This window comes from Triturus cristatus, chromosome 9, assembly GCF_964204655.1.
Source record: "Triturus cristatus chromosome 9, aTriCri1.1, whole genome shotgun sequence".
NCBI lineage: Eukaryota > Metazoa > Chordata > Amphibia > Caudata > Salamandridae > Triturus > Triturus cristatus.
In genome coordinates, this window is record NC_140592.1 from 46051485 (window position 1) to 46195663 (window position 144179).

At 47.0% G+C, this 144179-nt stretch overlaps 1 protein-coding gene and 1 long non-coding RNA gene across 5 annotated transcripts; one reads left to right on the top strand and one right to left on the bottom strand.

The window, feature by feature from the left end:
• Positions 1 to 39456: 39456 nt before the first annotated feature.
• LOC146797353 (uncharacterized) lies at positions 39457 to 67324 on the bottom strand. Its single transcript, XR_014968476.1, has 3 exons — positions 67180 to 67324; positions 64505 to 64865; positions 39457 to 39688 (listed from the first exon to the last, which is right to left on the bottom strand). It is a non-coding gene; the product is annotated as an uncharacterized LOC146797353 (long non-coding RNA).
• IP6K2 (inositol hexakisphosphate kinase 2) lies at positions 52038 to 104933 on the top strand. Of its 4 annotated transcripts, XM_085624360.1 has the most exons (7): positions 67475 to 67516; positions 78637 to 78772; positions 89388 to 89693; positions 91564 to 91786; positions 95163 to 95335; positions 100824 to 100999; positions 104158 to 104933. In XM_085624360.1, exons 3-7 carry the CDS (start codon positions 89492 to 89494, stop codon positions 104653 to 104655), a joined length of 1272 nt encoding a protein of 423 aa, XP_085480486.1. In that variant the 5' UTR covers positions 67475 to 67516; positions 78637 to 78772; positions 89388 to 89491; the 3' UTR covers positions 104656 to 104933. The 4 variants fall into 4 exon arrangements, with proteins under 4 accessions (XP_085480485.1, XP_085480484.1, XP_085480486.1 ...); XM_085624359.1 differs by lacking the exons at positions 67475 to 67516; positions 78637 to 78772 and adding an exon at positions 52038 to 52229; XM_085624358.1 differs by lacking the exon at positions 78637 to 78772 and having other exon boundaries at positions 67369 to 67516.
• Positions 104934 to 144179: the final 39246 nt, after the last annotated feature.

Here is a 144179-nt window from a genome sequence, read left to right on the forward strand (position 1 = left end):
ATCTGTTCAGAGATTGGAGCTCTGCTCCCAGAGGGCTCTAACCCCTGTGTATCTGTTCAGAGATTGGAGCTCTGCTCCCAGAGGGCTCTAACCCCTGTGTATCTGTTCAGAGATTAGAGATCTGCTCCCAGAGGGCTCTAACCCCTGTGCATCTGTTCAGATTGGAGCTCTGCTCCCAGAGGGCTCTACCCCTGTGTATCTGTTCAGAGATTAGAGCTCTGCTCCCAGAGGGCTCTAACCCTGTGTATCTGTTCAGAGATTAGAGCTCTGCTCCCAGAGGGCTCTAACCCTGTGTATTTGTTCATAGATTAGAGATCTGCTCCCAGAGGGCTCTAACCCCTGTGTATCTACTCAGAGATTAGAGCTCTGCTTCCAGAGGGCTATAACCCCTGTGTATCTGTTCAGAGATTAGAGCTCTGCTCCCAGAGGGCTCTACCCCTGTATATCTGTTCAGAGGTTAGAGCTCTGCTCCCAGAGGGCTCTAACCCCTGTGTATCTGTTCAGAGATTGGAGCTCTGCTCCCAGAGGGCTCTAACCCCTGTGCATCTGTTCAGAGATTGAAGCTCTGCTCCCAGAGGGCTCTAACCCCTGTGCATCTGCTCAGAGATTAGAGCTCTGCTCCCAGAGGGCTCTAACCCCTGTGTATCTGCTCAGAGATTAGAGCTCTGCTCCCAGAGGGCTCTACCCCCTGTGCATCTGTTCAGAGATTAGTTAGAGCTCTGCTCCCAGAGGGCTCTAACCCCTGTGTATCTGTTCAGAGATTAGAGCTCTGCTCCCAGAGGGCTCTAACCCCTGTGCGCCTGTTCAGATATTAGTTAGAGCTCTGCTCCTAGAGGGCTCTAACCCCTGTGTATCTGTTCAGAGACTAGAGCTCTGCTCCCAGAGGGCTCTAACCCCTGTGTATCTGCTCAGATATTTGACCTCTGCTCCCAGAGGGCTCTAACCCCTGTGTATCTGTTCAGAGATTGGAGCTCTGCTCCCAGAGGGCTCTAACCCCTGTGTATCTGTTCAGAGATTGGAGCTCTGCTCCCAGAGGGCTCTAACCCCTGTGTATCTGTTCAGAGATTAGAGATCTGCTCCCAGAGGGCTCTAACCCCTGTGCATCTGTTCAGATTGGAGCTCTGCTCCCAGAGGGCTCTACCCCTGTGTATCTGTTCAGAGATTAGAGCTCTGCTCCCAGAGGGCTCTAACCCTGTGTATCTGTTCAGAGATTAGAGCTCTGCTCCCAGAGGGCTCTAACCCTGTGTATTTGTTCATAGATTAGAGATCTGCTCCCAGAGGGCTCTAACCCCTGTGTATCTACTCAGAGATTAGAGCTCTGCTTCCAGAGGGCTATAACCCCTGTGTATCTGTTCAGAGATTAGAGCTCTGCTCCCAGAGGGCTCTACCCCTGTATATCTGTTCAGAGGTTAGAGCTCTGCTCCCAGAGGGCTCTAACCCCTGTGTATCTGTTCAGAGATTGGAGCTCTGCTCCCAGAGGGCTCTAACCCCTGTGCATCTGTTCAGAGATTGAAGCTCTGCTCCCAGAGGGCTCTAACCCCTGTGCATCTGCTCAGAGATTAGAGCTCTGCTCCCAGAGGGCTCTAACCCCTGTGTATCTGCTCAGAGCTTAGATCTCTGCTCCCAGAGGGCTCTAACCCCTGTGTATCTGTTCAGAGATTAGAGCTCTGCTCCCAGAGGGCTCTAACCCCTGTGTATCTGCTCAGAGATTAGAGCTCTACTCCCAGAGGGCTCTAACCCCTGTGTATCTGTTCAGAGATTAGAGCTCTGCTCCCCGATGGCTCTAACCCCTGTGTATCTGCTCAGAGATTAGAGCTCTGCTCCCAGAGGGCTCTAACCCCTGTGTATCTGCTCAGATATTAGAGCTCTGCTCCCAGAGGGCTCTAACCCCTGTGTATCTGCTCAGAGATTGGAGCTCTGCTCTCAGAGGGCTCTACCCCTGTGTATCTGCTCAGAGATTAGAGCTCTGCTCCCAGAGGGCTCTAACCCCTGTGTATCTGCTCCGATATTAGAGCTCTGCTCCCAGAGGGCTCTAACCCCTGTGTATCTGTTCAGAGATTGGGGCTCTGCTCCCAGGGGGCTCTAACCCCTGTGTATCTGTTCAGAGATTAGAGCTCTGCTCCCAGAGGGCTCTAACCCCTGTGTATCTGCTCAGAGATTGGAGCTCTGCTCCCAGAGGGCTCTAACCCCTGTGTATCTGTTCAGAGATTGGAGCTCTGCTCCCAGAGGGCTCTAACCCCTGTGTATCTGTTCAGAGATTGGAGCTCTGCTCCCAGAGGGCTCTAACCCCTGTGTATCTGCTCAGAGATTGGAGCTCTGCTCCCAGAGGGCTCTAACCCCTGTGTATCTGTTCAGAGATTGAAGCTCTGCTCCCATAGGGATCAAACTCTGGTGTATCTTTCAGAGATTAGAGCTCTGCTCCCAGAGGGCTCTAACCCCTGTGTATCTGTTCAGAGATTAGTGCTCTGCTTCCAGAGGGCTCTAACCCATGTGTATCTGTTCAGAGATTGGAGCTCTGCTCCCACAGGGCTCTAACCCCTGTGTATCTGCTGAGAGATTAGAGCTCTACTCCCAGAGGGCTCTAACCCCTGTGTATCTGTTCAGAGATGAGAGCTCTGCTCCCAGAGGGCTCTAACCCCTGTGTATCTGTTCAGAGATTAGTGCTCTGCTTCCAGAGGGCTCTAACCCCTGTGTATCTGTTCAGAGATTGGAGCTCTGCTCCCACAGGGCTCTAACCCCTGTGTATCTGTTCAGAGATTGGAGTTCTGCTCCCACAGGGCTCCTAAAACTGGCCTGTGTATTTGTTCAGGGGTTAGAGCTCTGTTCCCAGAGGGCTCCTAAAACTGGCCTGTGTATTTATGCAGGGGTCAGAGCTCTGCTCCCTCGGGGCTCCTAAGACTGGCCTGTGTATTTGCTCTGAGGTCAGAGCTCTGCTCCCACAGGGCTCCTAAGACTGGCCTGTGTATTTGTTCAGGGGTTAGAGCTCTGCTCCCACAGGGCTCCTAAGACTGGCCTGTGTATTTGTTCAGGGGTTAGAGCTCTGCTCCCACAGGGCTCCTAAGACTGGCCTGTGTATTTGTTCAGGGGTTAGAGCTCTGCTCCCACAGGGCTCCTAAGACTGGCCTGTGTATTTGCTCTGAGGTCAGAGCTCTGCTTCCAGAGGGCTCTAACCCCTGTGTATCTGTTCAGAGATTAGAGCTCTGCTCCCAGAGGGCTCTAACCCCTGTGTATCTGTTCAGAGATTAGAGCTCTGCTTCCAGATGGCTCTAACCCCTGTGTATCTGTTCAGAGATTAGAGCTCTGCTCCCAGAGGGCTCTAACCCCTGTGTATCTGTTCAGAGATTAGAGCTCTGCTCCCAGAGGGCTCTAACCCCTGTGTATCTGTTCAGAGATTAGAGCTTTGCTCCCAGAGGGCTCTAACCCCTGTGTATCTGTTCAGAGATTAGAGCTCTGCTCCCAGAGGGCTCTAACCCCTGTGTATCTGTTCAGAGATTAGAGCTCTGCTCCCAGAGGGCTCTAACCCCTGTGTATTTGTTCAGAGGTTGGAGCTCTGCTCCCAAGCAACATATTGTGCATTTGTAAAGCACACCCGCAGGTTTTTTAGCGCTGAATAACAGAGGTTTATTGTTGCCCAGTTCAATGGTACTCATTTTATCAACCTCAGATGGATGAAAGGCTTAGTGGACCCGCTGGGATTTGAACCTGTGAAAAGGATGTCGAACACATGCTCCTACAGTGGACGCATTAGTCCACTAAGCCACCAGACTCTTCTGCAAGAGAGAGAACTGACCAGTTAGTTGGCACCGGCTGGTGCAACAGCAGCTCACTCAGCATTAAGCGTAAATGATTCATACAGAAATTAATTTATAATTTATTTGTCAGAATTCCACCTCTGAATAAAGACTGTTACTTTGATTATCGAAGGTTATCTACAGAGAATGCTATAGAAAATAGTTTATGGACAAGGGATACTGTCCAACAAAAAAAGAAATAACTTATACTTGTTAGTAAGAAATAAAATAAAGACATAAACAGCCTCATGCATCAACCCAAAATCCAGTCGGTAAAATACCGATTCGCTAATAGCTCCCGGTATTAAGTTAAAAATACCCAATCCCAATGCATCAACCCAAAAGCAGAAATCGCTATTTAAGGAATCCTTAAATAGCGATTCTTTAAATAGGGATTCCTTAAATACCGATTCCTTAAATAGGGATTCCTTAAATACCGATTCCTTAAATAGCGATTGCATTTAAGGAATCCCAAAGTGAGATTCCTTCAATGCAATGCATCAAAGTTAAAATATTAGCGATTTCGCTAATAGGGGGAGCAAATTACCATGAAGATGAACTGCATGGTAATTTGCAAAAACTTTGAAAAATGCACTTTTGTGCATTTTTCAAAGTTTCATGTTGCGCACACACATGCCCTTAGAGCATGTGTGTGTGCAACATATGTGCACATATCATTTTCAGGGGTGCTATAGGGTGTCATTTTGACACCCTTGCACCCTTGAAATTGCATGAGCAATTAGCGAGAACCTACTGGTACTCGCTATTTGCTCATGCAATCTCCGATTCATTCCTATGGGCCTGCAGGCCCATAGGAATGATTGGGACGGCATTCCTTAATTGCTACTCGCTATTTGCTAGTAGCAATTAAGGAAAGTTAAGGAATCACTATTTGAATAGCGATTCCTACATGCATAGCCTTTTGCTATTCCTTATTAGCGAATCCTTATTTTTCGCTAATAAGGAATCGCAAATGCTAATGTTGATGCATGTGCCCCAAAGTACATTAACGATTCACCTCACAAGAATACCCTAGACACTCTGCGTGTTTGATCATTTACTGTCGAAACATGTCATGTTACAAACAGTAACATGAGGCAATAAGCCAATATCAATGACCCTGTAGAGACGTCTTTGGGAAAAAAAGTGATAACTTCATTCTGGAATTTAAGTGGGTTTGTAGTATGTGACTATCAGTAGGAGAGCACATGTCATATGAGAACAGAGAACAAGTTAGTGATAGAAGATATGGGGGTAATGGATGTAACTGGAAAAAGTGCAGGCTTTGAGAATCGAAAGAGGAAAGTGAGAAACAAGAGTCATTCCAGAGTCATTGTCTTGTGGGGTCTGCTGGTGTGCTGTCATTCCTCAATCGTTCTCTAGTGGGGCCTGGGTGTGCTGTCATTCCTCAAACATACCAATGTGGGGCCCAGGGTGTGCTGTCATTCCTCAATGATTCCATTGTGGGCCCCAGGATGTGCTGTCATCCCTCAATCACTTCATAGAGGGGCCCAGGGTGTGCTGTCATTCCTCAATCATTTCATTGAGGGGCCCGGGGTGTGCCGCATTCCTCAATGATTCCATTGTGGGTAACAGGGTGTGCTGTAATTCCTCAATCATTTCATTGTGGGCCCCAGGGTGTGCTGTCATTTCTCAATGATTCCATTGTGAGCACCTGGGTGTGCTGTAATTCCTCAATCCTTTCATTGAGGGGCCCAGGGTGTGCTGTCATTTCTCAATGATTCCATTGTGGGGCCCAGGGTGTGCTGTAATTCCTCAATCATTTCATTGAGGGGCCCAGGGTGTGCTGTCATTCCTCAATCATTTCATTGAGGGGCTAAGGGTGTGCTGTCATTCCTCAATCATTTCATTGAGGGGCCCGGGGTGTGCCGCATTCCTCAATGATTCCATTGTGGGCCCCAGGGTGTGCTGTCATTCCTCAATCATTTCATTGAGGGGCCCAGGGTGTGCTGTCATTCCTCAATGATTCCATTGTGGGGCCCAGGGTGTTCAGTCATTCTTCAATCCTTCCATTGTGGGCACCAGGGTGTGCTGTCATTCCTCAATCCTTTCATTGAGGGGCCCAGGGTGTGCTGTCATTCCTCAATCATTTCATTGAGGGGCCCAGGGTGTGCTGTCATTTCTCAATGATTCCATTGTGGGGCCCAGGGTGTGCAGTCATTCCTCAATGATTCCATTGTGGGCACCAGGGTGTGCTGTCATTCCTCAATCATTCCACTGTGGGCACCAGGGTGTGCTGTCATTCCTCAATGATTCCATTGTGGGCCCCAGGGTGTGCTGTCATCCCTCAATCATTCCATAGTGGGCCCCAGGGTGTGCTGTCATTCCTCAATCATTTCATTGAGGGGCCCAGGGTATGCTGTCATTCCTCAATGATTCCATTGTGGGCACCAGGATGTGCTGTCATTCCTCAATCATTTCATTGTGGGCCCCAGGGTGTGCTGTCATTTCTCAAAGATTCCATTGTGGGGCCCAGGGTGTGCTGTAATTCCTCAATCCTTCCATTGAGGGGCCCAGGATGTGCTGTCATTCCTCAATCATTTCATTGAGGGGCCCAGGGTGTGCTGTCATTCCTCAATGATTCCATTGTGGGCCCCAGAGTGTGCTGTCATTCCTCAATCATTTCATTGTGGGCCCCAGGGTGTGCTGTCATTCCTCAATGATTCGATTGTGGGGACCAGGGTGTGCTGTCATTCCTCAATGATTCCATTGAGGGCACCAGGGTGTGCTGTCATTCCTCAATGAATGCATTATGGGCCCCAGAGTGTGCTGTGATTCCTCAATCATTTCATTGTGGGCCCCAGGGTGTGCTATCATTCCTCAATGATTCCATTGTGGGCACCAGGGTGTGCTGTCATTCCTCAATCATTCCACTGTGGGGCCCAGGGTGTGCTGTCATTCCGCAATCATTCCACTGTGGGCCCCAGGGTGTGCTGTCATTCCTCAATCATTTCATTGTGGGCCCCAGGGTGTGCTGTCATTCCTCAATCATTTCATTGAGGGGCCCAGGGTGTGCTGTCATTCCTCAATGATTCCATTGTGGGCCCCAGGGTGTGCTGTCATTCCTCAATCATTTCATTGAGGGGCCCAGGGTGTGCTGTTATTCGTCAATGATTCCATTGTGGGCCCCAGGGTGTGCTGACATTCCTCAATCATTTCATTGAGGTACCCGGGGTGTGCCGCATTCCTCAATGATTCCATTGTGGGCCCCAGGCTGTGCTGTAATTCCTCAATCATTTCATTGTGGGCCCCAGGGTGTGCTGTCATTCCTCAATCATTCCATTGTGGGGCCCAGGATGTGCTGTCATTCCTCAATCATTGCATTGTGGCCCCAGGGTGTGCTGTCATTCCTCAATCATTTCATTGAGGGGCCCAGGGTGTGCAGTCATTCCTCAATGATTCCATTGTGGGCCCCAGGGTGTGCTGTCATTCCTCAATCATTTTATTGAGGACCCAAGGGTGTGCTGTCATTCCTCAATCATTTCATTGAGGGGCCTAGGGTGTGCTGTCATTCCTCAAGGATTCCATTGTGGGCCCCAGGGTGTTCTGTCATTCCTCAATCACTTCATTGAGGGGACCAGGATGTGCTGTCATTCCTGAGTCATTACCTCCTCACCCGACCTCCCCGTCACTGTCCTTACATACGGGAACCAGGACTGTGAAGGGGAGGTCGTACACTCGGAGTAATGACCATTACTGGTAAGTAACCGGCCATTACCGGTAAGTAACCGGCCATTACCTCCTCGTTTGACCTCCCCGTCACAGTACTTACATGCGTGAACCAGGACTGTGACGGGGAGGTCGTAGACTCTGAGTAATGACCATTACCGGTAAGTAACCGGCCATTACCGGTAAGTAACCGGCCATTACCGGTAAGTAACTGGCCATTACCTCCTCGTTCCACCTCCCCGTGACAGTCCTGGCTTGCGTGTGTAAGGACTGTGACGGGGAGGTCGTAGACTCGGAGTAATGACCATTAAAGGTAAGTAACCGGCCATTACCTCCTGGTTCGACCTCTGCGTCACAGTCCTTACATACGTGAACTAGGACTGTGACGGGGAGGTCGTAGACTCGGAATAATGACCATTACCGGTAAGTAACCGGCCATTACCGGTAAGTAACCGGCCATTACCTCCTCGTTCGACCTCCCCGTCACAGTCCTTACATACGTGAACCAGGACTGTGACGGGGAGGTCGTAGACTCGGAGTAATGACCATTACCGGTAAGTAACCGGCCATTACCGGTAAGTAACCGGCCATTACCGGTAAGTAACCGGCCATTACCTCCTCGTTCGACCTCCCCGTCACAGTCCTTACATACGTGAACCAGGACTGTGACGGGGAGGTCGTAGACTCGGAGTAATGACCATTACCGGTAAGTAACCGGCCATTGCACTCATGGCACTGGCCACAACCATCACACCCGCACGATTTGTCAGCGGGACCTAACACAGCCTTCAAGGGCCCATCCATTCATCGTAATTGTAATTACATTTATATAGCGCTTACTACCCCTGAGGAGGCGTTGAAGCGCTTTTCAGCGAGTAGCTCGCTACTCATTAACCAAAAGTGGATTAGTGGCAGATTAGTATAGGAAGATATAAATTATTAATTTGCAAGGTGGACATGTGAGTCTGTTAGTTGGATTGAATAGGGTGGCCGAAGGCCTATGGACATTTGTGAGGTATTAGGGTCGGGGGCCACCACACTCTGCGGGGGGCAGGGGGGGGGGGCTAACGCAATATGATGCCACCCCTCCCCCCCAGAAGGTGAAGAGGGCCTGTGAGTCTCCCATGTATCACAGATAGTAATTGGGCTTGGGGTGACTGGGCGTCTTTTTGGGGACGCCACTGTGTGTCACTCCGCATTGGTGGTTTTTAGAAGAGGAAACGGGGTTTGCCCCAACGAGGGAAATTGCTCCCAGTGTTTCATCACGGAACTGGAGTGCACGAGGAAGGACGTGAAACACTTTCTCGAACTCACAAACAAGATTATTCTGTCAAAACGAACATTACTGTTAGGTGAAACTTCAGAAGGGCTCAGATCCTGGTGAAAGTTCACACGGCATTGCGTTCTGAGTTCTGCCCACCCTTGTGCCCACTCATCCCTCCCCCACCTCGCCCCACAGAGCTGCCAAGTTCGCAGCCTGGGGGTCCTCCCAGCACCAGAGGGGGCATCGGACCCAGGGCTGGCTTCCGCACATGGCTGCAAGCACCACGCGGCGCACGAAACGACAAATTCGGTTTTGTCTCCACGGTGCGGCTCCTGGAGAAAGAAACCCTGCGATGTCCTACACCGAGCAGAAACACAAACACACTGCAGGTGAGAACCCGTGCCGTTTCCAACTGGCCCTGCTGGCTTGTAGTGTTTGTGTATGCGGGGCCATCAACCGCACTCAGCGCCTGCCATAATCTCTGGCGTTATCTGCTCTAGGCGCTGTGTATGCACACAGATTACCTACAATGAGCTGCAGGCCCTCTGTGGCCGGCTGTGCCACTGAGTGTGTGTCTATTGTGTGTTTAAATCATCGCAAGGTGTCTGTGTGGATTGCATGCCCTGGGGGTGCATCCTTCAGAGAGGTGGTGTGACTCTGAAAGCGTGTAGCAGCTCTGTGTGTGTGGCAGTGGTCGAAGTGGGCGTGATCTTGTGGGCACGACGTGATAATACTTTTTTTTAAATTTAGGAAAAACAGTTCCCCTACTTTTTGGGAGACGGTGAATTCCGAGGTGTTAAACAGTAAGGGCCATATGTACTAAAGCATTTTCCCCATAGACAAAGAATGACAAGCGCGAAATATAATGAAGCGCGCACTTAGGACTCGGCCCCCCGGGCGCCCGGGCATGCCCTCATCGAAGAAGTCAACAGGACGGCAGCCTCAACTGCTTCCGGGTCAGCGCGACGTCACTTCCGGCCGGAGCCGGCACCTCAGGGGGAGGGGGCGAAGGCCTATTTAGGGCAGCTGGCCCTGGTCCTCGCCCTCTCTTTCTTTCCTGCGCCGGCCTCGGAATGCAGGGGGCTCCTTCAATCTCGTCGTCGTCGTGGTTGTCGGGTATGCGTCGTTGGAGGACCGGCGCTTGTGGAGCTTGATGGTCAGCAGCTGTTGGAGTGCATTGCTGCGGGTCCAGAAGTGGGAGAGCCGTGGAGTTCCCTTAAGGCATGGGTACTCACAAACTTTCTCTCGGGGGCCAAATTTACAGTGTGGTTTCTGGCTGAGGGCCGCACCGGTGGGGGCGGGGCCAGTGGGGGAGGGGGCGGGGCTAGAGCAAAAAAAAAACTATGACCATGAGGTTGAACACAGGCCACTGCAGCAGACGCCTTCATCTACTGAGCCACCAGACCCGGTATGCACACCTATCTATCTATCTATCTATCTATCTATCTATCTCTCTGTCTCCCGCCCTATCTATCTATCTATCTCTCTGTCTCCCGCCCTATCTATCTATCACTCTGTCTCCCGCTCTATCTATCTATCTATCTATCTATCTATCTATCTATCACTCTGTCTCCCGCTCTATCTATCTATCTATCTATCTATCTATCTATCTATCTATCTATCTATCTATCTATCTATCACTCTGTCTCCCGCTCTATCTATCTATCTATCTATCCATCACTCTGTCTCCCGCCCTATCTATCTATCTATCTATCTATCTATCACTTTGTCTCCCGCCCTCTCTATCTATCTATCTATCTATCTATCTATCTATCTATCTCTCTCACTCTGTCTCCCGCCTTCTCTATCTATCTATCTATCTATCTATCTATCTATCTCTCACTCTGTCTCCCGCCCTCTCTATCTATCTATCTATCTATCTATCTATCTCTCACTCTGTCTCCCTCCCTCCCTCCTCCGTTCTCCCTCCGTCTCCCTCCTTCTCCCTCCCCCTCCCTCTGTCTCCCTCTCTGTCTCCCTGTCTTCCCCCTCTCCCTGTCTTCCTCCTCTCCCTGTCTTCCTCCTCTCCCTCCCTCTCTCTCCCTCCCTCTTCCTCCCTCTGTTGCACTCTGTCTTCCTCCCGCTGTCACCTCCCCCCCTGCTCTCACTCCCTGCTGCCCTCCATCACCTCACCCTGCTGTCCTCTGTCACCTCACCCCGCGCTGAGACGGCTTCCAGGGAACGCACACGGCCGCCGCACCCAAGTACTTCACAGGTCTTTTAAAGACCATTCACTTGTTAATGAGACTTTGTTGTATTTCACCTCTTCTTAGCGCCCCTGCATCTCCACTCAATGAGAGGGGAGATGCAGGGGTGCTAAGAAGAGGTGAAATACAACAAAGCCTCATTAACAAGTAAATGGTCTTTAAAAGAATCGCCCGGCCTCACAGCTCCGCGCTGCTGTAACCCGCGGTGTTCGCTGACAAGCACAGGGCACAGGCACTGTCTGCAAGGTCCGCGGGCCGCCAAGGAAGGCTTGCCGGGCCGCCAACGGCCCGCGGGCCGTACTATGAGTACCCGTGCCTTAAGGCCTTGTTTTGCCGTAGAAGTGTCCGGGAGTGCGGCGCGGCGTCGAAGAGGGGATTGAGCCATAGTGTGTAGTAGAGCAATGAGGTAAAGGGAAGGGAGCCCTGGATTGTTTTTGCTGTAGTAGTGGCCGGGAGTGCGGCGCGACCGTAGAAGTGCGCAATAGATTTTAAAAACGCGCGGGAATGGAGTGAAGCCAGGGTTGAAACCAGGTTTCCTGGTTATACATTGAGAAGTTCTGATCCTGGGTGGATATCACATTATTTCTGTAGTAGTGGCCGGGAGTGCGGCGCGACCGTAGAAGTGCGCAATAGATTTTAAAAACGCTCGGGAATGGAGTGAAGCCAGGGTTGAAACCAGGTTTCCTGATTATACATTGCGAAGTTCTGATCCTGGGTGGATATCACATTATTTCTGCTTCTACCCTTAAAGGGGCCCGTGTCTTCTCTCTCTTGGGTGGGGGTCACTTGTATATCTGACGATTAAGGGGTTTTTCCCCCTTTTTTGTACTCTTCAGGGACAGTCTAGCATATAAATTGTTTGGCTTGGTAGGTGCAGCGCCAGCCTTGGGTGAGCATCTTGGCGGCTCAGCATCGGGTTTTTCAGATAATGAAGGTGTCCTTTGGGTGGCGCAGCATAAAGGGTGGTTTCTTCAGGTGGGGGGCAGCATCCACCTATTCCAAGGCTTGTGCTTCACCGGAGAGTCACACCAAAGGTCCGTGACCGCTTCCCTTCACGCAACTCTCGGCTGCTGCCTCCCGTCCAGAATGTAGGGTGCCCGGGTATGATCCATTGCAGTGGGGTTAATAGAGAGGTGTCATGGTGTGGGTTTTGCCTTGGGGTCTGTAGTGGCGTGTCAGGAAACGGACGAGCGTATCCCGCGAATATGGCATGTGTCTGTGGTCTCGGCGCTCACTGGGCTTGCATGGGTGAATCGTATCTCAGGCCATCGTAATTTGTGCAGGCGATCGGAAACTTCACTGGGTCTCTAGTTAGCGGGCTGGGTGCACGCCCCGTATGTGACTGACCATCGTGATGGTGGATGGAATCGTTTTGAACTGCGCAGGGTCGCTAGGTTATCGGCGCGCCTTGGGCTGGCATGGTGCGGTCCCATCTCGGGCATGGTAGTTGGGGAGCGCAACCGATTTGGGGTTTCGGGGGGGCGCCATGTTGCAGGTTGTCGGCGCGCGCTGTGCAGGCGCTGTGGATTATCATCCCAGGCCATAGTACTTTGTTTTGGCGGTCGCTTGGGAACATCACTGGGGTAGCCAGGTGGCGGGCACGCCCTGGGCTTGCTTAGAGATCGCATCACTGGTACTGTAATTGGGTTTGCATTTCAGGTTGCTTTGCGTGGGGCCGCCATGTGGCGGGTTGTTGACGCGCCCGGTGCTTGCGGTGGTGGTCTCTGGTCATTGTGGTTTCGGTGACGGTGGTTTTCGACTTCTCAGGGTAGCCATACCAGGCCGCTTGCGGGGGGGGGGGGCATGGCTTTCCCCCCTCGAACACATGGTGATACCGTGCCCCCTTTGCTTGGGTTGGAGAGCAGAGGGGCGCAGCTTTTGGTGAGGAAGTGGGGCACTGGGAAAGGTGGCGGCACAGTGAGCTTATTGTGCTTTATACCGGACGCTTCAGAGGGCACGGTGGGGAAGGAAAATTTAGGTTTCTTGGGAAAGGATCATAGATCGTTCGGGTAGTTAGCGCTTCTCCAGTGGCCCGAAGGGGCTATGGATGAGGAGGGCGAAGCTAATAGGGGTCGGGTCAGGCCGTAAGTACAGGTTCAGGTCTTCAATGTCATGGGGTAGATCCTGAGTGATAGTGATTGTGCAGACCCTGAGTATTTGGGCTGTGTTTCATGTCAGACGGGTAGTACTAGGCAGGTTATTACTGCCGTGGGCGGCTCAGCAGGCACAGGGTGCTTGGGATAGGATGCCTGGGAGTGCCTTGTTACAATCTTGTGTTATTTACAACTGGTAACCAAGGGCAGTCCAAGTTGCATTTCAGTTAACGATTCCCCGTGCATTTGCACATCATTACGATTTAATTAGCGGATGCGTGTGGGGGCGGGTCTTTAATGGAATTCGGTTTTAATTCCTCCAAGCTGGGCGGTATGCCAGCGTTCGTAATTCGCTCTTTGGTAAGGTACAGTTAAGGCTGCCTTGAACGTCACTGGGTATGTCCGGGAATATACATGGTCTCGTGTTCAATGTCAGCATTGCGCGAGTGGTTTTTAAATAAAAATTGGAGCGCTCGAGTAGTGCCTTGAGGCTCCCGTAGCAAACAGAGATGGGGTGTGCTGTCGTGCCTTAGTCATTGGGGAAGGCGCTCGCCAATATCGGGCACGGAGGGTACTAGGGCAGTAAGGAGTAATAACGTTGCAGCACAGGAGGCGGGAGCGTAGGTAGCAGGAGCCCGAACCCAGCTCAGGGGATGTTGTCCAAGATGGAATCTTCAAGGCAGCGTATAATACGGGCAGCGAAGGGGTGGTTGAATGTGCGCCTTTAGACTGGAAAAGGACACGGGTATTGGGGACTTAGTTGTCCTGCTTAGAGGAGGCGCTCTCGGTATGAACGCGGGTAGTCAGCAGGGTGGTCAGCTGGGACAGAATGCAGGACATCTGTAGTGCGTTGGGGGTTAGCAGGGGTATCATATGCATTGGGGCCCTCTGCCCCCCCCCCCTTTTGTTCATCTCTTGATCCTCCCTTATGTTGCTGCAGTGCTCCAGCCAAAGAAAAAAAAAAAAAAAAAAAAAAAAAAATTTCACGGGCTATGATGGGCTTCTTTGCGTAGCGCGCACAGGTATGTTCTTAGCGCTGGATTAAGCGGCCCTGTTGTAAGTGATGGGTTAGTCTTCCATATCTAGGGGCCCACCATGTGCCCTGGGGCTGGCAGTGTACGGCCGGGATCGGGCTGGCGAATATCAGTGCTCCTGGGTAGCTGGTTCAGGTACAGGATTCACCTAAGATCACCTTCGGAATACGGGTGGGACCTCTCTAGGATACACAGGGGCGTGGTGGTCTGCATCACTGCCCAGGTAGGCATCATGTGACTGATTTGAAGGTTAGTCGCACCCGTCAGGGGTGGTAGTTGGGGCGCATCATGGAGCTGACTTCAGGCAAGAATTCTTCCCTTTAGGGTACACCGCTCCAGGTAGACTTTCAGTGGCGCGGTCATTATATGGTTTGAGTGTATAGGGCTACCAATAAGGCGGAGGCTGTGCGGGTAGCATACTACAGGTAGAGGCGCGTTAGGGGTTCTGGTTGCAGGGAAACCCCCTCCCCCCCCTTTTTGCGGGGCAGAAATCATTCCTGTTTAACTGATCGATTTCCCTTGATTAAAGTGATACAAAAGGGCGCATGGGGCGGTAACCCTGCCCCTTGAAGTAAATCAGGTATGACCCATGGTGGTGGTCATCCGTAACACAGCTGGGGCTCAGATGCTGCACGCTTATTCTTTGGGGTCGTGGTTGCGCTGTACATGATTTTGGAAAAAGGGGGGCCTTTCGGCACACCTTCAATTAGAGGGCATCCCTATTTCGCTGTGTCGCTCAGGTGCTTGCCAGGTGACCCATTTGGGAAGAGGAGGAAGCCTACTCAGAAAGTTGGGTCAGGGCAGTTGGCATTGATGCAGTTCACGAAGGGAGCCTGTATCTGGAGCTAGGACACAACAGATGGTGGTCAATTTTCATGGGAAAAACTTAGGGTAATTCCTTCATGAAGAATAGGTGTTAGCAAGTGGTGGGTGAGGGGTTCCCTACTGCTAGAGCAGTCATGTGACTTCCTTACCTGATTTCCCGCATCACTGGCAGGGGGGTAGGGCGCCGGGGGGGGCTCCCCTAGGGGACTTTGACTGGTACTGGCATCAGGGCTCAGGGCGGTGGGAGGCCGGACATGCCCGGACACTGGGTTAGCCAGGTAGGCAGGCCCCCTCCCGACAGAAGTCCATAGCTTGAGCTAGTTAAGATCGGTTCTGTAGCGGCGGGTGGTCATGAACAGGAGTATACAGGGTCTTTTGGGGATCACGACAAACTCGGGCAGAGTCGGTATTTTCACTCACAGGGTTGTCTCCCGCAGCGTTCGGAACACGGGGGTGGACCTCATGAGTCTGACTCGGACCCGCGACAGGTGCAGCAGGTTAGATAATTCACTGGCCAGGTCTTAGGTAGGGTGGTTGAAGGGAGTAATGGCCCAATGGTTTCGGTCTGAGATGCTTACTCTCAAGTTACAGGTTCAATTCCCATGGATTCAGTTCAGACGGATATCTTTTCGTCATAGGTGTTCCTGGGAGCACACACAGTGGCAGCGGGCGCAAGGCGTCGTGTGGGACTCCTGTCCCCAGAATGGGTTGTCTTGCATTGCAGAGGTAACAAGACGAATCAGGTCATTGGAATCGGACATGCTCAAGGCCTGAGGTTGCTGTGAGGTGGGGAGGGTGAAGGGCGGTCTGCCCTGGTCCCCCTTGTGGCGGTAAAGAGGCCACAGAAATTGCCTTTACATTGTTAAGGGGAGTCCTCCTGCATACTCTTTAGGCCAGCACTGAGGCGGAGAGATGGTAAGCTCACCCCAGAGAGAACGGGACACCGGCTGGGGGCAAGGGCGCCAGTTTTAAAATAGGGCATGGGGCTTCCGCCCCTGGTTACTCCCTACGAACGCCCGATGAGCAGCCTGGTGGTGGAGGGGTGGGCCCCTCAGGTGGCGGATCTAGACCAGAGGACAGGGGCTCACCCTTCAAGGACGCAGGTGGGTTGCGCCTTGCGTGGTTCTCAGTTGGTTGGGGGACGCGAGCCAGAAGGCCCCTTAGTGCTGGAGCAATAGACAACGTTCTTCGTGTAAGTAAATTGAGTTCTCCCCGACTTGCGGATGGAGCATGAAGCTAGGGAGAACTTTAAATTAAAATGGTGATTAACGTTTTGAATTTGATAAATACAGATCATATCAAATTGTTTGATTTATATATTGTCATGTTTGTGTGAAGATTTGTAATAAACATGGCCTTTTTAACCCACAGCTGGTTGTTAAGCATTGTTTCGTGGGTTTGGAGGAGGGCTGGGCCGGGTGCCATCCTGGGGGGTACGAGTCCTATGGGTAAAATCCTTTATTACCTCTGGTCCTAAGACTCCTGCGCTGTGAACCAGGGGAGGGGCAGACAGATAACAAGCCTTCCTGCCAGGGTGCCTGCTTGCCTGAAATAAAAGTAAACGTGCGCACCTGTTTAATCTGCTGTTTTAAAGGGGGCTTGGAACCCGGTATTAGCTTTAATAGACGTAATCCCTTGAAGCGTCCTGATGACATAGATTTTATTCTTTTTGCGAGGTATTTACAAGGGGGTTACCAGCTGAGCTGTGATGCGAGTGCTTTTAAAGGACAGTTCAAAAAAACTGCACTACAGTACAGTCTAGTACTTAATAAAATCTATATTTTGGACACTTTTTTTTTATCTTAAACCTTTACGCGCATTTTGTAGCTGCCTATCTTATACTGTGACTCTACAAGTCACTATTCTCCACTGCGCCGACCAGGATTCAGTTTCGCGGCTCTCTGGTTATAGACACGGACCTCTGCAGTGCATTAACTAATACAGGTTTCGTGATGTACGATAGTGCATTTCCCATTGAAAACATCTCTCATAACATCACCCAGCTCCCCGACCTTCCATCGGAACCCACAGCTACCTGTGAACAGGAGTACTGGGCAGTGAGATTCAATGACATTGACCATTGCCTAAAACATCTTAGGGAGGATCTTCAGGGACTTACAACCTTCACATTTGATATGTGGCTCTCTCAGAGTTCAAATAACAACATGATAAACAGAACTGCTTCCCTCACAGACACCCCCACATTCCATGTCCCACACAGAGCCTTTTTGAGATCTGGATTTACACCTGACCCCAATGATGCCTCTCGACCAAAGAGAGCTAATCAAGATTTGTCGAGCAAGGAGACACATGAACTCCTCCTCTCTTATCAGTCCAAAGAGAATACTAACAGTTCCGATAAAAATGAAAAATACAAACCATCCAAGCGAATCCTTTCAGAGAACCGAGCCTCAACCACAACGGAATAAACAAGAATAACCTCAAGCACGTCTCTTTGTCCCAGATGGTCTCTCCTCATAATAATAAGCAGCTGAAGTGCGTGCTCCTCAAGTGCAGATCAGCAAATAAACATGCGGCAGACATCTACAACCTCATTCTCTCACACAAATTCAAAATAGATATCCTCACGGAAACATGGTTAAACAACTCATCTCATCCCATCATAGATCTACTAGTCCCACCTAGTTACAAGATCATTCGACTAGATAGACCCGAGAAAATAGGGGGTGGAATAGCACGCACCTACCACAATACTCTTACAGTGCGCCAATTGGAAACAATAGTGGTCACGACATGCGAATATCTTAGCATCAACTTTTCATCCAACAATAAACCCATTTGTAATATACATGCCATATATCACCCCACCCCCACCCCCCGGTGATAACTCTTTATTCATTGAACAAGTCATGGAAATCCTCACAATGAATGACAATCTTCAAAGACCCCAGATCTTCCGGGGCGACTTTAATCTACACTGGAATGACCTCAACGACCACTCAGTGAATAGCCTTAAATCTTTTCTATTAAACCATGAGTTGTCCCAAATTTGCGACAGGCCCACAGACAACAAGGGGGAAACCGACACTATTTCCCTAGAATCTGTTAGCCCCTGTGACTGGACAGACCATTATCGCATCACCTTCCTCATCAATCTAAAGGTGATCCCTAAGCATGTACAACCACAGAAAATAAAACAATGGAAAAGGGATCTCCGTAATATAGACCACAATGAACTACTACCCTATGCAATAATACCTTGATCCCACAGACCAACATGTTATGTTATGTTATGTTATGTTAGTTTAGTCTTTTATAGCGCACGGCTACTCCATAGAGTGTCCCGGCGCTTTTATTGACAACCTGTAGCAGAATAACACAACACAATAGAATAAAACGGGCCCAGCAGGAAGAAAGAGAAGCGAACTAAAGGGCAAAAAGCCAAGTTTTGAGGCCCTTCCTAAAAGTCAGCAAATTAGAGGTGCTGCGTAATGCCAAAGGCAGAGTATTCCAACGCTGTGGCGCCAGCAGCTTAAAAGAGCGACCTCCAATCCGAGCCCTTTTTACTCGGGGGACAACAGCAAGGAACAATGATTCAGACCTCAGAGATCGGGCCGGATGGTAAAAGGCAAGCCTCCTTTGGAGATATTTTGCTCCCGAGGTGTGGAGAGCCTTGTGAGCCAAGGTCAAGGCCTTAAAAACTATCCGTTTCCGGATAGGCAGCCAGTGGAGTGACTGCAAGAGACCGGAGGCTCTGGCCCGCCTATACAGGCCAAAGATGGCCCGCGCGGCCGAGTTCTGGACCACCTGCAACCATTGCAGGAGATCTTCCGGCAGGCCAAGATATAGGACGTTGGAGTAGTCCAGTCTTGAACCAATTAAGGCCTGCACCGTCGTCTTCCTATGATCTTCTGAGAGCAGAGGAAGGAACTTACGGAGCATCCTGAGGAGGCCAAAACATGTTCCCGTAAGACCAAGGATCTGAGATCTTAACGTCAGACCATTATCAATCTTGATCCCCAAATTCTTTGCTAGCTGTGACGAGCACGCTGGAGGAAACATATTAACAGGCCACCATTCCTGCCAATCTGGGTCAGATGGACATCCGAAGAAGAGTACCTCAGATTTATCTGAGTTGCACTTGAGGCTGTTAAGCTGGAGGATATCAATGAGCTCACTGACTACTACAACACTTCCATATTGAAGGGCATGGACTCCATCTCGCCTCTTCAACATAAAATTATATCCAATAAAAATTCAAAGCTCTGGTTCATCGACAACCTGAACACAGAAAGACAAAATCTTAGAACAGCAGAAAGAGCGTGGAGATCCTCTCCATCCTTGGAATTGCTAAAATGCCTAAGAACAACAAGGAATACATACAATAGAAGAATAAGACAAGAGAAAGCTCCTTTCTTTAGAATACAGCTTGACCAAGCCAGAAATAGGCCAAAGAAACTATTCGAAATAATCACGTAACATATCCAACTCGTTAGTCTCCGGATCCAGCTCCCAGCCAAATTGCGACAAAATGGCCACCTTTTTCAAGGAAAAAACCTCAAAGATAGAGAACAAACTTCAACTAGAAAAGGAACTACTACCAACTAGCCCATGCAATTTCTCGTACACCTCCCAGATCACGGAAGGGGGGGAAACACCCTGGGCCCCCTCCAAAAACAATGCCTTTTGGAACACTTTCTCCCCAATCAACGAACATGACATGTACAAACATTCTTTATTCATTAAACCCATCTAACCACTTCATGACCCGCTACCTCCTCGCATACTCAAGGAAATCAAATCTTGTGTTCTCCCTCTATGGACCAAGATTGTAAACGGCTCACTACGTCAAGCCACGACTGCCTAAAAGTAGGACAAATAACTCCGATGTGAATAAAACCTATGGCAGACTGCTCTGATCCTAACAACTACCAACCCATCTCCAACATTTCTACTCTGGCAAAGCTCTTAGAAATATGTGTCCAGAGTCAACTATGCAACCACATAGACAAACATCAACTCCTCGGCCAACACCAATCAGGCTTCCGTCAAGATCCCAGCACCGAATCTTCACTTACTCATATACTGGATGACATACTAAAGATGCTGGATCAAAATGAATCATGCCTTCTGATATTGCTTGATTTATTGTCCGCCTTTGATTCAGTGAAACACGATAATCTATTGAACTTACTGGAACAAAAGATGGGCCTATCAAGGGTCGTACTTCAATGGTTCGCTTCCTTCCTCCAAACTGATCTCTAAGAGTCAAAATGAATCAATCCCTCTCTAAGTCCCAGGCGATCACGCTTGGCGTTCCTCAAGGTTCTGCTCTTTCACCCATTCTCTTTAACCTATTCCTTGAACCACTGGCTTACTTCCTAAAATCTTCTAATATCCAATACCATATGTACACTGATGACACTCTGCTGTATCTCAAAATCGCCTCCCCAGAGGACATCATATCCCTCAATTCCATTTTACAAAACACACACCTATGGCTCACAGTTAACCATCTCAAACTCAACACTGCCAAAACCGAATTTCTTCTCATCTTCCCACCGAACCACACCCCCAAAATTGATCTTTGGTTGAAACATCTTACAGCCCTCAAATGCTCTCCCCACATCATACACTCTGCTAGATCCTTGGGTATCACATTAGACAAACACCTAAATATGCAGGATCACTTCAGCGCAGCCACCAAAGGAGCGAATTACCAACTAAGCATTCTTCGGAAACTTAAACCCTATCTACCACAAGAAGATGTAAAACAAGTGGTCCGAGCCCTAGTATTACCCAGACTGGATTATGGTAGTGCCACACTATGTGGCTTACCTCGATACAAATTGGCCCCTCTAACAGCATGCCTCAGCGCGGAAGCCAGACTTGTCCTTGGAACAAAAAGAAACACACACATCTCACCGGATCTAAAATAATTAAACTGGCTACCATAGGAGGCACGAATCTAGCTGAATATTGCTTGCATGACGCATAAGGTGTTACATCTCAATAACCCCAGTTACCTGGCTCAAAAGCTAGAAAAATCATGGGGCAGCAGATCCTCACGAAGTGCGCTCACCTTGCTTCTGAAACCCCAATGAACCCACAAAAAGAAAACGGTTGCCAGAGCATTCTCGGCTATTGCACCCAAGATATGGAACTCTCTACCACCGGATGTTCACCTAATCTCCTCTACATCCTCCTTCAAAAAAGTAGCCAAATCTTTTCTACTGACCAAGTTTTTACCTTAAGACAATATAACGGCCACATTGAAAATGTATAGCCAGCAAAATCCTATGGGGATTGTTCCCTCCTATTACGGTCTTTATTCAAGACCAATACGTGTTATACTATTATACTTTTAGATTTGTTTGGTTGTCACGCATGTATTTCCTGGTTTTTTTTCCAGACCAAATGTTACACTATTCCCTGTCATGTAAAGCCCTCTGATACCCACTAGGGTCACGTTCGTGCTATACAAAACTTTATAAACAAATAAATAAATAAAAATTGACTTAATCTGCATATTTATTCTTCATTTAAGCTGTACGCTATTTTTCAGGCTACCATTTTACCGATTTTACTGATTTTTACAGCTAAACACAGACAGAAAAGAACATGTTTTCTGTCTGTATTTATTTTTAAGAGTGGAAAATACAGAAAACTGTGCTCCTTGTGAGTGACTCTCCGTGCTGTCCTTCATATATTCCAGGCCAACAGCTGAGCAGATAGACAGCATGGGGAGTTAAACAACACAGGATGAGATATCCTTAAATACAGGCATTAGTAAACATATATTTTTTATATTTGGCTGCTTAATTTGCTAAAACTCAAAAGGCATCAAAGTATGAGTGCATGTTTATCGGTTAAATAAATGTGGAAATACACGATTTTATGACTTGCTTTACACAAAAACAAAAATTGATAAATACCAGTTAAATGGCCAAAAAACAAATATGGATAAATACATACAGAAATGTTAAAAAAACAAATACCATAAAATTGGGAGCCTAGTTATTTTCTGTGTAGTTACCAGAAGGCGAAAAAAGAAAAAAAGTTACAGAATGTTTTGTTTTAGCCACACCTTTGACCCCGTTCTCGCTCTCACTCACCCCACCCTCATTGCGCGCAGCATCACAGTTCACATATTTTTTTAATGCACGTCGACCGCTGGCATGCAGGAGGCACGTAGCAGGGGCGTCACTGCCTGTGTCGTGAGAACGCGCCTGAAGATGAGTAGCCAGCCTGTCTCTGGCCTTGCCCCTATCTGCCCCACCCCACAGTGCCTCCTCTGCCTTTGAAGAGTACAGGCATTTTCAGAAAACCTCAAGAGATTCCTCCTCTGTCCAAAATCTACCATATTAAGGCAGAACCATTGCCTTTGTCAATGTCTGTTGTATAAAGTTTGTAATACTTGGAGTGTGACTGTTTTTGATCACACCTGCTGTTGATGTTTCATTGCAAAGCAAAGATGTTTCACTCAGTTCTCCTGGCCACAAGGAACAAGTCAGCTGCTAGCCCACGCGCATCAGCAGAGTGTGTACCAATGACGATAAACCCAGGAAAGGAATGCAAATGGCCTCACAAAATGTTCTTTTTCATTTATATGATAGAACAATATGTCTTGTGAAGGACAGTAACATCCCCAAAGCTTCAGGAAATCGAAGCACCGTTGTTAATGGAACTAGTGCGCCGTAATTTTTTGTAATGCTTACAGTATACCACCACAAGTTACGGCAAGCCGGCTTTATTGTCAAATGTGGCCCTAGTTAGACATTGGTGGACGGAAAACTTCATCAAAATAAGAAGGATATGTCTCCTTCCTTAATACCAGTGCCATAGGTTATTATGCACTTGTAATACGGCGAACAGGATATCTGCCACATTTGACTCCGAGTATCCCGTCTACAAACTCGAAATAAGCCACTTGGTCTTTCTTCAGAGAAAAACATTCCAGTTCCTCACAGTGTGTTTTTGGTGCTTAATTTGTAAAAAAGTTGCCGGGCCCAAAGTTTTGGTCAAAAGCCGGAGACCGTCATTAAGCGGAGAGCAGACTGTCAAGGCTGCATGATCTTAGTTCCATCAAATGCCTCTTACATCCCCCAAAAAACTCTCCCTGCCCCTTTATCTAGCTCGTTCAGCTTTTTTGTTCCCTCTCTGCTCTCTTTCTTTGTCACACTCCTTTCCCACTTTTGTGCTTTTCTCTGTCTTGGTCTGGGTCAAAGTCTGATGAGGGAAAACAAGTGCCAGTCACCAAAGTGCCGGTCGGCCCCACCTGCAACCGCCGGCTCAAATTAAGTACTGTTGGGACAAATGTACGACCATTACATTTTGCGAGTCACAAATTGCGATTATCAGTGACATGCAATTTGCAAGTAGCAAAATGAAATGCACTAATGTGTCTCAGACACATTAGCGATTCCCAATGAGGTTGCAAATGATCTACCTCATAAATATTCATGAAGCAGGTTGCCATTGGCAACCCATTGGGAATGGGCAATAACACAGAGATGGTGGCCTGCTGGGGACAGCAGACGACCATGTCTGTGTTTGCTTTTAAATAAAGCAACTTTTTTTTAAAATTCAGCCCAGAAAACGGTATGCATTTCGAAAACAAAAATGAAATGTTTCTGTTTCTTTTTTTAAGAGTAGGCAGTGGACCGTGGGACGGGCGGGGAAGGGGTACCCTGGGGGCCCCTTTCCGTTTACAACTGACTTACCGTCTACAACTGACTTACCGTCTACTTGAAGTAGGCAGCAAACTGCAATTGTTTTGTGACCGCATTACGGTTGGAAAACAATTGTACATCCCCCTGCTGCTCGCTATTAGGATGGAACGCCCTTGACACGCCCCTTCCTAATAGCGACTCGCAAACCCTACTTTGCGAGTCGGTAATAGGTTATCGACTCGCAAAATAGGGTTAGTACATTCTAAAAGCCGTTTTAACAGTCGCACACGACCAGATTCTCCGTGTGCGACCGCTAAAAACGGTCGTCCATCTGGCCCTGTGTGCCTTTGTATCTCACCAGTTGTAGACTAGGGGGCAGATTTATGTTTGACTTGCGCCTCATTTACGCCGCCGTTGCGTCACTTTTGTGACGCAGCAGCGGCGCAAATCCTGCGCCATGGTGCGGGGTATTTACAACGTGACGCATCTGGGAGATGCGTCACGTTGTAAAGCCCTGCGCCACATGTAGGCGTTCCAGGGCAGGTGGGGGCGTTCCGGCGCAGGAACGCCTCCTAAAAGTGGCTGAGTGAAATCTACAAGATTTCACTCAGTCACTTTTGAGCCCATGCTGCGTCAAAACCCTGCACCTGCTTGAAGCAGGCGTAAGGATTGACGCAGCATTGTGCAGATGGGCCCCCCAGAGCATTGCTGGAGCTGCGTCGCGCTTGCGACGCAACTCCAGCAATGCGCCACTTTTACGGCACAGATGCGTGACGCATCTGTGCCGTTTTTGCCCCATGGTGCGACGCATTATAAATGCGGCGCATCCATGTTGGCGGAGCTGGGGCGCAAGATAACTGGCGCATCCCTGCTGATATGCAGAGATGCGCCAGTTATTATAAATATGCCCCTAGGTTTCTATTTACTGAAAAGCTGGAACAAGTTTCTAGAGCCTTTCAGTGCAGAAAAGCCTCGTCACTTCCTTCCTGCCTGGGGGCCGCCGGAGCGCGCGCTCCTCGGTCACACGTAGGCACGCGCCCACCACAGGAAGTGGCATTTTGAACAGCGAGGAGGTATGCGAGAGGCTGCTGATGTTTGAGACAAGCAGTCTGCGCCCTTTAAACACATTCTTCTTTTTCAGCCCGGTGGCATGATGAAAGGCCGCGTGAGAAATTCGCCCATAAATCTTTCTCCGAGCCCGGAAACATTGTGAATTCTTCTAGGGGGGCTGGTCGCCTCTAAATCCATGGGCTAAGCTTCAGAATAAAACAGGTGACTGGCACAGTAGCCCGGCTAAAAATTATCTGACCACAAATTCTTTGCAGACAGCTGGACATTCTTGTCCTGTGTGGAAAGACACAGCCCAGAAACTCTCCTCCTGGCACAGCCCTGGTGAGAAGGGAGGGGCAGTCCAGGGGGGCGTGAAACAGGGCTGCGCCCTTGTGTGCTGTGCAAAAAAGCACGGCTCTCATGACCCCTGTCATCACCCGCACAGGTCGGTCTGGGATACATACAGGGCAGTCAGGCAGTGCCAGCAGTGCTGGTCTGACAGGGCAGTGTGTGGGCCTGATTCAAGGTCAGCTGGGCCCGTTTTTATTAATGGTAATTTCCCAGAAACTACCACAAACTTTGCCTGCAGCAAGCTCAAATCCGAGCAGTTTTCCATGCCATGCAGAACACTTACACAGCGTCTTTACGAGTTAAAAACTGACCCAATTTGCAAATGTGGCCTCTTTTGTAGAAGTTACTGATCATTTAAATCATAATTACTGGCATAGATTTGGGCAGCACATTTTTTGTGATTATATTTCTGTGATAAGTTCTAGGGGGATTCGGACCCGAAAGAAATACTTTTCGAATTCAAACTTCCTTCAGCAACAACTTGATACAGTGTCATAGTGAGTGGAGCGTATTATTTTGTCCATAGAGAGGAAAAAAAATGAGCAACACCAACATGTTTCTCTGGTGTGGTCTGCGTCAGGGCAGGGAGCTGGCCAGTCCGCACCCCATTTAGGCCACAAACTCAGAAACAAGTAAGACGCCTATTCTAAGCCTCGATCCTGTCAACCCTCCTCTAACTCAAGGCCTGCCTCTCCTTCGAGGGTGTACCATCCCATGAGGCCACCTATCCCAAGCCCCATTCCACCAGCGATGACACTAGTAGATGAGCTGTATGCTCTAACCATCAGTCAGTCCCGGCTTCAGCACAACAAGCACAGTAACAGCATCTGTGGTCTGCTCTTATGTGGTTCTTCTCTGTCTTCACTAAAGAAACAACATTCTACTGTTATTGTGAATTTCATTTTTGATTTTGACTATTCAGTTTGAAACCTGTTTATTTCCTCTTGGGTTCTGGGCCCAATACGTTAGGATCATCAACAGGTAATCAGACAGCTGGCACCATTGCACCCCTTCCTTTTTAACTTACAGACATTTGCTGGAGTCTGGGGTTAGTGTTATGGTTGTGTTGCTGCAGGGCATACCCAGCCGATAGAGAAAAGACAGGAGACTCAACAGAAAAGATAGGTCTTCAAGGCCTTCAAGAAGTGCAGATGATTCTTTAACTGAAGATGATGCAAAGGAGGACAGTTCCAGAGAGTGGCAGCTGCAAATGAAAAGGTGTGCACCCCCTATTCCAGCTCCTTAGAAATGCAGGCTAATAACCAAAAAAATAGGAGGTGGACCCAAGCAGCAAAAAAGAGAAGAAATAGGTAGCAATTTCCTGAGAAATCATTGGGCTTGTGCTGTGGAAAGCTTTCTGGCAAAAACCCAAAGGTTTGAATTGTATGTGCTTGGTGACTGGAAGCCACTGAAGAGATCGAAGGGCCTCAGAGACCCAGTTGTACTTGCGTAAATTGTGTACCAGTCAAGCAGCCATGTTTTCAACCTCCTGCAATCTATGTAAAGAAGAAGGGCAAAGAATAGCCACCAGGCATAGGCATAGTCCAGTTTAGACTTGAAAGAAGCCTTGACCACAAGCGATATCAGGTGAGAAGGGACAAAAGGAAGGATTTTCTTAATAATCCTCATTTCATAAAAACAGAAGGAGATGAAAGGTTGATGTACAGATCAAGGGCCAGATCCTTGTTTAACTCCAATCCTAAACGTTTCACCCTTTGAGCTGGTTTGGGCAGTCGTCGGAATGAAAGGGTCCAGAGGGCTGATGACCAGAAAGAATTGTGGCCTAACAGCAACACTTCCGTTTTAGATCGAGTCTTAAAAAGCTGTTGTTTGTCCAGTTTAGAAAGCTAGAAATACAGTCTGTATATTTTCTTGGATCTCAGAGAATGGTGTATGGAGCCCGGGTATCGTCCGCATAGGAAACTACAATGACTGTGAATCTTTTTACAATGTCCGCAGGAGGCCTAATGTAGCTTTCAAATAGTACAGGACAGATTAATTATCCCTGAGTAACCCCACAGAGAATTGGGAATGATTTAGAACGATAAAGTGGAAGTAAAGGGACCGTAATCTGTCATCGATAATCTCAGACTATTACTGATAAACGATCTCCTGCATGTTCTTGACTAGTATCGAATGGTCGACCATAGCATACGGAGCCAAGTCACGCAGAACAATGCAGGTAGGAGTATCAACCTCAAGGTCTACAATGAGCCCTTCAAGAGCAAGATCAACGTGTTCTCCATTCCCACACCAGACCCGAGACCCATTTACAGACTATTTAGAAGGTGAGTCTCCTCGAAGAATGGAGAGCCACTCAGCTAAAAACGTCTCAACTATTTAGGCAACTGCAGGTAATAAGGAAATATCACTGCAGTTTATTTCCGTCAAGTTGTTCAGATTAGGATATTTCAAGAGGGGTTTTAACAAACTCTTCTTTCCAACATTGCGGTATTGTATCGAGAGAAAAATAGGGATCAAGAATAGTGACAATCATACGAATAACAGCTGAAGACATAAACTGTCATTAGGAGAACCTGATTTCAATTCAAAGAACAGTTCTGAAACTTCATGTATGGAAATTGCTAGCAGATAGCTTCATGGATCATAGCACCAGAAGTAGAGGGTTCTAGGTGTGTAAGACAAGGTGCTCATTGTGCATCAGAGGAAATGCTGTCTCAAATGTCCTTAATCTTTTTCAGCCCTAGTTTCGCCCCTAAGGGTCTGGGGGCTTTCTTCAGGACCAGTGCCCCAGGGCAGAGCATGCACAAGTTGTGCAACCTGATACCCTCAGCAGGTTTATAAGCCCGCCGGTCTCCCAAGGAAGCCCTACACAGGAACAATAAGTTACAGGTACTATTTATTTTGCAGAGTTTTATATAGTGCGAACTTGACCCGAATCCAATCAGGTATCAGAGCGCTTTACATAGCACCAGTTACGTTACATGAGGGCACACATTATTTTTTTTCTGGGGGGGGGGGCACGGGGAGATTAAGTGAATTGTCCAGAATCACAGGAGTTTTGGCGTCATTACTGAGACTCAAACCCAGTTCCCCCAGGTCCGAGGTCGAGCGCCCTAACCGTAAGGCCAACTCCTCTCCCCTAACTATTTACCGGTAACATTTGACAAGAGGGGTAAGTGACTTACCTACCCTATGCGTGTTGCACAATAGGCAACCCATTTTGCACTGGTTCTGAAGAAAGTCCCCAGACCCTTACGGGCGAAACTAGGGCTGAAAAATGTCAACCACACACATGGACTAACAGGTGCCATAGAATAGTAGCTTTTCTATGCATGCACCGCCTTGATTTTAACTTTGCCTCCTCTCCAACTGAATAAAACTCCCTTGTTGCTGAGATGTAGGTCATTTTAATATTCATTGCACTAATACTCACTCCATTTTTGGTCACTACTGTTGTCACCAGTTGCTCTACCTCTGGATGGAGGAAAGCATAATTTGCAAAAGAAGACCCGATGATGATGCTTTCACGTTACACAAAAAGCGGATAAACAAGATATACCGCTCCACCGCTCCTGTACTTGAATGAGGGTTTTTTAAAGACGGCTAAGATACCAGACCCTCATTGTTATACAGGTACAAGTGATCCATTCTCCTATGATTTTGGATCCTCGGCAGGAAGCCAAATGGATCTCAGCTTCTCTCTCCCTCCATTGATTAATTCAAATTTATACTCGTCAATTCCGAAATTCCTTATCCACCAGAACAAAAATGGTTTAAATTATTAGCCCCCTTAGTAATCACCTCTACTCTGGCATCTGTTGCTAAATCTCTTATGTTCCTAATTAATAGAACCTTAACCTTCAATGAGCATATCAACAATCATGCAAAAGCTGCAACATACCAATTACACCTTCTAAAGAAAATTAAAAACTCCATCATCTCAGATGATTCAAGGCCTCGGTGCAAGTTGCAGGACTCTCGTGTGTGGACAGTACCAACGTCATTTTGCCAGGCCTCCCTAAATCCACAATCTCTTCCCATAAAAGCAATCTTGCATGCCGCGGCTCAGTTTGTTGCAAATGCAAGAAAATCAGGCCACATAACTCCAATCACAAAACATCTCCACCGGCTTCTCATTGAAACATGAATCATGTTCAAGATTGCCTGCATAATGCACAAGGAAGTACACTCCGACCTAACAGGATACGTGGAAGAAACCTACACACTGCTGGGCGTCAATCACTCTTCTGATCTTACGATTCCGCTGTTCAAACTATACCTTCCATAGTGTCACCTCTATAGCCAAGCAGATATAGCTTACATGATAGATCCTTTTGTTATATGACTGATATCTAATATTATGCATATGAACCTGTTATACGTAACTGCTATACGTAAAGCGCCACACTGCACCTGTGTCTGGGTCTGTATTCTATGAATACTATTAATAAATAAATAAACACATCAAGAAACTCTACCCTGTGGTCCCTGAACCCAGGTTCTTCACTGTAAATATCTTTAAAGGTGGAAAGCTTTCCCTCTTCTTGTCATCAGTGAAAGACAGAGGATCCCTGATAGCCCTCAGCTGCTGCTATACTTTGTTTAATCCGATTACTGCAATGAAGCATTATCACGGTCAAAATTCTTGTGATGTCATTTCCTGTGAGTATCAAGGTCAAATCCATAGGGAATGTGATGGTAACACGGTGCTCCTCTCATTTGGATGAATTGCCTTCAATGGACAGTTTCTCCTACAGAGAGGCAGACGGAAGATGGACAGGTAAATCCGTGGTGGGTCAAGATTTATTTTTCACAATAACTTGTCTTGCCTGACGGCTTGTCTCGTTCATATATATTCTTAAGATCGTGTCAGAATGGAAGGCTGGCACATGCTTTTCCTCCAACAGTCTACAGTTGTTCTGAGCTGATATGTTTTTCCATTTAACACACATCATGGTTGATATGGTAACCGTTAGTGCTGTCCAATGGAAAGTCACGCACAAAACATAAAGTTGTTCCATACGACGCGTATCCTGTGGCCCGCTGACATTTGACAAAGTGCATTTTCTCTCTAAAGGGTGTTGCAAGAAAATACATCTTCTGCAAACAAATCAGCAAAGAGTAGATGCCATCATAGCACAGAAATTTGCTTGGCCATTCAGTTCACTCGCAAATAGAAAGGGAGCAATGTTTACTATCTAAAGTATTCTAGGGAATGAAGGAGCAGCCGCTAGAAGACCCAAGAGGGTTAAAATTCAATATTGGCTGTGCAATGGAGTATAGGATCTCACATAAGGAGTAAAAGTAAAAATGAAATAGAATAAAATTATAACAAACAGATGATTCTGTTTTTTTATGGTTTATGAGGATAGTTGGACAGGAAAAATCTGAAAGGAGGATCAACTTGCTGATGCTGCAAAAAGGGGTAAAGGCAACAGGACTAAAAGCCCAATATGACAGAGGAAGGAGTTAAGACGCCTTACGACTAAGCACAGTAAAAAACGTGGGAGGCCGTGAGGCGAACAGTGAAGGGTAAAGTGGAAGAAAAAACATGATAAGGAAGCAACCATAAATAAATAAGTAAATCAATAAATAAAGAGGAATGCCACAATCCAACAAAACTATTAAATAGGTTTAATTTCAAACGATTTTGTAAATTCTTTTCTTCCTTGTATTGGTTCTAGGTTTCCACATGGAACCACATAATCCTGACAACTGAAACAGACACAAGATTTGTGTTCTTCTGTGGTCCTAATGTCGTGTCACGAGATATCAGATCTTCCAACAGAAGAATGCAGCATCACATGTGCCTCTTCCCACGTGGAATCAATTCATAGCTCTGGGTGCCTTGCACAAGATTCTAGAGCTGATCTTCAGAAGAAATGCAGAAATATTTTTGTAAAAGATTTACGCACTGTACTGGGGAGAAAGAAGCATCAGCGCGTTGTTTTTCTACATATAAGCTCGAGATTTTCAGTATGTTGCAAAATTTGACAAAAATTCACATAAGACTTTTTTTTCATGGGGTACAGAATTATTAAACTAAATAACATAAGTTTTTAAATATTTGCAAATATTTTAGAAAAAATCCAGACTTCTTTGAAGTAATGATGCAGAATGTACCCTGTAGTAATGACAGTGGTTGTAAGATAGTGTTCAAGAGTTGGGAGGAGGCACTGAACATCAACTCACTCCTGGAAATTAGTGGGGCAGTCCCAACATTGTACAATTGTGAGAAAAGCCTGAAAAACTCCAGGCCGGAAACTGACTGCATTAAAAATGGAAGAAATTTACACGGTGGCAGGAAAGGTGTTGCAAGGTAATTCCATGTGGGAAGAGGCATGCATTAGGCTCCTTTTTTCCATTACTTTACAGGGGGAAAAAACTCAGAAAGGTTAAAGTGTCGTTATAGGTGGGTGAAAATGGAAGTTAAAAGGTAACATTTTAAACTCAAAATACCACTAAAAATTACCAGTTAAACTTACATGAAGCAACTATAACCAGCCCACTTGATATGGACTTTGATGCCATTAATGATGTCATTTCAGATGTCATCAGTGATGTTCAATGATATCATACAAAATGTAATGAGTGAATGAATATGTGAGTCATAAACAGTGCATGGCAAGTGAACAACTCAACTGGTGAATTTCAGGGGTTTGCACCTAAAAGCAAAGCCAATTTTTGCCCAAAGATAGACCAAAAACCAAATAATGGATTTGCACCAACGTTGCACTGTGCACTGCATACTTTATCTGGCAAATTTATGGGCTTTTGGGGTTTTATAGGTTTGCTGAAATATATATATATATAGATATATATATATATATATATATATATATATATATATATATAGAGAGAGAGAGAGAGAGAGAGAGAGAGAGAGAGAGAGAGAGAGAGAGAGAGAGAGAGAGAGAGAGAGAGAGAGAGAGAGAGAGAGAGAGAGAGAGAGAGAGAGAGAGAGAGAGAGAGAGAGAGAGAGAGAGAGAGAGAGAGAGAGAGAGAGAGAGAGAGAGATAGATAGATAGATAGATAGATAGATAGATAGATAGATAGATAGATAGATAGTTATTACCTACTGGCGGTCGCCAGTAGGTAGTTATAGTTAGGACCTAGTTTCCATAGGAAAAGCGTATTTTGTTTTCCCAATAACTTTGGCGCCGTTTGACGGATCCTTGTGACATTTTCAAAACTAGTGACCCGCTCCGGTCAGCTCCTGTCTTGAAAGTTTTGGGGTGATTCGTCAAGCAGGGGGCGAGAAAAAAGGGGGGTCCAAAAAAAGGTTTTTCCCATGTTATTTTCCATAGGAAACTTTAGACAAAGCTACAGCCCGAACTGCGGAACGGAATTACACCAAATTTGGCAAAAAGGTAGGTCTTGGTTTAGAAAGAGCCCTTTTTGTTAAATGGTGTAAATCTGATCAGTAGTTCCTGAGAGATCTGAAAAAGAAAAGGTTTTGATGTCTATGGCCACGGTGGGTTCGCAAACCCTCCCGACCAGGAGCTTCATTCTAAGTGGCTGCCAACACTCCAAACCAGGAAGTGTTGGCAGCCAGGTGAAAAAATAAGAAAAGGGGGAAGCGTAGAAACACCCTGACCCCTTAGGCCTGCTCAGAGGGTCCCACAAGGACCACCAGGGCCAAAAAAAGCATTCTTTAAAATAATTTTGGCGGAAATCGCAATGGGGTTGCGAATTCCATCAAAATTATTACAAAAAAAAACAAAGCACGGCCTTCCGCGCTTAGTTTAAAATAGGCCCCCGGGTGGGCCATGTCCCGGGGGCACTGCAAATTCATTAGCGGTGTAAAAAGGGGCATGGCCTCGGACCACCTCTCTGCAACGCAGCCCTGTGGTGCTTACTGGAGGTTCCTGGTGGGCTAGTTGGCCCCCAGGGACCCTCAGGATTCAAGGGGACTTAATCCCCCAACTTCAAACGTGCCACAGGGCATGTTTACACACTTGTCACATCAGGCCCCGCCCCCTCCCTGCACCACTGTGCAAACGGGCCCACTGGTGCGTTGTAAGTTGGGGGATTAAGTCCCCTTGAATCCTGAGGGTCCCTTGGGTCCAACTAGCCCACCAGGTACCTCCAGTAAGTGCCCATGAGCTGCGTTGCAGAGGTGTAAAAAGAGGCGTGGCCTCGGAACACCTCTCTGCAACGCAGCTCTGTGCCGCATTTAAAAAACCTTAGAAATTCACAGAAAAAAATCATAGGTTTCAGGGACGTATTGTAATTCCAGTGGTTTTTAGAGTGTTAAACTGAACATTTCACCTAACTATTTTGTTACTCTAACCTCAGTTTTTTTCAGTAATATGTAATCTATCTATCTATCTATCTATCTATCTATATATATTCACTGAAAAAAACATAGGTTTCCGGGACGTTATAGTTAGTTGGACATTTCACTCGTACAAAACCATAGAAATTCCCCCATTATAGTTAGTTCAGCTAACTATGACTTGCGCACCCGCAATGCACTTCTGGTGACGTCACATATTACATCATTCATGACATGGTCAGCGACATCACTGATGACATCTCAAATGTCATCACTGATGACATCACTGATGACATCATCCACATGAAAATATGATGCACCTCCTCACACTCTAATATAAACTTTGATACACCCACTGAAAAATACAGACTACCATTTTCGAATCCATCGACACACCAATACCAGTTACTACATACGCACTTACTGATTCCAAGGTCTACACACACATCCACTCATCCACTCATTCACCCATACCATCACTCATACATGCAGTCACTCATCAATACAACACTATCATATGCACTCATACACCTATACAGACACTCACACACCGCCACTCATCCATGGAGCTACTCACACACCTAGTCAATCACACTCCTATTTACTCACCTATACAGTTATACACACACCGCCTCACTTATTCATACAGATACTAACGCCTACTTACTCTCTTATACAATCACTGATATAAGTACACACACATCCATACAACCCCTCTCACAATCACTGACTCTCACGTATAGTCATTTATATACTCCAACTCTCACATACACTGCTTTTTACATATGTAGTTACTTGGACATGTACCACTGAGACATCCATTCACTCACCAACACACCCATACACACACTCACCCCCCCATACAGCTGTTTCCTCATGCACTCTTGAACCCATACACCCAGTGAATCAACCACTCACACATCTATGGACAGAGTCACACGCCTCCCACCCACCCACACACACACTCAGTATTCCATACAAATACTCAGGCAACCAATCAATAACCCATATAGACACTCATGTAGCTACTGACCAACACATGCAGCAGCTTACACAACAACAGATAGACTGGTCAAAGGTCAAAAACAGCTTTATTCGAATAAAATTCATAAAAGCATCCGAACAATAGGCGTTCCATTAACAATACATAAATGTATGCGCCTCAGCAATTGCAAATACAGATATCTCTCAGAACATTTAGACAAGATTAAAGAGAATACAATATAAAATAATCATTTAAAAACTATATACAACATTCTATTAGGGTAGAATATAATCATATAAAATGCACAATCCCGTATGTTACACAGTACAATAATCAATAAAGTGCTAGATACAAGTTACGCCTGGTACTACTGGTCCCAACAATCTCTTCTTCCTCATTGTCCACGCCCAGCCAAAATATTTAGCAACAGCAATAGAAATAAATGGTAAAGTGCTAGTGCAAATTATTCTAAGTGCCTCAGTGCTACTTTTTGTCCCCAGGGATTTACACATTGTGCTTAACCAAACTCTTCTGGGAACTGAATACGCGGAGCAAACAAAAAGAAAGTGTGGAATGGTTTCCTTTTGAGTCCCGCATGCTAGGCAAATATCACTATCTCCACTGGCCCACCTGCCGGTGAGTGATCTTAGGGGCAGGGACCCAGCTCTCAACTGGAAATAGAGCTTCCTCTCACCAGGCTTCGTAATTAGATCCCAGTAGGATTCTAACCTGGGGATATATTTAGACTTAATCCATGTATGCTGCCCTATTAATTCCCAATAATTTCCCTTTAGTATCTCTTAAGCAGGGAATAAAGTTGTTTTGGGGTTTTCCCACAGCCCCTGCATTCCCATTTCCTTCAGCATGTTGGCCAGTTCCCTAAGCCAGTATATCTTATGGAATTTGTCTGCTTTTAGGACATCCATGAATCCTAGAGCATAATGGGCAAGCTCCGGAGTAGTCTAGAGCCTGCGCCAATACAAAATAGGACGAAGTCTCGCAAAGTCTGCAATGTCCTTTCTACCCAGATCGTATTTCAACGGCTTCATGGGGGTGCTTTTCGGGAGACCTGTGATATTACGTAAAAACTTATTTTCAGCTATAGTAAGAGTGGTTAACTTCTCGAACCCCCATAGCTCAGCGCCATAAAGAGCCGAGCTTAAAGCCTTAGCCTTGTAGACTTGGAGAACTGGCTTAATTGGCTTAGTCAATGACTGCTTGTGCTCTAAGTGTAAAACCCCTGCATGTTGACGAAGTTTTAGTGCTGCCAGTTCGATGTGCTTTCCCCATTTAGCACCCTTATCAACTTGGATGCCCAAATAAGTAAAATCTCTGACCATTTCCACTCTTTGGCCATTCATAAAAAAGTTACCCTTAAAATGACAATGCGGATTAAACGTCATGAGCTTGGTTTTAGCTACATTAACTTCCAGCCCATAGTCCTCACAAAACCTCTAAAAAATCGTCAGAGCACGCTGAAGTCCACTCGGGGTTTTTGATAAAATAAGCGTGTCATCAGCGAACATTAAAATTGGGGTTTTTACACCTGCCAGGGTAGGAGCATCAGTACTTGTCAGGTTCATTTTTCAATCACGCCATTAACATAGAGTGTGAAAAGTGTGGATACTGATACAGACATTCACACAATTTAGTCACTAACCTATGCATTCAGTAAGACACATTTCATCACTCACTTTTACAGTCAGTCACGCACCTACTAAATCCTCCATCCAGACACTTATACACCCACTCATTCTTCAATACACCTTGGCATATATATAAAACATATTTAAACTTTACAGAAACACACAGTCACTGGATGATGTCATCAGTGATGTCATTTGAGATATCATCAGTGATGTCACTGACCATGTCATGAATGATGTAATATGTGACATCATCAGAAGTGCATTGCGGGTGTGCGTGTTATAGTTAGCTGAACTAACTATAACGGGGAAATTTCTATGGTTGTGTACGAGTGAAATGCCCAACTAACTATAACGTCCCTGAAACCTATGTTTTTTTCAGTGAATGAATATATATATATATATATATATATATATATATATATATATATATATATATATTCACTTTAAAAACCATAGGTTTCACACATGTTATAGTTAGGTGGATATTTCACTCGTAAAAAACCAATGAAATTCCACCGTCATAGTTAGTTCAGATAACTATAACTCGCGCGCCCGCAATCCTCTGCTCATGACGTCACATATTACATCACTCATGACATGGTCAGTGGCATCACTCTTGACATCACTGATTACATCATCCTTGTGATAGAGTGGCGGTCGCGCGAGTTATAGTTATCTGAACTAACTATAACGGTGGAATTTCATTGGTTTTTTACGAGTGAAATATCCACCTAACTATAACATGTGTGAAACCTATGGTTTTTTAAGTGAATTTGCAAGGTTTTTTAAATGCTAATACCTACCTATAACGTGTGTGAAACCTATGGTTTTTTCAGTGAATTTGTACGTTTTTTTAAATGCTAAGTTATGTATGTATTATTATTTTTTTATATATATATTTTTCAATAAACTACGTATTAAATTTATTCATTTTTTTATGGTTTTTCATGGTGCGCGCACGGTGCGCGCACCCCCGCGATTTAAAAAAAAAAAAATGTACATGTTTTTTTCTGCCTTCGGGGTCCTTCAGGGACCCCCTGACAAAGGCTAGGGGGTCAGGAACTCTCTACCCTGCCCCCTTTTCACGTTCGCCACCTTCCTTTTCCACTCTCGCACTGAAAACAAACAAAATGGCGGCCGACACTTCCTGATATCAACCGATTCGAACGTTGACTGACATGTAACAACCAATCAGAATTACGCTTGCGCACGTTAGGGTGCACGCACGTTAGGGTGCGCGCACGGCTATAGATCTGTATGTGCTTTTAACTGCAATTTTCTCAGGAACTACTGTACAGATTGACTCCATATATGCAAAAGGCACATCCCTGACCTGAGGACTACCTCTCTGCCAAATTTCAAGTAATTCTGTTCAGCCATTCGGGCTGTACCTTCGACTAAAGGTCCTATGGGAAAATGCATGGGGAAAACGCGTTTTGGGACCCCCCTTTTTTCTCGGCCCCCGCTTGACAAATCCCCCCGAGACTTTCAGGTTAGGAGCTGAGCGGAGCACCCCATTAGTTTTGAAAAATTCGCGAAGATTCGTCAACCGGCGCCAAAGTTATTCAAAATAGAATTTTGAGATTTCCTATGGAAACACGGTCCTAACTATAACTATCTACTGGCGACCGCCAGTAGATTATATATATATATATATATATATATACATACATATATATACATTACCTACTGGCGGTCGCCAGTAGGTAGTTATAGTTAGGACCACGTTTCCATAGGAAAACCTCAACATTCTATTTTGAATAACTTTGGCGCCGGTCGACGAATCCTCGCGAATTTCTCAAAATAGGTGGGGCGCTACGCTCCGCTCCTACCCTGAAAGTCTCGGGGGGATCCGTCAAGCGGGGGCTGAGATAAAAGGGGGGTCCCAAAACGCGTTTTTCCCATGCATTTTTCCATAGGACCTTTAGAACGAGCTACAGCCCGAACGGCTGAACAGAATTACTCAAAATTTGGCAGAGAGGTAGTCCCTAGGTCAAGGAAGTGCCTTTTGTAGGTTTGGTGTAAATCTGTTCAGTAGATTCTGAGAAAATAGCCTTTAAATCAATATATATATCTGAGCCCGCTTACGGTACGCTTACCGTACGCTTACGGTAAGCGTACGGTGGCGTGTGCGAGCGCGATTCTGATTGGCTCTTAGATCTTAGTAAACATTCGAATCGGCCGAAACCAGGAAGCGGCGGCCGCCATTTTGTGTATTTCACTCTGAAAAAAAAGAGTGAAAACAAGGAAAGGGGGCAATGAGGAGAGTTACAGACCCCCTAACATTTGTAAGGGGGTCAAAGAAGGACAGAAAAGTACAAAGAAAACATTTATTGATTTTAAAAAAAATCACGGGGTACGCGTACGGTAAGCTTACGGTAAGCGTACGGTAGGAAAAAAAAAAATAAAAAATGAAAATCAGATTTAAGTGTTTAGATATTAGGGGGCTCTAAAAAGAGCCGTTGTGTTTATGAAATGATTTTTTAGTGGTACCTACAAGTAAGTACCGATGCAGAGTCTAAGGTTCAAGAGGAAGACTCTGTTCCCTTCATCATTGAAGTGCACACCATCTCCTCTATAAATGTCTTGCATGTCATAACGCAAGTTGTTGTGGTAAATGGCACCCATACCATAGTCACGGAGGAAAGCAGAAACAGATTTGTTGACGTGCTTTCTTGCTTTGTCATCGCACCGCGTGCCCACCGTGCGTGCACGGCACTAACTGCGTAAAGTGGGCGCGCGGTGCGCAAAGCGCACCGCGTGCTCACTGTGCGCGCACGGTGCGCGAAGCGCACCGTGCGCGCACGGAACGAACTGCGTTAAGTGGGCGCGCACGCCACGAATGGCGTAAAGTAACTTAGCATTTAAAAAACCGTACAAATTCACTGAAAAAACCATAGGTTTCACACACGTTATAGTTAGGAATTAGCATTTAAAAAACCTTGCAAATTCACTGAAAAAACCATAGGTTTCACACATGTTATAGTTAGCGGAAATTTTACTGATAAAAAACCAATGAAATTCCCCCGTTATAGTTAGTGCAGGCAACTATAACTCACGCGACCGCAATCTTCTGCTGATGACATATGTGTCTTTATGAAAAAAAAATATTTGTAATATATGTATAGCTAAAAATGTATGGAAGAAGACATGGGCAAATAAGTGTCTAAATACAGTATTAGCATCAGCAGAGGATTGTGGTCGCGTGAGTTATAGTTGCCTGCACTAACTATAACGGGGGAATTTCATTGGTTTTTTATCAGTAAAATTTCCGCTAACTATAACATGTGTGAAACCTATGGTTTTTTCAGTGAATATAGATATAGATAGATAGATGGATGGATCACATATTACTGAAAAAAACAGAGGTTAGAGTAACAATATAGTTAGGTGAAATGTTCAGTTTAACACTCTAAAAACCACTGGAATTTACCAGTAATAGTTAGAGTTATCTCAAGTAACTACAACTCTGGCACTACGGCAATTATAACTCGCACCCCACCATTAACAGTGATATTATCAATGATCTCAAAGAAGATGTCATGAGTGATGTAATATGTAGGGTAATGAAAAATGTCCTACCTATCGTAACGGAAAGTTTCAATTCTATTAAGGACCCGAAGGCGAGGATTATGCCTTCTCTCTTCACTTTATTAAACAGCAGCCATTTAGAAAAACAAGACTACATTTCACATGAACCCTAGGGAAATCTGTGGTCAAACAAAAAAGTGTCCAATCCTGAACAGTCCTGGATCCTCCAATCAGCCTACTCCAGCGTCCACATAGTCTGTCCTCACTGGCCCTTCATCCTCTTTCTTTGTGCGAAGGCAGCCGGTAATAAATCTTCATGCATTCTATTTATTCGTATCCAAACCTGTGGGGACAAAAGTATCATCAATTCTCAATAGGAATCTGATGCAACCAGTCATATTACAATGAGGCAGACGTAACATAGAACCATGAATCAGTGGTCAGAACAGTTAATAGTTGACCTACAAACAACAAGCCAGCAATTAAAGCAGATTTTTTGTGGGACATTTTATAATGACAAAGGAGCCACACCTTCAATGGAGAAAGAATCCAAACAGGTTTACTTACTTTAGTATGGGGTGGGACATCCTCTAGCGATCCCTAGGGTGGGATAATCCTCACCTCCGAGTCCCTAATCAAATTCAAACTTTCCGTTACGATAACTAGGAAATTTTTCATTCTATGTCAGGACTGGAGGCGAGGATTATGCTAGTTCAAAGCTTGCTCACTACGAGGTGAGCCATGTCCAGCACTGGCTTGAAGTAGAACCTCTTAAAGGTAGAGTCCGAGGACCAATATGCCGCGTTAAGGATATCCTCCAAATGGGCACCCAAGCCAAATGCCTTTGAGGCCATTGTCCCTCAAGCTGAGTGAGCTCCAAACGAAGTTCTTGAGGCTTATGCCAGCTTCCTGCATAACCCACCTGGCTATGGTAGGAGAGAAGACAGCCTTGAATGGTTTGCGGAGAACAGTAAGGAGTTGGCGTTCTCCTGGAGGCCTGAATTCTTCTGTCATCTCCTCATAAGCTTTCAAGCAGCGGACCACACACAACTTGGGAGAGTCCGGGAACTCCAGATAAGAGATCACTCTTGTATGACACTTAGTCCTTCTATGCAATGTAAAGATCACACCAGATGGGGTAAACATCCTGGAAGAGACGTCCAGAGCTCTAACATCGGCCACACGTCTACAAGAAATCAGACAGAGTAACATCTCCAGTATAGCTGACAGCTCTTTCTGTGACAAAAAACGGTTAGGTTGCCAGGATAAAAACAAGTTAAGGACCTGGTTCACGTCCCATAATGCGGAATACCGAGTTTCTGAGGGCAAGGCAAGCCTAATGCCCCAAAGAAGCTTGCAGACAAGAGGATGCTACCCGATAGGGATATTATTAAGTGGCAAATGTCCACCCGATATAGCGGAACGAAAGTGTTAATAGACCTGTAGGCTAGGCCACTAGAGACTATGTGAGCCAAAACATTTAGGACGTACACTATACCCGCATCCAAGGATTGATGATCTGTCTCACACACCAACGGGAGCATCTGCCCCAAGTGGATCTGTAGCGCTTGACAGTACTGTCTGCCCAAGCTCTGGACATGAGTTCCTCAGCTTCTGCAGAAAGGCCCGGGACCTCCCATTCTGCCGGTAGTCCTCTACACCACAAGCTGTAATGAGTTCTGTAGAACCATGTGATGAGGAGCTTGGTCGGGGTTCAGAAAAAGATTCGGAAATAGGGGGAGTAGGATTGGAGAATCCCAGTAAAGTTCCAGAAGAACCGGAAACCACACTTGAGATCTCCAAAGGGGGAAGAGAACCACCAGATCCGCCCCTTGCTTCCTGACCGGCGCCGTCACCCGAGTAATCATCGCAAAGGGGGGGAAACGCATACCCCTTCTCTAGGCTCCAATCCTGTAGAAAGGAATCCGTGGACACTGCTAACGGGTCCGGTCTCAGGCTATAAAACCGTGGGAGTTGGTGATCGAGCCTCGAGGCAAACAGGTCTATTGATAAAGGCCCCCAAAGGCTGTTCAACCGCCGAAATATGTCCCTGTTTAGTTTCCACAGACTTGAGTCTGTGAAGTTGCGGGACTGAAAATCCCCTACCAAATTCTCTCGCCCAGGGAGGTACTCGGCCGTCACCGGCACTTGGTGATCCAGAAAGTATTGGCAGAAGCTGGCGGCCAGATCGGAGAGGGCTTTGGATCTCGTTCCTCCCAAATGGTTGATATAGCGGACTGCAGAAATGTTGCCCATCTTTAGAAGTACTGAGGACTGAATGGACTCACTCGTTCGGCAGCGCACTACGAAGGAACCTGCTAGGAGTTCTAGACAGTTGATATGTAATCTGCGTTCATCTGGAGACCACAACCCTCCTATAGAAAACTCGCCGTACCTGGCTCCCCAACCTACTGTGCTGGCGTCCGACTCTATCACTAAGTCTGTAGCAGAACCAAAGATTGCTCGACCGTTCCAGGCTTCCATGTGTTGTAACCACCATTGGATCTCTTCCCAGGCTTCCTCGGAAAGGATCACCTAGTAGGAGTAGGGACACCCTTTCCGCAGATAGAGTGTTTTGAGTCATTGTAAAGCGCGATAATGAAGGGGTCCCGGGAAAATTGCTTGGATAGAAGCTGAGAGCAGTCCTACTATTCGAGCAAGATACCTGAGGAATACCTGACTCCTCGCAAGAGTCCGCCTTAATTCGTGGCGGATCTTTGAGATCTTCCTTGCTGGGAGGCTGAGCGTGGAGGACATGGAGTCGATCACGAAGCCCAGAAACATCAGACATTGTGAAGGGGAGAGCATCGAATTCGTTTCGTTGATAGTGAACCTCCTCCAGAGTCTGGGGTTTGTTGTCATCTGAAGATGTTGTTGAAGTTGAAGGGGACATGCATCCAAAAGGAGAAGATTGTCGAGGTAGACAATCATTCGTATGCCCCGAGCTCTCAACCACTCCACCACCGGCTTGAGGACCTTGGTGAAACACCAAGGGGCCGATGAAAGGCCGAATGGGAGTGAGGCAAACTCGAATGTCTGTCCTTGCCAAATGAACTGGAGGAATCGCCGGTGGAGGGACAAATCGGAATCACCAGGTAAGCGTCTTTCAGATCCAGAAGAACCATCCAGTCTGAAAGGCTAAAACATCCCTGAGAAGATGGATTCCTTCCATCTTGAAGTGGCGATAGATTAGCCACTCGTTAAATTCGCTTAGATTGATGACGGGGCGGTTGCCCCGTCTGTTTTGTCCACCAGAAATAAGTTGCTGACAAAATCTATGGGGTGAGGCGAAGATGGAACTACTGCCCCTTTGGCTAAGAGGGAGGTGACTTCTGTGTCCACCAAGGAAGTGTCCTGCTGGGTAAACTGGATGGGACAGGGTCTGACTCACTGGAAGAGGTCCCCTAGATACTCTATGTGGAAGCCCTGAATGGTTTGCAAAACCCACCGATCTCCTGTGACAGAAGTCCATGTCTGGAAAGAAGGAAGGACACTCACCAGTGGTGGAAGAGGCTGCAGCTCCACGATAACCTCGTCCTTTGCCACGGCAACCCATTGTAGGGTAGAAGTTGCCAAAACTGGACTGGTCCTGATACTGGCCTTTGTTGGAGCCTTGCCCTCTAGGTTGTTGATTGAAACCGTGGCCGGTTGAGCGGCCCCTACCTCCACCGGCCCCTCGATAAACCCGGGGGAAAACTTTCTAGATGGTGGTCTGTGCTTTATCGAGGGAGGTAAAGGAATTTACAAATTTTCCCAGTTTTTTAATGAACAGGTCTCCAAAAAGTCCTTCCTGAGCCACTGCTCCAGCTTCCGAATCGGCTAGATCCCCAAGTTTAGGGTCCATCTTTATCAGCAAAGAGCGGCGACGCTCTGTGGATAGGGCACAATTCGCGTTGCCCAAGAACACGATGGCGCTCTGCGCCCACCCGGAAAGAGAGTCCGGGGAAATAAGGGAACCTGACGACTTGGCTTCTTCAGCCATGTCAAGAATTTTTGTCAGTGGGCCGAAAACGTCAAGGAGCTTATCCTGACAAGCCCACCAGGATCTGTCTATCTTCTTTTTGGGGGCCCTCGTAAACTTTTGGAGAAAAGTCGCCATACGGGCATCAATCTCCGGAGTAAGGACGATTCTACCTTTCAGGGAAGGTCACGGGCATTCTGCCCGGAGGCAGTTACGTGCCTTCTTCTTCAAAGGTTTCCTGATGCGCATTGCCACATACTCGGCAACCTTATCTGCTGGGGCCCAGTCAGAGGAGCATGGGTGGATAATTTCATCCGGGTCAAACATGTCTGACACGTCGGTAGGGGGTGCAGAATAGCTGGGTCTGGAAAGTCCTTATTCCCTGCATTATCCTGGGGAAGAGGCAGGGAGTCCCCTACTGGCAAACTTGGTTGGGTAGACAAAAAAGCCTGCTTAAGCCGGTCAAAGGCACTGAGGTCTATCCCTGCGCTACGTCCGCGTTTATCAGGGAGGGGTCTGGAGGAGCCATTTGAGGTGCAGGAACCATAAGTTGGCACGCAAGCTCTTGATCAATCTTCTGCGTCAGCCTTTCTTCTAGTGGGGATATGGCTTCACCCACTGCTCTATAGATTGAAGCATCCAAGGCTTCGTAAGACTCATCATCCTCCCTGGGAATCATCCTTATAGTCAAAGTCCATTCTGACACTATGAGGGGAAAAAATACAATACAGGTGATGAGTTCTAGCTGGAAAGTCGGGGGGCAGACCTGACTGAGGTAGCACAGTCGTATTAATTGAGTCTGGGTGTCAGCCTGAATTCCAGTAGGAGGGAAACTCGCAATTTAAACAAAGGGCAAACCCTGGGCACGTGTGTCTGGACCTCACAAAATGCAGTAATTCAAACTGGACTGGGAAAAAAGTGCACAAGGAGCGTTAAAACACTCTATACTGACCCCCACACGGGCTTGTGAAAGAATACAGACTCCACTGTAAGTGCCTGCAGCAGAGCGTGGAAGCACGGATCGGCCTAGGAAATGGAAACGGCTCGATCCCGAATGCATACACCTCAGTGAGGCGTCCTCCTCAGGCCAGAGCTCGCAAACTACGGCACATCGCACACACCCTTCAAGATTTGATTGCGCGCACCTTAGATCAAACTCTCCCACGCCCCCTGACGGCGGGAGGACAGCGAGCGCACCAGACGAGCCGCGAAGGAGCGGGAAACGCTCCCACGGCTCAAATGACAAGGACGCGGCACTCGTTTACAATCAAAACAATACAACAACGCTGTGAGCGGGGGCGGGAGCGGCGGTCTCGCAAGGATCAAGGCGAGCAAAAAACGCCACGCCACCTCAGCGCAAGACGCGCTACCAGCAACCGGGAAAGCAACCTGCACAAATCGTCGTCTCAGCGCGAGACGCGCCAAATACAAATAAGGCAGATAAGGCACATACAAGTATCAAGCAGTAATAAGCCGTTACAACAGTGTGTGAAAACATGGAAGAAAACCAACAACTCGTATGAGGTACAATAAAGCACACAGTCAAGATAAACAGAGCACGGAAAGAAAACCACTTATATCGGCTGCAGCAGCGAATAAATAGAATGCATGAAGATTTATTACCGGCTGCCTTCGCACAAAGAAAGAGGATGAAGGGCCAGTGAGGACAGACTATGTGGACGCTGGAGTAGCCTGATTGGAGGATCCAGGACTGTTCAGGATAGGCTGAGCTTTTACCACACATTTTTATATTACAAGAATAAAGGAAATTTAAAGGACTTCATTTTGAACTTGGACTTTTGCTGGTGCACCTTCCTTTTTGTTTCAATCTGTTCAGGATAGGACAATTTTTTGTTAGACTACAGATTTCTCTAGGGTTGATGGGAAATTTAGTCTTGTTGTTCTAAATGGCTCCTGTTTAATAAAGTGAAGAGAGAAGACATAATCCTTACCTACAGTCCTGACATAGAATTAGCAGTGCATGGCGGGTGCGCAAGTTATAGTTACCTTAAAACACAAGTTATAGTTACTTGAGATAACTCTAACTATAACTGACACTTTTTTTTTTAACATAATTAACTACCATACATTAATCCAACTACCCACCGTGCACGGCTTCTGACCGTGCGCGGCAGGCTGCAGCATACCCCAAACTCCGCAGGGCGTTCGGTCATGCATGGCGGGGGCTGGCCACATGACATAAAAGGCAGCCATCCACACAATGCGCACTGCTGATGGCCTTGTACGGTGGGGGTTGACCAAAAAGCCTGGCCCTGGGGACCCCTTTACCTTCTTTTTTCCTAAGTGGAGGGGGCCCCCTCCCCGAAACTATTATGGCCGTGGGAGTTCATCCCTCAGAGCATATATAAAAGCCATGTATATTTTACAGTGGAGGGGGGCACATGGACCCCATCCCCAAAACTTTTTAGGCCTTTGGGACTCCATCCCCCATGACCAATATTAAAATTAAAAGGGAGGGGGGACACAAGGACCCCTCCCTGAGCCTTGCAGGCCCTGGGGATCCCATGGACATTTTTAAAAATAAAGTGGGGCTGCACAGCCTCTCCCCAAGTCTTGATAGGCCCTGGGGACCCTATCTCCAGGAACCACTAGGGGGCAGCTAAAAATGCTGCTCTCTGTGAGCAGGAGAAATCTTTTCATCTGTTTCCCTGCATGCTTAACTATGGGCAGGGAAAAAGGTGAAAAGTCTGCTCCCAGTGGGCGGGAGCATTTCTCACATGCTCCGCCTGCTGGGAGCGGACTTGGTGCTGGCTCCCGCTTGGCGTGAGTTTTGAAATTGCTCTAGCTAAGCAAGAGCAAACACAGGTTTACCTGCCTGTGTTAGTGTGGGCAGGGAAACCGCTGTGTCCCAGGGGTGGACACTAGTTGTGATTTCCAATTTTCTGAAAGCTAAGTTATTAGTGATCAACTGGTATTAGAATATTTTTAATCACAACGCTTGCCAATGTATTGAGGCTTTACAGTCAGAAATTAAAACACTGTCAGAGAAGTGGCAACCTTTGTGTATTCTCTGGGTTGGAGATTTCAATTACTCAATCTGCCCATATAGCTCTGGTCATGCCTGAAGGATGTTACGTATGGGGGGGCACCCCCAGGCGCATTGTAATCATACTCCCCAGGGAGAGGCTCTATTATTATTGGAGAACGATGTGGGCCTTATTAATGATTTATTTAGCAACCCCTTAATACAGTGCCCCACCTATGTGGGTGGAGGTAGGGAGAGTATTATTGACTTTATGTTTATATCACACAAGTTCCTGCAACTCATTGGTGACTTCGGGGTTGTTCCAAATAGTGCGAGCGACCATAACCCACGTACAATGTAAATTAGTATATTAGCTCACACAGGAAATGCTGTAGGTCACAAAGTTTCTTTTAACTCTAATAAGGGAGTAACGGATGGAATAAAGTAAAACCTACTGAGTTTGAATCTAAAACTGTTAGAATTATGACTCTATTGAGAAGTGTTTAGCCCATGACCTGCCCTCACCTGAGATTATTCAGGAATATTAACTGATTTGTTTGCAAGTAGCCAATAATTTGACCAAAACACTCAAGGCGCTGGATCTACCAGAGATAAGGTGGATTAACACGGAATGTACAATAGAGCGCATAAAATTTTAAAATTGGCACTGCATGCACAGCTCCGCGATAGGGCTCAGATTAAACTTGCTAGGAAGGTTTTTAAAGATGCGGTGAAACAGAGGAAAGAAGAACTGAGGCGCTCAGCCTGGGATGATCTGGAAAGAGCGAGCACCCTTAAGGACTTAAAAAGTTTCTGGGAAGTCATAAACTGCCCATTATTTATTGAGGTGTTGGGCAGGATGGATTCCTTGATCTTGGGTGATGTCTGGGAAGCCCTCTATGTGGCCATATTTAACCCAAAATGCCACCCACACGAGGTCCCCAGTGAGGTTTTGCCCCTAAGACCTAACCTCGGCCTGCCACTTAAGTGCGTCAATATCAGTAGCCAAGGTTGAGGAAGCCATAGCATGAAAGCCCCAGGCCTGGATGGTGTGCCACTGGACCTCTTTAAAACAGGTGTGACCCTTCCTCCTATAGGCCAATCTCCCTTATTGATGCCACAGCAAAATTGTTGGGTAGGGTTGTCCTTGCCAGACTAGAAACCTGGGCGTCAGACACAGGGGTGATTGCAAGGTCACAGTATGGTTTCAGAAGGGGCATGGGTATTATCAAACAGTGCCTCAACTTGTCCCGGATTATGGACAAATAAATGAGGGCCCGGAGGGGTTCTATTCACCTGGCCTCATGGATTTGTCCAGCACTTTTGATACTGTAAATCGGGACAAGTTGTGGGCACTGATGGGGAAAATGGGTGTTGAGGAACCTTTAGTTTCTCTTCTCCACAGGCTCCACGCCTCGACATCTGTTAGCATTAGATATGGCGCCAATGGGGAAAAAACTAGGCCCATTGCATCGACAGAGGGTGTCTGGCAGAGATGCATCCTAGCGCCTTTTCTTTTTATAATTTACACCAATGGCCTTGATGCATTCCTGGCAGAGAAAGATCTTGACTGTCCATGTATTGGGAGCATCGGGGTCCCACTTCTCTCCTACGTGGACGACACTTGTCTCCAAAAATCACTTGATGCATTTTCTGACTTCATGTTATCGCTGAATTTAAAGGTTAATTTTGTGAAATCTTACGTTATGGTCTGTGGACCTAAAACGGCTAAAACCAGAAACTATGCAGTTCGCCCAAAAAAGGATTGATAAAATGAAAGATTTTAACTATTTAGGGAACATTTTTAATAATAAGCTGAAATGGGATCCGCTTGTGACCACAAGGATGCATAATGTAGGTAGGGTGGTTGAGGGACTTTTCCGGTTTGCTTCTAAACTAGGGCAAAAACGCGTGACCGAGCTTGTTACACTTTATAAAGCCAAATGTGTCCCAGTGGCAACATATGGTGCAGGTGTTTGGGGGTACCATAACAGTAGCCAGTTACAAATTATGGAAAATAAATTCATCAAAAGATTACTGATGGTTCCAAATGGTGCCACCACAAAACTTTTGCCATTATGAGGTGGGACTTGACTTTGTTGAAGATTGTATACATATTGCCCCTTTACTTTTATGGGCCAAATGTGGTTATCGGAAGAGCTGGAATTTACTAGAGAGATTATTAAAGATTGCCTTAACCTTGATGGTGCATTAGCTATCCCCTGGCTTCGATTTGTCAGGGATAACTTTCAGAAGTTAGACCTGGGACACTATTTTGATTGCCCAGTCAGTATCCATGAGAATGCGAAAAGAATCATAAAAGAGGCGTATTCTTCATGGGCAATATGCGCCGCTCTCAACCGGGTGTCCCAGGCCCTCTTTGTTTATTCCCTGCCAAACAGCAATTTTATTTAATGTTCTCTACAAATTCTCAGACTCGTTTTTACCTAACAAGATTTTGTTTACTGACCCTGCATTTTTTTGTGGCTTTTTCAGACAGACAATTTGGTGTCCTGCCCTTGTGACAATTTGGCAGCCCATAGCACATTGCACCTTATGCTTTTTTGCACCCTTTACAAGAAGCTAGTCCCGATCTTTAAAACAATTAGGCCATGTTTTTATATTGATAGCTTTAACCCCTTGTGTGCCACGCCCTTTCCCCGCCCTGTGCCGGGCGTTCCATTAGCGGGCGGGGTTCATGACGAGCTGGACTCGTCATGGGCACAGCACAACCGCGGCCCATGACGAGTCCAGCTCGTCATGGGCACAGAAGGGGTTAATCATCTACACTCTTTGGCCACTTCTGATATATGTACTGGGGTTTCTGATTTTATTAAGGTGGCAATTGCTATCAGAAAACGGTATTAGTAGTTGTAACTGATCTAGATTAATTAGAGCTATTACTGTGCCTTTTGAGTACCTTGTTTACGATTGAATCTTAAGGATTCTATTCTATTTATCTTGTTTTTCTTCTTTTTTAACAATTGAACTGTATAAATTCTCTCCCATGTTGTTTGTAAATAGACCATGGTAATTATACACTGTATTGTCGATTTTATGTACTTTGATGGTTTTTTTCGTGAAACCGAATAAAGTTATTTTGACTGACTTAATCATGACTTAATCATAACTACCCAGTGGCAACCGCCACTGGTCATTTTATATATATATATATATATATATATATATATATATATATATATATACACATATACACACACACACACACACACACACATACATATATATATATATATACACACACATACTTATTATCTACTGGCGGTCGCCAGTAGATAGTTATAGTTAGGACCGTGTTTCCATAGGAAATCCGCAACATTCTATTTGGAATAACTTTTGCGTCGATTGACGAATCCTCGCGAAATTTTCAAAATAGGTGGGGCGCTCCGCTTCTTCCCTGAAAGTCTCGGGGGGATTCGTCAAGCGGGGGCTGAGAAAAAGGGGGGGTCCCAAAACGCGTTTTCCCCATGCATTTTCCCATAGGACCTTTAGTCCGCACTACAGCCCGAACGGCTGAACAGAAAACCTTGAAATTTGGCAGAGAGGTAGTCCTCAGGTCAGGGATGTGCCTTTTGCAGGTCTGGTGTAAATCTGTTCAGTATTTTCTGAGAAAATAGCATTTAAAAGCATATATATATCTATAGGCGCGCACCGTGCGCGTACGGTAAGCGCTCCCTGCCGTGCACGAGCGCAATTCTGATTGGTTGTTAGATCTTAGTAAACATTCGGATCGGTCGAAACCAGGAAGTGTCGGCCGCCATTTTGTCTCTCGCAGTCCGAGGGCGGTGAAAAATAAAGGTGGAGAACATGAAAAGGGGGCAGGGTGGACAGTTCCTGACCCCCTAGCCATTGTCAGGGGGTCCCCAAAGGACCCCCAAGGGCCATAAATGCTTTTAATATTTTTCCGAAAAATTGCGGAGTGCACTTACCGTGTACTAACTATAACGGGGGAATTTCATTGGTTTTTTACGAGGGAAATGTCCAGCTAACTATAAACCAATGAAATTCCCCCGTTATAGTTAGTAAAGGGAACTATAACTCACGCGACCGCAATCCAGTGCTGATGACGTCAGATATTACATCACTGATGACATATGTGTCTTTCTGTAAAATAAATATTTATTAAATATGTATAGCTAAAGGTTAAAGGAAAGAAAAATGGGTAAATAAGTGAATAAATACAGTGATGTAATATCTGACGTCATCAGCAGTGGATTGCGGTCGCGTGAGTTATAGTTCCCTTTACTAACTATAACGGGGGAATTTCATTGGTTTTTTATGAGGGAAATGTCCAGCTAACTATAACATGTGTGTAACCTATGGTTTTTTAAGTGAATTTGCAAGGTTTTTTAAATGCTAATTCCTAACTATAACATGTGTGAAACCTATGGTTTTTTCAGTGAATATATATATACACACACACACACACACACACACACACACATGATATATACCTATATCATCGATGTATCAAGATATGGGGTTGTTTAAAGTAAATCTGTATTTTCCTATGTATACATGCCTTCACAATATTGGAGTAGTCAATATTCCGGATACAATATTTTTAGAATGATATTTAAAATTCGGCATTCTGGTCGTAAATCAAAGCTTGATGCTTACAGTAGGATACCGAAGTTGCCAGGCGTCGCTAGCTCAGGTCTGTCAGTTTCCACCACCACTGAATGGCTCAAAAGCTATTATTTATTTAGATTTATGAAGGGCTAACATATTCAGGCCCAGAATGCCACAAAAAGTCACCCTCACACAGCACTGAATGGAAATCCTACAAATACAGCCACACCTGGTGCCATTTTTACATTCTATTAGACTCCCGCTCCCACCAGTCCCCGCCACCTGAAATCTAGGAGCCTTGCTTGGTGAGTGCCTTTCTTTCAAGATTCATATAAAACAACTGGTACCCCTCCTTCTGCCAAGGAGCCATACCCAGTTCCAGCTATCCCATCTCAAAGCCTCTTTGGTCAGTGCAGTTATTCTTTTCCTGCTCAAAGATGCTTCATTCCATCTGCATTCATGTGCCTAATCATTCACACCAAAGCAGCAAGGCTCATTTTCAGCCAATAGCCATATGATTCCACTAGCTCAGCTCTGAGAGGCCTACGATGGCTCAATGTGGAGGACCCCATAACAGTCAGATGATTTTGCCTTGACTCACAGAAGACTTCATGACAAAGGCCCATCAGACCTTAGATCCAGGATCACTACACAGACTGCATCCAGGCAACTCAGATCAACTAAGTATGCCCTCCTGGAGCTCCCAAGATTCTACCAAAAGAGAAAGGCGGACAAGGTAAGCCACTATCGGCTCCGGTGCTATAAGACTTCCTACCCACATCCCTCCTAGATGTACACCCATTTGTTCAATTAACTATATTCCTCTCTACCTGCACCACGCTCACTTGTTTCTCTCTCTACAGCCATCACTCATTTGTGTATTTGCTTCCTGACCTTTCTTTCTCCCTGTTCTCACCACAAACTTTGAAGCTGCAGTTTCTTACTGCACAAGTTTGTAAGAAATGACCAAACAATAAATTAACCAGACAACAGATAGTACAATCACAGGAGAAAACAAACATGTCTCATGCAGACAAATCTAAGGAGCAGAATAATACATGGTTAAAGGGAGGCACAATGATGCTTGCTGAGCTCATAATGGTGATGAAAATTAACTGAGCTTCACTCAAGAGCTTGGCTCAACAGAAAGGTCCAGAAACATCTCCTGGCCAGCTGCAACAACAGCGCCCTCCTTCTTACCAGGATGGACCGCAAACGTCACAAGCTTAGGAGAAAGAATGCCCGCTCGGCAACAGAGGGAAAACAAGATCTTGTTGCCGACAGCTCACCACCTTGGGATCGCAACAGCCTTAGCAGGAAATAGGATAGCCATAGAACTTTAAGGTAAGTGAGATCCACCGAGGTTGGGTCTTCCAGAAATTGGGTGTCAAAACTTAATGGCTGAGCCAACAAAAGGCATTATGATTTTCCCAGCGCTGAAGATGTCTTCCCTACTTGCACTTCCCCAACAAAACCTTAATCCGCTTTTGCTCAAGAGCAGTGTGGTACTAGAGCTAGTAATGATGAAAGTATGACTAACAAACATCATAAAAGGGTCAGACTACAGAAAAAAATATCTTTTGAGTGGTAAAGGTTTGCAGGTCAACTACTCCCTCAAAGGAAGCCAATTGTTATTTTTTGTCTAGTTCCCCTCAATTAATGTAATTTCATAAATACTGAAAGAAATGCATCAGATGGGCATGGGAATACATTATTGACCATCACCAGCCACAATCTACGATCAACTGGCCTCTGTCGTCAAAATGTTAATCTCTATAGAGTTTGAAACATTGTCGCATTAATCATGGACTTGAGGAACAGTGTTGTGATACCGATTGTCAGGTAAAAGAAAGACAGACCTGGCTAAGAAGGTTATAAGTACATTGACGATATGCCTTTTAGGTTGTTTCCAAGTACCCCTCCTACAAGTCAACCAGCGATGTGACCCATCACACACAGCTAGGGAAGAGAGACAATGTCTAGAACAGCCTCACGCCTGGCTCCCTATGTCTGGGGGAGTAAAGACCGTTGGTGCAGATGACCCCACTGTCCCATCACAGCGCCCCCGCCACAACAGCACATAATGACCAGATACGTTGCGCTGCTGGTCTTTAAAGTAATCCGAAGAGAGATTACCATGATAAGCAGATGCATGTTTCCAACAGGCAGGCAGCAGCGGGTCCATGTTCAAGCACACTGACATAAGAATGTTATTCCCTGTGATTGTGACATCTTCGGAACTGTGGAAGCATTGCTCTAGAACTGGACTTTTTAAGGACACTGAAGAGAGAGAGAAAACATGAGCGATTTAGAAAGACAGGAAAAAAGAACAAAAGGGAAGGAGTACAAAAACAAAGAACTAGGAAGGAGAAAATGGTGGGTAAGGGAATGGAAAGGCAAGAGAAAGCTGGGAGAGAAACTAATGGGAACAAGAAGGTCTGAGAAGAAAATGTCAGGCCTGGGCTACATTTTCGTGACTGGAGATCCTCAGTGACATAATGCGCTACAGGAATGTAGTGTTGAAGTATTAGGAGAGGCGGCAGCATTCGTGCTATGAGATGTTTTGCCACGTGATAGGAGATGGCTCTTCAGGAAGAAGTCTGACAGCCAATGAATTCATTCCATGCTTGCTTCATTTGGGAGTCAATCTGTCCATGCTGATTGATTGCGCACAAGCCTAGTGTGCTGAAGGTGTATGCTGGTACATGTCTCTGCCAACGTGAATGGGATTCAGATCACTAATTCCCAATTAACAAAAAACAACCTTAAGAAAGTCCGAATTTTACTCACAAAGTTCACACTTACCTTTTGAGTAAATTTCCAACTTCCAGGAATTCTCAGTGAGATCCAGGAGTTCTTCTGGGAAAGTATGACTGTTGCTTTATCGCAGGAGTACCTGCGTGTTTATCCATTTACACACTTGTATAAGTGTACATTTCTCCATGCTGAAATGTGATACTACAGTGACAATTGTTTTGTTTCTCCACCCATTCCCACCATTAAAATGGGTTACTCCTGCCCTTGACAGATGTAAATATACGGCTACTTTCAAAGAAGAAAACTACTTGCAAGACAGTTTGTGAATACCCCAAAATGTGCAGGTTTGTGAGCGTTCAAAAAAATTGTGCGCAATTAAATCCTTTTTATGATAGTAGAAACCCACCATTTCTGATTTAGTTTTACTTTGATTAGCCAATATATGTGTGAAGTGTTCCATAAAATCCTTGCAGACCACTCGAATAGCTTGCAAAACAAACTCTAAAGTGGGCAGAGCATCACTGAACACAGCATAGCACAGACTGATCATCTCTTGAAGCCACTGATCAACAGTGTCCGCTTGAAGATACCCCATTGTTTTACCCGTATAGGTTCCTGATGCAAAGATTAGGCAATGTTTATCGCTGGAGAAGAAAAAAGCCCAGCAAATTCGCGACATGCTTTCTTAATTGCAGCCAGACTCCACCAGTGATGAAGCTTCCAGAGTCAGGACATCTGAGATACATTCTACTTCAGTATTTGGAGTTACTGCCAATCAGAAGCTTCAGTAACTTGTGTACTTGTAGTAGCATAGCCAGTTAGGTTGCAGATTCCATAAAGGGAGACCCTCTGTTTCTGAGCCTCCTGTAGCATAGTTCTCAAGTGGCCCTCGTTTTAGTCAAAGAATGACCATGTGATTGCTGCTACCATTGAAACTACTTCTTCGGTCAAGGCAAATATTCACTGGAACCTTCAATCAGGAGCGGCATTTTAATGCCACTAACACTCATTCAAACTTCTGCCTTAATCCAACAAGAAGTAACATGGACAGGCCACCAGGCCTCGCACAATTCAAACTTGGAAGAAAACAAAGTTGGATACATTTGCTTTCTTTTCGAACGCGTCTCCGAGATAGTTCGTTCTGTACACTGCGAAGATGAAAAACTGCAAAGCAACTCACCTTCTCCTCTCCATACAACCGAGTAGATATGTATAAAGAAACCTGAGATTTAGGGAGGGGCAAGAACAGGAAAAATGCTTGCTAGAGAGAGAATTGTGGTGCGCCATTATCCGACTGTGGGCACAACAGCTATGTATGGTATGGAGGGCTAAGTACATGGCTTGGCAGTATCCAGTAAGGGAGAATACTAATTACTCAACCAATATAAGGTAATTTATATGTAAACATCAGGTAAAGATTAGACTAATTGGGTACAGGTTGTAGGGATGTGTGATGTAAAATGCTTTTTTTATTTTTTATGTCCACTGACTTTGACAAAACAACAGCTAAGATTACAATAACAATTTCCATCATTCTGATACATAAGATTACATGCTGATTGTAGGTAATAAATAACCTTTTATAATAGAACACCAACAGCTGTGTGGCTCCACTTTTTCCAGGAGCTGCGATAAGAGTTCACAAACATATACAGATAAGTTTCTCTAGCAGGGTTGTCTGACTCACATCTCTGAATCAGGATAGGCAGAACTTGTCATAGAGAAGAGTGAGACACGCTCGTTTGTTTCCCATTTTTCCAGAGGGGGTAAGATACGCACTCTTGGGACTAATGAAAGCTATCTGGGTGTGCTTCAAATTTGGAGGTTTACAAAAATGTTCTTTCGGTGGTTTCCTTTTTTAACTTTTTCTTTTCTATAGCGTATTTTAGAAAGTTCCCTTTGTGGCAGTAGTACTTTCCTTTCTGTGGTTGTGTTTCAGGTATTTTCCTCTTTGGCCTTTACCATTCCTTAATATGTTTTCCTTTTTGGTCTTTTTCTTTCTAAAATATGTTTCAGATATTTTCCTTTCCACCTTTCCCTTTATATGATTTGTAATGGATGTGTTTTGATTCTTGCCATTTTTTTTTTTTATATTTCAGGCATTTTCCTTCTAGACTTTGTTTCTTTCTATCTTTTAGAGGGTCTCACTTATCTGTTTTTTTCCTTGAATTGTTCTTCATTTTCTGTTCTATAATATGTAGTTTAGGATGTGTTTTCCCTCTTCCTTTTCGATAATATGTGTATTATGGGTCTTAACGTTTCTGTCTTTTTTTCCAAATTATATTTCATAGTGGTTTTCTTTGTCTGGCTCTTCCTTTAATATGTATTTCAGGTGTTTTCCTTCTTTGATCTTTTCCTTTGAACAACGTGTTTTAGCATTGGTGTGTATGAGCTTCCTAACTCTCTCTAATGGGTACTGCGGTACAAGACAGCCATAGTCTAAAACCCTGGCCATTGTGGAACTTCGGACTGGGAAAAGTACTGCTGGGATAGCAGGACAATAGGAATTACATTTTCACATACACTTTTGGCTTAGCTTATTTTATTTACCATTGTTCATATCATTTACTACAAATTAATTGACTGAGTGTGTATATTCTATTTGGTCCATGGTCTGCCAAGGTAAGCGGAACAGAGGAGCGTGATTACTGTCCGATAGCAGAAGCTAAAGGGAATTTCAATTAAGTCCTTGGGTTGCAAACTTAACAAGCATTTGTAATACAATAGGTCTCGCATTCACGCAAGTTTGAGCTATTGGCATTGTAAATGGCAATGCCTTTTTATTTAAGTTTTGGGTTTTTAAAACATAAATAAAAGGCATTATCATTTACAATACTAATAGCTTAAACTCTCGCAAATGCGAGACCGATTGCATTGCAATAAAGGGCCTTCTTGACCGCTTGTTAGATTGTAAATGTCAGAGGAAGAGACCGGCCGGCGACGTCTTCAAAGTAGTGATAAATAGTGCAGTGAAAAAGATGTGTGTTTTGTAAATTACACACACACAAAGTGTGAAGTGAGAGTTACATATGATCAGAGCTATAAACACTAACAAACTGCTCCAACAACTTTCACTCTGTGATTACACTGTTGCGGCTCAGGGAGAAGAGAGGGCGGGAGGTATTTCCTTTCCTACCCATGATTTGAGTATGCAGTGTTGCATTGCATAATGTCATTGCTATCGTTGGCCTAATAAAAAAACACTCCAGCTGTAGTAGGGCCCTGGCTGCACCTCCAGGTGTAGGATTGGCTGTGCTTTATGGCAGGCAAGGAGGGAGGGAGGGACGGTCTCTGCTGCAGCTCCTGCCCCATACAGTGCCCCTGCTATTACTAGTGAGCGAGAGGCGCTGAGGTGGTTTTATTGGTATTGGTGGTATTGGTGGAGGTGGTGGTATTGGTATTGGTGGTACTGGTATTGGTGGTGGTGGTGTTGGCGCTATTGGTGTTATTGGTTGTGGTATTGGTGGTGGTGGTACTTTGTAGTGGTGTTATTGGTGGTGTGGTATTGGTGGTGGTGGTGGTGGTATTGGTGGTGGTATTGGTACTGGTGATATTGGTGGTGGAATTGGTGTTGGTGGTAGTGATATTGGTGGTGGTGATGATGTGGTGGTATTGGCGGTGGTGGTATTAGATTGGTGGTGGTGGTAGTGCTATTGGTGGTGATGGTATTGGTGGTGGTGATATTAGTGGTGGTGGTGTTGGTGATGGTGGTGGTGGTATCGGTGGTGGTGATATTGGTGGTGGTATTGGTGGTGGTATTAGCTTTGTGTTGGTGGTATTGGTGGTGGTGGTATTGGTGGTGATGGTATTGGTGGTGGTATTAGTGGTGGTGGTGGTGGTATTGGGGGTGATGTTTTTGGTGGTGGTGATATTGGTGGTGTTGGTATTGGTGGTGTTGGTATTGGTGGTGGTAGTGGTGGTATTGGTGGTGATGGTATTGGTGGTGGTATTGGTTGTGGTGATATTGGTGGTGGTATTGGTGGTGGTGGTATTAGTGGTGGTATTGGTGGTGGTGGTATTGGTAGTGGGGGTGGTATTGTTGGTGGTGGTATTAGTGGTGGTGCTATTGGTGGTGGTGGTATTGGTGGTGATGGTATTGGTGGTTGCTGGTATTGGTGGTGGTGGAAGTGGCGGTATTGGTGGGGTGGTATTTGCGGTGGTGGTGGTATTGAGGTGGTATTGGTGGTGGTGGTGGTGGTATTGGTGGAGGTGGCGGTATTGATGGTGGTGGTGGTGTTGTTAATAAAAATATATAAACAAGAAGCCCTTGCAGAACAGTACTGGGCACTCCTTGTTTGGAACTGTGAATAATAAATTAGCTGCTCCTGACGCTCATTTCTTATTCCTTTTACTTTGCTTGTTTTTAAATTCTTTCCGGGTGCCCTGGTGCTCACCCGGGACACCCAAACCTTTTTTTAATGTTGAGGCCATTAGGGGAGCCCCAATGCACCCACGCCCCTGTCGGCTCCCCAGTTCTGCTGACGGGAACACACGTTTGTTTTTGCTGTGGGAGCCCCAGTGACCACCAATAGTTGTGAGTTATGATGGAGCCCCAAGGCTCCTGCCGGCTTCCCCATTGGACTGCGGAAGCCAGCTAGTACTTTACTGTGGGTGTACCAGCTCACCATGGAGACTTATTTTTATAAAGCCCAGAGCCTGTCATTTTTTTCTGAGCACTGCCTATCCATGAATCTTCTGTGGATCTGCAGTGCAGATAATTAAAAAAAATTGGGCCCCAGGAGGTGTCTACCGAAGACCCCTCACACCGGGCATAGGGGGGCCGGGTAACCCTGTCCCATATATTTTTTTCACTTTTTTCATAGGATGGGGTGTGAGTCCCCGTGTGCTAAAATGGCTGCAGACACATCTTTGCTGATGTGGTGTCAGCAAATAAGATCTTATTCCGAGATCTGTCGGCTCTGCAGGTATCCTGCGGTGTGAAATATACAAAGATTTTGAATGCTAAGTTCTCAAAACCTACCAAGTGGATTTATACCAAATCACAAAAAGCACACTTTCTGGTGCGAGATCTAGTTTTCTGCCAAATTTAGTGCACTTCCGTTCAGCAGGTTTGAAGTATCGCGGTTCAATTTTCCTATGGAAAAACGGGGACAACACATTTTGGCGCCCATCCTTCAGGTTGCCGTTTTACCTATAAACTTTCCAGCAAAGATGTGAGGTTCTAGGACATTTTTGGGGTAAACGTTGGTGAAGGTTTTGTCAAAAAGCACCAAAGTCATAGCAAACCAAAAATACGTTTCCTATGGAAACGAACGTGGTCCTAATTATAATTACTGGGTGGTGACTGCCACTGGGTTTTATACACACAATTGTGGGAAGTGCCCACATCAGACATACATGCAGTTTGAATATCACAGTTGGACTCACTGACGTGCAAGTTAGCCATTCATCCTTCTTGGGAGGACATAAAAATGACAAGGTGAACAACTGCAAAATCTGCTCACAAAACTAGAGGTCCATGGCAGCAGGCAACATATATTCAAAAAGTGTGTCTATTCTGTAGCGCAGCGTCACTAGGGAAAGTAAGTGAGGAGTCATTTGCTAAGCCGTCGCACATATATTTCGAATCTGGCTGCAGTGCAGCTCTTGGCACGTTAGACGTTTAATGTATGCTAGCCACGGCCTCGCCGGGAGGGTGTCAAATCTCCCTTTCTGCATATGAAAACGCATTAACAATAAAAGTATCTACATGGGCCTGAACACAAACCCGAAGCAGCTGTGGCGCTCGCAGTGGTCACCTATGCACACAAATGGATTGATTTCGACTTTAATTGCACATAATTTAGTATAATTTGGAAGTGCCTGAATAATCTGGCAGCAGATGACGATGCTGTGAATACGCGCTGCAGTAAATCTCGGTAATTTGAAATTAATGAGCACATCCAGAGGCGAATGGGAATTCTGGGTGCTTTTTGCGTGGCACTAAATCTCGCGCCAGCCAATTGGCACTTCCCGGCAGCTCAGGTGATGTTCGCCAGCAGGCACGTGAGAGGCCTCTTCGGCTGCACCTCGGGGGCTCTTTCTTACCGGAATGTGTTATGTTGTTAATTAGCCAAAGCAAACGTTACCGTCTTCTGACAAACAAGCTTGGAGGCGCCAAGTGCTGTCCCCTCAAAGTAGCGCAAGGGCACGTCACGCAGACGCACCGAGCGTTCTGTTGGCAAGTCGGGTATGCGAGACCCGAAAGCCCCTCTGCACCCTGTCACTTTTTAACAGGTTCCGTTTGCAGTGTGTGAGCTCAGCAGACAGAGGGCCCAGGAAGGCACCCGCAAGTGTCATCCTTTCTCACACTTAAGAAAGCAGCAGGGGGTGCATGCCTGGAAAATTGTGGCTAAGGAGACCGGTGTCTCCAACGACATGATGGCGCCTCAAGGCTGGTCCCTCGCAGCGTGGGCAAGGGTTGCCACCTTTCTTAGAGAAAAATAACCGAATCTATTTACGTTCTGCTATTCGGGTACAGCCAACAGCAAAAATAATCTGTGTTAAATTGTCAGGATAATTTTGTAGTCATCCCTCCTAGGTTTGTTGTAATAATCATTCTGAAATGAATTGGGCAAATAGAAACACATGGCCCCATAAAGAAAAGAAATCGCTTACGACAGACGCAAAGGAGGCTAGCCAGTCCAAGTGGGCCGGCACAAAAAGCCAAAGAGAGGCAACACAGATAGCTTATTTCCAATGGCTGGCCACCGTTTAGCATAAACGGTGACGCCAGCCAATGGAAATAAGGGGCGGGGCTTAAAGCCCTTTTCTAAAAATACTCATCTGCATTAAATCTCGCAGAGCGAGCCGCGCATGTGCGCAGCAATGCTAGGCGAGACCTAACAAGCGCAAAGATGTCACTCAAGTTACTCAAGAAAAGGCTGCTATGTAGACCATAGGATCCTATGCTCAAAGAAAAATTGGGTTTTAGGATTTTCATGTATTAGATGATTAATGGGTGGCATGCAATCTTTTTTTCCTAGGAGGGGAAGTATGTACCATGATTATCTCCTTTGTCTGTATATTTTAACGGAGCAGCGGAAAAGTTCAGTGTCTAGGTGGATACCCTGGGTTGGATTCACAAAACCCTCTGTGTGCCAAAATTCCACTTGAATAAGTAAAATATCAACTGCAAGCACTGCTATGACTTGCTACTGTGAAATTTTTATGAGTTCTGCATTTGGGGTCACTGGAAGGAACATGTGTGTTTACAGTGGAGTGACAAGTAGGTATGAGCACAGTTGTTGTTACCCAAGCAAAATCTTGCCTAAATCCCAATTATTACCCTACCCATCCCTTGCAAAGATTTCTGCTTTTTCTACGTTTATGCGTTAGTGTCGTTTTTCCCTGCATACAGGTTATATTTCCTTATTGTTAGCACTGAAAAGAAATTTACCATTTTCCTTTAAGTTTTTTTCAACAACAAAAATTAAAAGAGGTGTGAAACTTCACATATTAATGTCTAAACCCACATGCAGAAATCTTTGCCAACCAGTAGTAGTAATTGTAGTATTCGCCAGAACTATGAACATTTTCTGAGAGAAAAACTATGCAACTTTTGACTGTAAGGGTGGCCAGTGACAATGTGATGAACAGTATCCACTTTAACATTTGCAATGATTTTTCACTCTCCATTTGAGCACTAAATGTTAATGCCAACAGAGGTAGGGATAAGTGTGCATACTGGGTGTGGACAATCCTCAACATGCCTTTATTTTCTGGGGTGCAGGGAAAGTGGTTTCTTCACATTTTATATGGAACCAAAAATTAAAAGTTAAATTAGGAAATCCATATTTCTGCAATTCTTACACATGCAAATTATATGAACTCCGGGCAATATGCAGGAATAAATACTGGGGCGTAGTCGTACCCCTGGAACCTATGACTCTTGATCCAAAGATTTTACCATTTGAGCTCAGGCTTTGATATTAGTCAACTACTGGCTCCAGTTAGGAGAGGGGTATGAAATATGCATTAGTATGCAGTGTTTTTTTAATTTGCTCTTGCAACTTTGTGTGTCACCCTATAGCAATAATCTCTGTGAAACTGGTGTTATAATTGTTCCATTGTTTCCAAGCTACAAATGCACTCACTCTCTGCCCTCGAAACACCTATTTTGCTTTCAAATCTTTGCTAGCTTATTTTGTTCTAAGCCTTGCATGTGTTCCCAAATGGGATTTTTTTTTTATAAACAGCATGTTTCCTTTTAATTGTCATATGCTGCTTTCAAAAATTCTTATTTGAGAATGCTGGAGTGGAGGTCTGGGGTCGCTTGCAGGCCTTTATCCCTGTTGCATTCACAGCCAATTACACGGGTCATAAACTGCGACCTGCCTAATTAATACTCATTATGTTGCCTATTTTGCAAAGCCTTGCAAATGAACAATTTTAGTACACAATTGCATTCCCCTTTTCAAACTGGTCCGTGTCCAAACTGCACATCCCTGGTTTGCAAACGAGAATCTTACATATGGCCTCTGTCGCTGGATGGTATAGTAGAGCAAACGTGCATACACTAATCACAGGCATGAGGAGAATGGGTAAATAAAGCATGTCCCATGCTCTAGCCGCACTGTGGACTGAGACATTCATTCCATATCTACTTTATGCTGCATGTCTGCCACCGCAAGCATGGATGCGAGCTGTGTTGTAGGAGATTCTAAAGAAGAAAACAGGGATTGGAGAAGAACATTGTTGGAAAGGACAAAGTGAAAATGGTGCAGGGAGGTGAATTATGGGACAAAGAAGAGAGGACGAGCCGGAGAGGAAGGGCTGGATTGTGGAGGACGAGCAGCAAATGGGCTGTGGTCATGTGGGGAGGAAGATGGAGAATAAAGGAGTTGGGGGGCAAAAGACGAGAGAGCTTAAGAGACAGCGAAAAACAGAAAATTAAGCTTAAGGAAAATTAGAGAGATGGTGATGGAGAGAAATAGTGACTCACTCACCTAACAGAATGAAACTAATTCGAAAGAAACTGAGAGCTATGGCGGCATATAAAAGAAGGAACAGGAAGATGGAAGAATCGGTAGACCGAATGATTCAAATATAACAACTAATGAGAGACACAAAGTGTGTTTCCTTTTCTTTAGAGAGAAACGTGTCAAATGGCCTCTGAAAACCGTCAAATAAACTTTCGCTGTCTTTCTAAATTGCTGGCAAAACAAAAATATGTGTACTTTCTGCCTCATTTAATCTTAGATCACTTCCTGAGCAATATTATCAAGAAATTAGTACTACTTTCAGACCGCAGTGTAGAGGAAAGTCATCAATAACACTACATTATCAAATGCAGGTGACGCTTTTGTATTTTATTTAAGAATTTTCAAAGTACTGTGTTTAATGGTGACTCTAGAGAAAACACACAACCACCATTTGAAATGAGTAGAGTTTAGAGCCATTGTTCCATCTCAGGAGCTCTGCAGCACCTCCAGGCCATTTATCAACCCACATTTCTTACATTCAATTTTACCATTCCGTTTAAATTTGGCTATCCATTCTGGAGTGTAATAAAAAACACTGTATGCATTTAATCTGAGCCAATTTAAGTTTAAAATTAAATGGTGCTTCCTTAACTTGTGCTCAACATTAAGCCCAGTGATATGGTGACCTAAATCCGCTACCCTATCTTGTTTGACTTTTAAGGGGTGATGCAATACTCCAGACATAGCTTCTGAGTACAATGCTTTTTTTTAGTTTTATATATATACATATATAAAGTAATGTTTGGGTAGTTTGTAAAACACACTCACAGATTACAATAGCATGGATGTAGAGAAATGCAAACAGTTTTACAAGAGAGCTGAGGACCTGGCTTAGTGAAAGTTGGTTAGTCATTTCAGTCAGTCAAGAAACTTTTTTTCTCACCAATTAAAATGCATAAAAGTGCAATAAATACATAAAACATGTCTTAAAGTAAATAGAACGTATTTCATAACAAATCTGGTAAGTAGACTTTAGTGGGCTCCCAAGAATGTGCAATGAATAAACAATACCCTAAGCAAGTAGCCTATTACAGTCAAAAACATAATTCATCTATATCCTGTCTCATACAGATTCAGATCTTATAAAATAGTATAAACGTTTAAGCCCTGCATTTCCTCTAGTCCGTTAAAATTGTATACCAACCCATTATAGTAGGCTGTTTGTAAGACTGACGGGGCTAAAAAATTCTTATCCTAGTGAGAATCATCATGACTATAGAAAATCAGCAATGGTGTAACAGACATAAACATTTTCTAGTTGCTATATAAAAGACAGAGCTTGCACGCACGGTCTAAAAACGTATTTGCACAGAAAGGGAACAATACATATTTTTCTCTCTAAGGTATATAAAGAGCAAAAGAATATAAAATGCATAATAGTTTGTGTAGATTTCCCATCACAGGGACAGGGAGACAGCTGAGTAAAAGAATATGTATTTTCAGGGAAAACCAATCATAAGTGGAATAAGGTTTAAACAGAATTGTATCAAAATAAATCGATGCTGTAAGTTTTGAACAAAAGGCCAGATATGAAGGTGCGCCGTGCGTTACAGGAGGTAGCATCGGATATAAAATGATTGTGCTTTTATATTTGTTTTTGACAGCTCTGTCATTTGCTGACTTAGCCAAGAACAGTTCTTTTAGTTTACGCTTTGGGAAGGTGACACACAATGATGGGTTATCATACAGTCCACGGAGGCCTAACAATGTCAAAGTGGTCTTTATATAACTTAACCATGGAATTGTAAGTGCATGGTCCATTTTTAAAATATCTGTTACAACTGATTGGTTCAATTTGACACTTTCCCTTTTCCATATTGCGTGCCGCAATAATATATGGGCCAGTTTAATCACATCACTGATGAAAGGTAAACTTACTTCAGTGTGGCAGATGAAATTCGAGCAAGCGCGGGGCAGATAATAGTCTTTCACAAAAAGCGTCCTCCTCGCACTGCAGCTCTCCAACTTCCGCCATACCGCAAATTGCAGCCCCGTATGTGGCAATAGCCTTTGCTTTAGCTTAGTAAATCTTAAGCATCTCCTGGATAGGTTTTGAGCCTCATTTTATTGAGACTCTAAAAATTGCTGAAATTCTTTTTTCAATAAAGCCGGCTCCGTTTGTCACCATGTCCTTCCAATTTAGTTTGCAATCAAAAAGAACTCCCAAATATGAGAACGTATCCACCACTTTTAATCTTCTGTTACCTATGAAGAATCACTGATTTTTTAGAGCCTGCCCCTGCAATTAAGACAAATGCGTTATTCTCGTTAAGATGTAGGTCCAAGCTTACCAAAAAGCATCTATACTCCTCTATGAGTCTCTGCGGTGCCCTTGGAGTTCTAGCCAAGAGCACAGGGTTGTCTCCATATAGGAGTATTGGAAGGGGGACAGACTCTACGTATGGGATATCCCTCTCACTCCCAGCCAATACTGATTACAATTTATTAGTATAAAGGGCAAATAAAAAAGGGGCAAGGACACAGCCTTGTCCCACACCCTTTTAGATATTAAAGTGTATTTTACATCGCCCTTGTTTCCCATACCGGACACTTGCCGTGGCTCCCCTGTACAGCTGCCTTATGAAAGTGATAATCGGTTCCTCTACTCCCATGCTCTCCATGATGGCCCATAGCTTGCTTTGGGCCACGCATTTGAACGCAGCGGAGAGGTCCATACAGGCCATACAGAGCTGACCTTGTTTCCCCATAGTATATTTAGTGGTCACCATCATTAAATTCAAACATTGGTCAATTGTACCTTTACCTTTCCTGAAAGTTAGTTAAATTTGAGTGGTTGTGCTATTAACCCTTCTAGTGCTCAACAAACTGTAAACGTAAAGCATTTTGTGCTTTGCATCTGCATAAAGAACACCAGCAGGACAGAAACATACATTAACGAGTTTAATGTTTAAAATAATACACCCAGCATATGTTATGGAAGAATTATCAGCATGCACAATATTACATCCATAGACATGTAACATACATCTTATTAGGACATGGGGTGCACAAACTTCATCCACAAATTCTTCATATTAAAAAGAAATCCTTCATTCAAATTTTCCTAAAAAATTATTTTCAAGTAGCCAACGTGTTTTGTCTCTATCACAAGAGACTTCTTCAGGGCTTGATTTGTTATTCAGTATATGAAAAATGCAAAAATGCCATTCCTTCATCTAAAGCTGTTCATGTCCAAGTCATAACATTCTATTATCTCTCAAAAGAATTATGAATCCGTTATAATACAATTCTCTTATCTCTGTAGCGGTTTCTCCCTTGCTTTGTAAAAAATCAGTCTCTCAAGGCACCTGTTCCAAGCCTATGTTGACATAATCTATCTTTTTGGTACCTAATAGCAGATTGTATGTTCGGCAGATTCAAAAGGAGATACTGATTTTGTGAGGAACCTTGAGACCCTCACGGGTGAGTAGTGTACTCAAGCAAACCATGATTGATTGGTTGCTAAAGGCATGAAATTGCTTCTTGTGGTGTTCCTTCTTGTGATATCATTCTGAATTGCTGATAAATTCCCCACTATTTTCCTTAGAGCTCGTGCCATGATACAATTACAGTCATAGGGGAGAGGTTGTGGCCTTACATTTAGAGCTGCCGACTTTGGAGCTGGGGAACCAATATCGTGCCTCGGCGTAGGCTCAGCTTCCTGTGATTCTGGGCAAATCACATAATCTCCCCTTGCCTACCAAAAAATGAATGTCTCCTTGTGTAACGTAACTGGTGCTCATGTAAAGCGCTCCAATACCTTCGGGTCGGGTTTGTGCTATATAAAATCTGCAAAATAAATAAATAATGCAAAACTTACGCTGAACCTAATAGATTTTAGAAACAGCAACAACTTAGTTAAAATAAATTTGAAATAAGTGCTAGAATGCACAGAAGGAAAAATTAGTAATTAGTCACGGCACACACACCAATTAGTAATTAGTCAGGGATATCATATATGGTGCCCTACTGCGATGAAATTGATAGGGGATACGAGAGAATGCCTGGCAACCAGCCACGTCTTTCCAAAACTCTCTGGTAAACCATGTGCAGCTGTATCATAACCACGCATTTTCCAGCAATCTTCGCAAACAGCAAAACAATTTTTGGTAAAAACACACAAAAATACATCTCTCCTGTCAGTGTAGAGATAAATAAAAGAGCCACGCCTCTCTGTTCACCTGTATTAAGAATCTGCGCCAGTGGAAAACACCAGACCAGAAGACGAGCGTGGAAGACACAAGAAGAACCGGGATTAGAGAGACACTGAGGAGGCCATCTTGGACTTGTAACATTTGTATTTCAAAACCAAAATTAGCATCAATATTACATAAAGAAGTCGAGCAGTTAATCTTCAATTTTAGTGTAAGCTACAGCATTGTGACATAACTGTATAATTATTATAAACGCAATGCCAAAACATTACAAATGGTTATTATGTAAATGTGAACTTATTTTCATTGATTAAAAAGCGTGAGTGGAAATAAAAATATATTTTTTCCAACTACTTGCTATTTAGTTATCATTTTGTAGGATGACTTCTAGAATGTTACCTTGTTAGGGTGACTAGCTCCCGTCTAAGCTTCTAGCGTTGACATGTCGCACGATAGTCCTTCATTGATACCTAGCCTCGGCTCATTTTCAGTTGACAGGACCCTTCCTAACCACAGCCCCTCCTCCGCGCTTGTTTAGCTTCCCCGCTCCACCCTAGTAACAACGCCATCGTGAAAGCCCGCCCCCTGACCAATCAGAAAGCGCCCTGCAGGCGCCTCCAATCAGATCGCGGCGCTCCATGGAGTCGGCCGGCAGCTGTGAGCAGCGACGCCATTTTGTTTCCTTCAACAGACAAAAGAGAAGGATCGACGCAGCGACCGGACGTACTGCTGTGAGGTAAAGGTTTATTAGGGTGTTACGGTGAAGGCTGGGCTCATGCCACCTTTCTCGAGGGACAGATATGTAACCTAGGTAGTAGTTAATAGCTCCAAACGGAACTGCAGTCTTTAAGTGAGCATTTTCTTTCGTTTTAGTCAGGTTTGTGGTGTCTCTGTGCGCTTCATTTTTTTTCCTCCCCCCCCCCCCCCCCTCCTACAGATGGCTCACCTACCATTATTTTGTCTGATTTAGCGCTGGGCATGTATTTCGGGCATTGGCTTAAAAATGCTGCTTCCCGCCAGGCCGCCGGTCAGAGACTTCGGTCGCCGGTGCAACTGGACCTGCTGCAGTTTCGCCCGAAGCTGCCGGGTTACGAGAGCCTTTGGGTTGCTCGAATTAACGCATTTTTATGTTAAAATTAAGGACATGCCTCCGTTGACTCGGGCGATCGTGTGACTTGGTGAGCCCATAGAAGGCGCTTGTTTTATTTTTTGCGGGGCGGGGGGGGGGGAATAATTCTATGGATGTCAATGGGAGATGTTTATTTACAGGCTGAAGATGAGGCCTAGGCGGATGACAGGTAAGGTGGAGTAAATGGGTAAAATAGTAATGGTAGGGCTATTCCAATCAAAGTCCCTTCAGACCAGTCTATGCCTCTTGAAGACGCGTTTTGAACCGCGTCAAGCACAGGCCAGTGAAGGACTAGACACAACTGTATCCTGAGGATTGACCGGGTGCCTCTCGGGCAGGGGACCGAGTTGGGACTCTTCCCAGGCAGGGGTATGGATCCCCGTTCTTAAGTATTGGGCCTCGGATGTTTTCCCTGTTACACATAGGCAGTTCAGTTCAACTGTGGGAATGGTCGTGCACCGGGTAGGGGGGACCCTGGGTGTCGGGGTGCAGCGAGTCTGGTGCACCCAGTCCTCCGGAGACAGGGAGGGCACTCTGGGGCCCTGGTAGCAGTTGTTCATAGGGGGGGGGCGTTCGTCCTACCCCCTCGCTCGTGCACCGAGTTGAGGGGGGGGGTTCAGTGAGTCCGGTGCACCCAGGCCTCCGGGGACAGGGAGGGCACTCTGGGTCCCAGGCACTATCTGTGGGACCCTGGTAGCATTTGTTCATAGGTGGTAGAGGGGGCTCGTTGTACCCCCCCTGCCGGTTTGGGGTGAGCTGCTGGTTATGTTGGCTAAGGAGGGTTTTGGTGGAGGGCCGGGACCCCTCAGTCAGTTCGGACGTACCGTGGTCGCTGAGGCACAGACCGAGTGGCCGGTGGTCTGACGTGGCCACGAAAAGGCTTTAGATGGCATTGGTGTCGGGTTGGAGCTCCATTGAGGCAGGTGTGACGAGAGAAGGCTCCTTGCTGCCATCCTTCGGATCGCAAGAGCTTTCCGGTGCAGTTCAGTTTTACGCTTTTGTGCGCGAAAGAATCCGTTTCGCATGCAGGAGGTAAAGGGGATTCAGCAGGTGGAGGCGAATAGGCATTTGGGAGGTTTTTGTTGTTGAATGGTGTCGCTGTGACCACACCCAATGCTGGGCTCAGAGCGATCAATGAATTAACATCTTTACAAAGTGACAGCGGGGTGGCGGCTTTACAAAGGGGGTCGTGGAGTGAACGCGTGGTGATTAAATCTGTGTATTTGCGAATCCAGCACCTCGATGAGGCGCTACCTCTTAGACTGGGAAGTACCCCCCCCCCCTTCTTGATAAATAATAGTATCCGCTGTATGTACATCTGGGGCAGCACCCATCGCGCCGATACTGATGCCGAACGTGCTGTAAACAAACACTAGAGGTTAATGCAGCCGCCGTCTAATGGCTCTTTGAAGTGTGGGTACCATGATCCTCGGTGTCGAGAGACTGACATTTTATAGCAGCATCCTCTGGAGTAGGAACACTTCAGGTTAAAGCAGCCATTAGTTTGACTCCTTGGATGTTCCTGGCAAGACTAACATAAGCGAGGACCACCCGTTTGCTGCGTCCCCAACGCACGGATGCAGCAGATCTGTTAACATGATTTGGCCTCTGGCCTACAGTAGCTGTCAGGACACCTTATCGTGCCAGTGTCCGCCGAAATCCCTCCTAATCCTGTTTACCTTTCTTATCGTGGACTTTATTGCTCCGATGTTTGCGCACATCGCCTGCCGTTTTACTTTTCAGTTATCCATTGGGCTCCAGTTTCCCTTTCCTCCTCCGTGGTCATGTCCCCGTGTCCACGTCACTGATGAACTTCAGCAAACAAGGATGCATTGTGCGCGCTGGGCGATCAGTCCCCGCGATTCTCTGGATAGGCAGGAATATTGACGTCTTAGCTATTCCTCGATGTTTCAAGGCTGCCGTGGTGAGTGTAGATGCCTTTCTAGTTATTTTGCCAGAGAACCTGCAGCTGTCCGCAGAATGGTATAATGAGCGCACCATGTTAGCTTCTAACCTCTAGTGGAGTTTCGCACCGTTCGTGCTACATGATCTGCCGCCCACCCGATCTGTAGCTAAGGCCTCTTGTTTTTTGTAAGCATCACAAATGGTAATTTTCAAGGTAAAACTTTCACCTCGTTACTACCCATTTAAACCCCGAATATAGTAATCAGCAACTTGAGGATGACAACTGACAATCATTGCTTTTATGTAGCAAGTAGGGTTTACTAACACCTGGTGCATGTTGTATTAAAGTGAGTGTAGAAAGGTTGTACAGTGAGGACATTAGTCGTACCCCTAATGAAACCGCAGATTTCAACACAAGTCTGTCCTGCAATATATGGGTCAACCATTTCATGAAGTAAAAGACAAACTTGCCTTATACCTCTGGTAGAACGCTATTCTCTGCTTATACAGCTCCAAAAACGCAGAGCACCCCAGATAGGCTGACCAGTTCATGGATGAAACAGACAAAGCTTACCTGGCAATTTGTTAGTCATAACTTTATACGCTGGTTCCCCTATACCAAGAGTTTTTAAAAATGGTTTTGTGGTGCAACATTTTTGTTTTCTTGACGATGTTTAAGCCAAAACATACTGCAACCAAGAGTCCCCAAAGTTCTCGCAGTGAATGTTAGGCGTCATGCTGCTGGTCAGAATATAGAGCAGTGAAGATTAAACGCAGTCATCAAAATGGTTAGCCTGAGGGAGTTTATGGGTGCACAAACCATAGTGCAATGCATTATAGTGTGTGAAATTCAGTGGCTGAAATGCAGCTTTCAGTCTTCCTATGTGAGTGACTGGTTTTGAGCTTGAGTACCAGGCTACCCACGTGTTTGTTTGAGCCAGAAGGTGTCACTGAAGAAGGTGTATCCTGACAGATCGCACGTCTTTTGTTTCTGGAATCAGACCTCCGTATAGCCTGCAATATCGAATGTACTTGCGGCCGATAACTCAAGAGCACGCTTGTTTCCTCACCTCCCCTATCTTTGACTGACGATACATTTTCCTGCATGGTGGGTCCATCTCGTGGGTGGAGGTTGTCACCTTGGTACTGAAAGGGCTTAGTTGAGACTTGAATGTGGTCTATTGAAGGGATTCCCCCAGACACATGGGTCCATCCGCCCTTCAATAGGTACTCAGTAGCCCCTGCATAATCCATAATTTGGTTTGTTCGCTGTGCCATGTCCATTGTAGAGGATCTCCCCCGGGAGTCAACAATTGTGTAGCTCAACAACCGGTGAAGAGCAAGCAGTTGCAATGGAAAGGGTAGTTGAAATCGCAACTGGTATCCCCTATTTGTTTCTTTCCACATGCACTGTGTGTTGCTAACTCCCGGCTGAAATTGAAGTGACCCAATGTGATCCTCCGGTGCATGGGCACATGCCTATTGAACTGAAAGAACTTCGGACACCTTTTTAAATGCCTGGGAGAAGTCAAATCCGTATTTCACTCAGCGCAAGCAGCCCCTCCCAGCACTAAGGGGCAGGCAATTGGATGCCTTGTGGTGATGGGTCCGGATTTAAAATCCTGTACTCCATGCAAGGTGCCTTGAACGCTTCACCTTCAACCAGCGAAGCACAGAACAATCTGTAGTAAGTGCCATTTGAACTCTGGGTGGGTCATGGCCCCGATCTGGATTTATTTTGTGTGCGGGGGGGGGGGGGGGGGGGTTTGAAGGTCTTGATAGATGCAGTTGCTGTGGTGGGGCCTGAAGATCAGCACATCCATTGTCCCTTCTCCTGAAGGTCATGATGTTGGACTTGTCACAGTTAATACCTGCACAGACACACGGTTCAACAATTCGAGTGGTCCTCCATGAAGAAACTAGGGATGAGTCAACCGGAACGAGTAGTTCTCAATGCTTTCTTTCGATTTCATAGTGTTGCACTGCTAACCTGTCAAATGCAGTTTTAAAGTTAATATTAACCATTTTGTCGAATGATTGAACATCGTGGTCTGAGTGAGGAACACGGAGAATGGTAGACAAGTTGTTTTTGTGCCATAAAAATGCGTGGTCTCAAGTAAGCATTATGATTGTGCTGTTGAGCTCCTGCGATCTTTGAATAAAATGCCTTGAAAACATCTTTCTAAGGTGTATGATCTGTATTTTCCCTTATTTTAGCTTAAAAGTGGGCATTGCCTTCATGAAATTAGTAAAATACTGAGTATCTAGAAAACAAAAACTGAAAAGAATGCGCATATTAATGGAGGCCATGGGAAGGGTTGGGAGACTTGTTGTGCGATCCCAAGTCACTTTGCCCTCTTTATCCTGCTGGTTGATTCATGTACTCAGTAACATACTTAGAAGAAAAAATGTATGTCATGAATGTAGAAGAGACATGGGGGAGGGGGGCGGGGGGGGCATATGTACAAGCCCCTATCGCCACAAACGTCACTTTTTGTGATGTTTCTGTGGCGACAGGGGCTTTGCCTTATGTATAAGGCTGCGTTAACATGGCTTATCGCTGCCTTGTAAATAAGGCACCCTTTCACGCTATGTTTAGCGTGAAAGGGGTGGGTGTTCCACCTTAACACCTATTCATTTTTTTACGCTGCCCCTTATTTACAAGGGCAGCATAAATAGGAGGCAGCGCCAAAATAAAGACCTGGAAAAACCTGGTCTTAAGTTGGCAAAACGGGGAGAAATGCTTTATTTCTCCTAGGTTTTGCTTTTTTCACGTGTGCTTCTGCAGCACACATGGAAAAAGCAAAATGCCTTGTATTGTTTATGTGCAGGACGGTCCTCCTTCCTGCACATAAAGAAATCATTTAAAAAAAATGTTTTGCAATTTCTATGTGAACTCCATTAAGCAGCACACATAGATATGACAAAATAACATTTCAGACTTATGTGCAGGAAGGGACACCTTCCTACACATAAACAATCCTCCCCTGCATGCAGACACCCTTGCACTATGGTGGAAGGGTGCCTGCGTTGGCGCTACACTTGTAAGTGTAGCGCCAGCACAGGGGGAAACTCAAGGCTGCACCATATCCTTGTAAATATGGTACAGCCTTGCATTTCTGAAGTGGTGGAGTGAGGAATTAAGCCATGATGGCTAATGCCTCACTCCGCCACTCCCTCGTACATATACCCCTAGGTTTTTTCTAACATACTGCATAATGTACTGACAGGCAGTTCAAAATATCCTGTACCCAGAAAGCCTCGCAACTACACACGCAAAACTGGGACAGATGGTTAGCAGAGGTCAGTTACAGATGACCTAGTTGGGTGTGCAAGACTGCTGTACAGGAAATACCAGTTGATGACTACCATGTGAGGCCCATTCAAACTGCCAGTAACATTCATGGCTATCTACGTTCCCTGGGGGTCTGCTTGTAACATTGAAAATAGATATCCGCCTCCTGATATTGCTGGATGTATCCGCTTTCTTCATCAACGTTGATCACTCAACCATCATTCACACACGAGAGTCTCGAATGAGATCCACTGGCAAAGAACACATTGCCAGAAAGAAAAGACCGCTCCCTGTTCTAAAGAAGGTGGAACCGTTTCTTCCAGAAAGTGACTTCAGAACTGTTGTTCAAGCAGTCCCACTCTCCCATGTGGATATGACCCTGGTGGCCTCCAAGACTCCACACTGACATCCCTAATGGGCCTGATGAAATATGATCATACTACCCTCATCCTGATGGCACTCCCTTGGCTCCCCTTTCTGACCTGCACCATTTTCATAACCAGCTACATCATTTACAAAGTCATAAGCAGCACACCCACTTGTCTTTCTGTATTGGAGACTTATAGTTTTTTTTTGGGGGGGGGGGTGGCAGCAAGCCTTCTCCATCAATGCACTTATGACCTAGAACAACATTCCTGTGTCAAAAAGGAACGTCACAACACTACCTTTGTTTAGGAAAGTACATCTCCTTAAAGAACAACTCATCATGATGCAGCAACGGTCCATTAACCATTGCTTGTTGTACGTTTGCTTCTGACCCCACACAGGACTCTCCTGCTTTTTTGGCTGGTTTTGTGCTATACAAATGCCACAGACTTGCATGAAATGGTTCATCTAGTTTTTCTACAGAACAGTTTGAGTGAGGTGTAATTGGAGGAGGCAGTAAAACCCATTTCATAATCAATACATTCTCTTGTGTTAGAAATTATTAGAGATGTGGCTATGGAAGAAAAGAGCAGAAAGTAGTAATCGTTTGTTATGCTCATTTGATCTTCAGTTATGTGGAAGGTGGTTATATGTCGGATTAAGTAGTTTTTATCCAGATTCATGCTACCAGTTTGCTGCCTCCTGCGAAGTGTGAGCGACATTCTGGGATAAGATACATAGAAGAGTGATACCCGTGTAAAGTGAGTGGGTACGGGGGTGTGAGGGATCCTTAAAATGAAATAATTATTTTGGGTTTCACATGAAAATGTTGTGGTAGATTACGCCAAGGAGAGGGTGTAACATGTCGATCCATCTAATTAAGCTGTAGTTGTGTTGTGATTTGTAGGTCAAATGTAAATTTCTTCATCTGAGGCTACTTCGGCTTGTGCTCCTCCTAGTCACTGATGTCACTTGATCGTCGGCAAATAAAAAACACTTTTAGTCGGGGAAATATAAATGGAGCTTCCATATTTAATGTAACGGAGTGTAGTAATAAAATCTGTGAATCTTATTACACTATTCAATGGCAATGATATGTGCCCTTGAACTTCCAAAATCCTTTGGTTTGAAAACTATCATGGCACTAATGGTGGTAATGGCAGTCTTCCGTTTTGAATTTGGCTTTAAAGACTAACAGTCTGTTAGGTGACAAACTATCCTGGCATCTTACTTGGGAGAAACGTTCCCCATTATAGTTTCTTACCTTCATTTCGACCTAGAGTAAATGAATAGCATGGATTAGGAGTCCTAACTGGCTTTACATATTCTGAGTGAAGCCCCATGGCTGGGTCATGGAATGTTTTGCCTGTTAGAATATGCCAGTGTGCATAAATACAGAAGCTGGGGTTTAGTCACACGTGCAAATGAAAATACTCCGTTTTTTGCATAGTAATGCCTGATCAGTCTGTGAAAAGGGAGATTCTTGGAAAGGGAGCTGGTTGCCTGCCATTTGCTCATAGACTGGTTCCTTGATTCCAAGATCCATAGAGATAACGTTTTCTAGTTTTGGATTGATCTACAAGCAATTTGGATTACTCTTCACAGCAGTCTGATTATCTCGGTTAATGTTCTACAGATCAAAATATATTTTAAGATTTTGAGTGTCGAGGCTGAACTGTTCACCGCTTATTTTCTTCCACAGCACTCCATCCTGTGCTGAACTGATCCTTCTTCACAGAACCGAAAACAGATATTTGTGTAAAGGTCCTTAACTAGGAAGAGGAAATTCCTGGTTTGGAGCTCCTAATTTCTCCTCCTTTGTGATTCTTACACTTAGTTCTTTCAAGGGAATCTTTTCTGATCGAGATCTGTGAAGCAAAAATTGATGGCCTTCTTAACTTGGTTTTTAATTCAACCCATATAGTTGCGAGCCCAGTAGCAGTAAACTAAAGCTGAAGACTCTATTCGGCCTTCCTGTGCTCATCCATAGATGACTGAGCAGCATTCACCTCCAAACCTAATCCATTGAATGTCATATCTCAACGCAGGTAACAGCCCCTACAGAACGTAGAATGTGTCTGAACTTTGAACAGCCACAAGCAGCCGAAAATCAGGTGACCTAGGAGTCTTGGTGATGGAGCCCTAAAAGCCCAGTGGATCATGGCTACGAAGGAGCGTTTAAGAACTGATCCACTCTTTCACCTGCAGACTTCCACAAAGTCCCCAAACCCACTCAGAACCGACAAGTCATATTCGCAACGGAGGTATTTTCTTGAACCTTCTTTGGATATTCATCTTGATCTGTCCCACGTGGTCTCCAGCATCCAAAGACTATAGAGAGCTGGTGCATGCTGATGTAGGTTTTGACTCGCTGCTCTTGTATGATTGGTTGACCCGTCAGTTGCCTGGCACAGGGCAGTACTTTTTCCTGATAGTTGAGTTCTCGTAGAGGTGCCTTTCTGCTCAGACGAAATAGACCTAGATGGGGACATAGAGCAGGAGAAACAAAAGATGGGGAAGGCGACGTATATCAGTGTAAACCTACTGACCGAACTTTGCAAGACCCAGCAATTGAATTTAAATCCCTCTTGAAGGACCATTTTGATATCTGTCGAGCATAACCATGGCCCTGCAGGAGCTTTCCCTAAAAATTGTTGTATACCTGTGGCCTTGTATTGCACATTTAAATGTTCTGTTTTGTCTTCTGCATTGCAGATGAACCCGGAAATGTCTTTCTGCTGGATCTCTGTGTAGCTACCAGTCACGTGCAGTTTTGTGGGCGGTGTTGCAGATGCCCATCGCCCATATATGTCTGGGTTCAAACTGGCGCGGCGTAGTGAGCAAAAGAACTATGGATTTAACCCCGATCTCTTGCCTGGGGGGAATGTTTGATATATTCTGCATTCTGTCGATCGTTTTTCCCCTTTGTTTACCAATTCGAGTTGGCTCAGTAAATAAAGAGAGCAACGTGAGAAAGCCTTTTCTTTCCTTTGTAAGTGGCTGCATGGAGCAACACGAAAGTGCAGAACCAACACGAATGAAGCGGCACAAAAGATGGAGCGAGGAAAATCAAACTGGTGACAGCAGCGTGGAACAGGGGTTGCGGGGAAGGTAAACGGGCGATAAAGCAATACTGAATGGGTGTGAGAGAAGCAGATGTGTGAGAGAGCCTCAGGGAGGAAGACCAGTTGGGAGACATCCGGAAACATGTGCACTCTTGTGAAAGGCCCCACAAGTAGTTTTGCAGAGCTAAGGGGAGGGGGACAGATGGAAGATGAACAAGTCTAACCATCGAATAAGGAGCAGGCAAATAAGGGCAAGCAATTGGCAGGCTGCAAGGCCATCTATGTTATTGGTGAACCTACAATGTATTTTACAGATTTGCTTTTCTTCTGCTTTCCTGTCCCTTCTGGTCCATCATACCTGAAGTTTGATACCCTCACTGAATATAGGTTAGACCTGAGTATGTCCGCCTTTATCTCCAGAATTGTACCAAACATACCTAGTTTTCCATGGGGTTCTCACCAGCATCTAGACATAACTGGTTTCCTCTTTAGACCCCTAATTTAAACTGGGGTACAAATGCATGTTTGTGCCAAAATCTGTTTTTATAATTCTATATCTGATTGAGCGCCTGGCAGGTGTTTGCCCATGGCATAACCGTGTCTGAAATCGAGAAGACAAGTGGACCATGAGGGTTTTAGCAGCTATTTGAGGGACCAAAATTTTGAATTGTGCAGAAATTCCTCATCTGGTGAATACAACTCCTGCAGTATTGGTATTTACTGGTTGCAAAGACAGCACCCATAATGGTATGTCCCTTCGAATGAGCCCCTTAAAATATTTGTATAGTATGTCGATTGTAGTCCCCTTCTGTTGGGAAACACTGACCTCTATTTTTATTTTTGCTTATTTCAAAGACCCCTGTCTACGGCAGCTTCCCTCATGAGCAGACAGGGCTTCTTGAGACATCCAATGAACCGACAGGCTTTGTCAACTTTCGCGATGAACGTCTGGCACAGCTGAATACAGCAACGGATCTCCCTGGGTCTCATGCTTGCATAGCAGAGAAAGCCTTCTGTGTGAATGTCTGTGGTACAGCTAGATCCAGAGATGGAGCTCCCTGGTTCTTGTGTGTGAACGTTGCTGGTACTGCTATATCCAGCTATGGATATGCCAGTGTCATGTGAACATCGCTGGACTAATCCATGGACTTATCTTGTGTGTGAATTAAGTGGCACAGTGGATCCATTAGTGGGTCTCGTGTGAACGTCACTGGTTCAGTGGGATCCAGCAACAGATCTCCCTGGGTCATGTGTGAACGTCACTGGTTCAGTGAGATCCAGCAACAAATCTCCCTGGGTCTCGTGTGAATGTCGTTGTTGCAGCTGGTTCCAGCGAGGGATCTCTATGTTAAAGCGGGATCCAGCAACTGATTTACCTGTGCCTCACATTCGCTGTCTAGTCCAAGTGTGGCCAGCGTTGGCTCTCCTTACAATGTTTCCTTGGGCCTTCAGAGTGGATTGTGCAGGCAGACACCAGCTGACGACCAGGAAGCTGTTTTACCTCTGGCTCTGTCCGCCCTCCTGGTGCGTTTCTGGGGCTATTGCACGTTTTGACGTGTGTGCATTTAAAAGAAGGCGAGTCTGACAAGCTCTTTCCTCCGCAACTGTGTGTGAGATTTTTCGCACAAAAGTGGCGGATGTCTACACGGCCTATATAGACCGTATGTCCATGGTTAAATACCTTTTCCCTCTAGTGGCCTCAGCCAACGTTGTCTTCTCTGGCTGTCAGATTCCTTATGATAGTGGTGTGTTTTGGATACCGAAGCGGTAACCTCATTACTCTACACTTGTTTAGAATTTTTTACTTGCAGTTTTGGTTTATTTATTGATCCGCTGCATTTTGTCATGTTGAAGTTTGTTCATATCATGAGCGCTGTGATGGGCTGTGGATAGCGGTCAAACGGGTTTGCAGAAATGCCAGCAAGTTTCTTGATCAGTGGGTTTTCCTTTTGAACTATTCCTTTGTAGAATTTCTTGCTGAGTTTGCAGAGATGGTAGTCTAACATCTCAACGCCTAGATCTCTGGAGGTCTGCTGTTCTTGCGAAGCAAGGACACCTGCTGCTATCCATAACGCCTTGCTCTTTACTTTCTGCAGGTCTGTCCGACACTTTGGATGACAACCAATTCATGCCGGTGAAGCGTATGTCATTGGTCAAATAATTATGTTGATTGTTCGCACCATGCTCGCATAGACATCGACTTGGTGTAGCCAGTTTGGTTGATGCTTTCTGGTAAGTCTTCTCTATGTGGTGCCTCCAGCTGAGTTTGGAGTCAAGTGTCACCCCCTAAGTATGTTGTTTTCCCACTTGATCTCCTCTCCAAGGAGGAGGATCAGAAGTTGATGTTGATAATGTTGCTGTGGTTTTGCTTGTGTTGTTATCTGCCCGTCGCTGTACTAGTGTCGGATTGGTAAGGCGGGCAATGGCCGAGGGGCCGGCATTGAAGTTCCAGCATTGTCCTGCTATTTTGGCAGCCTGGGTGGCACGTTTAGCTGTGTTTGGTGTGTTCAGATGCCGCCAGTGGCCCAGTAAGACCAAAGTGGCCTTTCTGGAGGGAGATGGGCATCCATTGCCTCCCTTTTATCAATGGGCAGAGGTGTCGCTCCCTTTCTCTCGCTAGCCCGACCAATTAATGTATTCATACTGAGCGGGGGTAGGTGGCCTGAGCAGAAATTGCCTCACTTGTTTTCAGGTGTTTATATAACATCGCCGAAGCAGTGTTTTGCGAAAAGGCAATATGCAAATGTGGGACGCTTTTTAGGTCTCGCCTGAGCCAGCGCATGCCTTGCTCGGCGAGACATATAGTAAACAGGGCTTTTAAAAGTGCGACCGCACTTTTGTCTGGCATTCTGCGTGCGTGCACAGGCACGAGCAGAGGCGCCATATGGCTTTCGTCTCGCTCGGCCAAGCACGCGCACCTCGCTTCAATGCCCCTCACCCACCACAGGGCGCATCTCGCAGCTTTTTTATTTTAACTTTGAGTGCGAGGCGCGCGCGGCAATGCTTGTTTAAAACTCTGCTCAAGATTAACAAGTAAATGTCCTGTTCTATCTCCAGCCCACAACCCCCACGTCTCTGTTCACAATATTGACGCGTCCAAAGTGCGCAGATATAAATTCTTTTGAAAATCAGACTTATACTTTCCGCATTGTACTGTGGCTGAATTAATAAAACGCGTCATGTACCTGGCAAGCTTAGGTGTACTGTATTAATAAAACTGTTGGTTTATTGTATGGCTTAGGAGGGACGTGTTCTAGTTTTGACTCGAGTCTTTTAGGTGATAAGACACAAAGCCGTACCATAACAGAACCAGGAAGTTATTGAGAGGAAGTACTTTTGACATTCCATTACGACGTTCCTGACGCAGCGCCTCTCAATGATGCTCACCGTGACGTAGCCCGGGCCTCTATCCTTACCGGGCTGCAGCTGTGACCTGCATTGTTAAGGGGCTGCGAGCGTATGCCGAGGGCGTTTATTTAATAATGTGGCTGGAATGTGTTTATGCTCCGAGGGTGGGGAACGCTGAAGCAGCCGTTTTTTTTTTTAAACCAGTCTGCCAGGAACGCTGATACGGAAAAATAGATTTTAATGGCAAACCAGGACCTTTTGCGCCAGTGCCCGCGATCCCTACTGCCTTCTCTAGGCACAGACACAGTTACAGCATTCCCATCATTGCCCTAAGGCTTAGCTACACAGACGCAGGGGTTGAATTCCTGTCTTGTGTGTGTCCTGTGCGGCCAGAGAGGGCAAAATGATGCTGCATATTTGCCTAACAAATGCAGTCAGAAAATGAAAATTATGCGACATTATGCGGCAAAGTTTGCTACAGTATTACTTAAAGATTTTGTCTTTTTTACACATTAACAGTCTGGACAAAGGTTTCCCCTCATCGGTATCGGTCTCACACCCAAATACAGTTCTAAGCAACTAAAAAGTTAACCAGAAGACCTTGCAAGGGGCTTCCACTGCACAGCAACACGTCCCTTTATTTTTAGGAACTTCAGACACGTTTCAGAAAGATTTTTTTTTTCTTTTTTAAATCAGCAGATTAAGCAGGACATGATGTATTATGTGGCAAACCCTTAATTATGCTGAGAAGCAAAAGTTGCAGAATTCCAGTGGCCTGCTAATGTAGTGTAGTGGTTCAACCGAAATTACTTAAACTCATTTACGACATTCCTTTAATCCTACTAATGTCAAAAATTGAAGACATTCAGCAAAAAGAAACTGTTCCTCTTGCAACCATGACGTATTATAATATTTGGTGCCAAACTGAACTAAGAAACTCTGTGATACATATGGGAATACATAGATGCTGGGTTTCAAAGTCCTCAGGAGCCAGCAATTCAGTTAACTGGCACTGGGATATGAGGTCCAGCAGCCTTTCTAAGAAAGCAGGTCTCCTCTGGGTATATTATATCAAAGAGCTGCACAGAGAAGATGACTCATGCCCGAGAAACGCATCTGCTTCACCTACACTGGGTGTATTAGCATAACGACTGAATATTGACTGAAGTGAGCATCTTGAAATTCTGCATCAAACGGAACAACAGGGGAAGAAGGAAAAACAAAAAGGAGGATTGATTGAAAGAGCATCCCTAGCATATTTCTGCCCATACTGCAGTTTCGCCTGACACTAAATATTAATTTTCAGACTTCCTCCAGTGATTCCATCTACTGTAGTTTCATGCCAGACTTCCCATTTCGCTTGTCTTCCTTTCTGCACCTGAAGGAGTCTGCCCACGCGCATCTTTCTTCTTTACCAGATAAAAATATTTTATACCAATCCTTGTATTTTAGATCAGAATTGAGAACAGCGAGAGATTTTCCTTAACTACTCTGCTTTTCTTTGCTAGACAGAGAGCACGGGTACTTTTTGGACCTAACAGATTCATAAGATGTGCCTTAAAGTTCGTAACAAAGCAGCTTACGAAGGTAACAGGATTAAACAAGCATTGGCATAGCCAATAGGTCTCGCTTTTGGGACCTTATAAGTTTTTAGCCATGCAACAGTTGATGTTATTGCACCAAGGATATTGTGCTGCATAACTAAATACTTACAAGGTCCCAAAATCGAGACCTATTGGCTATTTCAATGCTTGTTTTAATTATCAGACCTTGACCCACAGCAAGAGTGAGAAAGACCGAAAACGGAGACAGGAGGAGTAAACGCCTCTTTCTTCCCACCTTGTATTGAGCCTGGCTCTTGAAAACTAGGAAAACATTAAAACTAAAGGGGAGTGTACAATTGTAGTAATAAAAGGGCTTTAAGTGCGCTGGGCCCTGTTGAGTCCGAGTACCGGCAGTAATTAAAAAACATTAAAGCCAATACTCACGCCTTTGCCAATGTCTTTAAGCCAAGTTGTAGACCATCATGGCTGCTTTGCAGCCTGACTAATCGCTACATATTTTTTTAGATCTCGCCTAGCATGGCTGCGCACATGCGCAGCTCGCTCGGCGAGGTTTAATGTTTTGGAGGAGTTTCAGTAAAGGGCTTTAAGCCCCGCCCCTCTTTTCAATTGGCCGGCGTCACCGTTTATGCTAAACGGTGGCCAGTCATTGGAAAAGAGCTTTGGCTTTTTCTGCCGTCCCACTTGGACGGGCTTGCCTCCTTTCCGTTCAAGTTGCAAAGGATTTGTTATCTTTATGGGGCCATGTGTTTAATTGCCCCATAAAGACAAGAGATCGACTGCAGCGCGGTCCTCCTTTCACTTTTACGCTTGCTTTACGCCCAATCAGTTTACGTCACCAGCTGCGTGTAGCACAGGGTCATGGGGAGGACCGGACCGAGGCAGTAACCTCTCTTGTCAGTTGTTTATTGGCTGCGGGATCCCAGCGAGTGCACATGCCTCAGTTTCAGCATTCCGCTGCTGCACGGGTACACTTTCTGTCTGTGTGTGGGCTTCAGTTAGTCTCGAAAAAACTGACTCTACACTGTGACTGACTGGGTTACTGCCCCTGCAGGTCTGGCTCGGTGAGTCACAGTTTAACGACTCCGCCCCTCAGCAGTGTTAGTGGCGCGACATGTCATTCTCTGCGACTAGCTTTTGGTCCCTCTCTCTGTTCCAGTTCACCAGGATTCCCCCTGCTTTAGCCTAGGCCTTACACTGTTTCTCTGAAGCCAAGTGCAGGGCTGAGACCAGCCTCCTCCGCTCTCGCTAGGACTGCTCCCCTAATGCACCCGAGACCAGCCCAACGCCGATGCCAGGAACACAACCAGTGCGGTGAGTGGGACTGACTTGTTATTTATTACTGACGTTTGTTCGGTCTCTATGTTTACGACACAAACTATGTCTTTCTGCTATGTCGGCCGTGTTTGTGCCGGAAAGATAGGCGCAGTGCTGCTGCGTCCCTAGTCTATCTTCTGTTTCCATTGGTAGTGGGTGCCTCCAGTGTGAGCCAAAAGGTACTCGCCTATAATTTCCTGCAGTCAGTTTTCACCTGCTCCCAATATTGCTGCTTTTTTGTGCTTCTTTCTTGTAAATTACTTGTCTATTTCCGAACTTCTCCAGTTGCTGTTTACACGCACGTGTGAATGTTGGGGTTGTCAGTCAAGTAGTCTTGATATAGGTAAGCCCGAATTGTTCGTAGTGAGTAGCGAGTCGGGGATCTCTGGCTTGACTAACAGCCTACGCACGAGTCGAGCCATGAAAAGATTGGACATGTACATGGTACCACAAACGTCGCATCAAAGTACCATTCAAATTAAAAACACATTATTTGTTGAAGGCTTGTGTTTTTACTTGAGTGCATTAGATAATATTAGTCAGTGCTTCGATATCTTTAAATAGTAGTACCTTTAATACAAACATTCCCTACCCCCTCGATGCCCTGCCTCCGCTGCCGAAAGAACTTCAAGAGAAGCTACTTTGTCATGTGCACAATATATGCATGTATTATTGTGGTGTGTGGAGCAGCAGTATTCATTTATCATATCTGCCAAAGGATTTAGGTTTCGCCTGCAGACAGCTTTTAGCTGTATGTCGTTGAAAGATCTCGGTAGACCGTATCGAAAACTTACAGTGGCCATTGTAAAGCAGCGCAGGTGAAGGCCGGCAGCATGCTCAGAGGAGTCAGAGTGGGGAAGAGGGCAGGGGGCTCAGGGTGGCAATCCTGCCAGAGGCATGCATTTACATAGATAACCTAGTGTGTGTGTGTGTGTGTGTGTGTGTGTGTGTGTGTGTGTGTGTGTGTGTGTGTGTGTGTGTGTGTGTGTGTAGATATTACCTACTGGCGGTCGCCAGTAGGTAGTTATAGTTAGGACCCTGTTTCCATAGGAAAACCGCAACATTCTATTTTGAATAACTTTGGCGCCGGTCGACGAATCCTCGCGAAATTTTCAAAATAGGTGGGGCGCTGCGCTCCGCTCCTACCCTGAAAGTCTCGGGGGGATTCGTCAAGCGGGGGCTGAGATAAAAGGGGGGTCCCAAAACGCGTTTTTCCCATGCATTTTTCCATAGGACCTTTAGACACAGCTACAGCCCGAACGGCTGAACAGAGTTCCTTGAAATTTGGCAGAGAGGTAGTCTACAGGCCAAGGAAGTGCCTTTTGTAGGTTTGGTGTAAATCTGTTCAGTAGATTCTGAGAAAATAGCCTTTAAATCAATATATATATCTGAGCCAGCTTACGGTGCGCTTACGGTGCGCTTACCGTACGCGTATGGTGACATGCGCGAGCGCGATTCTGATTGGCTGTTCGATCTAAGTGAACATTCGAATCGGTCGAAACCAGGAAGCGGCGGCCGCCATTTTCTCTCTCGCACTCTGAGGGGGGCAGCATAAACAAAGTCAAAAAACATCTAAAGGGGTAGTATATTTAGTTCTTAACCACCCAGCATCGATATAGGTGTCCCCCAACAACCCCCAAGGCCAAAAAAACAATTTTAATTTTTTTCGAAAAATCGCCGATTACGCTTACCGTACGCGTACGGTTAAAATTATTTAAAAAAAATAATTATCCACACTTTCCCCACCCCGTGTGCAAATGGTGCCCAAAGGGCGCCATTTGTGCATGGCATATGAAAATCCAGGAAACTAAAAATGAATACCTTTCACAACGAAGCACATAATGTGCGCACGGTGCGCGAAGCGCATCGTGCGTACATGGCCCATCCCGCGTAACGTGGGCACGCGGTGCGCACAGCGCACCGCGTGACCACCGTGCGTGCACGGCACTAACTGCGTAAAGTGGGCGCGCGGTGCGCGAAGCGCACCGTGCGCGCACGGAACGAACTGCGTTAACTGGGCGCGCACGCCACGAATGGCGTAAAGTAACTTAGCATTTAAAAAAACGTACAAATTCACTGAAAAAACCATAGGTTTCACACACGTTATAGTTAGCTGTACATTTCACTCGTAAAAAACCAATGAAATTCCCCCGTTATAGTTAGTGCAGGCAACTATAACTCACGCGACCGCAATCCTCTGCTGATGACATATGTGTCTTTATGAAAAAAAAATATTTGTAATATATGTATAGCTAAAATTTAATGGAAGAAGACATGGGCAAATAAGTGTCTAAATACAGTATTAGCATCAGCAGAGGATTGCGGTCGCGTGAGTTATAGTTGCCTGCACTAACTATAACGGGGGAATTTCATTGGTTTTTTACGAGTGAAATGTACAGCTAACTATAACTTGTGTGAAACCTATGGTTTTTTCAGTGAATATATATATATATATATATATATACACACACATACAGGGCTTTAGGTGAAATGGAAAAACGTGGGGCTCTTGCAAAATGGCAAGGCCGCGGGAATTAAGGGTGTGGCTTAAAAGTACCTAAACTGAAAATCTATGCTTAGCTCAGGCAACAGCTCCTCTGCACTTTATTTACTCTCCCCATGGGTGTACAATTTTACTTTATATTAGCCACTAAACTACCGCATGGTATAGAATTTTAGATGGTCTGCATCTCATTATTTGTCAGACCGCTTACACAGTGATACATTTATAGCTACGTGGATCTACATTGCACTAATGTGCGATAATATGCCGCATCACTAAATACTTATAAGGTCCCAAATGCGAGATCGATTGTATTGCAAATGCTTTTTTTGCGTGCGCGTGCCGATCTGTAATCCCAATCCAACCCTGCAATGTACCATCCCCAGCTGCGTTTACTGTAGCTTCTATTGGATTTGGAAGCAAGGGGAAGGGGGGGGTGCATGGCACGCATCGGAAACACACGATCCTCCTCCTTCCTGAAGCCCACCCCTCTAGCTGTCATCGACCCCCTCTCGTTTCCTACTTCCAACCCGTGAGTGATTGGCACAGGAGAAGCGGAGCATTCGAGTGGGCGCTGCTGATGAGGCCCCATGCAGAACGTGTACATCACCAAACTGGATGAGTTAAAGAGTTGTCCTCGTTTCTGCGAGCATCTCCATTCAGAGTGTGTGTTTAATGCTGGGGAGGGGCCAGCGGGGGTGGGGGGGGGGGGGAGGGTGCCTATGGACGAGAGGTCGGTGTGCAGACACCTTGTGTACACGAACTCGTTGAACTGTCACCGCGGCTCTCGGATGCGGGATGCGAGCGCCACCTTCAGGCTGTTTCTCTGCGCATCTGTTTGTGAATTTATGGATTTAGGAAATTCTTTCTGATCTCCCAAGCAGCTAGAAGTGTTGTTTAGCCTGGTGTAGCCTGCGTACAAAGCAACTCTGAAGCTAATATAACAACAATGCACATTTCTTACTGCCCTACTTGTTCCTTGTTTAATTGGTCTTGTTCTTTGATTTTTATTGGATGTTTTTGTGTTGTCGAGCTAATATTTGCAGTTTGTGTCACTCAGCGTGCAGGTAAGGTCGTTTAACCCCGAGATGTATTATTTATTTACTTGTGCAAAATGCCCTGCGTTGATTGAACCATGTGTCTCCTCTTACCGCTCACTCTGCCTTCCCAAGTCTCTCCACCGTCCCTCCTGGCCATAAACGTCGACTTTATTGTCCTTGGCTCGCCGGAGTGGCTTGTCGCTGACCCAGGCGTCGTATATGGGTTTACCCGGTGACTTGGGGGTGCGGGTGGCAGCCGCAAGTAATGGGAGGGTGGTTAGCGCGGGTGAGCCCGAGGGTTCAAGGCGAGGACGACCAGGGACAGAGTGCGGCAGGAGGGTGGTGAGCCCGAGGGATCAAGGGCAGGACGACCAGGGACAGAGTGCGGCAGGAGGGTGGTGAGCCCGAGGGATCAAGCGATTGACAAGGGACAGAGTGCGGTAGGAACAGGCAGCAGCGGCGGCTGAGCCCGGGGAGTGAAAGGGCAGGATGAGGTGGGTTAGGTTAGCGCTGACCAAGCAGCGCTACAGCATGCGGCCCCGATTGCCTCCGTACCCTGGAGCAGCGCCCATGCACCTTAGCGGGCCCCGCACCGTCCACGAGCACTAACTCCGCTCCCTGGGGTCTTCACTCCCGCAGGTCACCGCCACGCGTGCTTTCACATCTCGAGCTATCTATCACACACGGTAGAGCGAGGGTTTGTGGACTTTACTCCCCCTTTGAGCCTGGGGACTGCGAGAGGTGCTCTTGGCACTGATGGCACCGGCTTAATCATCGGGACATAAGGAGCAGCCCCTGTGATGCTGCTGTCAGACTGATCTCCCAGGGCTCAGACCTGGTGCATGATTGCACACTTTAACATTCTATGTTGCATACATTGATGTGTTTTGTTTGATTTCTGACTGTTTCCCTGTAATGAAGACTCGTTGATTTTGCCTTTATATTAGGAAGCTTGTCGAAAACGGACATATTCAATGGACACTCAGTGAAACACAAACCTGTATATATCAGCGAAAGTATCACCTCAAAAAGCTGTATCAGTGCCTGTATTTTCCTTCCTCTTCGCCTCTACTAGTCCTAGCTTATTGCTGTGGACCTATAACCTTTGTGTTGATTGAGAGAAACGTAAAAAAAAGCTGAGGCAGTAGTGTTTTCCCTTCTCCTTTGTGTCTTCTCTGGCCCCGCCCAGCCTCGCAGGGTGAGCCTGATTGGGCAGCTCTCCGGGTGGGTGGAGCCGGGCTTGTTTTTCTCCCTCTGACCTCAGCCTATTTGTCTCCGTGCCTGTAGCTCTGAGCCTCAGTCGGGCTGGAGCGGATGAGCGTGCATGGATTCTATCTCATTTTTGTGGACCTGCGAGCCGCTTTTGATCTGGTCCCTAGGGAGAAACTATGGTCGGTCCTGAGGGAACTTGGCTTACCAATGCCTCTTCTTGACGTCCTGGTTCACTTTCACACAGGGAACTTCGCACAGGTGAGGTGCGGGAAGAATGGGGAACTGTCAGCCCGCTTTCCTGTAACTCGCGGGGTCCGACAGGGATGTGTACTGGCTCCCACACTCTTCAGTTTATATGTAAATGGCCTGATTAAGGAATTAAACAACATCAAGGACAGTGACGCACCGTTTTTGGCCTCTGGCAGGGTGCCCGCTTTGATGTTCGCTGACGATACTTTGTTGTTGTCGCGGACATCAACGGGTATCCAGCGGGTTTTGGACGGTTTCATGATCTTCTGTGCCTCGAGGGGACTGGAGATTAATTTGGGGAAAACTAAGTTCATGATCTTCAGTCCCCCAAGGCGAACCCGTCCAAACCCTACACTAGCTGGGGCCCCCCTAGAAAGAGTTAAGACCTTTACCTATTTGGGAGTCACTCTAACTGAGTACTTTACATGGGATGCTCATGTAGCTAAATCTTCCTTGAGACTCTCGCAGATAGCGGGGGGAATTGGAAGGTCTCATAGAACTTCCATATTTAAACCTATCACCCCCGCGCTGGAAATTTATAAAACTCAGGTGAGGTCAGCTGCTTTATATGCCGCAGAATTGTGGGGCCATACAAACACTTCTAACCTGATGAAGATAGAACATGCTTTTATGCGCGGGCTGGTGTCCCTTCCCCAGAGTACTCCCCTATTACCATTACGTCTGGATATGGACCTAGAATCTGTAAGTGACCTGGCGGCTCTACGTCCACTACTTTTTTGGAAAAGGTTGTGGTCTGTCCCTGAACTCACAACTTTCAGGGAGGAATTCATAGCGGTATGGAGACAGTTAAATTATAAGGATATATCATGGCTTCTCCATATCAAGACCTCCCTGTACTTAGTCGGTCTATCCCACCTTTGGGATACTCCGGCTATAAGCTGTGTGAGGACTCAGAAGTCAGTGATACGGGCAGCTGTAAGATCCTATAACTCTAAAAAAGTATGCTGCTCTACCTCTTTGGGGAGGCTGACCTCCGAGTTCCTAATGGTCAAAACAGATTCTGCTTTTGAGATATTTTTGGATTTAATCCAGCCTCCTTTAGCTAGAAAATTATATACTCAGTTGAGGCATGGGTCATTGCCAATTGGGGCATTAACATCCAGATGGGATAAAACAAAGGAGGGTACTTGCCCAGCCTGTCAAACCTGTCATGAGGACATTATTCACATTATGTTCTTTTGCCCAGTTTATTGTACAATCCGAAAATGTTGGCTTGTCCCACTGTGCAAAAACTTGGGCCTCAGACAGTGTGCTCAAGCATGTAGAGTCCTGACGTATGACACCAACCCTCCCATTGTTTATGCTGTGTCCCGTTTTTTATATGGTATGTGGCGGAGAAGGATGAGTTTTAACTAATGGAATAATTTACTTAGTTCTCAATGATAGCTTAATGTTTAATAATTGTCTTAAATCAACTTCTATTTATGGTCTTATTCTTGTACATGTATATATTTTATTGTACTTTTATGGTCTGATGACCGAAATAAAGTTATCTTGATGATGATTCTGTGTTTTCTTTCAGTACATGATGACGGGACTGTGCTCTTCTCCTTTGTGAAAGTGGTTTTTTCTCTTCCCCGTTTGTCTTCGTGCAGAATAAGGCCACCGTAAATAAGCTGCTCGTTAAGGAGCCATCCAAGAAGCCTCCCTGTAGTCCTCCCCGCACCTTCGGCGCTTCTCTGTCTAATGAGCTACAAGGATGAGCCCTGCATTCGGCACGATGGAAGTGGAGCACTACGCCAAGGGAGTCATCCTCGAGCCCTTTCTGCACCAGGTCGGGGGGCACTCGTGTGTCCTCCGCTTCAGCGACAAAACCATCTGCAAGCCCCTCATCCAGAGGGAGCACCAGTTCTACGAGACCCTGCCCACCGAGATCCGTAAATTCACGCCGCAGTACAAAGGTAAGGCCCCAGACCGGCGCATGTCTGCTTCGCTTCTCTCTTCTTTTGCAGAGCTTCGCTTGCTTCCCTAAAACCTCTTCCCCCCGCGGAGGGGCTTTGGGGTTATTCTCTGTTTTCTGTATTTTTGGTGCTGTCAGAGCAGGCTGTGGTGAATGGGTGAGACGGCTGACACCTCACTAGACTAGAGCAGCCCTTGCTAGCGGTAGCCCTCCCTTAGAGAAGGTAAGTGCTTTTTTATTGGGACCTGTTGTGGCAGCCTTTATATCATTTTTGCAGTTTTTTAGTCATTGTAGACTTTCGTGGGCTCTTGGCAAAATTGAATTTGAAGTTTGCAGTCCGAGTCAGTTTATCCTTAAGATAAAGACTTAACCTTACTGGGACCGGTTCATAAAGCATCTCGCGCTCAGCTTAGCGTGACTGCAATACACACTTATGGATAAAACTCTGGGTAATGGGGTTGTCGCAAAGTCCGAGCGAGTTTAGCACTTGCAGTATGTTTCTGCTGCTAAGAAAACAACTTGCTGGAAATTCTGCAGTCTTAGCCAAGTCCCTGTGGTGGCTGCCCCGGGGGTGGGGGCGGGGCTGGGTTTCCCTGTTCTCCTGAGCTTTGCATTACTTATTGTTGTTGTTCTGGGAAATGAAAAGTGGTCAATTGGTGCATGCTCTAAACTCTTCCCATTTAAAAACCATTTCACATTTATCACTTTGGTAAAAGTTAAAGTTTAAGAATTTGGGGCAGAAATTGTGCGATTTTTCTTTGGCCAGAATGCCTTGCTCTGTATGCACACATAACTTGTACATGCTTCCCATCGCAGGTTTTAGTAAGAATATTGTAACCAGTGTGTGCTCACTATGTCTAAATATCTAATTGGTGTTTTTATCTTTTAATCGGGGTGGGGGAGGCAGGGCTTGATTCGGGCCATCTTTATTGTTTTTTTCCAGGACAAAGCCAAGGCCATTTGCTAGCTGGCTGTGCCCCTTTTCCTGTAGTGCTTCCTTTTTGGTGCTTGGCAGCAGTGCCTGCTGGAGCTTCCGCACGCCCAGCCGCAGTATGCACTTGGGAGCCGCCTGCCCAGTTCAGGAGTGCCAGTCTCTGCCCATTGCACCCACCGATCAGAGCTGAACGCTGACAGCACTGACAGTGCGTCTCTCAAAGACTCTAAAGCAATGCAGTGCCCTAGAGACTCTGATGCTCCCAGGATCCTCTGCGTGTCACAGAAACACGTGTGTGCATTGCCTGTTCTCCACTTGGCCGCTTCATAGCAAACCGCTCACTTGAACTTTCATACAGTGTGCTGATTCCAAGTGCAAGCTATCGGAATTCTGCTGGTTGTTCTGTGATCCTGTTTTCGTTTTGCTTTGCATGCAACCTACTGTACTTTCAAACCCCCCTCCCCCGTTACAGATTTGTGATTGCTGAAAACGTTTGATTCTGCCAGATCACAAAACTGAAAGCAGATCTGCTGAAAGATGTAAATAGGAATTGTTTTACATCTGTTTAAATGTCAGATGCTTTACTTCAAATTAAATAAAAATAAAAACAAGCTACCCCATAAGAAATTAATAAATATTTTCATTGATTGAAAACGTGTCCTGTTATTATTTAGTTCCGATTTTACATTATGCAACACTAGGAGACGAATCTCCCAGCTAAACCTTTGTGCGTTAACAATAATTTGTGTTTATGTTGGGTGTTTGTCTAGGTGTTTTGATATTTGTTAGGTTGACAGATGAGTTTTGACGTGTGACAAACTAAGGAATGGGTAAGAACAACACACAACTGCTCCTCTTCATTTTGCATAAACGCATTTCACGAGTCCTGTCACTAAAGCCGCCTTGTTTCCCTCCCCGACCTTCTTTCCCTCTCCAGGAGTGGTCTCGGTGAGTTTCGAGGGCAGTGAAGAAGGTAACCTATGTCTAATAGCTTACCCGTTGAACGGGGACCAAGACAACCTGGAGCATGTAGGGAGTTCCGACTGTGAGCCGAAGAACAAGCCCATCCGGTGGTCCAATAAGAAACCAGTTTTACTAGAAAATGACAAGTTGACCAAAGAGCGTGTTCGACAACACCGAAAAGAGGAAAAAATGAAAAGGTGAGTGTTGGACTAGAAGGTACTGTGTGTGGTTTTGTGTAGCGTACTTCTAGCTGTAAAGCAACGGAATGCCCCGTCTCTTCTGGAATAGCTGTCTGTGGCATTCATTCATTCATAGGCTAAAACCGCAGGTTATACCGATCTATACATTATACCGGGCCACTCATATCAGTTCGTATTCAGTGTATTTACACACAAATGAATAAAGTGCCGACGGCACAGTGCTGTGTTTGGTGAAACCATTTACATATTGCCATAAAATCACGAAAGAATTGTCTTGTGTATTTTATTACATACTAGAGAAGACTCCATGATTACAGAAATATCCGGGTATAAAACTGATCACAGGACAACCGGATGTACTAGTGAGGTGTTGTCTCGGGCTTTGAGAGTTCACTTACAAGTTGGATTCTCAGTACAGTGGTAAAAGCAGTTGCATATAATGCGCCCGTCATTGTTGCATCCCTGATGAGGTGACCTTATAAGTGCGCCTTGTGAACCGCACTCCACCCGGTGTTGATGGACTCTTGATGGTCGATACCTGTAATCGCGCTAGAGGCGCAAAACGATAGATGCTGAGCCCTGGTGTGGTTCGAAACGTCTTTGGTTGGAATGTGATCGGTTTCGTACTTGGATAATTCTGGAATCCTAGGGTTCTCTCTTGTATTTAATGAAATATATACCAGACAATTGTTTCCATTAAACTTTGTTAATCGTTTCTCCACATGGAGCCCTGCGCCGTGCGCATTTTGTTTGTGTCAATACACTGAATCAGAACTGATTTAAAGGGTCCTATGTAATTATTGAGTGCGATACTTCGTGTCATAGTAAATTAGCGTTGTATATGCTAGTAGCACGCACAGGTAAAGTATGCATATGTTAAGTTGTGAATAAATCCCACTGGCCATTTGTGTACAGTACATTTGAGATTCCCCACTCCAGGGTGGGTTTCAAGGGATTGTCCGTGTTAATACTTTTCCTTCCCAAACGCATGCTTGTGTTCATGGGTGCTTGACACAGTGGAGCTTTAGTAAAACCTCCCTTTTGTGCATTGACACCAGACGTGGGGGCACCATCTCCCTCTTCCGTAGAGGTCACACTTGTAGGGACATTATAAGGACTTTACATGAATATTTGTCATTTCATTAAAATTCACAGATGCATTTTAATGTAGCAGAATGTGCTTTTAATTGAGCCCCATTTAAACGAGAAAAGAAGCCAGTTTGACAAACGTTTGAGGGAAACTGCCCCAGAATGTACCTTGGCAGCTGTTACCCTCTTCTGCTGTGGTTTGTGTCCATTTTATTTGTATCCTAATATTTTATGACGGATCTATGAGCTGTATGCAGACGCCTAGACTAGTCTGCTGTTTTGTTACATTTGGTGTAAGACTCTGCGGATCTGCATAATGTGGGTGATGCCACCGTTTTCATGTGTTGAAGTTTTAAATAAACGGCCTGAGCACAAATAGGTGGGTGACAGTCATCAAATAGGTCGTGTCTTCGTGGCCCGGTTGTGTCCTCTGTAGGTTAATTGGAACATGCGATCTGCCAGCCAGTAGCAGTGTTTTCAAGGATTTACATCGGATTATAGTAATTGGTGGGAGTGATTGCCGAATAGCATGTCTTATTGGGGCATTTGAGCAGGGCTGTCTTTACCATCTTGGTTTTGACACCGCCCCGGGCCAGCAGTCGGCCTGAACTGTAAGGCATGAGCGGGGAGGGCGTGGCCCAGAAGTGCAGGCTGCTGTTGCTTTCGAAAGGGAGTCCATGCTCATGTGCACGTGATAGAAGCATACGTGGGGTCGGCCTTTGTGCCCATAAGTCCATGACGAAGCACTGACCTATTTCTTCCTACTTGTTCACAGTAATACTAATAGATATTAGTGCCCGTCCCAGTGTGTGGTGGCAAGATCTGTCTCGCATCTGAGCGTAGCTCTGTCCTGTTAGTTTATGAAGAGTGTCAGCAACACAAGGTTTTTCATTTCCTGGCCTCGAGTCGTGATGCCTAAACGGCTCAGGTGTGCTGGTGTACCGTTGCTATGCAGTAAGCTGTTCCACAGTGACTTTTCTACACCGAACTTTGACTACCTTAACTATCCGGTGCCTGCAAATTGTTTTTGAGCCGCGCTATCATGCAGGAGGACCCTAACTTGTACCCTTTCATTTCTGGTTGCCATGGGATTGTTTACAGCCACTGGTAGAGGTAGTGTGTATACATAAATATTACAGTGTGCCCTGCAAAAGAGTTTGATTTGTCGCACTCTAAAACTTGTTCAAAATACCCAATTCACCCCCACTCCGGCTTTTTGCCACTGCAAGGATGAAAGGCTGGGCTAGTCCCAAGAATTCTAATGTGTGATTTATACTTGGAATGGCTTCACAGCTAACCTGTCTGCCACGCTACCACTTCATTAAAATGTTCATAAAGTGGGCTTTGGCTCAGCTTTCAGGAGTGTATTTCTCTCCTCCCGCCTTATTGGCGTTTGTTATGATGATTCACCTCTTTGGAGTGCTGAATTGTAGTGTTTAAAGTGTTGTTTTATGTTTTCAAAGTATTCTCAATCTGGACTCTTCTTATCGCATAAATGCATTGTATACAGAAAGTAACCGTTTTTGTGTGTGTGTAGGGCGAGGGAAACTTCTGCTGCAGTTTTTTCTGAAACCATTTAAGCAGGGCTCAAACTGTGAACTTGGATATTTTGGCTTTGCCAGTGGTTGTTCCCTTCTTGATGCAGGCGGGGCTGTCTGCGCTATGAATTTCCATGATCTTTCGTACTAGCCGGGATATGCTGCCACTTGTTCTTTCTCCGCAGCATTGGATGAACAGGTTGTCGTGATATTTGGAGGGTCTGGGTCCCCTTGCTGCAGAGTGGGCAGTTAGTATAGTGCAAGGCTTCCTCCAGCAAGCCAGACTGAGCACAGCTTCATCATGTCTCTTCGCTGTGAATGGAATGAGGAAGACCATTCACTGTGGGCAATAAGGTAGAATGCGATACATGTCTTCATTGTGGCATGTAGTCTTGGTGGGAAATTTTCAAGGGGTCAGTCAGTCTGGGTGTAACGCCATTGACCATACAAGTCTCCTGAAATGTTATTTGAACAGTGCGAAGTAATAAGCATACATTAATATATACCTACATCCCACTTGTCAAATTTCAAGTTATTCCTGTAGTACAGGATAGAAGAATGTAGGAACATTTTTGCAACTGCTTCTTTTACTCTAGTTCAGGTGTAAAAACTTTCTCTGCAACTAATGCTCACGAATACACGGCTTAGCCGAACCCTACATTGAGCTGCGTAGAGAGTAATCTGCATTGCTGAAGGCGGGGTCGGAATTGTACTTACCAGAACGTTTTTGCTTTTTGTCTTTTTAGTCATAACTTGGAAGAAGAATTTGAATGGTTGAAGAAATCTGAAGTCCTGTATTACAGCACAGAAAAAAAAGGCAATGTCGGTTCACAGTTCAAACACAACCCTTGGAGTATGAAATGTCACCAACAGCAACTGCAACGTATGAAGGAAAATGCAAAGCACAGAAATCAATACAGTATCCTTCATGTTAAAGTAATGCCAAACGGCCTTGCACTGCATCAGATCCTACGGCTGCTATGTTGCCCTGCGCCCTATTACAAGGCCCCTGCCTCCTAAAATACAGCAACTATCTTGCATTGCGTCCGATCCCGTTGTCATTGCCCTGCACTGTATCAATGACATGGCCACTGCCTTGCATCAGAACTACTGCTTTGCACTGCCTACAGTTACTGCCTTGCATTAGTTCCCACATCTGCTACCTTGCATTAGTTCCCACATCTGCTACCTTTCCCTGTGTCTGTTCCCGCTGCCTTGCATTGGGTCGGTTGCTGCTGATGTTGGTGCGTCGGTTTCTGCAGCCGATGCCTTGCCCTGCATTGGTTTCTGCGGTTGCTGCCTTACCCTACGTCCGTTGCTACAGCCGCTACCTTGCTTTGTTGCTGCTGCTGTTCTCTGTGTCTTTTCTCGCAGCTGCTGCCGTGCCCTGCGTCTCTTCTTAAGGCCAGTGCCTTTGGTCGATAGCCGCTGCCATGCCCGCGTCGTTTCCCAAGTGAGCTTCCTTGCTTTGTTGCTGCTGCTGTTCTCTGTGTCTTTTCTCGCAGCTGCTGCCGTGCCCTGCGTCTCTTCTTAAGGCCAGTGCCTTTGGTCGATAGCTGCTGCCATGCCCGCGTCGTTTCCCAAGTGAGCTTCCTTGCTCTGTATTGGTTCCCGTGGCCGCTGCCTTGCATTGTGCCGGTTCCTGCAGCCGCTGCCTTGCCCAGCGCTTTTCCCCACAGACGTTGTCTTGCATGGGTTGGTTCACTCGACTGCTGCCGTGCATTAGGCCACTGCCCTCGGCCACTGCCTTGCTCAACGTCGGTTCCTGCTGCCTTGCCCAGCATCTTTTCCTGCCTTCGCTGCCTTGTCCTGTGTCTGTTCCTGCCTCGGCCTGTGTCGGTTCCCATTGGTGCTGTTGGTTCCCATTGGTGCTGCCGTGCCCTGCGTCTCAAGGCCAGTGCCTTTGGTCGATAGGCACTGCCATGCCCCGCGTCGTTTCCCAAGTGAGCTTCCTTGCCCTGCATTGGTTCCCGTGGCCGCTGCCTTGCATTGTGCCGGTTCCTGCAGCCGCTGCCTTGCCCATCGCTTGTTCCCACAGCTGCTGTCTTGCATGGATTGGTTCTGTCGACTGCTGCATTGCATTGGGCCAGTTCCCTCGGCCACTGCCTCGCCCTTGATTGCTTCCTGCCACCGCTGCCTCTCCCATTGCCGGTTCTCGCTGCTGCCTTGCGTCCGTTCCCACGGATGCTGCCTCGCCCAGCGTCTGTTCCCACGGATGTTGTCATGCCTTCATTGGTCCAGTGGCCGCCGCCTAGCATTGGGGTTGGTTCCTGCAGCCGTTGCCTTGCCCAGCGTCTGTTCCTGCATCCACTGCCTTGCCCAGTGTTTGCTCCAGCAGCTGATGCCTTGCCCAGTGTCTGCTCCACAAGCCGCTTCCTTGCCCAGCATCTGCTCCCTGAGCCTTGCCTAGCAGGTTCCCACAGCTGATGCCTTGCCCAGCATTGGGTTTACACGACCGCCGCCTTGATTCGGGTCGGTTCCCTCGGCCACTGCCTTTAATCGGGTTGGTTCCCGCGGCTGTTGCCTTGCCCAGCATTGGGTTCCTGCAGCCGCTGCCTTGCCCAGCATTGGTTCCTTCAGCCACTGCCTTGCGTCGGTTTCCGTGGCCACTGCCTTGCGTCGGTTTCCGCGGCCGCTGCCTTGCATTGGGTCGGTTTCCACTGCCGCTCCCTTGCATTGGGTCGGTTTCCACTGCCGCTGCCTTGCATTGGGTCGGTTGCCGCTGCCTTGCATTGGGTCGCTTTCCGCGGCCGCTGCCTTTGCATTGGGTCTGTTCCCGCGGCCGCTGCCTTGCATTGGGTCTGTTCCCGCGGCCGCTGCCTTGCATTGGGTCTGTTCCCGCTGCCTTGCAGTGGGTCGATGGCCGCGACCTTGCATTGGGTCGGTTCCCGCGGCCACGGCCTTGCATTGGGTCGGTTCACGCAGCCGCTGCCTTGCAATGGGTCGGTTCCCGCGGCCACTGCCTTGCAATGGGTCGGTTCCCGCGGCCGCTGCCTTGCAATGGGTCGGTTCCCGCGGCCTTGCAATGGGTCGGTTCCCGCGGCCTTGCATTGGGTCGGTTCCCGCGGCCTTGCATTGGGTCGGTTCCCGCGGCCTTGCATTGGGTCGGTTCCCGCGGCCTTGCATTGGGTCGGTTCCCGCGGCCTTGCATTGGGTCGGTTCCCGCGGCCTTGCATTGGGTCGGTTCCCGCGGCCTTGCATTGGGTCGGTTCCCGCGGCCTTGCATTGGGTCGGTTCCCGCGGCCTTGCATTGGGTCGGTTCCCGCGGCCTTGCATTGGGTCGGTTCCCGCGGCCGCTGCCTTGGGTCGGTTCCCGCGGCCGCTGCCTTGCATTGGTCCGTTCCCGCGGCCGCTGCCTTGCATTGGGTTTGGTTCCAGCGGCCGCTGCCTTGCATTGGGTTCGGTTCCAGCGGCCGCTGCCTTGCATTGGGTTCGGTTCCAGCGGCCTGCTACCTTGCATTGAGTTCTGTTCCAGCGGCCGCTGCCTTGCATTGGGTTTGGTTCCAGCGGCCGCTGCCTTGCATTGGGTTTGGTTCCAGCGGCCGCTGCCTTGCATTGGGTTCGGTTCCAGCGGCCGCTGCCTTGCATTGGGTTCGGTTCCAGCGGCCGCTGCCTTGCATTGGGTTCGGTTCCAGCGGCCGCTGCCTTGCATTGGGTTCGGTTCCAGCGGCCGCTGCCTTGCATTGGGTTCGGTTCCAGCGGCCGCTGCCTTGCATTGGGTTCGGTTCCAGCAGCCGCTGCCTTGCATTGGGTTCGGTTCCAGCAGCCGCTGCCTTGCACTGGGGTCGGTTCCCGCGGCCATGCATTGTGTCGGTTCCCGCGGCCTTGCATTGGGTCGGTTCCAGCGGCCTTGCATTGGGTCGGTTCCCGCGGCCTTGAATTGGGTCGGTTCCCGCGGCCTTGAATTGGGTCGGTTCCCGCGGCCTTGCATTGGGTCGGCGGCCGCTGCCTTGCATTGGGACGGTTCCCGCTGCCGCTGCCTTGCATTGGGTTCGGTTCCAGCGGCCGCTGCCTTGCCCTGCGTCGGTTCCTGCGGCCGCTGCCTTGCATTGGGACGGTTCCCTTGACCGCTGCCTTGCATTGGGACGGTTCCCTTGACCGCTGCCTTGCATTGGGACGGTTCCCTTGACCGCTGCCTTGCATTGGGACGGTTCCCTTGACCGCTGCCTTGCATTGGGACGGTTCCCTTGACCGCTGCCTTGCATTGGGACGGTTCCCGCGGCCGCTGCCTTGCCCAGCGCTTTCCCCCACAGACGTTGTCTTGCATGGGTTGGTTCACTCGACTGCTGCCGTGCATTAGGCCACTGCCCTCGGCCACTGCCTTGCTCAACGTCGGTTCCTGCTGCCTTGCCCAGCATCTTTTCCTGCTGCCTTGCCCTGTGTCTGTTCCTGCCTCGGCCTGTGTCGGTTCCCATTGGTGCTGTTGGTTCCCATTGGTGCTGCCGTGCTCTGCGTCTCTGAAGGCCAGTGCCTTTGGTCGATAGCCACTGCCATGCCCCGCGTCGTTTCCCAAGTGAGCTTCCTTGCCCTGCATTGGTTCCCGTGGCCGCTGCCTTGCATTATGCCGGTTCCTGCAGCCGCTGCCTTGCCCATCGCTTGTTCCCACAGCTGCTGTCTTGCATGGATTGGTTCTGTCGACTGCTGCCTTGCATTGGGCCAGTTCCCTCGGCCACTGCCTCGCCCTTGATTGCTTCCTGCCACCGCTGCCTCTCCCATTGCCGGTTCTCGCTGCTGCCTTGCGTCCGTTCCCACGGATGCTGCCTCGCCCAGCGTCTGTTCCCACGGATGTTGTCATGCCTTCATTGGTCCAGTGGCCGCCGCCTAGCATTGGGGTTGGTTCCTGCAGCCGTTGCCTTGCCCAGCGTCGGTTCCTGCATCCACTACCTTGCCCAGTGTTTGCTCCAGCAGCTGATGCCTTGCCCAGTGTCTGCTCCACAAGCCGCTTCCTTGCCCAGCGTCTGCTCCCTGAGCCTTGCCTAGCAGGTTCCCACAGCTGATGCCTTGCCCAGCATTGGGTTTACACGACCGCCGCCTTGATTTGGGTCGGTTCCCTCGGCCGCTGCCTTTAATCGGGTTGGTTCCCGCGGCTGTTGCCTTGCCCAGCATTGGGTTCCTGCAGCCGCTGCCTTGCCCAGCATTGGTTCCTTCAGCCACTGCCTTGCGTCGGTTTCCACTGCCGCTGCCTTGCATTGGGTCGGTTTCCACTGCCGCTGCCTTGCATTGGGTCGGTTTCCACTGCCGCTGCCTTGCATTGGGTCGGTTTCCGCGGCCGCTGCCTTGCATTGGGTCTGTTCCCGCGGCCGCTGCCTTGCATTGGGTCTGTTCCCGCGGCCGCTGCCTTGCATTGGGTCTGTTCCCGCGGCCGCTGCCTTGCATTGGGTCTGTTCCCGCTGCCTTGCAGTGGGTCGATGGCCGCGGCCTTGCATTGGGTCGGTTCCCGCGGCCACGGCCTTGCATTGGGTCGGTTCACGCAGCCGCTGCCTTGCAATGGGTCGGTTCCCACGGCCGCTGCCTTGCAATGGGTCGGTTCCCGCGGCCTTGCATTGGGTCGGTTCCAGCGGCCGCTGCCTTGCATTGGGACGGTTCCCGCGGCCGCTGCCTTGCATTGGGTTCGGTTCCAGTGGCCGCTGCCTTGCATTGGGTTCGGTTCCAGCGGCCGCTGCCTTGCATTGGGTTCGGTTCCAGCGGCCGCTGCCTTGCCCTGCGTCGGTTCCCGCGGCCGCTGCCTTGCAATGGGTCGGTTCCCGCGGCCTTGCATTGGGTCGGTTCCAGCGGCCGCTGCCTTGCATTGGGACGGTTCCCGCGGCCGCTGCCTTTCATTGGGTTCGGTTCCAGCGGCCGCTGCCTTGCATTGGGTTCGGTTCCAGCGGCCGCTGCCTTGCATTGGGTTCGGTTCCAGCGGCCGCTGCCTTGCCCTGCGTCGGTTCCTGCGGCCGCTGCCTTGCATTGGGACAGTTCCCTTGACCGCTGCCTTGCATTGGGACAGTGACCGTGACCGCTGCCTTTACATGCGTCAATTCCTACCGCCAATGCCTTGCATTGGGACAGTTCCCGTGACCTCTCCCTTTTCATGTGTCAGTTCCTGCAGCCTATGACTTGCATTGGGTCAGTTCCCGAAGTCGCTGCCTTGAATTCGGTCGCTTCCCGTAGCCGCTGATGTGCCCTGCATCAGTTCCTGCTGCCAATGCCATTGCATTGATTCCTGCAACAGTTTCCTTTCATTGGGTCGAATCCTGGGACAGCTGTCTGCATTGGGTCGATTCTTGCAACAGCTGCCTTGCAATGTCAGTTCCTGCGGCTCGCAGACTTTCATAACATTGAGTTAAAATTGTGTAACTAATTGTGAATATCAGCAAGTTTTTTTAATGGAGCCGTCATTACTCATGAATATTTCCTTAACCAATCAGAATTCATCTTGTTGGAAAATTTAACATGCCGGTACGAGGTTCCTTGTGTATTAGACCTGAAAATGGGCACTCGCCAGCATGGGGATGACGCATCGGAGGAGAAGAAAGCCAATCAAATCCGAAAATGTCAACAAAGCACTTCAGCAGTCATTGGTGTCAGAGTCTGCGGTATGCAGGTAGGTTTCCAGAAGTAGCGTTTGCTTTATGAAGAAATAACTTTACAAGTTAATTTACACGTTTCACAGGAGGGTAGGAAAAAATAGGCTGGCTCGTGCACGGCTATATTTCCTTAGGTAACACATTCACATCTTTTTTTTAGTAATGCTTGCCCCCCTCCCCCTTTTTATTTTAAACATTTTTTTTTTAATTCAACTTTTTTTATTTCTATGATACAGTGATATTAAAATGATCTATCAACGTACGTAGCATCATGCTTGGTCAGTATCAGCTGTGTAAGGCCAAATCTTAAGCAGTGTTCACCTTCTGGGGTTGAAAGTTAAAACCTGTTAGAGTTCTTGGTTTTGAAACGTATGCCATTTTAAATGTTGAGCATAAGCCCTCCCACCCAACCCTTTGCCGGATTCTTGATGTTTAGGCAGGTCCCTGTGGGATTCTTGATGTCTGGGCGACCACCTGTGGGATTCTTGATGTCCCGGCAACCACCTGTGGGATTCTTGATGTCCGGGCTAGCACCTGTGGGATTCTTGATGTCTGGGCCAGCACTTGTGGGATTTTTGATGTCTGGGCTGCCACCTGTGGGATTCTTGATGTCCGCGCCGCCACCTGTGGGATTTTTGATGGCTGGGCCAGCACCAGTGAGATTCTTGATGTCCAGGCCGCCACCTGTGGGATTTCTGATGTCTGGGCCGCCACCTGTGGGATTCTTGATGTCTGGGCCGCCACCTGTGGGATTTCTGATGTCTGGGCCGCCACCTGTGGGATTCTTGATGTCTGGGCCGCCACCTATGGGATTCTTGATGTCTGGGCCGCCACCTGTGGGATTCTTGATGTCCGGGCCGCCACCTGTGGGATTCTTGACCTCTGGGCCAGCACCTGTGGGATTCTTGATGTTTGGGCCAGCACCTGTGGGATTCTTGATGTTTTCGCCAGCACTTGTGGGATTTTTGATGTCTGGGCCGCCATCTGTGGGATTCTTGATGTCTGGGCCGCCATCTGTGGGATTCTTGATGTCCGGGCCTCCACATGTGGGATTCTTGATGTCCGGGCCAGCACCTGTTGGATTCTTCATGTCCGGGCCAGCACCTGTGGGATTCTGGATGTCCGGGCCAGCACCTGTGGGATTCTGGATGTCCGGGCCAGCACCTGTGGGATTCTTGATGTCCGGATCAGCACCTGTGCGATCCTTGGTGTCTGGGCCAGCACCTGTGGGATTTTTGGTGTTCAGGCCGCCACCTGTGGGATTCTTGGTGTCCGAGCCGCCACCTGTGGGAATCTTGGATGTTAGGGCCGCCACCTTTGGGGTTCTTGGATGTCGGGGCCGACACCTGTGGGGTTCTTGGATGTCCGGGCAGACACCTGTGGGGTTCTTGGATGTCCGGGCAGACACCTGTGGGGTTCTTGGATGTCCGGGCAGACACCTGTGGGGTTCTTGGATGTCCGGGCAGACACCTGTGGGGTTCTTGGATGTCCGGGCAGACACCTGTGGGGTTCTTGGATGTCGGGGCCGACACCTGTGGGGTTCTTGATGTTGATGCATCTGTCCTCTGTGGGATCCTTGGTCTCCAGGCATCTATCGTAGCCTATTCGTAGTCTTATAGCATCTGTCCCCTGTGGGATTCGTAGTCCTATAGCCTTTGTCTAACTGACCTGGCACACACCACCTCAAACCGTATTTTAATAATCATTTCTCCATCCAAACCAGGGGGTGCCTTCCCGGGTAGTATCCCCTTCCTACGTGCGTTTTGTACTTCACGTCAGCGGGCACATGCTGTAATTGATGTTAATCAGCACCGAGAAACAAGTGTCAAGATTGCACATGTTCGAACACGATTTCTAAAGCCCCTGCAATAAGGTGTTTTTAATCTCACAAACAACTTTGATCTCGGAGCGGAAACTTTCAAACCTAATTCTCTGGGGAATGTTAAGAATCTGAGCTGTGTTTATGCGGAAGTTACCAGTTATTTTCCACTTGTGAATCCGTTGTTGGTAAACCATGCCTTCTTGTTATTATTACTATTATTACATTTGTTGAGCGCATCTTGCACCTCAAAAAGTATCCTGGTGCTGACCTCATTAAATACAGAGACAACTCTTGAGTCAGTATCTGGCATTCCTCGGTGCAGACCAGCTATCTGGGGAAATAAGCAGTTTTTAAGATCTTTCCTGCACCGAAGCAGGCCATTACAGGCTCTCGAGGAGCCTGCCAATGCATTCCATCATTGAAAGGCCCGACCCCCATATCTCATTTTCCATAATTTCGGAATGCATAAAAGAGAGGCCGATGAAGTGTTCGTCCCTAGGTGGTATATAGCACTGTTCCCTTCACTGCTTTATACACAATGAATGGCGATTTAAATGCGATCCTTTCATTTACCGGAAGCCAGTGAAGTTCCCTCATGGTGCCAGATGCGGAGGCATGCCTAGGTTTATTTGCTGCTGCCGCTTGCACTCGGTGCAGTCTCGTTATCAGGTAGTCTGGGGTTCCTAATAGCAGGGCTTTACAGTAGTCGTTTCTACTGGAGGCTCTGCTTTGAACCACTAACTTGCTTGTATGTCGTGGCTGCAGTGCTACAGTTTTTCTTCGCTTTCATTGCAATGCAAAGCCTGTTGCTGCTGTCTTATTGCCATGTCTCTCCATGGAGAGCGATTTATCAAAGTGTACTCCAGATTATGCACTGAGTGCGATGTCTCTAGGTTGCCAATGCTTTTCCATGGCCAGAAGTTTGGAAGTGTATATGGAGATCTGGAAGGAGAGCAACATAAAAATCTAGTTTTATCTCCATTACGTTTTGATGAATTAATGTTAGGCCAATTTGCAATCTCTCTTAGACTGTTATGGAATGCTTCTAGTGAGATGTATGTCGTCTAACAAAAGGAGCAACCGAGAGTTGTCGGCATAGTTTACAAAGCTCATGCCGTAAGATTGAATCGGTGTCAGTAAAGGGCATTAAATAAGTGTCTAACGGGATAGGTAAAATATTAAAGAGGATAGAGCTGAGCCATGAGGGGGAGGGGCATCGTGTGTGAGTTCTATTTGTTAAGTAGGATATGATCCACTTCAGCAGTGTCCAATTCACACCTATCTGTACTGTTGTCTTCTGAGATTCTGCATGTTTTTTACTCCAGCCTTTTCTCTCTCTCTCTCTCTCCTCAGGTCTACCAGACAGGCACTGGCCAATTAATGTTTATGAACAAGTACCACGGGAGGAAGCTGACGGTTCAAGGATTTAAGGAGGCACTTTACCAGTTCTTTCATAATGGAAGATACTTACACCGGGAACTCTTTGAGCCTGTGATTAAAAAACTGACAGAACTCAAAACTGTTTTAGAGAAACAGGAGTCTTACCGGTTCTACTCCAGCTCGTTGCTCATCATTTACGATGGGAAGGGTTTACAGGAGGTGGTGGTGGACTCGGACCCAGAATATCTTGAGGACCTGTCGGAGGAGTCATCGGACGAGTCTGCTGGAGCCTTTGCTAACAAGCCTGCAGCTAGCACGGTGGATATCCGAATGATAGACTTTGCACACACCACTTGCAGGTTCTATGGTGAAGACAGCGTTGTACACGAAGGCCTTGACACGGGTTACATTTTTGGACTTCAAAACTTAATAACTATTATAAAAGAAATAAGGGATGAAAGCAGTGAATAAAAGAGTTGAACACATTGAATTTGTACAAAGCACTAGTGACTGTATTCCGAATTATTAACCACTTTCTGGTGGTAGGAATCTGCACAGCTTCTGAAGGGAAAGTTCCTTCAGAAATTGATTCTGTCAGAAGAGGGCATTTACTTCAAGAGGTGCTGGACACGCACCCAAAAACCCTGGTACCCTTATTTATTTCATAAACATTCCATATTTGACAATTCAAATACCTCTGTTACTCCTGTGTCTATATGTTCTAATAAACCTATTTTTGCTTCATTGTATGTGACGTGAATGTCATTCCTGGGGATGTGAGAACTTGTTTCCCCTTGTTTCTGTAACCAGAAAGTATGTAGAAGGAGGGCTGGAGTTACTCCTAGTCTAAGGCAAGATGTTTAGCTCGATCCACGGCTAAAGGTTAAGGATGGGCACAAGATGTCTTGGCGCTTGCTGGCTTGTGTGCCTAGGTGACATGTTTTCTGATTTCCAGCATTTCAATTCGTTGTTGCCTGGCTCGTGCTTACGATGATATCTTTTAATGTTCCTTGGACAGCCTTGTCTCCGCTATGGGCGCTGTGTACAGGCCAGGTTGAATGCTAAGTACTGCAAAGACACCGCTGTCCAGCCCCGTATTTCCAGCATTTAAGAGGCTCTGTACATAAAACTGGAAATTGGCAGCTAGATGAAACTGACATTTTCCAAAGTTGACAAACATCAAAGACGAGGGATGTAATGAAAGCCACTAAAGTAGCAAAATGAACCTGTTCACCTGTCTCCATTATATTCCAAAAGCAAACTCCTCTTTCGTGTTAATATTTACACTGACAGCTCGTTTTTGCTGGTAGCATACTGGTGTTTTTAAGTTGTTCTCCGGGGATGTGAGTTTGCTCAAATGTGATTACTGGAATACAGTTGTTATTGAATCCACAAGTGCTGGTCCCGCTGTACACATTCATGGTACGCAAGCAGGCCTCTTTTCATTAACTGTTTGCTGTACAGTTTCGTTTTTTTGCCCAGTTTTTGTTTATTATGCTCTGTGGGCTTTCCCTGTAACTATTGAGGTAGGTTAATTAGAGGCATGTGTCTCTAACTTGAAATAGTTAGGTAACCGTTACTGAATTAACCCATACGTTAGATAAATGTGGTTCTAATTTTATTCAGTTCATTTAAACCTAGAAACTGTATATTATTACCGGTGTGGCTCTTGCGAGCGATCCAGTCATCTGTCCAGATGTAGCGTGATCATCTGTGGTCTGAGGCTATCCATAAGGATTGCTGTGTTTCACCACCATGTTAATTAAGTATGTCATCCTAGATTGCGGAGTCCATTCCATTAAAAATATGGACATCCTAATTGGTTGGGGGTCTAGGTCTTTCTACAATTGTCCATTTAAAGCGTTCTTAGCTTTAGACTCAAGGGAAATCTGCTTTTTGTCAAAGGTGGTGTTGTGGTATTCAGTTTTTGAATTGGTTTTGTTCGGTACTTTCAAGCAGGCCTTCAAACGCTGCTGACCATAGACCCAGAAAAAGAAAGATCAGTCTGGAACTGGACTGCAAGGGCGTTAGGAAGTTACTGAAGGTTTTGGAATCAACCTATTAATTTGGATTTACATCCATGGAAAGAATAATAGGGTAGTAAAGTTGTAGTGAGTGTTGACCTTGGACTCTGTATTTAGGAGGCCATCCTGTTCAATTGCTGAATAGTATTCTTTTGGGGTTGCTGTTCGTGAGGTTCAGCATTGACGGTTACCTTTTGTCTCTGGTAGGAGGAGTCGGGGTCTTGGGTTACTTGTGTCATACTAAATAGGGTTTGCCTTCTTTTCAAGCAGTACCTGGCTTTAAATGTCTGAAACGCCTCTAGTTCTGTATGAGAGCGCTCTCCAAAGAACAACAGCACCCCCTGACAAGAACAAGAAGCCTTCCCCCACTGACTGCAGACCACATGAGGATTCTGTTGACCCCCATGTCATTGCCACGGCCAACCCACCACCACAAACGTAAACGGCATTAGCCCACCTCCTCGACTCCTTTTCACCAACCAATGGTTTTCTGACGTTATGGCAGCAACCCAAAATTAAGAATGCTAGGCTGCCGACGCGCCATTTTGCGGAATAAATGTCTTTCACCAGAAACCCTACCAAAGCCGCCCTGGAATCACAGAGCGAGTAAATACATGCAAAAAAATCTTGGAATTTTTTACGAATTGTAAGATTAAAAAGAAAATTAGGGAGGTCAAGGAAAAAGTGGTATAGAAGACAGTTGGCCCTAGACTAATTTATCATACAGTTAAATTGTACTACATTCATAATTCGAAAAACACATTAAAGATGAATTTGATTAGCCATATAGTCATGAATACATGGTTTCTTCAAAAGATATATATATATATATATATATATATATATATACGCACTCCCAAAAAACGCAATGGCACCCATTAAATTTCAGCAACAAGGACTTTTATTTCTATTTTACCAGTACTCATTGGGTAAACAAATCGCCCTATTCAGTAACAAGATGAAAGGTTGCTCCAAGGAGGGAGGGACAAAGCAAGTGTGCTTGTTTAGGACAGATAAGATAAGGAAAGAAGGGATTCAAAACACATCCAAGGGAGAATCAATTGCAATTATTGTACATCATGAAAAACTGGCTATAGTTTACAGTAAAGCCCGTTTTTTTTTCCGGGCCTGCCCCATACAGGTCGTTATAGTTGTTACTTCTAATAAGGGCTCCCGGTTTTATGGTATTTATTTTTTGAACATTTCCATCTGTATTTATCCATATTTATTTTTTGTTCATCTTATTGTTATTTATCCATATTTATTTTGTGTTTTGAGGATATATGGAGCTGTAAAATGGTATATTTCCATATGCATAGAAGTCTTGAATGTGCACCCACACATGGATGCCTATCACAATTTAGCAAGTTAAGCAGCCACGTAAAACAAAATGCTACACTCACAGGTACATATTAGCATTGTACTACAAATATATGCTAGCATATGACTGTATTTAAGGACATCTCATCCGTTTTTTAAACTCCATTTCAGTTGTGAAATGCATTTTACTATTTTATGTGAAGGAGACAAGAAATTGTCACCCAACCAAACACTCAAAACGCTTGTCATAAATTCATCTGAACACTTTATAGCATCCACTTTATAAAGGAGACGGGGAATAAATCGCCATTTAAGTTGGCACCTGTAGTGCAGGCAAAATAATTAGGCATTTTAAATTAAAAAGCAGATTTTTAAAGCGCTTTTGACACTGAAGAGAAAGGAACTGTTTTTAAATAGCTGTGAACAATGGACAAAAACTTTATGCAGTCGTTCGAAGGGAAACAATCAATCATTTGTTAAGCGCACTACATACCCGCGAGGGTCTCAAGGCGCTGGGGGCCGCTACTGATCGAACAGCCAGGTCTTGAGTATCCTCCTGAAGGTCAGCAGGTCTGTCGTAGGCTCAGTGGGTGGGTGCTTTTTTTCATGTCTTGGCGGCGGGGTGGGAGAAGGATCTCCCGCTGGTGGTCGTTCTTCAGATGTGCGGGATGGTGGCGAGTGAGAGGTCGGTGGAGCGTAGCTGGCGGTTGGGGATGTAGAAGGAGAGCCGTCTGTTGAGGTAGGCTGGGCCAGTCTTGTGGAGTGCTTTGTGTGCGTGGATGAGGAGCTCGAAGGATATCCTCTTGTTGACGGGGAGCCTGTGCAGGTTTCTCAAGTGGGGGGTGATGTGGCCGTGTCGTGGTACGTCGAGGATCAGTCGTGCCGAGGCGTTTTGGATGCGTTGTAGTCGTTTGATGAGCTTGGTCGGGCTCCCACGTAGAGGGTGTTTCCGTAGTCTAGTCTGCTGCTGACGAGGGCCTGGGTGACTGTCTTTCTTGTATCTGTCGAGATCCATCTGTAGATCTTCCGGAGCATGCGGAGGGTGTTGAAGCAGGAGGAGACGGCGTTGACTTGCTTGGTCATTGAGAGCATTGAGTCGAGGGTGATTCCCAGGTTGCGTGCGTGGTCGGTCGGTGTCGGGGCTACCCCCAGTGCCGTTGGCCACCAGGAGTTGTCCCAGGCTGAAGGGTTGGAGCCGAGCATGAGGACCTCCGTCTTGTCCGAGTTCAGCTTCAGACGGCTGATCTTCATCCAGTTGGCGACGGCCTTCATTCCTTCTTGGAGGTTGGCTTTGGCGGTGATGGGGTCCTTGGTGAGGTTATTCACCTCACCCTAATTAGGCGTTAGCAGTCTTGTCAGACTATTTTCCACGGAATGAATACATAGTATACATACGCAGTGGGTCTCTTGGTCAGCAGGATTCATCCACTGGCCTGTTGTATTGAATCAACATTGTATCTGTCCACCACAGCATCTCTCTACTCCCCTTCCGGGCCAAGGTCATCGAGAAAATAGTCAACAGACAGCTAACCCGATACCTCGAAGAAAACAGAATCCTGGACCCTTCCCAGTCAGGGTTCCGCAGCAACCACAGCACCGAGACTGCCCTCATCGCCACCACTGACATCAGGACCGTGCTGGGCAACGGTGAGACCGCAGCACTCCTCCTCCTAGAACTCTCCGCCGCCTTCGACACAGTGCCACCTCACACTACGCTCACGCCTCCACGCCGCAAGGATCCGAGACAAGGCTCTGGAATGGACCACCTCCTACCTCTCCGTCAGAACCCAGAGCATACGCCTCCCCCCCATTCCGTTCCAAAGCCTCCGAGATCATCTGCAGCGTACCCCAGGGATCCTCCCTCAGCCAGACACTGTTCAACATTTACATGGCCCCGGTCGCACGCATCACCCGACAGCACGACCTCAACATAATCTCCGACGACACTTAACTGTTCCTCTCCCTCACCAAGGACACCCTCACCGCCAAATCCAATCTCCATGAAGGTATGAAGGCCGTCGCCAATTGGATGAAGAGCAGCCGACTAAAGCTGAAGACGGAGGTCCTCCTCGGCTCCAACCCTTCAGCCTGGGACGAATCCTGGGGGCAGCCCCGACACCCACCGACTACACACGCAACCTGGTCCTCGACTCAATGCTCTCCATGGCCAAGCAAGTCAACGCAGTCTCCTCCTCCTGCTTCAACACCCTCCGCATGCTCCGCAAGATCTACAATTGGATCTCGACAGATACAAGAAGAACAGTCACCCAGGCCCTCGTCAGTAGCAGACTTGACTATGTAAACGCCATCTACACGGGAGCCCCGGCCAAGCTCATCAAATGACTGCAACGCATTCAAAACGCCACAGCACGCCTGATCCTCGACATACCACGCCACAGCCACATCACCCCCCACCTGAGAAACCTGCACTGGCTCCCCATCGACAGGAGAATCTCCTTTAAACTCCTCATCCACGCACACAAGGCACTCCACAAGACCGGCCCAGCCTACCTCAACAGACGGCTCTTCTTCTACGTCGCCAACCGTGAGCTCCGCTCTGCCGACCTCTCCCTCGCCACCGTCCCCCGCATCCGAAGAACCACCGCAGGCGGCAGATCCTTCTCCCACCCAAGACCTGGAACACCCTTCCACTCAGCCTACGACAGACCCAAGACCTGCTGACCAGCAGGAGGCTACTCAAGACCTGGCTGTTCGACAAGTAGCGCCCCCCCCGCCCTCGCTTCCCTTTTTTTTCTTTCTTCCCCAGCGCCTTGAGACCCTCGCCGGGTAAGTAGTGTGCTCTACAAATTCCGTGATTGATTGATGGGTGGACGCTACGCACACTAAGGTTTTGGTCGAGTCCTTCATAGTCTTTCGCCTACAGACAGCTAAACAAACGCGGGCTGGTAGGCAAGACCTAAAAATGTGCATCATCACCACGACCTACTAGAACTGCTTCGCTAAAACCGTCTCCTGCATATTCGTCATTGGAATGCTTGGTTGCAAGGTGCACTGTTAACTGTAACAGATATTTAGTCATTGCAACAATATTCAGTCCCTCTTGACATAATTCTGACTTCCCAGATTAACCTGATTTGACGTTATTCTTACAGACTTTACCACCAAAGATTGTGGTAATTGGTGATTTCAACACGTGGGTGGGCACATCGAGCAACAAACGTGCTCAGAGCCTAATTGAAAATAATGCGTTCTCTATGCCTCACCCAGATTTATAAAGGTCCTGCAGGTCACGCACTCAACCTAATTTTTACTCTCTGTATTTAAAAGTCAACGAGCAGGTTAAACTTCAGTATGTTTACCAATTACCCATCGGTCACTTTTTACCTCCTGAACCCTTGGAATCAGTCTTGTTTACACGACGGTGTCGAGCATCTAAAACCACTACTAATTTGCTTAAAGATATCGATAATGATGAATTTTACAAGCCGATGCAACCCAACCCCATCTCCTAGCACAATGATCCACAATCAAACAAGCATTGCCGAGGCAATAGGCATCGCCTATGTGAACTCTGTTGGTTTTGCCAATGTCTTTTACCCATGGTTTATGGTAGTGTGGCTGCGCACCATGGCTAAAACTAAAGTTTTAAAAAATTGTGGTATGGTGTGGCTAGCACTAGCGCTGCGTCAGTGGTTTTTTTTCCTGGTGGGACAGGCAAGCCGGGGAAGGGGGCAGGCAACATCGATGGGGAAGGGGGTGTATGGGTCAGCAACACGGAGAAGGAGTGGTTGGGAATGGAAAGAAGCAATAGGGGTAGGTGGAAGGAGCACCATTGCCTACTGGGAGGTGAACAGAAATAGTACCTCAATCACAGCGCAATCAGAGGATGGACACAAAACAAGAGGATGCTATCTGTGCTTGGTGGATGCTCCACAAAGAGAAAAGGAAGTGACACTTCATGCACTGGCCAATTAGGAGGCAGCAAAGAAGAGCAACAATGAAGCCAACTAATGGTAAGCAATGGGCAGAATCAAAGTCCTTTATAGTAAACAATGACCCTTGCATGCGATATCGGCAGGTGATACCTAAAAAGAGGCCCCCTGTTCTGCTCAAGCTGGCCCTTCACAATGAGGAAGCCCAAAGTGGACTTCAAGGCTTTCAGCAGATCGATCAAGCATGACTTGTAAATCTAAGTAGACCTTTGTACATCAATAGTGTAAATCCCAGTCCTCTACTGGCATATAAATGAAGCAGAAGAGGTTACCAGAAAGCTACTTGGAGAGAGAAAAGGCTAGCTTGTCAAATGCAGTAACTGCTCAAGCAAGGCCCTTTTCACTGTCTTGTATCTACCAAAACTTGGTCATCCTTGAGGCCTTAATTACTTCATGTTCCCTTTTCACTGTATAGTATCTACCAAAAATTGTCCATCCTTGAGGCCTTAATTACTTCATGTTCGACACTATAACATTTAAAGATCGTTTGCATTTTTCAAACTACAAATATTAAAGATTTGGAGGACTATCTTAAACAGCCTTCAAACGTCTGCAACTCCCTGCCTTGAATCACTACAATTCGCCTTCTCCAACCCATTCACGAGGAAATCGACAGCTTCTGCCAAACACAACGCATCTAAAACTTCATTGGATCCATATCCTACACCCTAGGTAAAGACGTCTTTCTTACTCTTCATTGTGATAAAGTCACATTTGTCCAAGGATAGTCATGTGCCAAGTGAAAAAATGCATAGTTGCTCCACTCTCCATTTCTAACCTGCCCTAACAGCATTTTGCAAATAGTCAAATCAACTATGAGAGCATTTTGTGACTTTATTCTTTATTTATTCTTTACTACAAGTTTGAAGGCCCCTGCTTTCTTGTCTGAACGTTTTAAATCTGTTAGGGACACAGAGGCAAGGAATATGCTTTCTTCTTTTGTGCTTTAATGACATACCAGTTCAGTACCAAAGTCAGTAACAACAAGAACTCCAATTTCGAGGCATATGAGCTGCAGATCACACACTGTTATGTTAAAATATTCTTATATAGCGCCTATCACCACTGGTCTCTAAGCGCTGACACAGAAAGAACATAACCAACTATCACTTAGATCACTAGCCGTCCGCCATTACTTAGGATGAAGATGTAGTCTTTTTAAACAAATAGGTCTTCAGGTTCTTCCTGAAGGACAGCAGCTGCGGGTCTACCTTCAGGCTAGCCGGTAACTCATTCCACAATTGCGGAATAAGTACAGATAGCGCCCTGCCTCCTTTAGATTTTAACTTGTATCTGGATTGGATCAGATTGGAGGCCATACCTGAGCGCAATGTTCTGCCTGGAATATACTTCCTCAGGCGCTGTTTAATATATTCTGGGGCTTTGCCGAAGATTGCCTTATGAGCTATACAGAGGCACTTAAACTGCACTCTAAGCTTGACGGGCAGCCAGTGCAACTTCCGAAGGAGTTGAGCTGCGTGTGAATTCCTGGGAAGAGAATAGATCGGCCTAGCTGCATCATTCTGTACAACCTGTAGTTTCCTCAGCAGCTTCTGCGGCAAGCCAAGAAGCAAAGCATTGCCATAGTCTAGCCGCGAGATGACAGTGGCGGACACAATCGATTGCAAAGTGGGGGCTGAAAGGATAGGTGTTAATTTGCGCAGTTGCCTCAGCACCCCGGTGCAGGAACCCACCACCGCCGAGACCTGAGGGGCCATAGAAAGGTCGGCGTCAATCTTCAATCCCAGACTTTTGACCACCCTGCCGGAAGGAGGTGTAATACCGAGTTCAGGCGGCCAGAACAAGTTGCACCAGGGATTGACTTGGTTTGTGATGACCAACACCTCTGTTTTTTCCCGCATTTACTTTCAGAAGGTTATTGGTCATCCAGTTGACAGTGAATCGAAGTACATTCCTTACGGATTCCTGTGCTTCCATTGAGTCTTCCAGCTGGACCAAAAGCTGGGTGTCATCAGCATAGTTTAAAATTTGACAGTTCTGATGCGTTAGCTCCTCCACCAAGGTTGAAGGTAGATGTTGAAGAGCAGAGGAGAGAGAGCGGACCCTTGGGGTACACCCCAGGTCACATCATTTGCCTCAGATAGCTGGTCTCCCAGTTGCACCCTCTGGGTTCTACCCGACAGGAAGGATTGAAGCCACTTAAGCGCTTGTCCTGTAATACCCAGCTTTGCGATACGGTCAAATAAGATGGTATGACTGACCGTATCGAAAGCTGCTGACAAGTCCAAAAGAATCAGGGCACAAGGCTGTTTAATATCCGCCATGATTCTCAACTCATCAGTGATAGCAGCCATTACTAGCTCTATGCTATGCTGGGGCCGAAAGCCCGCCTGCCTGGTATGGAGTAAACCATGCTCCTCCAGGTAGCTAGCCAGTGTGTTCAAGACATGCTTCTCCAGGAGTTTGCCCAGGAAAGGCAGTTGCGAGATAGGCCTGTATTTCGTTAAGGCCTTGGTATCTGCACCTGCTTTCTTTAAGAGTGGAGAAACCCTGGCTTCCTTCAGCTGAGCTGGGAGATAACCCCCCCTCTAATGATTTATTCAGAAGGTTCAGAAGGTTCATCAGCTGAGTCTGAATGCCCAGCAGGGCCATTTTGAAGATTCGCGGAGGGCAGGGATCCGTACTGGATCCTGACTTGATTTGGGCGACAAGCACGACCAGGCTCTCTTCATTAATACATGGGAAATGTTCCAGTGTCCCTGTCAGCTCCCGACTAGCAGGGCGAGGTGGCAACGGGGGAACAGCTGGGAGCTCCGTGATATCCTTGATAATGTCCTGAACTTTTTGGAGGAAGAATCTTTGAAAGGTGTCGCAATCAGGTTGGTCACTGGCAGGAGGTGACCCATCCAGCTGCGTAGGTTCCCTTAAAATTACAAAGGTCTCCCTTTGTTTGTTAGTAGCCCCTCTAATTCTATTCTCCTAGTAAGCTGACTTCCTGGCCAGGATCTCCGCCTTGTATTCCGTTGTACCATAGTTGAGTCTCCACTTTCTTTCCGCCTTACGAAGGGCTTGTTTTTTTTGTCTAAGTGAGGCATCGAACCACAGTGCTCCCTTTCCTTTTGCTCTGGTCTTCTCCATCTGCACGGGGGCCAGTTTGTCCAGAGTGACACGGATCCAGGGCATAAAGGCTGTAGTGTCAGAGTCTAGATTCGACTCCCTCCCTTCAGGGGGTGAAGTGGAGAGCAACATGGAGAGTAGGGACTCGGCTTCAATCTTCTTCCAGGACCGAACCTTTCGCCACAGTTGACTGGACGCTGTGGGTAAGGGATCTCCAGGAACCCAACACTTGATCAAGAAATGATCTGACCAAATACAGGGGCTGACTTCAGTAATTTCTGTCTGGGGTATGGAGGACCAAATTAAATCAAGTGTGTGGCCCTTCTCATGCGTTGGTCCCACTACTAGTTGCTGTAGGTTGAGTGCGGAGAGATTATTTCCGAACTCAACCTCTGTGGGTTCTCGAGGTACCTTATTCCAGTGGTAGTTAAAATCCCCTACCACCATAAGGGATTTGTATCTAGAGGCCAGATCCACCACGATCTCCAGAAAATTGTCATTAAAATCTGGCAAACTCTGTGGTGGATGGTAGACAACCAGCAGCATAATACAAGAGGATCTAAGTGAGATTTTTATCCCTAACAGCTACGCACAGTCACAGTTTTCTGCCAAAACTTGTGTCACTTTGAGGCATTTGTTAAATAGAAAGGCCACCCCTCCCCCTCTACAGTCATTGGGGCGATTGTACCAAAGCGCACCAAAATCAGGGGGCAGAGCCGCCAGTATATCCGGCATGGATGAAGTACCTAGCCAAGTCTCTGTGAGGGCAAGAATATCAATATCGACAGCAGCCAGGAGTGTAAAAACGTCTAAATGATGTTTTTGCAATGAGCGCGTATTCAACGTCCCGATTCTCAGCCCACGGGACCTAGAGCGGTCTGGCAGCCCCGTGCGACGTGGAGAATCTCCCTCACCCTGCAACAAAGCTTCTTCCCGCAGCTTAGCTAATGTTATTGAGTCTAGCCCTGTGTTACCTGCCCTGAGAGCCCGAAGGGTATCCAAGGTGTACCTGTGGGGCAGACAAGGGGTACTGGCCCCTGGGCCCGTCCTGGCGCAGATGGGCTTTCCTCTGGCGCTCCTCCGGCGCGACGCTGCGCGCGACCATTATGGTCCCTTAAATAGCGTGTGGCAGGGAGTGCTTGTCAAGACTAGAGCGCTAGCCCCGGAACTGTCCTGTGGGCGTCTCAGACCCACACCCAAGATGGTGGTCGGGAGTGAGGCAGCGCGAGAATCACCCAAATGGTGAGTTGTGCAAAACAATTTAGTGTGCAAGCAAGCGGGCATTGGGCGAAACAGGAAAGTGGTATTATACAGTAAAAATACAACAGGTTCACTTTTAAAAAGAGCTAAGAGCTCATGCGGTATTACAACAAGCGGCAGTACATCTAAACATCTAAAATGACAGCGTTAGCGTGGCAGTCCAGTCTGATATCCACACGCAACCCAACTGGTCCCCTAAATAGAGTTTGCCAAGGAGCGCGCGTCAAGACTAGAGCGCTAGCCCCGGAAGCGTCCTGTGGGCGTCTCAGACCCACACCCAAGATGGCGGTCTGGAGTGAGGCAGCGCGAGAATCACCCAAATGGTGAGTTGTGCAAAACAATTTAGTGTGCAAGCAATGCGGGCATTGGGGGAAACAGGAAAGTGGTATTATACAGTAAAAATACAACCGGTTCACTTTTAAAAAGAGCTAAGAGCTCAAGCGGTATTACAACAAGCGGCAGTACATCTAAAATGACAGCGTTAGCGTGGCAGTCCAGTCTGATATCCACACGCAGCCCAACTGGTCCCCTAAATAGAGTTTGCCAAGGAGCGCGCGTCAAGACTAGAGCGCTAGCCCCGGAAGCGTCCTGTGGGCGTCTCAGACCCACACCCAAGATGGCGGTCGGGAGTGAGGCAGCGCGAGAATCACCCAAATGGTGAGTTGTGCAAAACAATTTAGTGTGCAAGCAATGCGGGCATTGGGGGAAACAGGAAAGTGGTATTATACAGTAAAAATACAACAAGAGCTCAAGCGGTATTACAACAAGCGGCAGTACATCTAAAATGACAGCGTTAGCGTGGCAGTCCAGTCTGATATAAGCATAGATCGCCATCTGGTGTTGGGCCCGGATGTTTGCACTTGTTTTTGTCTTCGGAAAGTCTTTGGAAGTCACAAGATAGGTGACTCCTCCTTTGGATGATAGTGCTCATGGGCATTGGCTCCATCTTCAGATAGTTTTTTTCCAGTCACCGATTCCACTCTCGACGCGCAATCCTTCACCCTTCTCCGGTATTGTTTTTGATTGCGATCCCTAGTCGTCACGCACCTCTTCAAAATAGAAGTCCTCGATTCCGGTCGTCGACGAAGACCTGCGGGCCTACCTGGGCCTTTGTATCTGGCACATGGAAAGGACACCATTCAAGAAATGTCCTCAATGTGGGTCGAAATTTCCCCACACCGGTGTGCAACCTCTGCTTGTCTCTGGAGCACGAAGCCAGAGACTGTGCAGCTTGTGCCTCTTTACGCTAGAAGAAAACCATTCGAGATCGTCGAGCCAGGAGAACAATGGCTCGCTCGTCGGCGCCCATTCCCGATGACATCTTTCAGGAGGGCGTCGATGTACCTGAACAGGAGCGCATCGAAGAAGGCCCCGTCAGCGCTGACGATGACTCCGACATCGAGGACATCACTCCTGGGCAGCGGGTCGTAAGTAGAGACGTCGACCCCGACCCCCCTCCCTACACCATCGAAAAAGGCTTCGGTCACACCTTCAACTTTGGGCCCAGGTGCACACCGAGAGACTGCTTCACATGCCCCGCCCTCGGGCCCGGCAAAGAAGCCTACTAAGCATTCAGGCGACTCGGGCTCGAGTCAGTCTACCATTGGTACCGAGCGGACACGAGCACCAAAAAAGAAACCACCCTCCTCCTCCGTGCTGCCTCCACATCAAAGCACTCTGCACTGTAATCTACAGGCACCGCCCCATCGACTCCGAAAAAACACTCGGAGCTGAGCAAGGAGCCAAAAAAAGCCTCAGATCCGAAAAAGGCCACAGAGACTGTAAAACATTACAGTTCTAAGCCAAAGGAGCACAAAACCGTTCCAGACTCCGTGCCGCGCAAGTCTACCGAAACGGTCGGCGCCGAAAGACCAACCTCTATCAGAAGAGCTATTTAAACCAGACCGTAAACAGAAAACTCTTCTAAAAGACCCCAAAACTGGTCAGCTGACTTTAAGTGCAAAGAAGAGACCATTGGATACGCCTGTACCGGCTCCACCACCTAAAAGAAGGGACATTGCCACATCTCCCCTCAGGGTCCCTTCTCCGCCTCCTCCCCCACCTCACCATTCTACACCATCTCCTCCACCAATGGATGATGATGACACCTCTGATGACACAGGAAGGGGTGCGAATGACGATTATAGTATGCCTGATGTCCCTAATGTTACACAGGATGACATCTACCCCTCCAGAGGACACAACGGGTTTTCATCAACTTCTACACAGAGCTGCCCAATACCACAGGGTTGACTTACATACTGACCCTGTGGAAGATGATTTCCTCATGGACACCTTTGATAACCCATAGAGGTCCACCACTATTCTACCCATGCTAAAAGGAGTTACCAAGCAGACACCCGAGGTATTTAAAGATCCTGTCGGGGCTAGGGTTATAAATCCCAGGATCGAGAAAAAATACAAGGCTGCCCCAGCAGACCCAGCGTACATTAAGGGCCCCGTACCACTAGACTCCCTTGTAGTCTCCAATGCGAGAAAGAGGGCCAACTCTCAAACATCAGGGGACGCTCCACTCCCCGATAAAGAGTCCGAACTCTTAGACGCCTCTGGCAAAAGAACCGCTTCACAGGCAGCTAACATGGCGCATCGCCAACACTCAAGCACTGTTAGCTAGGTACGATAGGGCACATTACGACCAACTTGAAACACTATTGCAACACCTCCTGGACAAATATAAGGACAAAGCCAATCACGTTATACAAGAGGGGAAACTCATCACCAACACCTCCATCCGTTGCGCGCTGGACATGGCAGATACCGCCTCCAGGGCTGTCAACACAAGTGTTCTCCTGCGTAGACTTGCCTGGCTATGCATTTCAGGTTTCAAACCTGAAGTACAAAGTTCCATCTTAAACCAACCATTCGATCAGGAACACTTATTTGGCCCCAATGTTGATTCATCCCTTGAAAAGATGAAGGAGGACACGGACACAGCTAAATCAATGGGAGCCTTGCAATGTCAAGCTCCCAGACATTCCTTTCATCGTCCCTCTTACAAGGGCACCTCCAGAGACTACTCCTCTGACCACCCCTCGACCTCTTATAAGACTCCCACCCAGTCTACATTCCCCAGGGGTTACCAGAGAGGAGGCTACAGAGGCAACAATAACAAAGGTAGAGGCAAGACCAACAACACCCGCTCTGCCTCCTCCTCTACCCAGTGACTTCCCACCGTTCACCCCCCGGCCCATTCCACTCCAGTCGAGAGAAGATTACAACAGTTCAGGCCTGTTTGGACCAACATCACCACAGACCGGTTGGTGAGACAAATCATTCAAACAGGCTACTGTCTAGAACTCACCTCTACCCCCCAAACATACCACCCAAACAGCGCCCAATGTCGTTAGAACATTTATCCCTGCTCAAGCAGGAAGTCATCTCCCTCCTACAAAAGAGTGCAATAGAACCAGTTCCCCTGCACCAACAAAACACAGGAGTTAACTCTCTGTATTTTCTCATACCAAAAAAGGACGGCTCTCTGAGACCTATTCTGGACCTCAGATCCCTAAACCTCTATATACAGTCAGATCATTTTCACATGATCACACTTCAGCAGGTCCTTCCTCTTCTTTTACAAGGCGACTTCCTTGCCACTCTAGATCTCAAAGACGCCTACTTCCATATTCCCATTCACACATCTCACAGGAAATATCTCAGGTTCGTAGTGGACGGTCAACACTACCAATTCAAGGTACTCCCTTTCGGAGTCACCTCACCACCGGAACCCCGGGGAATCACCAAGTGCCTGGCGGTAGTGGCAGCCCATCTAAGAAGACAGCACATTCACGTCTTCCCATATCTAGACGACTGGCTCATAAAAGCCAGCTCATACAGTCGGTGTGTACAACACACTCACGCCACTATTCATCTACTCCACGACTTGGGGTTCACAGTAAACCACGCAAAGTCTCATCTACAACCGTCCCACAAACAGTACCTAGGGGCCACAATAGACACCTCAAAAGCTCTCCCTTATCCAAGTCCAGCCAGGATAGCAAGCATACGAGCCTTCATAACCAAATTTCAGCCTCCAAACTCTCTTTCAGCTCGAGTGTTGATGCAACTCATAGGGATGATGGCCTCTTGCATATTCATAGTGCCTCACGCAAGACTCCAGATGCGTCCTCTCCAAGAGTGTCTAGCACGCCAATGGAACCAGGCTCAAGGTCAGTTAACAGATCTGGTGTTGGTAGACAGTCGCACTCACCGCTCTCTGCAGTGGTGGAACACCAAAAACCTTTCCAAAGGGCGACCGTTCCTAGTGCCAGTTCCACAAATTGTCCTGACAGCGGACGCATCGCTCTCCGGCTGGGGCGCTCATCTTTTACATCACACAATTCAGGGCAGGTGGACTCCTTAACAGAAATTACTCCACATCAACCACCTGGAGTTACTAGCCATATTCCTAGCCCTAAAGGCATTCCAAAAGCAAATATCAGGCAAGGCTGTCCTAGTCCACACAGACAACATGACAGCCATGTCTTACATATAGAAACAAGGCAGGACACATTCTCTACAGCTCTCTCATCTAGCACAAAGCAAATGGAGATGGGCTGTACCACAGAACATTTTTCTCCTAGCCCATCATGTCCCGGGAGTCCAAAACAACATAACCGATCTGTTAAGCGGTCAAACGTAACAGATTCACGAGTGGGAACTTCATCCACAAGTTCTTCAACCATTTTTTCAAATGTGGGGCCAACCACACATAGTTCTCTTCGCCACACACGAAAAGGCCAAATGCCCAAGCTTCGCCGCCAGATTCCCACACCCATGGTCCAAAGGCAATGCGATATGGATCAATTGGTCAGGCAGGTTTGCATACTCTTTTCCGCCTCTCTCACTAATTCCATTGGTGGTGCGAAAGCTACAGCAACAGTCACTGACTCTCATTCTAGTTGCTCCAACTTGGGCCAGACAACCGTGGTACACCACATTACTGGAACTCTCTGTGGTTCCGCACCAAAAACTGCACCTCTCCCTACGCCTCTTAACCCAGAACCGTGGAGAGATCAGACACCCGGACCCAGCTCAGCTCAACCTTGCGATCTGGCTCCTGAAGTCTTAAAATGTGGTTACCTTAACCTTCCCCCTGACTGTATGAACGTTATTAAAGAGGCTAAACGTCCCACCACTAGGGCCTGCGATGCAGCCAAGTGGAAAAGATTTGTTATATATTATCATAACAACACCATCAAACCTCTAGATGTGTCTATCCAACACATCATAGGTTACCTACTACATCTCCAAAGGTGTAACTTGGCTTATACATCTATCAGGTTGCACCTCGCTGCCATAGCGGCCTATTTACAAAACAGGCAACACTTATCACTTTTCAGAGTACCTGCCTTCAAAGCATTTATGGAAGCCCTCAAAAGAATAATTCCTCCCAGAGTACCACCCTCACCCGTGTAGAATTTAAACATCGTTCTCACAAGACTAATGGGTCCTCCATTTGAACCCCTACATAAATGTGAGCTCCAGTTTTTAACATGGAAGGTTGCTTTTTTAGTAGCCATCACTTCTCTTAGAAGCATTAGTGAGCTCCAAGCACTAACCATTCAGGAACCTTTCTTACAAATTCATCATAATAAGGTTGTTCTACGAACTAATCCTAAATTCCTCCCTAAAGTTATTTCTCCCTTCCACCTCAACCATTCTGTAGAGTTGCCAGTGCTCTTCTTGCAACCTCAAACAGCCGCAGAAAGAGCTCTCCACTCTCTAGATGTCAAAAGAGCACTGCTTTATTACAATGAAAGAACAAAACCTTTTCGCAAGACAAAACAGCTTTTCGTATCCTTCTCACCACCACATAAAGGAAACCCCATATCAAAATCTGGGATAGCAAGGTGGATTGTCAAATGCATACAGATTTGCTATCATAAAGCAAAACTAACATTATCAGTTCCCCCTAAAGCCCACTCTACCCGAAAGATAGGAGCGTCAATGGCATTTTTAGGGATCATTCCCTTAGATGATATCTGCAAAGCAGCTACATGGTCTACACCACACACATTCACAAAACACTATTGTGTAGATGTGCAAACAAAACAGCAAGCTAGTGTGGGCCAGGCTGTACTCAAAACATTATTTCAAACTACTGCAACATATACTGGTGGTCGCCGCTAAGGAGGAGTACTGCTATACAATCTATGCTTAGTGTGTGATCTGCAGCACATATGCCTCGAATGGAAAATGCTACTTACCAGTATGCATCTGTTCTTGGCATAAAGAGCTGCAGATCCACACACACCCACCCACCTCCCCGGCTACCTTCTGTTCCAGTATTATCTGATTTAGATACAGCATACATGGGCATCTTTTCTGTTTCTCACAAAACTCCATCATTCCCCTGCTGGCGAAAAACAATCTGAAGATGGATCCGATGCCCATGTGCACTATCATCCAAAGGAAGAGTCACCTATCTCGTGACTTCCAAAGACTTTTCCAAGACAAAAACAAGTGCAAACATCCGGGCCCAACACCAGATGACGATCTATGCTTAGTGTGTGGATCTGCAGCTCTACATGCCAAGAACAGATGCATACTGGTAAGTAGCATTTCCCTTTCCGTGTGTCCCCAATCTCACGTCTGTATCTGTGGGGTTGCCCAACATTCCAATCTTTACTCACTTTTTCACTGCTACACGCGGCTTCTGTCTCGGCTACTAGACCAGATCAAGGTTCACTTCCATATTCACGCAGACGGCAACGTATCTACATTGACCTGGATAATACCCCCAGGTTTCTATGCCTACATGGATCAAAATATTAGCTGGTTAGGATACCTACTCCCTGCTGCTCCTCCCACTACTCAGAAAGCTAGCCACCTGGGGATCAATTTTAGTACGCACCAAATCAATGCCACGGTAAAGGGAGTCAACACACTGCTGTTCTTACTCTGCAAACGTATTCCTGTCCTGCAAACCACACAAAATTAAACTTTCAAGTTTTTTGTTGGGTGGCTAGAGCATTAAATGTAATTTGCACAGGCCTGCCAAATGACGCATTAGCTAGAGACTAAAATATCAATCTGCTAAGATGCACCTCAGCTTTCATAAATGTAACTATGTCCGCTTGCCCTGAAATGCTCCTCTGACCCCGCAGCACGGTCTATTCAAATGAAGGCCCAACTTCTGTACAAAAGCTGATCGCAACGTGGTTTGGAACTCTATATGTGGGCCAAAGCCAGTGATCTCTGATTTAGGAAACTGTTATAACTGATAGTAAAGAAAGCTGTTGACTAAGAGAATTCCTAATGAACAATGTCGGCAGTTGGAAACCACTCTAACATTGTGTTTATATTTTTAAAGATATCCCTCGATTACTTTTCTCTTCGTCTCCTAACATCCCAACGTGATAGCACGATGGCAATAGATGCTTTATAAAACACCAAATAAAATAAATACATTTTTGCATCATTAGGTTCTAATTGTTTGTGATGGAGTCAACCAGGAGAACAGATTAAACAAAAAATGTCCTAACTTTATTGCAGTGGTCTTCAAACTTTTTAAACCCCCTCCCCGCCCGCCCCTGTGGGGGAAGAAATAAACTGGGGCCCCCCTCAATTTTTCACAATTATTTTATTAAACCTGCAATGTTTAAATATTATAGACCTATTTAAACATTGCAGTTAAGTTCTGTTACCGTTTTACAAATGCAATCAAATACATGATTCCCAAACCTGCCATCCTTTCAAATGTGTAAAAGTATCCACAGTGTGATTATTAGAAATGGGGGTGGGGGTTTCGAAGAATATTTGGAGTCCCTTTCCTTTTGACACCTTCTCCCAGTCAGAATATAAATGAGAAAAGTTGTTACTGATGGCTTACTACCGCTCATTTTCTTTTGCTGAAAATAAAAGACTTATCAACATAATGCTTCTTTTGGCCAGAGCCTGGCGCCCCCCCCTGGGATCACCTGAGGCTCCCCTAGGGGGGCCCATCCCCCAGTTTGAAGACCCCGGCTTTCTTGTCTGAAAGTTTTAATTCTGTTAGGGGACACAGAGGCGAGGAATATGCTTTCTTCTTTTGTGCTTTAATGACATACCAGTTCAGTACCAAAGTCAGTAACAACAAGAACTACAATTTCCAATAACAATGATTAGAATGCGTGATCCATAACAACACTCCAGTCACAAATGCATGACATCACTTCCTTTTCTTGCTGGCCGTAGACTTTGAAACCTTCGCCGTTGACCTTGTTTCATTTCCTAAGAAAATAATTAAAATCATGATTATCTAATTCATATTTACAAAGCAAAATAACATGCATACCAATAATACATATCTTGGGGTAGGAAAATAATATCCAAAGAAACATACTAATTCCATATCAAACAAGGGAAACCCTTATTTTGATTATCAATGCAGAACATAAATGGGACATTGGGGAATAATCCTTTTGTCCATGACGTTGATAGAATCAAAGCTTACAGGTGGAAAAGCAGGCGAGGATTATGCTTGTTTAATGCTTCGATACCACCTTCAACGTCACTGATGAAATAGGCTGAAAAGAGAACTTCTTGAATTTCAAGTCCTTCTACTAGGCCACTCCTTTCATGATCGGATCTAGATTCGCACATGAGAATACTGGTTTAGTTGCCATGGTTCCCCTAACTGAATGAGCTGAAAATCTGCCGACATCTATACCAGTTTGTGACAGCACGCATTTCATCCAACGAGCCAAAGCTGTGGTAAACTAAGGATCTGTGTGGCAAGATACCCCCAAACTCATCAGCTTTCGAAAGATTGATGTGCCCAGCTTCCAATCACTGGTGTGCGTCTGAAGCTTGAGTTCATGAGATGGTCCTTGCCGAGCAGATAGTTCCGGTAGACTGAGATGTTTAGTTCTAGACATTGAGCCAAAACTCCTTCACAGATTTCTAATAAGTGAGATGCTGTGCCCCTCCACCACCCTGTTTATTGATGTAATGTAACAAACTGCTGATATGTTGTCCATCTTGAGGACACAACAGCTTGTATTGTGTTTGGTCAAGGCCTTGAGCGCAAAAGATCTGGCCAACAGTTCCGCACAATTTATGTGCAGGAAAAGTATTTGTTTTATCCAGGTTCCCCCTTTAGTCAGTGAGCCACAACTGGCTCCCCGGGCCATCCTGCTGGCATCCGATTCTGTTACTATATCAAGGGGCGAGACGAAAATCACCCAAAAATGTAACGCTTCCATGGGTCGCAGTCACCAGTTCAGCACCTGCCTGTGTCCTCCGGCAGAGGATTCAGATCTGAGAATGCTAATCCCTTCCTCATGCAAGATTTCCAATCTCTGTAGTGCAATGGGCAAGTTCTTTGAATGGATGATGCAAGGGGACCCACTATCCTTGCCATATGCCTTAGAAACATGTAATCCCTGGCTAACGGTGCCCACATTTTTTTTCTCTGGCTGGAACAGAGAGTCAGGGGTTAACTGCCGACTTAGGGTCGTTGATAAGTACTAGTTCTATCGGGAATGACAGCTGGTGTCTTGAGAAGCTCCCCGTCCTAAGACATTAGGAATGAAGCATCTATATAAATAATGACGCTGAAACGTAGGGTTCCAAGAGTCTCAACCAGCGGTGGCATCAACTTGTAAAGCATCAAAGGCTCACTGGGACAGGTGTAAATTCACACAGGCGTGCCTTCCATTGGAGTTACAAAAACCTGCGTTGAGGGGTAAAATAGGTTGGTCAGATAAGTATCTTTGAGATCCTGATGGACTACCCAGTTGCCATGTCTCAGAATATCTCTCCGTAGGTTGATGCCCTCCATCATGAAATGCCAAGAAAGGACAACAGCATGGGGATCTTTCAAGTTCATGACCAATCAAAGCTACTTTTTTTCTCTACCAAGAAAATGCTACTTATAAACCCATTTCTGAATCATCAATGGGGCCATTTGAGATGAAAAGGTTGGATGAGGGTGGATATTGGGCGGTACAGGAGTGTATTAAAACTCTAAATGGAAACCATGGGTCATTTGGAGGACCCAAGTGCCTTAGGCCTATTTACCGAAGCACAAGGAAACTGCCCTATTCTGGCCCCTCGAAGGACCTTCTCTACTGGAATGAAACTCTTCCATATTGCCTGACTGATGGTGGTGCCTCTGATACCACCTCTGACGTAGCTCTTGCTGTCTTGAGTGGAAGAAACTCACAAATTGACTCTGGTCCAAGCCACTTTCTCTCTTGGTATATTGAGGGCCAAATTGCTGCGTACTGAGGCTGGTCGAGCGTCCCCTGTCCTGACCGCCCCTGAGGAAAGGCCTTGGTTTAAAATTTTCCTCTAGGAGTTTCTGAAAATGCAAATCCCCAAATTTGCGTCTAGTCTGGATTCGGGGGTCAACTATCGATATATTATCCTTGGCCAACACAACCATTGTAGAATCTTTAATGAGGGGCCCAAAACTATCCAGAACTTTCTCCTGACACCCACAGCTAGCCCTGCCTAACCCTTTTTTATGGTCCTTAGAAAATATGTTTAGAAAGGTAGCCATATTTTGATCGATCTCAGAAGTTACTGCCACATTCTCATCCAAGGAAGGACGGAGCATTCGGTTTTAAGCCAACGACACACCTTTCCATTCATGTATTCAAGTCATCAAAGGCCTTTTTTTGCTGAAAATCTCCTCTGAAGCCTCCTTTGGGAAACAAGCAGTCAAAAATAGGCGCTCTATAGATTGAAGTAAATGATATGGGGTTGTAATATTATCTCCCCATCTTTACCATAAGCCTAAAAAAGTGCATGACAGGATTTTAGTACAAGGGTCAAAATAATGCTTTTTTATTTGAATGAGGGTACTTGGTGGAAGAGTGGTTGGAACTGGTCTGACTGAGGAAGGGAAGAGAAGCTCCAAGAGGAAGGGGAGTCCAGTTGTTTCCTGCTCTGGAGTCCCCAACTCCATTTTCAATTATGCCGGCTCTGATGTCTGCTGCTGAGAGGCGGGAAATGATTGAGGCGGCAGTTTCCAGGGAACTAGCAGCGAAGTCCTCGCACAAGGCCAAGGGTGAAAAGCAATCCAAGGCTGGTGGTGATGGCTCTCTCCGGATCTTTCTTCAGCCTCAGGTGCAAAGGCCTCAGTACTTCCTGCGCTGACAGATACATTAAGAGAAGAGGTACCTGAAGGACTGGGATACATAAGGGAGAATCTGGGTTTCTCTCCATGCGCCTCTTCTGGAAGGTCCTTTTCCACAGTATGATAAACCAACTTCTTTCACCATGCTGCTGCACAAGAAGGTTAACGAGCATATTTTGGGAGTGGAAGGAGGTGGACTGCGCTAATATCCCCAGATTTCTACAAAAGCCTTATTCCCTGGAGGGATCCGAGGATAATTTGAATGCGGATGCTGTATTGGCCTCCATAAATCAGGAGGTCTGTTCACCAGCAGATGCCTTAGATAAGAAGGTGGGTAATAACTTGAAAAGGATGTTTTCCGTGGATAATTTGTCTACGCGTGCACATACACTAAGGTATTGTCACCTCTAGTGGCTCTGCTGCATCAAAGGGCAATCGTCCTTCATCCTTACCTGGACGATTGTCTCATCCTCTAATCATCGATAACAACAGATGGAAACTGGTGGGGTACGGAGAGGAACATGGGGCCATATTTACAACAGGATGGCGGAGCACTGTGTTACGCCGCAATTGGTAGCACTACACTCCGACATTCTGAAAACGCAGGGCTACACCGTATTTACAATAATATCATAGTGCAAGGGTGCCTGCGTTGCAGGCAATGATCGTTCATATGCAGGAAGGTGTCCCTTCCTGCGCATCAACAATCACTAATGGCGATTTGTAACTTCTATGTGTGCTGCAGAATGCAGCACATATAGAAATTGTAACTCGTCATTAGTTAATGATTGTTTATGTGCAGGAAGGTGTCCCTTCCTGCACATCAACAATAACTAGTGGCAATTTGCTCTATCTAAAACAAGGGAGTGGGACTCAGTAATCCAAATACTGGTAAGTAAATGGCAGGGGCGTGGCTTCTGGGGAGGGGGGTGTTACACCCCCCCTAATAAATGTATTTTTTGCGTACAGGTGCTTCCATTCAGGTATTGTGAGATGTCAGTCGGATTTCACCAAGGATTTTCACATACACACAGACAAAAACACACACTCCACCCTCTTTGTTTTGAAAATCCGCATAATATTGGTTATTTTACATTCTGGTAGATATAAGCCCTTGTAAATATGCCCCATGGTTTCTTAATAGACTGGGAAAAGTAGCATCCCAGGTCCGGTACTTCACTGGAGCAATAATTCAGGTAACCCTGCCAGGGGGCAGAGCATTTACGATTCAGTCTAATGTTCTGCGCCTCCTATCCCAGTGAGCTCCAACCGCTGGCCTTTGGTTGCAAGTGCGGTGGGAGCTCGCTGCAACAGTATTTTTAGTCCTGTGGACCCAATTCCATTTAACTGGGTTATGAGATCAATCCTGACCAATTGGAACTCAGTGTCTCTGAATCAGTCTCTGAGGATCCTGTAGGCGAGGCTGTGAGATGGGATCCGGCCTGTTGGTTGGTCTCACAGAATCTGTATAAAAGAGTCCCTCTGTCACCTCCCTTTCCGTTACATTACAGTGGATGCCAGCCTAGCAGGGTGGGAGGCATGGCCAGAGCATCACCAGGTTCAGAGGTTTTGGTCGCTTTCTCAGAGTCAGTGGTCCTCCAATTGGAGAGAGCTGGGGGTTGTCCGTTTGGCTTTGAGGACTTTTCTCAATTTTTGGAAGGGAGAATGGATTTGGTCAGGGCAGACAATATGACCATAAAATCATATGTCTACAGGCGGGAGAGAGGGGACATCTTCTCTCATATTGGTTAAAATAGGCAACCAGAGTTTTACACGGGCAGGGAACAATGTATTGTCGATGTCGGCAGTCCACATCGAGTGGATCTGCTATACGATTGCAGGCAACCTGAGCAGGGACATGGCGACTTCTCAGGATTTTTGCATCCATCTCTGAATGTTTCCGCAGATACTTGGGGTCCTCCAGTGATCAATGGGTTTGCCTCTGGTTGAAATCATTTCCATCTCCAAAGGAAGATGACACCCTTCACGATCTTGAAGTTAGAAGATCCTTCGTCATGAATTTGGAGAGTTCCTTCCTTGAGGGTGCCAGGCTCTTTCTCTGAGTGAATTCTGGCCCGGTCAGGACGAGCGAGATGCCTTCGGTTTCTTTCCTAAGACATGGGTCAGATGTGTGATCTCCTCAGCCTATAGAGCAGTGGGCCGGTCGCCGCCTCTTGTGTTCAGGGCAGGTCTACCAGGAGGAGATCAGTAACTCTTGCAGAAGGGCTTTATTCTGGAGATTTGCCAAGCAGCCACTTGGGCGTCTCCTTGTACTTGTGTTAACCATTATAGGATGATGCAAAAGAAGGACTTACAGGGCATCTTTGGTTCCTAACTCTTACCCTCTTAAGTGAATCGAGGAAGATTGGATATACGCAAGTTTTCATGTGAGCACGTGACCTTAGTTGTCCTGGAATTACTTCCGTGCATCTCTTTATGCCATGAATTCAAGCGAGGGAGGTACGAGGAGGGAACACCCCAATTACCAGGGGTGCAGCTTGGTCAGTGAGATTGGTGGGGGAGGGGAGCTTCAGATTTCCTGACAATCAGGCTGGCATATAATGTTTAAATACATTATAGGGCAAGCAGGATGCATGAGAAGGGCCTAGGGATAATAGGGATGTCGGCTTGTAGGGGCACTAGGAGAGAAAACACAATCTTTTGTAAAATAACCATTATTCTGAGGACTTCCAAAACAAAGAGGGTAGAGTGTGTGTGCGTTTTTGTTGTCTGTGTGTGTAACAATCCTTGGTGAAATCCGACTGACATCTCACAAAACCGGACTGAAAGCTCCTGTACCCAACTCTTTTTCAGAAAATACATTTATTAAGGGGGTGTGACACCCCCCCCCCCCCCGAAGCTACGCCCCTGCCAACTACTTACCAGTCCTACTGCCTCGTGTCAATCCAGCACGTGCTCCCTCCCACCCGGTGTTTGCCCCATGCCAGGTAGGGCCTGGTTATAGCTTGTGCTTTAAATGAACAGGACGACGGGGGGGGGGGGGGGTGATTTATTTTGAGTATTGCGTGGTGATTGGTGCCTGTGGAGGCAGGAGTGACTCATGATGTCATGAATTGAAGCAAGGGCGTCGGGCTTCAGTAATGAAGTTGTCTGTAAGAAGGGTTGCCACCTGACCGGTTTTTTACCGGCACCTCCGGTATTTTAATGTCCAGCCGGTTCAAACATAAGCAGGATCACAAGAGCCCGGTATTTGTAGCCCTTCTCTGTGCGTACTTAAAACAGCCAATGTAAATAGAAAGCGCTTCTAGATGTGTTCTAGCGCTGCGTTAATGATCCCTGCCTAGTAATCAAAGGCAGCAAAGTCATATTACAAAGGAATCCAAAGGGCAAAGTTTAGTATTGCGTCCCGGCCTTTCAAGACTCTTAAAACAACAACAAAAAACGGCCGGTATTTTTCTCAAAGCGCCTGGTTTAGGCAGAAGGCGCCTGGTTTTTAAAGCTAACATTTATGCACTTTTAGCTTTCTCCCGTGTAATATTTCTTTCATTCCGAACCACTTATACAGATTTTTTTCTCCAAATCGCCCTCCCAGGTGTGCCCAAATATTGGCACGTCCGTCTCACACTGCTGAGCGCTCCGGTTCCACTGCACCCTCTGCACCGATAGTAGCTACGCATCTGAGCGCTTTTCATTATACAACATCCAAGCCTATTGCCTTGATCAGTGCTTGTTTGTATTTCACTCGCTGGCGCAGGCCTCCGCCGGGAGTGGTATCAGATGCTGCAGCTTGGCTCGGCTGCTGTAATTGACGTCTTTTCATTCCCATGTGTTTGTCGTTTTCTTCCCATATGACTCTTGTTTTCCTTTCTTTGGGTTTCCCAGTATCCCGTGTACATTCCTGCACCCTGGGGCCCGCCTGCTCTCTGAAGCGGCCCGGCCGCACTTCCTGTTTTTGCAGAATTTTCGCGGGTGTGCACTTGGAGGAGGCTGAACGTGATGTGAACTCGGTTACCCTCCGAGGCTCCACGTCACGGGGTCCCCAGGGCGGTAGAGGAATGGGAGGGTCCGAGGGGAGGCAGCTGGGAGGGTCCGGGTGGAGGCAGCTGGGAGGGTCCGAGGGGAGGCAGCTGGGAGGGTCCGGGTGGAGGCAGCTGGGAGGGTCCGGGTGGAGGCAGCGGGAGGGTCCGAGGGGAGGCAGCTGGGAGGGTCCGAGGGGAGGCAGCTGGGAGGGTCCGAGGGGAGGCAGCTGGGAGGGTCCGGGTGGAGGCAGCTGAGAGGGTCCGGGTGGAGGCAGCTGGGAGGGTCCGAGGGGAGGCAGCTGGGAGGGTCCGGGTGGAGGCAGCTGGGAGGGTCCGAGAGGAGAAAGCTGGGAGCCTGAGGGTCCGAGTGGAGGCAGCTCGGAAGGTCCGGGTGGAGGCTGCTGGGAGGGTCCGGGTGGAGGCAGCTGGGGGGATCCGGGTGGAGGCTGCTGGGAGGGTCCGGGTGGAGGCAGCTGGGAGGGTCCGAGGGGAGGCAGCTGGGAGGGTCCGAGAGGAGGCAGCTGGGAGGGTCCGGGTGGAGGCAGCTGGGAAGGTCCGGGTGGAGGCAGCTGGGAAGGTCCGGGTGGAGACAGCTGGGAGGGTCCGAGTACAGACAGCTGGGAGGGTCCGAGTACAGGCAGCTGGGAGGGTCCGAGGGCCGTGTTTGCACCGATGAAGCCGCCAGGCCGGAAAGGAATGTCTGAAATGGTGATAAGTGAGGAGGGAAATATTTGTCTGTGAAGTAAGAATTCTTGGCGCGCGCAGCCTGATGCTATATATGTATCCGCGCGCAGCGCTTGAGTGTGGAATGTACCAGCTTTACTCCTCTGTGCAGACTACACGCTGGCGACATGAGACGTTTACATTTCATCCCCACTTGATTCCCCCTCGTGCCTCTCTCTCCCACCATGCCACACCCCCTGTCCCTTTATCTCACTCTGGCATATATGCCAACATTTAATCGAGAGAATGTGTCATACATGCCAACATTTCAGAACTACAAAGAGGGAGATTTTGAACAATAATCGTGGTAATGTATCTTCCCCCTTGACTTTTGCTGAAGCAGACGCAATTGCAATCGGGCGACAGCTAAAATTAAACCAATTTTGGCTTTAAAATTGGAGCCGACTGCCTGAATCCTGTCTCTTGGCACGTATGAGCATTTTATTTTTGGCAGTTTTACATAACTCGACCAGAAACAGAGTCTGGAACTGTGCTCGGTACACATGCCTTGCCCCCAGAGCATGAGCTGGGATTCACAGGATGTTTTAGCGCTGAGGCCTGTGATTCGAACCTGTTTCCCCACTGGCTCAGCAGAGGGACCAGCTGTGGCGGATCCTCCATGTGGGCGGAGGAGCGTCGCCCTACTGCTTTCTCGTAGGTTGAGAAGAGGAATCATAAAATGGTATTATGAATACCATTTCATGTTTCAGCTTCTCGCACTGCGAGAAAGCAGAAAGAAGGGATTGGTTGGGGGCAGGCCGGTGGGCAGTTGTGGGCGCTGATTTTTTGGTCAGCACCAGGGCTGACCAAACCAGTCATATGCACTCTCCCGTTTTCTCCATGGGCTGCATGGAGAAAATAGCCTCCCCATAGACCCCTGTGCGGTCGGTGTCCCAGCCAATCACAACGCTGCCATTGCAGTGTTGTAATTAGGCCTGGGCTAAATTTTCGTTCCGCTTGCGGAAATTGCGATAATTTGACATGTTCGCGTTCCGCGGAGAGCGCGAAAATGTAAAAATGTTCGCATTCCGCAGCTTAGCGATAATTCGTTTCTTGCTCGCGCTGTAAAATAATACATTCTTGCGCGCGCGCGATCACCTTACCTGAATCCCTGCGTTCGCCGACATGTTTTCCCGATCAGGTCGCGTTCTCCACGAGATGTTGGATTGTTGATAGCCATTTGCGCTGTCTCGCGACAGTTCGCGCCCGCAGTAATGTCATTGGTCGCGCGATCACGTCTTTCTTCTCGCAATCATGCACCGCGAGAAGAGTGAAAACAAGATGGCTGCGCCTGCGAGCAACCGCATGGGTAAGTTTGCGAGCCGCGACCACGCAGAGAAAACCGCGAATGGGCGGGAAAAAAACTTCTCCATCTTCGCGATATTTCCACGTGTTTGCGGAGATTTGTAACATTTTTGCGATAATTTGCGAAAGTCACTTTCGCAAATTCCGCCCACCCCTAGTTGTAATTGGCTTAGGGGAGGAGAGGGAGGCTTCCTGCTTCCTGTTACTCGGAGTAGAGAGAGAGAAAGAGACGTATCGTGGGACCAGAGGTGAAGGTAAGTTTTAATTTTTTTAATTAACCCCCCCCGTCCCTGCGTGACTCTCCCCCACTCCCCCACCCCTGAGTCATGCGGGCCGCAACTGGGGACTGGCCTTGCAAGTGTGCTGCTGCAGGATCGGATGTCAGATCAATGGCAAAATATACTTTGTTTTCCTCTTAAAGTAATCGTTATGGATGGCAGAAAGGGGTTATGCAAGAGCTCAAACACCCTTGCCTATCACCAGCTAGTCATGATTCGGCAAAAATCTGCGTTCTGCAGGCAGGAGTCGGGAGGCAGGAGATTAGCCTTCAAATCGGTCATTCCCAGCGGAAGCGGGAGAGTTGGCATGCAAGATGTACTTCCCTCGTGACGCAGAGGCCATTTCAGGCGGGAGTAGAGTTGCCACCTGGCCGGTTTTCTACTGGCACCACTGGTATTTAATGTCCGGCAAGTACAAAAGTAAGAAAAATCACCTAAAGACGGAGTTTTTAGCCCTTCTCTATACATACCTCAAGCAGCAGATATAAATAACAAGCATTTTTAAATGTGTTCTTGAGCTGCATTAATGACCCCGGCTCATAATTTAAGTAAGCAGAGATAGAAAAATCATGTTACAAATGAATACTTTCGATTTTGTCTAAAGTCCTATTTAGTATCACATCCAGGCCTTTGCGGACTCTTAAACAACAACAAACGGTCAGTATTTTTCTCTAGGAAATGTGGCAACCTTAGGCGGGAGACATCCAAAATAAAGCCAATTTTAGCTAACAAATCGGGAGTCTGCCACTTGAATTGGGTCTGTTAGCGTGCATGCCCTGTCAGGTTCTGTTTTTTCCATCCTGGCTTTCGGCCTTTGTCGCTCTTTTCTTATTTTTATCTAAATCTTGCTCGTCTCTTTTCAGCCCTGCTTTCTCCTTTTGTCCCTGTTTTCCTGTCTTTCTCTTCCTTCTTCTTTCTCCCTTTTCTTCCTGTGTCTCTTTTGCTCTGGGTCAAGGTCCCCCAAAATTCAATAACTTTAAAGCTCATAGAGGTAAACAGTCAAAGCGTACCTCGCTGAAGTGAGACCTGGCCTGTACCCCTCAGAATGTCGCCCCCCACTTCCCATTGCTATTGCACCGGGTCTTACTTTTTTTTTTTTCGTTTCATACATATACATGCCAACATTTTGAAGCAAGAAAGGGAGATTTTGGAGAAAAAAAAATGAGGGAACTAAATTTTCCCCATTGATGTACATTGAAGAAGAGACAATTTTAGACGGGAGACAGCTACAATTAGCCATTTCTGGCTTGAAAAATCATGAGTCTCTCGTCTCATTCGGGTATGTTGTCATGTAGTTACCAAACTACACCTAAAAGAAGTGAAAACAAATGGAATCCTTCTGTACAGGAATGCCACTAAAACCCAAGTATAAGCCACAGCAGGAGAATGCAACATCACTCTTTCAATAAAGAGATGTCTTGAAACCATGGAGGGGTCCATGTCTGGAAGCTCAATACAACCGACTGGTTCTCAAATGCAGTTTACGTTACTAGGCCTCGAGCAGCTCACTGTACACCACACTACTGACTTTTGGATGAAGAAATTGCAAAATTTGGTCGCTAGGACCTGTTACTTAATGAGATCTTTAATATTGGAAATAGGCCTGGGGGCAAAGTCCTGCAACTATCAAAAAATACGACTTTGTTAGTACAGACCTGCCAAGTACCCCGCATCAGGCGTGAGACTAACGCATTTCAGTGTGGTGGTCTACACCACCGCACTGAAATGCAAAGTTACGCATAATAGCACCTCCTCAGCTGACAAGCCGGAGCGCTTGTATTCACACACCATACTAAGACTGGAACTAAGCTGAAGTTGCAGCGTGCACGGCACGCTGCTCTCGGCATGCCTGAGGGCTGGCTCAGAGTCCGCGTCTCTTGCTGATACTCTGACATAATGTAACAAAATTCACCCAACACTGCACCATGCGACTTTGTTACATCTGTGAGGACATGACTCACACTTATAACAATGGTGTGACGTCCTGCTGCTACCACCCACTGAGCGGCTGCAGTTCTGGAGACTAAAGTTACAGACTGTAGTGCATTGGCAGCGCTGCTCGCACCGCGTGTGCCACAGGAAATTAGCCAAGCATTTGCAATGCAATAGGTCTCGCATTTATAAGAGTTTGAGCTATTGGCATTGTAAAATTACAATGCCTTTTATTTATGTTTTGGTTTTAAAACAAATAAAAGGCATTGTCATTTACAACGTCAGTATCATAAACTTGCATAAAAGCAGTGTGTGGAGTGCAGCAGTGTGTGGCGTGCAGCAGTGTGCGGCGTGCAGCAGTGTGTGGCGTGCAGCAGTGTGTGGCGTGCAGCAGTGTGTGGCGAGCAGCAGTGTGAGGCGTGCAGCAGTGTGTGGAGTGCAGCAGTGTGAGGCGTGGAGCAGTGTGTGGCGTGCAGCAGTGTGTGGCGTGCAGCGGCATGCAGCAGTGTGTGGCGTGCAGCACTGTGTGGCGTGCAGCAGTGTGTGGTGTGCAGCAGTGTGTGGCGTGCAGCAGTGTGTGGCGTGCAGCAGTGTGTGGCGTGCAGCAGTGTGTGGCGAGCAGCAGTGTGAGGCGTGCAGCAGTGTGTGGAGTGCAGCAGTGTGAGGCGTGGAGCAGTGTGTGGCGTGCAGCAGTGTGCGGCGTGCAGCAGTGTGCGGCGTGCAGCAGTGTGCGGCGTGCAGCAGTGTGTGGCGTGCAGCAGTGTGAGGTGTGCAGCAGTGTGAGGTGTGCAGCAGCGTGCGGCGTGCAGCAGCGTGCGGCGTGCAGCAGCGTGCGGCGAGCAGTAGTGTGAGGCGTGCAGCAGTGTGAGGCGTGCAGCAGTGTGCGGAGTGCAGCAGTGTGCGGCGTGCAGCAGTGTGCGGCGTGCAGCAGTGTGCGGCGTGCAGCAGTGTGCAGCAGCGTGCGGCGTGCAGCAGCGTGCGGCGTGCAGCAGCGTGCGGCGAGCAGCAGTGTGAGGCGTGCAGCAGTGTGAGGCGTGCAGCAGTGTGCGGCGTGCAGCAGTGTGCAGCGTGCAGCAGTGTGCGGCGTGCAGCAGTGTGCAGCAGTGTGAGGCGTGCAGCAGCGTGCGGCGTGCAGCAGCGTGCGGCGAGCAGCAGTGTGAGGCGTGCAGCAGTGTGAGGCGTGCAGCAGTGTGCGGAGTGCAGCAGTGTGCGGCGTGCAGCAGTGTGCGGCGTGCAGCAGTGTGCAGCGTGCAGCAGTGTGCGGCGTGCAGCAGTGTGCAGCAGTGTGTGGCGTGCAGCAGTGTGATGCGTGCAGCAGTGTGAGGCGTGCAGCAGTGTTTCGTGTAGCAGTGTGCGGCGTGCAGCAGTGTGCGGCGTGCAGCAGTGTGTGGTGAGCAGCAGTGTGAGGCGTGCAGCAGTGTGTGGAGTGCAGCAGTGTGAGGCGTGGAGCAGTGTGTGGCGTGCAGCAGTGTGCGGCGTGCAGCAGTGTGCGGCGTGCAGCAGTGTGTGGCGTGCAGCAGTGTGTGGCGTGCAGCAGTGTGAGGCGTGCAGCAGCGTGCGGCGTGCAGCTGGACAGAGCGGCGCCGGGCCTAGGAGACCGTGAGGCCCGGGAGGCACACAGCCCAGGAGACTCTGATCGGGCGGAGCGGTGAGCTGGTACTTCGCAGCCTGATCCTCCTGAGCTGTGACACTGAGGCGCTGGCACTCGCTGGGCTCTGCATCGGCGGACCGGGGCCGGTGAGTTGGGCGGGCGCTGCACATGAGGCTGCAGTGAAGGGGCCAAACCAGAGACGCCAGCGCGGCACAGCCTTGGTCTGCCGGCCGGGGTCTAGTGTGGAAGTCAGCGGTTGCTGATATTTTTCCCCCAAAAAACATAACAAAACGAAGAAATCAAACAAGAAATGAAGACTGGCTGTGCGGTGAGGGCGCCCGAGCTGGACTGCGGCGGATTTCAAAATGATCAAAGTGCCAGCAAAGTGCCAGCAGCAAGGCCCGAGCGACCTGCGAGGAACGCGCGCGGCTGCAGGGATGGAACCGCCCGGGGAGCCCGGTCTCCGCGAGCTGAGGCGGCGCAGTGCGAGAAGGATCGCGGGTGTAGCGGGCTAATATGCTCCCCCTGCCGTGGCTGGAAGAAGGAAGCAGCGTGAATGCGGTGCTTGCAGCCTGCAGAGGTGCGACTCTAAAGGAGGGAAAATCCATGATGAAAATAAAATTAAAAAAGACAATTTTTGCAGTTGCTGCAGACAAATCATAGCATCAATAAACCTTGGCAGACTGCAGGTGAGATCGGGGTGCGCCTCAAGGTATTCGACTGTGCTCTTCGAAGTTTGCTGACCAAGTACCCTGTTGTTTTTCTCCCGCCCACACCAGTTCGGGTCAGACCTAAAGAAAAACAAGCGCTAGTAATGTTGCCAGTTGTGGGTGTGCTGGCAGAGGAGGCTGGGTCTGCGGCCGCGAAATTGAAAGTGATCGTGATCAAAGCGGCCGTGCGGCCGCGAAAGTGAAAGTAAGCGCGGCGCGCGCGCCCGCGCACATGCACTGTAGCTTTAGGCCACGGCAGCACTTTGTAAAGCCCAGATATAAAATGTCTCTTCGAGCCTTTGGCTCGCGAGACCTAATAAAAATGGAGTTCCCGCGACCGGGTCACCCACCAAACCACCACCACCGGAAGCTGAGTGAACTGCATGGAGCGGGGAGAGTCACAGGTCTGTCTTCCTGCTCAGTTGCTGCCTGCTGTGCAAGCGGGCTGCATAAATTGCTGCTGTGCTTTGAAGTTTGGGGAGTAAAAATCACCGAGTCCCGCAGCAGCTCCTTCGACCTTGCTGCTTGCACCGCAGCGGGGAGCCAGATGGATCATGATGTCTGGTGCAGGTGACCTGCAATGCTGGGTGCCAGGACAAGGCAGAGCCAGCAGTTGCTCACCACCACCACGGCCGGCAATAAATGGATGATTATTAATACGGGAATCTGGGATCCTGCTCGCGCGACTCGACCCCAGGCCCACCAGCCCCGGCTGAGAGTGACTCGGTATGAGGCAGGCCATTGTCACTACAGGCAGTAAGTGGAGTTAGTGCAGCAAATGGCAGTGTAACTGCACATTCGAGCAGGAGGGACCGACCTGAGCCCAGCCCAGCTGCCGCGACGAGGGGTCTGCATGCTGCATGATAAGTGCCTGAGAGAGTGAGCGCCGGTAAAGGGTATTCATCCTAATTAAACCAAGTACCACAAATGATGTGTTAATTGCTTCTAAAACGAGTAGCCTGTGCAACTCACTCTTTTATTATACTACTCAGTGTGTGTCTTTTTCTTTAATAAATGACAGCCTGCGGCCGGGCCGTGACCACGAGGCTGTGAGTGTCCCTCACTCGGCCTCTCCTGCCCTTCCATTTCTGGTGTTTTGCAGCAGTTCTAAGATCTTCTTAGGGTTCCAGTTGCTCAAATGGGTGTAATTTCTGATGTTTGTGTTCACCTCGTCTTCATTGCTTGATTGTGCTTGTGAAAAAGTGTCACTCATAGTTGTTGAAATGTCACTCATAATTACGATGAAATTATGAACATGTCACTCATTGCAATCTGAAGCCTTGGCAGCTATGTTAGTATTTCTTGACTCCGCCCTTGTATTGGGGCAGTCATGTCCAGAAGACAAGCAACCCTACAACCGCTTTAAATTTAACCAGAATATAACACCCCGCGACATTAAAACATGAACACCTGACCTCTAACAGGATGCTTTATCTACTTCCTGATGCAAACACTGCTCTGTATTGAGCCAGGTTGGATTTCTTTCTTTGTTGTACATGTTTTATTGTGGTCGAGTGTGCGGTGCCAGGTAGGGCTGTGACCTGCCCTGTGGTGGTGCATCTTTCATCCTGTCTGCTGCAGCACATGCCCTGGTGTACCCCTCTACTAAGGCTCTCATTCATAGAGATTAACCCCCCCTCGTTCAAGAGAGGGGAGGGTTACAGTTTATGGGGAGCTGTGGGCATGACTTTGTGATTACTTTAAACAAAATGAAGTTTGTGACCATGCTGGGCAGAATTAACTCAACCTGCACGTGTTGGAACTGGCTGGGGTCGTTTGCAGCAGAGACCTCGCTGCACAGATCCGTGCCCTTGCCTAGTGACCACACCGTCATCCGCTTCAGTCAACACGCATACACAGACGTCACCCAATGATTACACTGACACTTTATTTGTGGGTGAAGAACTGCTGCAGGTTTATTTCATACAACATAGTATGATAATAAAATTGGGTTATCTTACGGGCGATCCAGGGCAGGCAGCCCCTTGCTGCTCCGCCCGCCTGGTGAGCCAGCACACACGGTGGGTCGATGCCCGGCAGTGTGGCACATAATTATTTACAGATCATCCACTGGGTCACGTGATCTGTCTCCTACTCCCGCCCCTTCCGACAGGGGCGGAGCGTGTTGTGGCACACCCCCGGTTGGTCAGGCCCCCCAACCGCCCGAAGGACTAACGGGGCGCCGTCGCGGTCTTCCCAGAACCCCCTTCGGCTCCTGGACCTTGGCTCGGGCACCCTTACTGTGCCGGACAGGGGTACCCTTACTGTACCGCCTGTCGCAGAGGTACCCTTACTGTACCCGTCTGCATCCAGATCGCCCTGTAACTCCGCCACAGCTCTGGGGAGGCTACCGTCGCTGCCAGAGCCCCCCTTCCTCCCTTCGCTGTTTATAGGTGCCCGCCCCTGCGAGCCAGCTTTCAGTGGGCTGACTAATGGGTCCTGTTCTGTAACCGTAAATATACGGCATTAAGTTGCAACATTACTCAGAAGCCCAGGGCAGACTAACAACGAATGACTCTTGGCCCCAATGCCGCTCAGCTTAGACGTGACTGGAGTTACTAGCCTTCTTAGCGATGCCGCTGCAGATCTACCTAACGTAATTATGGGAAGATCAGCACCTGCATATGGAGCCAGAATAGCGTCCTGGTTCCTGAATAGCAGCTGCTGCTGCGGGGATTGCATGATTTCTTTAGCAGGCCAGAACATTTTTACGTAACTGCTAAATGGACGGATTCTTTTTTTCATGACTCCGGATAAAGCCAATTTGGCTGACTGAGCTGCCGAAGATACAACGCTCAGCTCGAGGACCCAAATTTGTGAACGTTTCCCCCCTCCCTGGCTCCAAGGAAAGGCCGGGCGAGAGGAGCAACACCTAAATCTGATTCTCGGGCTGGCAATATGGCATCGGTAACAAGGCATTGGTGAAGTAGGCGCTTATGAACCTGCAATCCCATTAAGATTTTTCTCAATTGGCCAAATTAGGTGCCACCCGGCCCGGAATTGTGTGCCCGACAGCTACCGCACAATAAGCAGGGTGAAGGTAACGTGTGAGTTAACCACTTCACCTACGTATATAAACACAAGCTGACATCACGGTTACCTAAATTTGCTTCCTTTCACATCGTATTAGTCTATTGTTTACTACAAACTGGCCCATATCTTAGCAACATCTCCTCGTTTTAGCCTCTCTACTTGCAAATTAAGTTACCTTAAATTGGACGATAGAGTCTTATGCTAGTCCCGCTGTTATCCCACTCTTTTCTTACTCTCCACTGGGACAGCGTATCCAATTCCTTGCTTGTTGAGTAGCAGCTAGCTTTGGACTCTATTGCTGCTGAAAGGAGTTAATATGTTTGCCTACAGTCCTTGTTATACCGGTGTTGCTGTGCTATAGGTAAGTCGTGGCACCGACATCGTGGCTTGAACAGGAAACTTCTCATTTCTATTAAATAATTTGTTGTGAGCCCCAGTTATGATTTCGTTCCTAACCCATAATTGGCAGTGTCTCTATCCTGCCAATACCTCGGTCACGTCCGCCTTAAATCATGACAATACATCTGGCTTTTCCGCTAGCCTTGCCCATTAACCTGTCCAATGTCAGTGGAGAGCAGCACATCTCTGGTCATGCTTATATCAGAAGGTGATAAGCCCTTTTCATTACTAGAAAGTTTAAGTGCAATATTCAAGGGGTATGGTCGCTCTCTGCTCTCTCAATTATTACCATGTAGATGAGGGCATGCCATTCCCGGGTGTCTGGTTGAAGTATGCACAGATAATTGACACTCATTCTGTGGTGTCCGGGTGAAGTATGCACAGGGCATTGCCACTCTCCCACGTGCAGTGCTGTGAACCGTTTGAAGTAGTTCAGCCGATTCAGCCAACCACCCCCTAGGTGGAGGCTTGCACTCCTCTGCACTCCTCTCCTCCTTAATACGATATGATGCTATCCACAACAATTATGAACCTATGTGCAAATACATATTACAGGCACTGGAAATATCCACTGTTTGTTTATTGCTTGTTATATGGTGTTAGTTAGATAATGTTATTAACTGATGCATTGAACTAAAATTACGTAGAAATGATTTGTAAGATGAGGTAACCTTATCTCGCCTTGAACTATAACTATTAGTCCAAACTATTGGTAAACTCGTGGGCTTTATTTAATTAATTTCCAAATAGTGTAAATTCTTCGTATTCATTGTTTATTCCAACAAGTGTGGCTTGCTGTCACCTTGTGTAACCTCCTGTGTGGTTCCTCCAGCTCCGTTTTCGGAGTTATCATTTTGTGCATAATCACATTCTGTTCTGCTCCCAAAAGATCATGAAATCCACACCAACATTTATGTTACACTAAATTTGTAGGGCACACGTACCAAGTTGGTTTCCTGGCGCTGCTCTGAAACCCGCTAGAGTGGTATGTTACTCACATACCTGCCCAACAACCAAGTTTTTTAGGAGTTTGCGGGAACTCATGAGGACCTAGTCTCTAGAGGTAGGGAGTTCCAACATCTGGGACCTAATGTGATAAACCTTGTTCCACTGCAGTGTACCCATTTAAAGTATCCCTGGGGGCACACCACATGTAGTGTGAATCTTGGGGGGGGCCGTGACGTGGCCAAGGTGAACATTTCACGTCAGATATCATTCACCCCACACAGGGCATCTATGAGCGACACCACATTTACAGCTCATTGTGCTTACTAAGATGGACCCGCTCCTTAGTTTCCGGCACACAATGCACTTACATGTCATCTGGCCCTGGTGACTATCAAACAACTGACAGCCTCTGGCCCTCCATACAATAAACCAACGAACTTCAAAGGTCGCGGAAGAGGCAAGCCAGGCTAAGTCTCGGTAGACCATGTCACTCTGGGCTTTCCCTTGCCTCCCTGTGGAACAGGGAGAATAACTTTAAAGATGTTAAGTGTGACACACAAACCCAGGCCTTCCACCTGTCTCAAAACAGCTCAGGCTGCTGACTTTCCTGTATAGACTAAGCTGCCACTATGGCTGTGAGTTGCAGAAAAACATTACACCAGCTGTTTCCGAATAGCAAGTCTCAGGATGAAAGGCAACAGCATCTCTTGACTTAAGCGTGGAACTCACAATCCTAAATACCTTCAAGATGTTCTGTATGACCCACAAACCCAGGCCTTCAGCTTGTCCCAACGCAGCGCAGGCTGCTGATTTTCCTGTATAGACTAGGCTGCCACTATGCCTGTGGTTTGAAAGAAACAGAGCCGTAGTCATTACTGGTGACCCAGGCAAAGTCAGGCAGATCATTGCTTCCCCAGGTCTATTTACCACATTTACTGAGATACCAAAATGTTAAGGGCATCTGCAATGCATAACCACCAGAATACGATGTTGGGCCAGTGGCGATGGACGACTTACACAAACAGGCTGGTAAAGCAGTGGACACAGAGATATTGCACTTGGCCACTAAGAACTCACACAATAGGTCAACCTGCCTGGCCCAACCCAGGCAATAACAGGGAAATCACACCTCCTTCTCAGACAAGGGGCGTTGATGGACACAACAAAACGGGCCCCCCACCCTGTGCCATTGACCGACTCGGGCCCACGAGGTAATCTACTGTGGTGGAGGACACCTACCCCCTGATGGGTGCTGTTAACACATTACCCCTACAGGACATAGCCCCCAAGGTGGCCGACTCACCACGTGCACTCCGAAAGTTTGTTAGCCCGGGCAATTCTTGCTACCTAGAGTCAAAGCTGTACCCCTACTTCTTTCTTCACTCTCCCAGTAGTAAGGAATTCATGGAAGTTTGTACAAGGTTTCCCCTCCAAATATGTTGGATTCTCCCAGGGATCTTAACAATGAGCTATTTACACGAAATGCCTTCCAACTCAAGACTCAAGCCCCTGCATATAGCTGCAGTTCAGTTTGTGTTGAGACTACTTCAGTACCAAATTGTGTGATGCAGCCCCTATGTTTCATTAAGCCATATATCATATTTCACAAAAAACAAGGCAATGACACACAAAGCAGAGTTCTTAAATAGTGCCTAGTCAAAACTACAGACTTGAGGCAGACTACTCAACTGTGCTCCTCTACCATAATAAGATGGTGCTATCTAGACAGTCTTCACCAAGTTAAATCATGGCCTGCATTGTAACAAAAGTAAACAATCTCATTCAGGCGGGCTGAAGTCCAAATTACAACTTATGCAGGATAATTGCATTGATCTATACACCCTGTGCACAAAATAACGCTACACCAGGACACACTCATTTCTTTTTGGCACGGGGAGATTAAGTGATTTGCCCAGAATCACTGCATATTGAGAAGGCGCAGAGACTACGGGCCTGGTTCTCTCCAGCATATCGTAGTGGGCCATGCACTAGCTAGTTGTGCATGGAAAGCATAAGTTTCAGTAGTTTCTGTTGGAGTGTATCCACACTCGAACAAACACACCTGACTCTCCCTGAAGATGGGGGGGTAAATCACATTAGAAATTGAAGGAGGGTATTATAAATAGAAGCTTGTGGCATTTGAGGAATTATAAGCAAGCTGACACGTTCCATCGGTCTATCCTAGTAAATGCGCACCAGTATATCGATGCCGTTCACGTTTAGCAAATGCAGCATCCACATAAGCAAAAACACCACACCCACAGATGCCTATGTCGTCTTCTATTTGCTGGTCAGAAATGATGTGCCACGGTAGAAAAAGGCAGACCTTAGCTCGTTTTACAGTTTTGTACCCGCAGTTGGATCACAATACATGC

Coding starts and splice junctions, on each gene's coding strand:
- IP6K2 (XM_085624359.1), top strand. CDS start 89,492: ATGAGCCCTGCATTCGGCACGATGGAAGTGGAGCACTACGCCAAGGGA. Junction 91,787..95,162: donor AAAGAGGAAAAAATGAAAAG/GTGAGTGTTGGA, acceptor TTGTCTTTTTAG/TCATAACTTGGAAGAAGAAT. Junction 101,000..104,157: donor TCAGAGTCTGCGGTATGCAG/GTAGGTTTCCAG, acceptor CTCTCTCCTCAG/GTCTACCAGACAGGCACTGG.